General features: G+C 43.4%; 8 protein-coding genes across 14 annotated transcripts; 5 read left to right on the top strand and 3 right to left on the bottom strand.

Annotated features, from left to right (window-relative positions):
- Positions 1–2,610: 2,610 nt before the first annotated feature.
- Positions 2,611–4,886, top strand: ankrd33aa (ankyrin repeat domain 33Aa; the record flags this gene model as incomplete). Its single annotated transcript, XM_079168541.1, has 4 exons — positions 2,611–2,868; positions 2,996–3,125; positions 3,219–3,359; positions 4,063–4,886. 4 exons carry the CDS (start codon positions 2,611–2,613, stop codon positions 4,884–4,886), a joined length of 1,353 nt encoding a protein of 450 aa, XP_079024667.1.
- A 4,132-nt stretch (positions 4,887–9,018) lies between these two features.
- Positions 9,019–21,267, top strand: acvrl1 (activin A receptor like type 1). The gene is made up of 10 exons (XM_079168529.1): positions 9,019–9,572; positions 14,854–14,925; positions 15,959–16,195; positions 16,597–16,796; positions 16,897–16,996; positions 17,084–17,230; positions 17,361–17,636; positions 17,829–18,026; positions 19,366–19,496; positions 19,811–21,267. The coding sequence occupies exons 2-10, from the start codon at positions 14,856–14,858 to the stop codon at positions 19,955–19,957; spliced, it is 1,506 nt and encodes a 501-aa protein (XP_079024655.1). The 5' UTR covers positions 9,019–9,572; positions 14,854–14,855; the 3' UTR covers positions 19,958–21,267.
- A 3,118-nt stretch (positions 21,268–24,385) lies between these two features.
- On the top strand, positions 24,386–37,569 carry acvr1ba (activin A receptor type 1Ba). Its single transcript, XM_079173184.1, has 9 exons — positions 24,386–24,543; positions 32,369–32,599; positions 32,709–32,960; positions 33,070–33,300; positions 33,412–33,579; positions 34,234–34,390; positions 34,728–34,852; positions 34,941–35,071; positions 35,203–37,569. Exons 1-9 carry the CDS (start codon positions 24,480–24,482, stop codon positions 35,326–35,328), a joined length of 1,485 nt encoding a protein of 494 aa, XP_079029310.1. The 5' UTR covers positions 24,386–24,479; the 3' UTR covers positions 35,329–37,569.
- Positions 37,570–39,468: 1,899 nt separating this feature from the next.
- kmt2d (lysine (K)-specific methyltransferase 2D) lies at positions 39,469–70,496 on the bottom strand. 7 transcript variants are annotated; one of them, XM_079173088.1, is made up of 55 exons: positions 69,984–70,496; positions 67,514–67,596; positions 67,114–67,225; positions 66,773–66,975; positions 66,505–66,614; positions 66,236–66,398; positions 65,050–65,221; positions 64,757–64,871; positions 64,416–64,594; positions 64,017–64,312; positions 63,627–63,743; positions 62,697–63,496; positions 62,429–62,542; positions 62,171–62,284; positions 61,938–62,042; positions 61,666–61,847; positions 61,221–61,385; positions 60,905–61,014; positions 60,717–60,761; positions 60,440–60,625; positions 60,147–60,317; positions 59,936–60,058; positions 59,394–59,515; positions 59,163–59,298; positions 58,972–59,052; positions 58,809–58,886; positions 58,541–58,699; positions 58,316–58,385; positions 57,894–58,132; positions 57,703–57,776; positions 57,251–57,301; positions 55,518–57,152; positions 55,224–55,421; positions 54,920–55,059; positions 52,873–54,686; positions 52,657–52,780; positions 51,942–52,023; positions 51,778–51,844; positions 51,431–51,663; positions 48,336–51,320; positions 48,095–48,244; positions 47,828–47,992; positions 47,564–47,711; positions 47,377–47,458; positions 47,107–47,279; positions 46,813–46,937; positions 46,584–46,719; positions 46,330–46,451; positions 44,847–46,227; positions 44,599–44,735; positions 43,560–43,690; positions 42,992–43,277; positions 42,786–42,859; positions 42,583–42,691; positions 39,469–42,498 (listed from the first exon to the last, which is right to left on the bottom strand). In XM_079173088.1, exons 2-55 carry the CDS (start codon positions 67,560–67,562, stop codon positions 42,406–42,408), a joined length of 15,231 nt encoding a protein of 5,076 aa, XP_079029214.1. In that variant the 5' UTR covers positions 67,563–67,596; positions 69,984–70,496; the 3' UTR covers positions 39,469–42,405. The 7 variants fall into 7 exon arrangements, with proteins under 7 accessions (XP_079029214.1, XP_079029218.1, XP_079029219.1 ...); XM_079173092.1 differs by having other exon boundaries at positions 55,518–57,149; XM_079173093.1 differs by having other exon boundaries at positions 59,394–59,497.
- A 3,828-nt stretch (positions 70,497–74,324) lies between these two features.
- On the bottom strand, positions 74,325–78,910 carry dhh (desert hedgehog signaling molecule; the record flags this gene model as incomplete). The annotated part of the gene is made up of 3 exons (XM_079169650.1): positions 74,325–75,328; positions 75,476–75,737; positions 78,602–78,910. The coding sequence occupies 3 exons, from the start codon at positions 78,908–78,910 to the stop codon at positions 74,529–74,531; spliced, it is 1,371 nt and encodes a 456-aa protein (XP_079025776.1). The 3' UTR covers positions 74,325–74,528.
- Positions 78,911–83,613: 4,703 nt separating this feature from the next.
- Positions 83,614–97,610, bottom strand: lmbr1l (limb development membrane protein 1-like). Its single transcript, XM_079181096.1, has 17 exons — positions 97,518–97,610; positions 91,113–91,197; positions 89,632–89,665; positions 89,087–89,226; positions 88,506–88,609; positions 88,290–88,413; positions 88,123–88,191; positions 87,954–88,018; positions 87,796–87,868; positions 87,602–87,691; positions 87,397–87,473; positions 87,230–87,307; positions 87,069–87,142; positions 86,728–86,818; positions 86,547–86,613; positions 85,985–86,146; positions 83,614–85,375 (listed from the first exon to the last, which is right to left on the bottom strand). Exons 1-17 carry the CDS (start codon positions 97,578–97,580, stop codon positions 85,290–85,292), a joined length of 1,482 nt encoding a protein of 493 aa, XP_079037222.1. The 5' UTR covers positions 97,581–97,610; the 3' UTR covers positions 83,614–85,289.
- Positions 97,611–98,736: 1,126 nt separating this feature from the next.
- dnajc22 (DnaJ (Hsp40) homolog, subfamily C, member 22) lies at positions 98,737–101,577 on the top strand. The gene is made up of 4 exons (XM_079182988.1): positions 98,737–98,818; positions 99,317–99,919; positions 100,539–100,831; positions 100,977–101,577. Exons 2-4 carry the CDS (start codon positions 99,370–99,372, stop codon positions 101,151–101,153), a joined length of 1,020 nt encoding a protein of 339 aa, XP_079039114.1. The 5' UTR covers positions 98,737–98,818; positions 99,317–99,369; the 3' UTR covers positions 101,154–101,577.
- A 1,943-nt stretch (positions 101,578–103,520) lies between these two features.
- ikzf4 (IKAROS family zinc finger 4) lies at positions 103,521–106,715 on the top strand (the record flags this gene model as incomplete). Its single annotated transcript, XM_079180389.1, has 7 exons — positions 103,521–103,575; positions 103,697–103,804; positions 103,940–104,242; positions 104,355–104,522; positions 105,170–105,322; positions 105,457–105,588; positions 105,895–106,715. Exons 1-7 carry the CDS (start codon positions 103,536–103,538, stop codon positions 106,713–106,715), a joined length of 1,725 nt encoding a protein of 574 aa, XP_079036515.1. The 5' UTR covers positions 103,521–103,535.
- Positions 106,716–109,942: the final 3,227 nt, after the last annotated feature.

The raw sequence follows: 109,942 nt of genomic DNA, 5'->3' as shown, positions 1-109,942 counted from the left end.
ATTCACTATCGGGTTAAATCTATTTACATGAACCTTTTAATGCCACGTGATTAAGTCTGCGATACTATGAATAAACCTGTTGACGCGATATTCCCGTCCACATATGGGGTTCGACCATCAAAACAAAAGGGTTGTGGTTACAGTTCAAGCAGAAGGCTCGAACCAATGTGAAACTAGTAAATAAGTTAATTAAAGCGTCTTAATTTATCTTTTTATAACTGGAATATAAGATAACTTGGGATATTCAAACTTGGGATATTTTTGTTGACGCAAAGATACCTGAGTAACCAAGTTAAGAAGACAATTAGATGAAAATGTGGGTTCTGAAACAGCAATAAACATTATGTTTTGCTGTGTTTTTTAAATGCCTTGAACGCGCAGCATTTGTTTGCACGCATCACAGAATGTCCATGTGTTTCCATGCATGTCTGTGTGTGTCATCCCTGTCATGGGAATAATTACTAGCAAGGCCCCCCTGGCTTAGTAACAGCAGGGCTAGTTTGTTGTCCCCGCAAATGGATTTCCATGAGAAAACAGGCCCAAAAGGATGTCTCCACTCACACAGACACACTGAAATTATTCAGACAGGGGGTCGTCAGCAGCACAGCAGATCTAGGAGCCATAGCCTCCATGATTCAGTCACAGCACTTATTTGGACAGTTAAGAGAGGCTTTCTCTGACACAACAGACGGGCAGCAGAGAGCTGTGGATGGACAGATTCAGAGAGAGCTGAGGAGACAAGAGAGAGAGAGAGAGAGGCGAAAAAGTGAGCCGACTAGCTCAACAGACTGTAAGGGGAGCAAGGTTGTCTGTTGTCTGTTTCTTTCTCTTAATCCTTAAATCTTCTGTAATCAGGATGAGAGGGAGAGAGCATGTCGCCTGACTTAGGACAGCAGAGTCTATGTTGGTACCTGGACGGATTGCAAGCTAAAGAGGCATCCTAACTGGCCAGTAGCAGAGATGGAGGGAGGGGCATGGCATTCAGCTAGAGACAGTTTGGGAATGTAAACTTAACCAGTTTCTACCAAGAGTCAACAGGAAGAAGGGAAGTCCAATTAATGAGGATGGTTCAACCACTGAGAGCAATTCCTTTTTTTAAAGAAGAAAGAGAGGAGGACTTATCCGTGGATCTGTTAGGGTGAGAATTTGCATTTACTATTTACTTTGCTTTGGCTCAATTTGTTGCACATATTTTTACATCTTCACTCCACAGCTCATATTTAGGATCCAGAGGAAGAAGCTTGATCAGATAACAAGGTGCTGCTCTGCAGGAAGTGTGAGGCACAATGGCAGAGTTAAAATAGGAGCGTTCTATATTTGTGCAGAAGGAGGAAGAGAGAGAAAAGTTTGTGTGATTGTAATCTTCATTCTTCTGCATGGCACAATGCGGAAATAGGACCATGTGTTTGTGGGATTAAAAGGAGGTGTGCAGTTCTATCTGGCATTAAGTCAGAGCGTATCCAAAATATGCTATTACTCTGGAACATTGTCAGCAGGTGCAAAACTGCTTCAGTGCAACCTGTGTTAATTTGTGCCTGATTTGGATATGATGTAGCAATGTGTGCAGGGCCCAGGCAGCTTGAAGACCGAAACCCTCAATCCCTCACTGGAGAGCAATCGAGCTCTTTGTCACGCTCAAAACATTAAGAACGACAATGTCTATCCCATCCTAAGCCTGAGCCTTGAGAAACGATGTCATACCCTGGATTCAAAATATCCTTCATACAAACATAACATTTGTATTTTATTGATTTATACAAAAAAAAGAAACACTGGATAGCAAAGTGCAGTTCTAATGCTCAGCAGTGTGGCACGGGTAAGACACCATGACAGATGCTGTCACTCGCCTGGCCTCCCATTGCTTCCGGCGCCATATGGCCTTTCTCAACCCACTACATTCCTCCTACATGCCTTCATTCACATGACTTTTCACAGACCAAGCTTCTGCAGTTGTACAATGTTTCTTGACCATTAACTGTATACCTGTTATTTATTTGTAGATATATGCAGGTATTGCACATTTTTATACATTTGAGTATTCATTATCTTGAAGTATATAACTATTATATGGGCTTATTATATGGGCTGAGCGAGCGAACGGGCATTGGCAAAAAGCATGTTGCACAGTCAGCTTACACATCTTGTAAACGGATCAGCCGCTCTAGCAGGAGGGCGGAGGTGAGGTGAAGCTCATCATCCTCTTATACACACGCTAACTTCAAAAGCTGCCAATGTATTGATGTCATTCGTGCATTCAGACTTGCATTAGATGCTTATTTTGAGGGGAAGAAATCATACACAATCCTATCCTAGATAGCACTAATAAAAATGCAGAACCGATATGCCTTTTGCACACAAATATTTTGCAGTCACCAACGCCTTTCTCCTTAGGATAAGCACACATTTTTGACAGTACCTGAATTGGAACATGAGATACATCAGTTCAAGTAGTTAACTGTCTTTTCGATGTTCATATCAGCAGCATGTGGCCACCGAGCACAGCATGTGTTTGTGTCCACAATGACAACTATTAATGTTTTCCTATTCAAGATGTAGATGGTGAGCAGCAGACCTGACACCCAGGTGTGATCCCAGGCAGAAGGGGGACCAATGGCCACCTCAAAGTATGACCCCCACCTGGGCGAAGGTCCATCTGAGGACTCGGAGGTCCTCCTGGATGATTCTGACTCAGGGAGTTTGGTCTCTGAAGACTCGATACTTCCCGACTATGAAAGTGAGGAAAAGCACACAGAGCCGGCTAAAACGTTGTATGAGGCCTGCGCTCGGAATGACCCCACGTCCATGCGCAGGATCCTGGAGAGAGGAGTCACTAAAGACGAGGCCAATGACCTGGACATCAATGGCAGGGTGAGTTGGATTTCATTTCTCTTTTCATAACAGTGACTTTGACACAAAGTCAGAAATCTAGATTTCTACCACAAAAAGGGTTTGATAGTCATGAAGGTGCATTTATCTTTACATTGTTCCCCCTCAGAATGGACTGATGTTGGCTGTGGGCAAGGGATTCATAGACATAATCACCATGCTGCACACATGTCCAATAATAGACATCAACCACCAAGACAATGATGGCAACACCGCCGTCATGATTGCTGCTCAGGCAGGTGCGTCTCATGACATATACGCCACATAACCTCAACATCTCGTCTCAATTCATCAACCTACCATATTGACATTATGTTTGGGTTTTTTCCCAGGTTTTGTGTCTATTTTAAACTATATCCTTAACTTCTACTCTGGCGTGGACACCGAAGTCAGGGATCCCCGTGGCTTCACAGCTCTCATAAAGGCAGGCCTACAGGGCCGGGATGAGTGTGTGTCCGCTCTGTTAATGCATGGTAAGTTCATGGTACATAAGACCTCCTGTAAACTTAGCAGGAGGAACATCTGGTGTGTGTGCACACATGGGCAATAGATTTATTCAGAGGCAATAAGCCCAGGTTCCTCCATTGGTGCAGACCATCACCCATGGGGCATATATGTAATGGTTTAGGAGAAAACTCAATTTACAGTAAGGATGAAAGTATGACAACTATAGATGTTATACGCATGTGATTTAGAGGGTAAACCAGGACATGTCATCAGTAAACTAATCGGGTCTTTTTTTTCTCTCCAACCACGTTCTACTCAAAGTTTCAATTATGTCAGAGACAGATCATTTTACAGGCAAACAGAGTCCTGTTTAAAAGAGAAATATATGTCTGGTACTCTTGGTTTTGTAGACACATATTCCTCCAATAATGAGAAACTGAATTGTTACGACCAGATAGCTTTAGAGGAAATCCGCAGAACTCTGGCCTGATTTTAGTACATTGTTTTCATCTAATTGCAATCTATATCCTATTTCACCATGCTGTGAAATGGCCTGATTCCCTTCTGGAAGTGTGCACATCTACTCAATAAACTGTGCTCCAAAAGTGACCACATGGTGGGGTCATTTTACTGATTACCTCACGTCCCTCAGCATCCAATGATTCTTAACTTGTGTCCTTGTTTTTACCGGGTTTTCTTTTGCTATTTTTCTCCCCTTTTCATGCGCAGGTGCAGATATGAATGCAATGGATCTGGTCCAAGATAGAGGTCTAAAGGATTGGGTCCTTAGGACTGGAAGGTATGAGACTCTTAACAGAATCCGCCGCCTGCAGGCTCATTCTGTCGCTGAGCAGTTCTGTGACAGCTACATTCCTGAGTGGCCTGAGCTGAAGCAACTGGTAGCAAAGGCCACAGCCATCAAAACAAACAGTCAAAAGCTGCGGCAGTGCTTAAAAGACAGTCTTTCTTTCACCTTCCCTCATGACCCCCAAGACAATGGGGTCATGGACCATATGGTGCGTATGACTACAGGCATCCACAGCCCCCTGATAGTCACTGGTTGCCGTCCACTCTGTCCCTCCACCCCCCCAGAGATTGGCAGGCGACGGTTTGCCGTCCCTGAGCTGCTTGAAAAGCACAGCAGCAAGGAGTTAGAGGAGAGCACAGTGTCCCACAGTAAAGGCTCCGTCACCACCTCAGCTTCTCAGGGTGCTGTGTCAGCCGCCTCTGTATCGCTGACCTCCTGCTGCCAGGACACAGAGCACAGGGAAAGCAGGACGTCAGGTGGCATGAAAAGCTTCATTCCCCACATGGCACACCGGAACAGCATCTTCCCCTCTGGATGTGTTCCCAAGATTGAAGTAACAAAATCTGGGGAGCCCACTCCAAAGAAAGAGAAAAAGAAGAAAAGGCAGAAGGGCTACCTGGAGCCTCCTGTCTGGAAGTACAAGGAGGCCAAGGAGGAGAAGAAGAGAGAGAAGAAGCAGCAGGAACAGGAAAAAGAAGACGAGAAAAAACAGAAGGGGTCCAAACGTTCATCAAGCCAAAAATGAGGATTATTGATTGAAAATCGTTTTTCTCTTTTCCTCAGAAAATGTCACTGTGATGACGTCATGCATGAGGAATGAGCATATGTGATTCCAGTGAGGCCTGTTTTCACAGAAAACTAAGCAATTGCAAAACAATTTTGGAAGAGAGCAATTAACGATCGATGGATTTGAACTTTGGAAAACTGAAAAATGTGAACCAAATATTATTTGGTTTTGGAGACGTACGGTGACATGTCTTAGTATGACCGACTTCTTTCTTCGAGGATTGGTAGATTAACTCTCACTGACCACAAACACCTGCAATGACATTATTTAATTTGGAGAACACTGTACATTTGTGAGGATTTTACAAGTCTGTGTATTTTGAATGATGGAATTGAACTGCAAGACAACCAAAGCAATAGCAAATACTGTTTATACAGTACATGTGAGCTTTCAGCAAATTAATTTATGTTTTAGCGAATCAAAAAATACGATCGCGATGTGAAACGGAGGGAAAAGAGACAACAAATCTTGAAACTATGTGCTTTTGCTCCTCTACTCCACACGCTCTAACTGACAGTGGCTGCTTTTTACAAGACCAAGAAATGAAGATCCGTCAGCACACAACTACTATAAGATTTATAAACTATTGTTCTTGAGAGTAATGCTGTTGGAAAAGTTTCAGAAACAGGAAGTGAATTGTAGCTGTCATACATTGTCCGATTGACATCAGAAGTGCTCAGTCAGCAGACACAATTTCAATGTACTTGAGTGTTTCCTGCAATCCCTCAAATACGACCAAGTTAAGTCGCAAGTTAAAGTCCATTTTACAGCATTATATAAATTAAATCAGTCCCTATTATGAGATCTAGTCAACACTCTTATTTTTCAAGGGTTATTCAATCTTCACTGTATGCAACATGTAGCATATACCGGATGCCTTTTATTATGAATTGTAATACTTCAAACTGTTAGGCTGTGGCATGTGAATGATGTTAGCAGAGAAGATGCAGAAAATATAGCTTTTTAAAGTTTGTCGGATCATGATTATGAGCTTAATGTACCACGTTTGATTGGCTTTTAATTGGACAACATTAGTGATGATGGCAAAAATGTTTTGGCACCAACAGCAGACCTCACACGTGGAGAGTTACCTTTGCATGTGTATGTATGTATATGTATGGATGTATGTACTATTTGCACATATTGTTACTCAGGAAATCTTTTGTGATACGTTGGGCATTATACCTTAAAAATCTGTCAAGGCAAGAGAATCTCTTTTGGGGTCCATTGGTGCATTTCAAAATATTCTGTGTATAGATCAACTTGGTAATTGACCAAATCATAACTAACTTATGAAGCTTTAATTGCAATACCTTTTTGGATTACAGCTAAATATATTAAAATATTTTTTATTAAAATAATGTATTTAGATACTGTTCTTACGAAAAAATAGAGCATCATTTCTGGGGTTATTGATTTTAAAGTGGAAGCAAGAGACACAATAAACTCCGTGTGAGAAAGTGTGAGACAGATGAAAACGTGTGTTTGTATGCAAGCTTGGAATATATTTACTGACCTTTTTAAGTGAATTAGTTTTTCTGCACTCTACCTCGGATTCGGTGATCTGAAAGAACCACGATATTGTACATTAGTGTGGTCACAGGACGTAATATACAAATAACACATTTGTTGTACAGTAACTGAAAAACAAACTTTTACAATTTTAAAGATACCGCTCTTACAAAACTCCCTGAAACATTTTCCTATTTTATGACATGAATATATTGTATTTACACGCTAGAAATTCAACATTAACTTAACAGGCATGCACGTGACGGATGAGCCTATTGTCTGGCACGTAACCTTGGTAACTCTCTCCCAAAGTTACTTTGAGCTTCTTAAGGAAGCCTATAATGCGCTTTCTGGAGTGGCATGAGATGGCTTTTGAACTCTGAGCTGTAATCTTTTAATCCAATGTGCGGTATTATTACATAACAATTAGCTGTTATTGGCAGTAACATAAAACCAAATGGCTGCTTTGATGTGCTCAAAAATATCTCGTGGAATTATTTCTTTGAAAACAGTTACATTTCACGTTTTGATTTAAAGTTCTTTACATCAACATAAAGCGAGCAAGTTCAACATTTTCTTATTATATTTTCAGTATTCTGGCTCACTTCCTCTTCTCAGGGGGGAACTTGGTGACTTGAGGTCAACTCTAAAATAAAACCCTCTCTAGACTTAAAACCCGTCTATGTCTGTAAACACATAACATCATACAGTTAGAACACATAGGCTGGACCAGATTGTGCCCTCTGTGAAGCACAAATACGAGCTGTGTGTCAGCTAAAAGTATTGACTATTTACTTTTAACAAACTGGCAGCAGAAACATGTCTTCCCTTTATCAGGAATTTGCTCATGAAAAACTCACAGTATGAAAACATGTCTGCTAAAGCAAAATCCCATTTCCTCTACTCCAGCAGATCATACAACAAATACAAGCTTTCAGAAAAACTTTAAGGGAATGAGACAGTGTGGCTCTTTGAATCACAGAGATCGGTAGAAAAGAAAAATAAGTGCTGATTAAAAAAAGAACAACAATTTGCTCTTTTTTTTCTACGTGACAGCTGATGTGAGAGCTTCCAGCTGTTTTCTTCAGTCGTAAGCCAAAGAGTGAAAGATTACAGACATGAAGGCATCTTTCTCAGGCTCTGCTGAATGAAGTGTTTTCACACAGCCGGGTCTGTCTGGCATCCAAGAGACACTTTGACGGCCACAACTGCAATAACAGAAAGGCACTTGAGCGCCATTGTGTTATCCTCAATTTGATTAGCAAGGTAAAGTAGTTTATTTAGACAAAAACTAAAATCATGTTAAAGTCCCACGTCACTCAGAAATGTGTTTTGCTTATTATTACTGCAAATGGATGTTTTACCTTGACTGTGCAGAATGACGTATGTGCAGAGTTTGACATTAAGGCCGTTTTCACATTTAACTGATTTAAGGTGGAACATTTTTCTACGCTCACCTTAAATCTCAGTTTAAGACTTGTTGCACGAGTTCATGACATTACAACTACCGTCGTCTGGAAGTACATTGAGGTCAAATATTCAACTTAAAACCTCCAGTTAGATGCACTGAGAATAGGCGTTTCATTGAAGTCAGCTTGTTTAGAATAACAATGTACCACATGACAATGTGAAAACACTGGCAAATGCTTGTAGTGACTGACCTGCAGAGAACTATCACCTGAATCTGCAGCACCGTTCGCTCGTGGGGCAGTGAGCGTGGAAGACAGCTCAGGACTTGTGCCCTTTTATAACCATCAATTAAAGGAGGAGATGGAGAGGAGCTCCCTTCAGCTTTACGCAGCTTTATAGCACGTTTCAGTGCCAAGTTGTATGGCCCACTTCACTGCTCTCACAGCAGTGTTTTTGGCCACAGCAGGCAGCTGTTTTCAGTGAAATAGCTCCGAAAACCCACTGTACAAGCTGGTGGTAGAGCATTTAGCATCTAAAGAGCCTTATTCCCATCAGGAGATGGCTGAAACAAAAAGCAGAGCTATAGACACTGAATATTTGACTAATATTCTTTAGGTGGAGAGCAACACGACTCCAGAAGTTGGATGTGTAAATAAGCAACTGTTTGCTATCAACTCACTATATCAACTGTCAATTGTTTCCGTTGTTGCAGTTTTGCATTATAATTCTGGATATTTCAATGAAAGGAGTATACATAAACATATCAGACGCCAAAAAACGCCATATGAAAGTTAGAAAATGTCTGGATTGGATCATTAAGTTCATCATTGTTGTTAAAAAAAGGCTTCATAATAAAGCCTCCACTGGCTCCTGAATTTATATTTTTTTTAAATAGGATTATAGTTAAAAATGGAGGATGCAAACTGGGAAAGGTGCCGAGCACTTCTTGTTCTTGAACACAGACATGTTATTATATGGTGGGGTCTTTGAAGCACATTCCTTTCAGTGCAGTGAAGACAGCAGTCCACAGGGGAAAGAGGAAAATGAGAGGTTTAGGCAAGCAACAGGAAAACCGCTATGAGAACACATTCCAGGCAGAGCAGACTCTGTGCGGGACAATAAAGGGAGGGACAAAGCTGTATACTATTTAAAAAGCTGTAATCTCGCCTCCAGATCGGGACTGTAGACAACAACAAACGCGTTCATACTTAGGACTTGCAGAGAGCTTTTCAATTGTGAGGTTCTCAACGCGGAAGGAGTCTGGTTCCAACCCGACGACGGTGTTGTCGGTTTATCAGCGCAGATTTGGACTTAGATGAGATAGCTGCCTTCAGCGCGCTGTTTTGTCCTCCTGTCAGCAAACAGCTGCCAGTTCTTCTCATTTTTCACCTCTTCCACAAGTAGAGGTATTACTTTGTTTTGTTAAACAAAAGTGGGCAGTTTTAATTTTTGGAGCAATAAGGGACAACCGCGGACGAACTTTTCCCTGAGACGGCGGTTGGCCGTCAGCGAAGCAGGAAAGGATGTGAACATCTGCAATTGAGCCGAAAAGTACAACGATTTAGTCCACGCGTGGAATGGAGCCAGTTGCGTTTTAAACGCGTCTTCTACTTTTGATTTGAAATACTTTGGCCCCGGAGGGAGGGATACTTCGAAGCTGGCTGTGATATGGGAGAGGTGCGACGTTTGAGTCTGTCAGGTTAAAAGGCGAGTATAAAACAGGTAAGTTAGGCTGGTGGGGGACATAATGATTTTCTCTTTCTCTGTGTGTGTGTGTGTGTGATGCTGTGCTGTGATTTCATTACTAGCTTAAGATGTAAATACAGCTAACACTTAAGTCACCTTTGACATCACTCCACGTGTTTACAGATGTGAACCAACAGGTGTCAAAGAGTGGCCTCCCTGACCTAAAGATAAAACAACAGCAGTGACGGATGTTCTTGAAGCCATCTCCTGTGTTCTCATTAATATGAAAAGAATAGGGCCCTAATAAATCAAATGTATTGAACTGTAGCCTATCTTCTCAAGCACAATGTTGGAGGTAGTTTTACTTCAATTGAGTATTTACATTGGATTCTGCTAACACCACATTTTCCACTCAATGAATGAAGTGGTTTGCTTAATTTCGACTCCACAAAATGTATCTTAAAGCTGCCTATATGTACAACTACTAGACCGATAAATCAATGAAGTCGATACATTGGCAATATTAGCTTATTGCAGCCGAAATGTAGAGACATGGCGTACAGAAATGCTAAATATTCGTTTGAGGTAGCAGTGTTGCCATTACATACAGAGAGCACTGACAAGTTTATTGATTACCCATAAAATGTCATATGTCACATATCGTCTTTTTTATTTTTATTTATGTGTTCGTGTAAAAAGAAAAGACTATTGGCTCACATAATCGTAGCATATTTCTTAAACTATCATACATTGGTATCGACATCAAAAAGTATCCTGTATCGGTCAGGCTATAACTACAAGTTTCACAGATTAAGCCGATTTAAAATGTATTACCATCTGATAAATATGACTTATCAGCTCATTCTGCTGCATAATGGTTATTTTACTTTAAGTATGGGCCTAAGTCCACCCACTGCATCACTTTGAAAAATGTAAAAAGTTAGCAGGGGGCTGAGCGATGAAACCACGACCACTTCGTTTTAATGAAATCCTTGACGCAGCATCGACAAATATGAAAGCCAGAGCTCATGACAGCTAGTTTCAGTAGCTTGGAAAATAGTAATAATGCATGGAGCACTGAATTTGATGGATTTACATCAGACCACAAATGTGACAAGAAGTAAACGCAGTCCCTTGGCCGTACTCCCCGCCACTCGGAGACTGCTTTGCCGGGAGGAGAGCGAGCGCCAGCTTTGAACATGGACCCGAGCGTCTCCGTCTCCGGAGCGTCCGTTTGTTTTCCTCCTGGCTGTAACGGCTCCTCGTGTCAGTGAGCAGGGACCCAGCTGGCCACCAGCCCGCTGTTAACCAGTGTAACATTAGCGTGACAACATGGAGGAATTAGAAAGATAACGTTAGCTAGCTAACTAGCCAGATGCTAAATCCGCTGTGCTGTGATTGTAATGCTACACAGTGGTTACCGAAAAGTAAAAACAAGAAATCGTGGGGGAGTGGGGTTGCTGATTTAACTCATGACTTATGATGATTAGTGATAAGTCCCAAATGGTCGTTTTGAGCCATTTTCAATCATAAAATGCAGATTTTTATCAATTTGGAAAGACATTTCAATATTAAAACCAGGCTTGATGTATTTCATCACAAAAGTCATCCCATTTACTTCATATCTTAAAAGACACATTTAAGTTTGCAGGTACTCATTACATGGTGTTATGGCTACTTCTGCTGAAGTAAATCAGTTAAAGACTTCCTCCACAAATGGCCTATTGCTTAGTAGCAAAAGTTCATACCTCTTTCCTCTCATGTGCAGAATTGACATATTTGCTGGAGGTGTTGGACTGAAGCCTAGGCCATGATTCAAAGCTGCATTTCTCCTTCCTGCATATTGTTTTCTCGTCACTCTGCTTCACCCATCACACCCCCACACACACACACACACACACAGGGAATTTACGTCCCTTTCTTCCACAGACCTGCATTCATCGTAGGTATGCATGTGAGAGCATGCAGACAGTGACTGAGCCATAAAGCCTGCCAAGCCTAGCTTTGTCTGTGAAATGGAGATACAATCAGTCTGTTGCTGTGACTAGCAGACAGTCACAAAAGGATTTTAACACACAGAGAGAACACAAGTGTGTTACATGTGTGGCTATGTTATTAAAAAGAACATAATTTGATGCTGTCTCGCCATATAAAACACAGCTTTTACAGTAACAGTGCTTAAAGTAACTTCCCAGAGTTATAGGACTTTTTGGGTATGATGAGGCCCCGTTGAGGGGCTGTTGGAGGGCTGTTGGATGCTGCTGCGCTATGCCATGCCCCCACCATCCACCACTATAACCACACAGAGTCATCCAGATGGAATGAGAGATCTGCCTCCCAGAGTTAACGCTCTGTAGATGAGAGGAAGAGATGACAATGGATCTTTTTCCCTCGGGTCAGGAGGGTGTAACGTTGGACAGGAGAGAGCTCAGAGAGGAAGTGTGCTGGAATCTAAAGTCAGGCTTCCTACGATGGAGGACGTGATTACTGCTCTCTCCTATGTTAGGATGATAAAAGTGATAGCTAGAGGAAATAAGACACAGTCATGCTGCTCCTCCTCTGGGAATAAGTTAACTGTGCGGGTGAAGTATAGTGTTTACGCTATTCCTCCACTAGACCCACAGCTTAACGACCACTGATAATGGAGGTTGGATGATACAGGAAGTGCTTTTTTTTTTTTTTTAAATATGGCTTGTGGTTTTAGCGAGTCAGAGCACTGTGCATTGGGTTCACATTTGTTGAGCTGGAGCCTCACAGCTAACCCACGTAGGAGGAAAGTCTAAAGATAGCTTAACAGACATCTTTTGATCATTCCTCATGTCAAATGGAAATCTAATCTAGCAGAGATTTGACATTTGATTTGACACTTTGATGGGAAACTCCGTTCAAAACATGTTCTCATTTTCAAAACAGCCAGCTATGAGTATACAATAGATGCATTTTAAAGAGAAAAGGTCAACATTATTGAAATAAGAAAATAAAAATAAGCAGACACAGAGTCAGAGATCGGTAAAAAGTAAAAATACAGATATTCATGCTAAACACTTACACTCTTCTGGTTTCTCCTCAGTGACACTTGACACTAATGAAATGACTAAGGTAATGTGATGGCTTCCTGTAGTTTATTAAATATATCTAGCTAGATGCATCAAAACTAAAGGAGGATATCCGTAGTATTGTGCTGCTGACATGTGCAAGTTCCTCTGCCAGAGGTCAAGGGTCATTAGCTGTGTGTGAAGTAGGATTTCTATAAGAGTATTTGACAAGTAAACATGCAGTGCTGTTCACTTGCAGTTAGCAATGGCTAATAGAAAGCATACTTCCATTTTAATTTACAGACTAGCTGGAGCAGGATTCTATTTAAATAGACTTTCAGCGATCAGTCTGTCTAACAATAATGTATTCCGTATGGCCAAACAGGTTAAAGAGGTAAAGCTGTTTTGTCTGTGCCTTCATTTTCTAAGTTCATTCTGATTCAGTGTTCTACATTATTTTTAAGTCTGTAAGTTGTGGGAACAGACTGTCTAACTGGTGACTTTTTACATACTAGAGATGTAAACTTTAGGCCGAACAGGGATTCAATTCAGTTCACAACTCCGTTCTTGTTAGATTTGTAAATTCTGTTTTGAATCATTAACCAATAGCTGTATTAGCTTTACGCAACACAACAATTAGAGTGGCGTATATAACAGTATTTTTAAAAAATGATTTCAATTGATTGATTTTTACCAGACTAATGTAGTTACATTGGCACTACTTATAACTGATCCAATGAATGACACATTACTACCCGAGAGGGATGAATCGTTTTCGCCCACCTTTCCTCAACCTCAACAGTTTTCTGAACAGTCCCTGCTGGAAACATGTTTAGGTAATCAAAAACATGTGGTTTTCTTTGAAACATGGTTTGCACGAGTGATCTTAGACGATGCTCAAAGTGCATCCAAAATGTATTTCTATTGAGAGTTTAAGACACAACTAGACCTTTGTCGCCACATGTTATCCTGTATTGTTCTTTGGCTAGTGACACGTGGAAATGACTCAAAAGTGCCAGTTATAGGTGTTAGCCATCAGGAAACACCTGGTATACTTTTTGGCATCTGTCTCTTGTACCTGAATGCACACAGCCCAATTGGCACACCTGAGGTTACCAGACGGTTACCATCAGGTGTTGCATATAATACAGAGTGCGAGCATAATTTTCTCCTCTTACTCTGATGATTAAAGAAGCTGCCAGCAGGCCCTAGTAGATCCAGAGTCTGATCAAATAGTGCCGCACCACATTAGCCAGCTAAACTGCTCCTAACTCAATGCCTTTCAAACGGCATTTCCAAATGACGTGCTTCTTAGGTGATAGGAATACTGATGCTAAATAATGGCAAAGAAAGACCTTAAAAGACCTCGGGGTTTGGGTGCTTCTTTGTGTTTTTTTTAGACGGAAAGTATGGTGAATTACTCACCATTTCTATGTTTTTTATTATTGCTTGATGACAAGGAATTAATAATCTAAATTATGCACAGAACATAAAAAACCATGAGGCTTTTAGGAAACGTGCATTCATTTATGTACTTCATAAATAGCAGTGTTGGTAGCAATAAAACAACAACATAAGATCCGTTAGAGTAGATATTTATACAGTGTTTTAAACTACATTTGATTTACTAATAATTTGATTTAAAGGTAGCATATCTAAGCTACCTTGGAGTCAGGTTACAGTCTAGAGTGTGCTTCAGCAGTCAGAGGCTGAGTCTTGTATGACAGCCCTCCTGCTTGCGTGACCCTCAGCAGTGCAGCCCAAAACAATGAGCAGACCCGAGTCTCGCCGTGCCAGCCGGGTGGGGCCACTCAATGGCAGGAAGCGCAGCCATCAATATTTACTTTGCGAGCGGGGTAGTCGAGGAGTCGACAGGCCTGGAGCCTGGGCAGCACAGCGTCACACGCAGTCTCGGCACACATACACAAACATTTTGGAGTGCTGTTACAGCCTCTTTTCCCTAAGCCTCCTTTTCCCACCCAATGCAATTACAACACAGGCAGACAGACTGGGCCCTCGGACTGTTGTTGTTGACCTCATAGCTTCCTCTGCCAAAGAGTCCGGTCTTTAACCATCGACTCCTCATAGACGCTATTAACTTACAGTCGGTAAATTCCAATCACATAGCAGTTCAAATGTCAGGGCCGTATTTCTTCCATAATACCCCAAATTACATTTTTGGTTTCTCATTATGACAGTTCCTAATAAAGAGACAACACTAATTATATTATCATGATTTGATCATATTAAGTGTTATTAATTATTTTGTTCCTGTTTCACAGAGATGGGAAGCTCTGCTCTGCTCACAGTGGTGCTAGTCGTGGCGTGTCTGTGGACCTCTGCTAGCCATGCAGGTAGGTTAATGGTCAGATGTAGAAAAGCAGTGTTGTTAAGAGCATCCACTCTGTTACATTCATTGAAAGCTCCATTAAAGATTTCTGACAATGAATCGCATGACTATTACATGACGGGGTCACTAGCACGACAGAACCCACGGAGTATGCAGCTTTTAGTTCTTTGTGCGAGCTGGAGAATCAAAACACGGACGGTATGGTTGAGTCTCACGATTCTCACCAATCCTCCACTCTAAAACAAAAGGTAGCTGCTTCAAGCAGACAAGCTCGGGCAGGCAGAGTGCACAATACCTTCCCTGCATGAAATGCAGAGTCAAAGTAAACGAGTGGCTGGTGAAGACAGTCAAATATCAACTTAGGTAAACCACAACTCAAAGGCTCAGGAATATTGGGCTTTGTCGGGTGCTCACGTCTCTCTGCCTCCTAGTGGTCAAAAAGTGTTTGACGTAGCTTTAACCATTTTGAACAAATAGTCTGTTTTAAGAATTGGTTATGAGGGGGTCCTGGCTTTTTCACAAATTTTGTGGGTTGTCTTTTTTTATTCAAGACAGAAATGTAGTTATGAGAATGCCTTTGCTGCATGCCTTTGTGCCTTTCCATGCACACACAGTCATTTTAACTTGAATGCTACTGTGTGCATGAAAAGGGTATAAAAAGTACCATAATCACTATGAAAATCACACCTCTTCATTAGTCATTCAGACTTTTAACTTTCTATTGTTCTATCTTATCCAAATACCCCTCCTGGTTCATCACACAGCCTTTGTGATCTGTGTGATGTCTTGTGGCTGCCAAGAAATGTCATTAACATATTTATTTCTATTACCAATGGGGTTTCCGCTTGAGGAAGCCACATCTCCTCAGTAGTAGAGTGTTACTAGTAATCTGTGAATAGTGATTTGTGTGATGTGTGTTTATTCTTTTGACATTTTCCAGATCAATCATCTGTGGTAGCCAGTTTCTCAACTTACTATTGACTTGTAACACCTGGCTTTCTATCAACACTGGCTGTGTGTACTTCCTTGTGCTTAAGATTCTGCAGACGATGGGAAGCTGCAGTGCACATGCGAGAATCAAAAAGGCACATGCGTGAACGGAACTTGCCGAGGGGACATCTGCTTCTACATGTGGGTGCGCGGCAAAGAGGACAGGGGCTGTTTTTCATTAGCTAACCGCATGGAGCAGTGCTTCACCTCCTTCGAGGGCTTCTTTGTCCAGTGCTGCAGAGAGAATCTGTGCAACGCCTTCACCACAACACCTCCAAACATAAGTCAGTATTCGCCGCCTTTGCTTTACTATATTTTAACAACACATTTATGAATCTGTGGAACTGACCCTCTCAGTCACACAGTTCAGAGAACATCCTGCATTACTTTGTACTGAAGGGATTCAAAGCTTCTCTCTAGATAGTAACTGGTTCCCCCTTGTGGTCAGTTAGAGCAAATTGAAACTGTGTGGCTTGTCATGTTACTAGTTTAGTGTTTCCTTTAATCAAGATTAACTTTTCCTACTCATTGTACTGAAACGTTCTCAACTGGTTCCTCAAACTTAAACGTGTGTGTGTGTGTGTGTGTGTGTGTGTGTGTGTGTGTGTGTGTGTGTGTGTGTGTGTGTGTGTGTGTGTGTGTGTGTGTGTGTTGTGCCTGAACTGGTATGTGTATCCTGATGAAGAGCCGACCACAATGCCGCCAGAGCACAGTCGTCCAGAGCTGTGGATCACGTTGTCTTTGCTGCTGTTCATCATTACTGCCAGCGTGTGTGGCCTGGTGCTTTTCCTGCGCTTCCGTCGTGCACATGACAGGCTGACAAACGTCGAAGAGCATGATGTCACCATGCTCAAGGTCCCCAATGGAGATGACCCCACCTACGGCGTAAGAGGCATTTCATGTTTGACATGAGACACAACACCATCAAAATATGTTCACGTTTTTGAGTTCGCACATTTGGATTATTTCTGTGTCTCTGTCTCAGGATATCTTTGATGAGTTTTGCACATCGGGGAGCGGGACAGGGCTGCCCTATCTGGTCCAAAGGACGATGGCCAGACAAATCTCACTTGTCCAGTGTGTCGGTCAGTTTTCTTCCTCACCACCGCTGCTCTTCTTTGTCCTGTTTTGTTTATTACTCTGCAGTAAAGTAATTGTCACTCGGTTTCCAGGTAAAGGCAGGTATGGGGAGGTGTGGAGGGGAACTTGGATGGGGGAGAGTGTGGCTGTCAAGATATTTTCCTCAAGGGACGAGCAGTCCTGGTTCAGAGAGACAGAGATCTACAATACTGTACAGCTGCGACACGATAACATACTGGGTAAGGCAGCAGATAAAAGATTTTTTTTCATGCGATACGTTTTCTGTGCAAAGAAAGGTGCAATGTCATTTTTTAAAAGCATCAATCAAAAGACAGACGTTGAAATAGCAATCCACTATTCTGGCTTTAGGTTTCATAGCCTCTGACATGACATCCAAGAATTCCAGCACCCAGCTGTGGCTCGTCACACACTTTCATGAGCTGGGTTCCCTCTACGACTTCCTGCAGTACAGCAGCTTGGAGCCTGAGAGCTGCCTGAAGATGTGCCTGTCTGTGGCCTGTGGCCTGGTCCACCTTCACACTGAGATTGTCAGCTCCCAGGAAAAGCCAGCTATCGCCCACCGAGATCTGAAAAGCCGAAACATCCTGGTAAAGCGGAACGGGCAGTGCTGCATCGCTGACCTAGGTGAGGGTTGTGCTGTAGCAAAGGACAGCAAAATCACAATTAATCTGTTCGACTTGTAGTTGTGTCTGTTTCTGCTGATAGTTGTGATTAATTGTATTGAGACAAAACAGCTGCTTCATGCTGATTTTGATAGTTTTGTAATTCACTACAAATTAAAAGGTTGCATCTGTTCGCTGTGCCTACTCTCGTCAGGTTTGGCTGTGATACACTCGCAGTCTCACGACTACCTGGATGTGGGCAACAATCCTCGCGTGGGGACCAAGCGCTACATGGCTCCTGAAGTGCTGGATGAGACTATTCGTATGGACGTCTTTGAGTCCTACAAGCAAACTGACATCTGGGCCTTGGGCCTAGTCTTCTGGGAAATTACCCGCAGGACCATAGTCAATGGTAAGGGGACAACAGCCAATGAGAATATTTTGCCTTTACTTTCATTTGCAGAGATATTTGGAGATTTGAGCGTTTGCTTGTTGAAATTACAGGAAGAAAATGGTACTTTGTGTATTTTTATTAAGGCGACTATAATAATACCCAAACCAGAACCCTTAAGTGTACCGCACATTTATTCATGTGCACATGTATGCGACAATGCAGGCACCACAGCCTGGCTATTGTATATTGCTATCTGGCCGTCTCAACATGATCTTTTATGTGGAAGGACCATTGTTTGTCTTTATATTGGGTTTGGTAATAATGAATGGGACAGAGCATGATAAACGTCTATGCAAGCCCTGAAAACAATAATGTTATTATTATTTTTATTGTGGTGAAAACAGGGACAATTTGGTAGTTTTTTGTTGAAAATGTGGACATTTTTGTGATTTACACATCTTTGTTGAGGCTTGGGACACCCAGCCAATGGAAAACCTCTGGTCACCTTAATCTATATATCAATCTATCTTTTAAAAGTTGATGTATTGGGCAAACGCAATAGCTGAGTGGTTGAGGCGCATACCATTGTTTCCAGTCATTTTCCTTCTCCCTCCACTATCACTATGCTTAAATAATTTAAGCATTTAAGCTAATGCTTAAATGCTTAAAAAATACAAAAAAGCTGATGTACTGCACATCATAATGAAATGTGTTTGCTCTGTCATTTCTGTCTGGCCCTGTTTACATAAGAGGCAGTCAGTCCCATGTCTCTCAGCACTCCAGTGTTTTCCTAGTCTGTGTCTGTCTCTACTATCCTCTCTCATGATTAGCACTGCAGTAATTATAAACAGTCTTATCTGGTGTCAGCACGGTCTTGTACATAGTCCAGATGCAAGCACACATTCATGTTCAAACGACCACGCACACACACACACACACACACACAGGCACAGACGTACTTAGTCCAGATGGATAGACATTCATAACTTTGACACACACACACACACACACACACACACACTTAGCAGGCCTTGCACATTTCCATCCCAGTGTATTCACCAGGGAATGATATCTTTCCCTGCTGCCTTGTTTAGTCAAACATACTTTACAAAACTCCCACAACGGACTATCGTGTTCTATTTCAAGCCGTGCAAGAAGAGGAATGTATGTTCTGATAATGTTTGAGGAGTAAATTTGAGGTATAACAGTTATCTACTCATGAGGATGATAATGGGTTACAATATTATTACAGCCGCCCACTGAGTCCCACAACCAAGGTAGTTGGTAGTTGTACTTATGCTCAACTGGAGATGAAACGGCACACTGAATCTTTTTTTTCTCTTTTGGATTATTTTAGCGATCGTGGAAGAGTACCGCCCTCCATTCTTTGACCTGGTGCCCGTAGATCCCAGCTTTGAGGAGATGAAGAAGGTGGTGTGTGTGGACCAGCAGAGGCCCAGTCTGCACAACAGGCTCCATTCCCACCCTGTAGGCTATCGAATAACAGACACACACACACACACACACACGCACACACACACACACACACACACTCAGACAAGTGCAATTGTATTTTCCAGGGCTACTATAATCTATCACCACTTCCAACCTTTAGCACAAACATATTTTTAAATGTACAGTTCCGCTAGATAAACAGGCATGCAAGAAAACACATCAACATAGACACCTGATGATGGAGTGTAGAGCACATACTCTGCAGGATACACAATAACGGTGCCCACACATGTTTCATTCTACTGGGATGGCCAGATGTTATATTACATGTGTCTCTGTGTGTCCAGATTCTGTCGGCCATTGTGAAGATCATGAAGGAGTGTTGGTACCAGAGCCCACCAGCCCGCCTCACTGCCCTGCGGGTGAGGAAGACACTCTCCAAACTGGACCATGACAGTGACTTCAACATTGAAAAACTCAAGCGGGACATCTAGACCACAGCACCGGGATGAAACAGGGACAAAAGACTGAAAACGCCAAAAGGGATTATGCACCAAAAGCACAAAGTGAATATCATTAGCATATTTTGAGCTAATGACTCTCACAGTCACTGCATTATATTAAAACCACATGACTATAGCAGTAGTGTCTAGACTGGCTCCCAAGGCTATTTTTCTTTGCGTAGCCTTATTTTTATCTGCCATTTTTCTGGGGCCTCAGACCAAAAGGCTCCAAAAGAAAACTTTTAAGACCAAATAAAATTATGTATATTTATTTTTTTATGTTCAGCTAAAGGACATTTCCAAAGCACAATTATTAACACCGATCAATTCATAGGCTGTTCAACACATACGGTTTTATTCATAATTGTCTAAATTCCCCCATCGTCATGACAGAAAGGAAAATCTGGCACGGCACAATTACTCATCATTTTAATGGAGAAGAGGAAGAGCACGTCATTTTGGACTTTCTCTGAAATACAGTTAAATTGCACAATGGGTTTTCCCAAAAATGACCAAATTATGATGGGGGAGTGGGGGGGGTTGCTATGAAAAGAGGAAATATGTAAGGGATAACATGCTCATACCAAATTACTTTTTGCGTAAGTATATTTAACTTATATAAAATGAGCATTTATTATCTGCACACAGGCACATTGAGCTATTTAGTTGTACATATTCTAACAGCATTGAAGCTGTTGTCTTGTTTCAACATTTATTTTATTGTAAATATATTTTGAAAGGGCTATTATTGTCTATTATTCAACAATGAGACACATTTTATATACAACTTTTCTACACAACATTTTCTAAGTATTTTTTTTACATTTCTGTAGGCCAAACATGTACCATCCCTATTACTATGTTCAGTAAAGGAACTCACAATCAGACATGTAACACGGTGTATGTTGAATAAAGGATTGTATTTTTCAACAGATTGCGCTGGAGATACTATTTTGTACCACTGATGTTAACTCTCTCATTGACCAGCAGAGGTCATCAGATAACAGACAGACATGCATGTTGTTGACAGTAGTGCACTTACTTTGAGAAATTTACTGTTTCTGTTTTGCAATCATGTTTTCATTTGTGTAAATCTTTTTAAACAAAAAGTTGAGAGCACTATTTAATCACAACACAGGGGGTTATTTTATACTGCTTACATACATTATCATATTTGATCAGACATAAGAGCGCTCGTGTCACGTGCATGAAATGTCATTAAGATGAGATAAAGTGCTCATAATTTCTCTTAGTCACTCGAGCCTCAAATACTGAGATGCCGAACCAGAAAATCTAAACAGATTAATGTAAGACAAGCCTGACTGAATCGGGACTTCATGAATAAACATTTATTTTATTATATATTTATTTGTCTGCACTATTCTTATTGATGTGGTATTCTGTATGCATTGGAAATACTAAAAGGAAGAATGCAACACCCATCCAATCTGAGGAGTTTCATTCCAAACTCATTTATAGATCCTGTTTAAAAAGGAAAATATAAATGTGACATATTTATAAAACAGAAATATCTCTTCTCAAAATCAAAACTACTTGTAAACATTTTTGTTTCCTCTTCAGATGGGTCACAAATCTAGCCACAGCCATTTAGTTTTAGCTTCAACCTTAGCAGCGATAGTGTAAAATCAGCTGTCAGATTCATCTCATTTCATAAACACGTCTATAACTGAAGTATTTTTTGCTTTACAAATGATCTGGTGGGAGGATGCGGTTGAAGCGAAGCATAAAAGCAACACGTTTGATGTGCAAAACGTCACTGTGTCAAAAACAATACAAAATGTCCAACAAGAATCTAAATAGCCCAGTGGAAATAATTCTATGTGCTCTTTCATGTAATATCAGCATGCCACCGTTTTCTTTTTCTATCTGTTGTGCTTGCTTTCCCCTTATCTGTTGGTGTGTGTGTGTGTGTGTGTGTGTGTGTGTGTGTGTGTGTGTGTGTGTGTGTGTGTGTGTGTGTGTGTGTGTGTTTTCTGTCTGCCTGGTTGTTGAACAAACTGCAGAGAGATAATACTCCCTCAAAGCCCCAGTCTGTCTGGTCAGTCAGATGAAGAGCTGGTTATTTTTAACACTGCAGGGGGTTGTTCAAGTATCAGAGAGGCCAAACTCCCCCTCTGTGAGTGGAGGAGCCCATCTCACTTCTGTGTATTCTTTTTCACAGTGGGATCACTCCAACTGGCTCGGAAAGAGACAGAGGGATTTGTTTCGGCAGACAACGTACACTGAATAAATGCTGAGATAAATTGGACGGGGCTGATGGTGGACGGATATAAAGTCACAGAGGACACTATGCAGCAGACACAATTAGGCTTGAGGAATGTGCTAGCAAGAGGACAGGTGATAAAATCAGGCACAGATAAAGTCCCAAATGTACCCGGTTCCAGCCTGATTCCCCTCTTCTTAAGATTCTCAAGCAGTGGGTTAATGGGGGCGTAGACAGGTCGGGTCTCTAAACTGGACAAGAGGAACTTTCGCGATCTTTACGTCCAGGATTATTTTACACTCTCTCACTACAAACTGCAAGCGGCTGTAACTTTTGCAAAAATCTTTTTTTAGCAGCTGATATGTGACCTGAGATAAACTGGAAGAGTAAGGAATGAAATGTGGCAGGCTCTTCTTTTTTTTTATGCAAACCAAATCCAGCCATCCAGCTTTTGATCAGGAGACAGCTGATTGAAGTATAGATTAGACAGCTGCAGTGCTCCAAAGCTATAATAGCAATAAAGGATTTGTTTGATAATTGATTTGTCATTAAATATGGATGGATAGACACACGTGTCATGGTCTGACAAACCTAAAACTGGTGCTGCCAGGAAAAATACAGGAAGTCCCACAGTCACTTGCTGTGCATATAAGGCCCATCAGCTCTCTCCTGCATGCTGCCTTGTCGTAGCCACAGTTACATTGATTTCCTCTTTTATTTGCCGTTAGATGACTATGTCGTGCGTGGCTTAAAATATCTACTATGAATGGGGGAGTAGTTTAAATGAATCATTAGTTGAGTGACTGACCATGTGCACACAAGATGTTATCAGTCATCCGATGTGTTAACTACTTCTGGCTTTTTGTGTTAGTCTTTTTTAAGACCATATTTTTATGTCATGAGAAGAGTAATTTCATTATTTTACTTTTTCAACAATAATGCCAAGTGGCCAAGTTGGCCAGTTAGATCCAGATGGTGCTTTGAGTAAATTAGTTTCAAATGGATCAGTCACCCAAAGTCCTGTCTTGAGTAATAACCTCAATCAGAATACATAAAACCAGCATAGCCAAGTTAAATGTTGTCCAATGAACAGATTGGGAGGAAAAAATGAATTTACGCAACATGTTTAGTTTGGCATAATCTTTAAGGCATAAACACCATTGTATGATAACAAAAACTAAACTGAGATTCATAATTTACTGTTGAATAAATTATATACTGACTGTATTGAAATTATTAATTCCCTGAGTACATATTTTGAAGAACAACTAACAAAGATGGAATCAGATTATTTTCACTGCTTTCACCGTCTTTAGAAACTCATTTCAAATTTCACATTTTCATTCATAAAACAATGGAAGGTAGCAAGCTAGAGCCAATTTGTTCCCTCAATACATTTTTGCTTCAAGTAGACTAATGTGCAGTAACCTGCACAATCCTAAGAATTAACACTAAATGAAAAGCCTGCTATTAATAAAAACTGAATTCATCAAAAAATATAATCTTTTGCAACACTATCTTTGAGTGAAGCCCATTTTCAAGGAAGAATGCAACATTTTGCCCAACTCAATCTGAGGAGTTTACTTTCAAACTAATTTATAAATCACTTTTAAAAAGGGAAAGAAAAATCTTAAATATTTCAAAAACAAACAATTCTGCTCATTTCGTGGTTCAACATCTTCAGTTAGACCCAGTTTATTCCCTAAATATATGTTATGTTTCAACAAGATTCACCTAATGCACAATGTCATGTGACCTCAAGCAAGGTTAATGGTCCATACATTCATCCATGAAATCGTGGAAAACACAGTTCACCCATAAAACTACATATAAATATTATAATAGCATATCTAAAATGCATATCCAGGAATATGTAACAGCATTTGCAATAAATCTACAATCTGACATGCATATTTACACATATTAACATAATAAAATAAGACCACAGACATGTAAGTGGTGATGTAGAGCTGTATTAACTCAAAAGATCCTCATATTGTGATGGTATTATTCACTCAGTCTTTTGATAATGTGATAACATGTTTTATTTACCACACACAGCCGTGACCTCAGTGGCAGAAGGGTATACACGCAGCAGCAGCCCTCCCCTTTAAACACGCGCACACACCCCTTTAAACGCGTCACGAGCCCGGCTGGCTGGCTGGCTGGCTCGTATTTGGCTGTGTGGTGTGTGCGGTCGGACTGTGGTCGTGTTGCAGGTCGGGTCGTGTTTGATAACGAAACACTTACGGACGCATTTCATCGCGGAGACATGGGCATGTTGAAGAAATGGCTGTAAAAGAAATGTCTCTAACGCTTCTGGCCCTGGTCGGGCTGGCGGCTCTCGGTGATGGTAAGTTTCACGTGAGCGCCTCTCCGGCTTTTGTCTCGATGTGTTTTCCTGGACTGGGCATCGCCTGTTGTCGCTCCTCGTCATGGCGCTCTGTGTCGGGGATTTGGGCTAACCGTGTCGAGCTAGCGTCGACCTCGGAGCCACGGCTCCCGTTAGTCCCGAACCAGAAGTCATGCCGTGTTTGTTTGTTTGTTTGTGTTTGGCAAAAACTCGCCGTGTGACTAAGTCCTTATTGAGCACGGGAGCTACAACCACCACCACAACAACAACATGGTGGTGCTGTTTGTTTCGAGGCGCCAGCTAACGTTGGCTAGCTTACTGGAGAATGTACTCTTTAAAGTTGAATGTTGTTAATTGTGGTTCGTTTGAGAGCTACGAATCTGAAATAAAATCATGTATTATGGCGTAAAGGCACACCAGGTGGCGACTAATAACCCACAGTCTCCTGTTGATGGTTTAAGTGATCTGTTGCTGTTATGCTAACATATTTACAAAACAATCTCTTGTTGGGCTGCTTATCACTGCTCTGGTACAGCACTCTGTGGTGATAGCAGCCCGGTGAAGCCATGTGGTCACTTGCAGTCTCCTCACACATGTTGTGTGCCCTGGATGGAGCAGAAAGGAGTCTCTGAACGAAGGCCTAACCTCGGCTGTGCATGAAATGTGTGCTTTTTTTTTTTTTTTTTTTAAGAGAGTAAACACTGGCAGCTCTTACATTGGTGTCCATTTGTAAGGCGTGAAAAGGCTGCTTAGTGGCCTCCAGCAGACAGTGAATGCTGGCGTAGGGTGACAACAGCCGTGCATTCAGCCGTCCCAGACACAAGTCAGAGTTGAAGTCTGGGTTCATTGTGATGGAAATGTGGCAAGTGGGGTCTTTTGAGGCGCCAGTTATGGGGCTGCTTCAGTCTGAATCCTCCCCGTCTGCCGGGGCAGCTGACACCAAGCTCCACACCGGGCCTGTGTTGTACTACAAAAAAAACCCCGCGCTTGCCTTTTTGCAGCTTGTTTAATCATCTTTAACTTTACTCCAAACACCACACATTTGCACCAAAATAATTTCATCATTTTCATTTGAGACACAAGCTCGTCTCGGCTTATGCAAACCTCCCATTTGTTTTTGCCATTTGTCCTTTACCGTGTTGCAACTTGCCACTCAGCAGATACACTAAGTAATACAAATAAAAAGAACAAGTGCATGTTGTGCGTTAAACGGTTTAGTCATCGTTCCAATCATGAGTATTCCTCCCCCGCTTAGTTTAGATCAGGGTGCAGCAGCTAGTAAAATGATCACACCTGAATGGTCAGTGTTTGACTGGGTTACTCCAATACCAGCAGTGATGTGTGAGAGTGGGGGGGTGGGGGTGTGTGTGTGGCCTGAGCACACAGGGGGGTTGACGGTGGGATTGTCCAGCTGGCGGGGTCTGCCGTGTAAGGGGCCCACAAGTCTGTCTGGAGCCATGGTTTCACACCATATAATGGATTACACCGCGCAGGGACTGAAACCAGACAAACCTGAATGTAGCTGCGCTGAAGCAGACTCCAGGCCTGCTGTGGCGAATGTAGTACGTTCCTGTGAGAATACGCTTTACTCACAGCGTTGATGGATCCGTCACGTGTTGTTGACTTTCATACGGATTACGAGTCACTAGTGTTATGGGAATTACATGCCTGTGTGACGCAGTCCGCCTGGGTGCATCGAACACGATGGCAATGTGATATGGTCACTGTGATACCACACGGCCGAGAAGTAGGGCGCGTCCCTCGCTTTCTCCTGTCATATAAAAAGGCACTTTATCAGAATTGATCTGTACTTTATCTGTGCGCCCACTTCTGCTTTCACTCACTCACTGCCACCATACGGTGCTGAATCAAGCTTTAGCATCGGCTGTGTGAAAGGAAGGCCTTTTAGTTGGATGAGCTCCTGCTATCTCGTGAACTCTGCACTCGCTGTTAGTAGCCCTTATCAAGACTATGCCAGAGACTTGTCGTTCCCTGAAGTGCCCTTGTGTAAAATCAAAGAGGGGGGAAGAAGAAGTCTCTACTTCGAACCTGTGCCGAGCTAAACTCTGCTACATGTGCCGTTTAACGTCAAATTGGATGTGAATGAGTTCAGGAAGTATGAGCTAGTCAGATTGGAACATGTGTACACCTGCCCATCAGATCAGAGCCAAGGGAATGTACAGAGAACGGTTGAAACTCATTAGGTGCTTGAAAGGTGTGTGTGTGTCTGTAAATAGAGGAGTTTGGGGGGGGGAGGGGTGTTGGTAATGTTTCCAGGCTTAGGATGGAGAAAGTTGTTTTGTTCCCAAATGTGTAGCAGTTGTCGAGGCGTGTTCTAGACAGACAGATGTTTGGGCTGCCGGGTCCCTGCAGCTAAAGTATTGTTAAATTGAGTTACACGTCCTCTGTATAAGATGTCAGGGTTACATCCTCGCCCAGACTCCTCCTCCCCTTTTTAAAAATCTGTGTTTACCAACAGTTTCTCTAGTGCTGCACTGAGGTCGGTCAGGGTCAGGTCTGTGGTGGTCTAGTTTCCCTCCATAATCACCGTGTCGGTAATGACCTCCGATGGCCCGGAGGCACGGGGCCCTAATTGCTACAGCAGACAGCGTGGCCCCCGACTGACCCAGCGCCGCCATTACTGATGATGGACCACAAGAGACTACTACCACAGCAGAGCCGGCAATTTCACCTTCGGTCGTGCACTTATCCGTGCTTTTTTTTTTTTTTATGTCAGTGGAATAATGACGTCTGCTCTTTGTGCCATACCTTGAATGTCCCAGTGTACCCAGACAGACCCGGTATCTGTGAGTTCATGTCTATAGGGCTGAACCCGACACCCGTCCTCCATTATACGGCTCTTTGTAGAGGTGTTTGATTTGTTTTTTTGTCACTCGTTGGAATGTAGATGAGACCTGCTCTGCCTCGTAATGTTGTGCTTGAAGGTGCGCAGCCTTCTGATTGGTGTGATCTCGGGGAGGGCAGTTAGTAAGACATCTTTAGTTTGGGGGGGAAATATAGAGCAAGTGTGTATAATCTAGAGCTAGAAGTACAATTCAAACCACTATCTTTCACGTTTCTCAGGCCTCCCATGTTGACGTGGACTTAAAACGGAAGAAGTGGTTCACTTGGCAGTTGCTCCTTTTTTAAACGGTGAATTAAATTTTATTAAGAGCAGATGATTTCAATATGAATCAGTCTTTGTGGCGGCCCCTGTGTATTTCCTACATCATCACAGCGGTAATGCCGGACTTATTGGATGAGGATACCCAGAAGAAGTTGTTTTGGTGTCGGAACATTATCCGATTATGTATTGTATGCAAAACAACAGTACAGAAGCATCTTTTGGGGGTTTTTTTTCCATACATGCCATTGTCATCTACAATATAACGTTTTTGTTTTAAAATGGTATTCTGGTCTCATTCTTTAATGTCAGAAAATGGGGTTTCACTGCATTATTAAAAAGAGAGAGAGAGAAAAACACATTTCAGACAATACCCAGCTCCAGTTTAGGATAACCCATATTGTGAGCTACAAAACAGAGCTCCAGCACTCACACTAAATTATACTTCTTCCCCGATAGGCCCCAATTTATGATGAGAAAAATATATATATATATAAACCCTTTTTTTCAGTTAACGTGGAAGCCAAAGTTCTCAACTGTTATTGTTATCTAAACACAATCAAATATACAATGACTTGCCTAAAAGAACAATTTGCATTTGAGCAGTTATAGAAAGACAGAAAACGGGCGTAATTGCTGAGTCTGCCGATACTCGGGTCACACGGCAGATGCATTGGCTCAAAGCACTGCACCATACTGGGGTATTCTAGTGGAGGCAACATACACCAGTTTGGGAATCTGAGCAGCGAGAAATCCAAAGTGAGCCCGTGCTCACATTTGTGTGCCTTTGAACTAATCCAGGGCAGCAGACACAGACAGGATGGGCTGTAGCCTGCAGGCTGCTGGTTGGTAGAGACGGTAGATGCAGCCCCAGAGACTTCACTTGAGAATCAGATCAGTAATCTGACCCTGAGATGCAGACAAAGGTAATGACTTTCCTCCTTCCCCTAACATTGATTAGGACACAGTTGTGGTGTGTGTCTGTGTGTGTGTGTGTGTTTGCACTCACACTGTCTGGTGGCGTCTGCTCGTCTTGATCAGCTCTTAGTCTGGTATCTATATGGATTTAATTTCAGCCAGTGCATTTTGGTAATGGTGCCCTGCTCCCCGTACACACACACACACACACACACACACACACACACACACACACACGACTGTCTGTCTGTGTCGCTCAGCTCCCAGAAACCCACTGTGTTTGTGTAACCCTCCAGCCCTGTGGCGAGCACGCGTATTTTCCACAGACTCGCTCATCTTACCGTACCAGAGAAGCTCACCTCCTGTTTTGACTGTGCTGCTGCGCATGAGTAGTTGTGAGCAACACGTACACACTGGCAAGCTCACAGAGCCCGGTCATTAAGGTTAATGTGTGAAGGTGTTTGGAGTGGGACTACGCTGTGGTTTTTAGCTGGGTCCAAGTTAAGGCGATGCGGGTTGTGGCAACAATGTTTTATTAATCCCGTCCTCACCGTGTCTGCCGCTTCCTGTCCCAACATGAACGGAATGATAGGAACTTCACACACGACTCAGAGGAGTCGCTCTCTGCACCGCGCGCTCCCCTCTTTTTCCTCCACTGTTCCCTTTTCCTGTTGTTTACCCCCCTCCCGCAAGTCAAAGTCTAGACTGGGTTTTAATGACGGTCGCAGCTGGTCACTTGGGCAGACCCCTGTAAGTCCCGCTCGTTGCCCCCCCCCCCCCTCCCCTGCCCTCCCCTCCGTATTGTCCCGACCAACTTGGGACCGGCCCCCTTCCTGTCTGGCCCGGAGCAGCCTCCCCTCCCAAACGTTGGAGTTGTTACTGTTAGCCCTGGTCGGTTCCCCCCCCCCGTGCGCCGCCCATCCCCCCACACTGCTCCACGCAGAAGTGCGCTCCCCCACTCCACGCCGCTCTTTGTTCGTGCAGGGCCAGTCCAATCCCTCCTCATGTCGTCTTAATCTCCACACAAAGAACCAGTGTAAAGACCACCAATTACGTGGATACAAGAGCAGAGTTCACTCCAAAACCGCATTTGCGCCGGGTTCACTCGGATCCGTGTGTATCTAGGCTTGATGTTGCTCCTTCAAGTCGAGCTATGTAACACGTCTGCTCCCAATTCAGCGAGATTGCACAGCGCTGTGCAAACATGGCATTTCAGTAAATGCCAGTGGGCGAGGATTTCTTTCTTAGACGTTTTTTGAGTTAGTTGTGTACTTGTGCACCGTCTTGCTTGACATTCATTTTTAATTTACTTTTTACTTAGTTTCATATTATGTCGTCTTTTGTGAAAGTTTGTCAGGCCTAGGTGATATAATCTCTTCTGACGGGTCGCAGAGATTTGTCTAGAGAAGTTTCCCTTTAATATTTCTGCTTTTATTGGTTGTAATGGGAAATGTTGCAGGGGAACGCTGCAATTCAATAAGCAGGACTGTTTAGTGGCAACATTGTTGTTTTTTTTACTTCAACATGATGAATGACCATCATTTGTTTGGCATTTGAGTAGCTGAATCTGGTTATTTTGATCTATAAATGGTTTCCATCTCTGTCAATATATATGAAATGACAATCTGTCTTCATATTGGCAGCCCGTAGCGTTGACTCTTGTTTGTGTGGGAGCAGACTACACATGGCAATTCCACAAGGTAGCCTTTAACGAAAAGGAAGACTTTACCACAATCCAAACTCTTGGTAGACCACAAACCATCCATGGCACACTCGGGGAGGGACTGTGTGTGTGTTTTCAGCCATGTTTGGTTTCCTTGCTGGGCCTCTTGTCTGTACGTCTGTGTACCATCTGTCTTACCACACACCGTCTCCGTGATGGATGCTCATTGTAGATCATGGTGTTATCAGATCGCTGTTGTTAATGTTGCTGAATATGAGTTTGCCTCAGAAATGTACGTTTTCTTACTCGTACTTTGAGGATGTATTGATCCAAATGGCTCCTGTCTGGTCTCACTCGCTGATTGATTGATTTCACTGAGAAGTAGTAAACATCGAGCCTAGAAGAAGTGTGCGGCTTAATGGAAGAAGGGATTCAAGATGTCTGGCTTTGGTGATTGATGTAGAGCATCTCTTCCAGCTTTCTGACCTGCAGCTGTTGCTCCCGTCAGCCGTTATATTTGGCTAAACCATTTGCTCCACCAATGCTGCCGATTGGCTTGTTTTCCTCTCTTTATCGGGCCCAGCCTGCTTCACCTCTGCGTAATCTGCAGGAAATTCCATCTGCATGCGAACTGAGGTGAATTATGACACACTCCAAGAGTTCCTGCCACTTTCCCGCTCGCCTCCTGGAGAGCAACACACACACACACACGCAAACACTAAACAGATGAGAAATGTTACTGTAACACGTTCTCTACATTTCCAGTTACCACTCTGTGGACAAGCATGGACGCATCAGCATACGCTACATGCAAAATATGTTCCCACACACAATGCAACTTCCCAGAATTCAGCTCGGTGAAAGCCATTCCGATGACACCGGGGTTTGTGGTTTTGGCCACTTGAGTGTTACACGCTGATGGCGCAATCAGTTTATTACTCATTTGAATGAATGTCCTCAAAGTTGCTGACACCTTTTTGACAAACACCCAAGTTGGTGCAAACGGGGGAGATGAGTGCGCTCATCTGGTCAAAGACGGAGGATTAGTGGATGCTTGCCACTTTTAAAATCTTTTCTTTTTTTCTGGTCCAGATATTGTCGGCGGTCCAACTGCTGCTGAGCCTCTTCTTCCTTTTGAGGGGGAAAGGATTTAAATTCCTCTCTGCTTTGTGTCGCCTCCTGTGTTGTTGTTGTTGTTGTTGTTACGATGGTCTCGTCTTTGCCAAGTCCAGTGTTTTGTCTTCAGTGTTCTAGTTTTCTGACCAAGAATCGGCTCTCTTGGTCTGTGACGCCTCACAATCGCCCCTGTTGTCAGTCGGACAGTGACAGAGGTTCAGTTGAGTTTCACCATGTGAAAACTAGTCTCCTCTAGCCTTGCCGGGTCCTGCTTGGCACTCTGTTTGGCTGTAGAAAACCTTGGAAGTAGCCTTTTGAGCTGACCTTACTCTAAATGAGAAGCATGTGTGACTCAAAATCACATTTCTCTCCAAATCTAATCAGTTTGCAGTTTCTCGCTCTCGGATTGCCCAACCGACTCTGGTTCAGGTTCAGATGTGGCAAATCTGGAAGGACTTTCTGGCACTGACCTCTTCTTGCTTGTGAAGATGGGCCACCGTAGTTTTTATTATGGCGGCGGCAGGAGTTCCATTGTGTCCGCTTTAATAAGGTACCTGCGCAGGAGTGTGCTGTGTTCAATAAAGCTCCTGTCTCATTAGCGTCGACAGCGGCAGCTCTGTGTCGGTGGGAGAGGAATGGAGCAGAATGCTGCATTGGGGATTTGCCAGTAGCCCTCTTCCCTTGTTGGGTTTCACTTCGTCTGTCCCACTGGGCAGGTCTGTCTCCACCCTGCGTGTTTGGGTTCATCTGCAGTGAAGGATCTGATTTCAGGGCCGCCGGGGCCGTCTGGCTGCTGCGGCTAAATTCCAAACTCTGTGTCTGCATGTCACAAAATGCCCACAACTGAACGGGACACTTCAATCTCCTCATCCTGTGGTGAAACTGTGCGGTTAGCTTGCCCCCTGCTGGACATACTGGGGAAGTGACATGTTTTCTTTAACCTCCATGGCTCCATCTGAGGAATTGATATTTACTTAACTCTCTCTGTCCTTTTCCCCCCGCAGCTTTACGTTGTAACTGCACAAACTGTGAGAAGACTGCCTACGAGTGTGAAACAGATGGCGCCTGCATGGCCTCCACATACTACATCCAGGGGAAGGAGCAACACGTACGCATCTGTATCAACCGGGACAACCTGGTCCCCCCCGGACAACCTTTCTACTGTCTGAGCGCTGAAGGCCTGCTCAACACACATTGCTGCTATGTAGATTATTGCAACAGTATTGAAGTCCCTGGTGAGGCACAGTCAGCAAACATCAGAGCTCTTTCAGTTCAACAGTGGCCCGGTTTCAATTTAAAGTAACCACCTCTGCTTCTCCGTCTCTTTTCGTTTTGTTTTCTCAGTCCCAACAAAGGACTCAGGCCCAGGGACCTCCTGGGGGCCGGTGGAGCTGGTGGCGGTCATCGCAGGGCCGGTGTTCCTCCTCTGTGTGCTGCTGATGGTCGGCGTGTTCCTGTTCCAATACCACCAGAGGGCCTACAGCCACAGGCAGAGGCTGGAGGTAGAGGACCCGTCCTGTGACCATCTGTACTTGGCTAAGGACAAGACCCTGCAGGACCTCATCTACGACATGTCCACCTCCGGATCAGGCTCAGGTCAGTGCAAGCGGCCCCCTGACGTGATATAATAATGTAATGGGGGAAAAACAAGTCTACGCGGAATGTTGGCTCATGTTTTTGTTTGTCTCTCCACTGCCCCCTGCAGGTTTGCCCCTGTTTGTGCAGCGGACAGTGGCTCGGACCATTGTGCTGCAGGAGATAATAGGAAAGGGTCGTTTTGGTGAGGTGTGGAGAGGGAAGTGGAGAGGAGGAGATGTGGCGGTGAAGATCTTCTCATCCAGAGAGGAGCGCTCCTGGTTCAGAGAGGCTGAGATCTACCAGACAATCATGCTGCGCCACGAAAACATCCTCGGATTCATTGCAGCAGACAATAAAGGTGAGGATGTGTGTGGACTGTGTGTCGACAGTAATGGTCCATTATCGTAGTTAAATTGAATCTACATGTTAATTGCATGATGTCTGACTGTTTTTTGTTGCTCTCTTTCAGACAATGGTACATGGACTCAGCTGTGGCTCGTGTCAGACCATCATGAGCACGGATCTCTGTTCGACTATCTTAACCGCTACTCTGTCACCATCGAGGGCATGATCAAACTGGCACTGTCCGCTGCCAGCGGCCTGGCACACCTACACATGGAGATCCTCGGCACTCAGGGTGAGATCAGCTGTCACGTTTAAGCACAGCATGCAATAAATGAATAAACTAACTAGAAAGATCTCTGCCAGGTGTGTCTGCAACGACCACTGCTGTATTGATTTAAATGAACACAACCCACAATAGGCTACGCCCCCATCTAGACACCAATGTGTTGTAACGCGTCGTCAAACACTCAAAAACAAGCAGTGGTGAATGCAGGCAATCGGCTCAAAGTCGTCGTATAAAACACGTCATGCAATCAAGCCAAAAACCAAGCTGTCTGCAGCTACAGTAGTGTGGGTACTGGTAGTTCTGTTAGCCAAACACACCGTACAAAGCAATAAGAGTGAACTGCAGAGCCGAGTGGTACGCAGGCAATAAAAGGTGTTTTGAGAAAGCGTGACTAACGGCAAACACAAGAGGTCCTTGAGCTGTCAGCCATAACTGAGCATCCAAAATATGTCGTTTGCTACAACAAAATGAAAGATTAGCCCTGGTCAGACATAGAGATGCACACTCACTCACTCGCGCATGCAGGCACACACATGCCTGATCGCATGATCCTGCTGGCCGAGATAATAATAATCTTCATCATCGGGGACTTGAGAGTTAAGTAAGTGCTATTTCTGCTGAGCTCTTGATGCTAATGATGTGTTGCCTGTTCTCCCGCAGGTAAGCCTGGCATTGCTCACCGAGACCTCAAGTCTAAAAATATCCTGGTGAAGAAGAACGGCATGTGTGCCATAGCTGACCTCGGCCTGGCAGTCCGCCACGAGTCCATCACAGACACAATCGATATAGCGCCGAACCAACGCGTAGGCACTAAGAGGTAAATGTCATTCACTCAAACACACACGAGTGGAGGTCTGCATAACCAGTCTACAAACCCCACGAGAAGATCACATTAATGAGCCGCACTGTTGAACATGTTTCTTCATAACAATGAATGCATCACTGTAGAATAAGTCCGACTTTCAACACCGTCCTGCTGCTGTAAAGCTGAAATGAGTCCCTTTCTTAGGAAATGATTTAACCGTACAAATATTTTTTTAGCCATTTTTCCATCTTGAAGCAAAACCCAATGAGCTTGGGGCTGTGTGCCACAAGCGGGGTGCAAAAGTCTGAAAGTAGTGAGATTGTCTAAATATTTGATTGTCCACCTTCAGGTATATGGCTCCAGAAGTCCTGGACGAAACCATCAACATGAAACACTTTGATTCCTTCAAGTGTGCCGACATTTACGCGCTGGGCCTTGTGTACTGGGAGATTGCGCGTCGCTGCAATGCAGGAGGTAAACAAACAGCAGCTGATGTTATTTATATAAATGAACGGGAGCATGAAACCAGCGACTGAGAATGCTTCCACACTGTGTACTGCAGGTATCCACGAGGAGTACCAGCTGCCCTACTACGACCTCGTACCCTCTGACCCCTCCATAGAGGAGATGAGGAAGGTGGTGTGTGACCAGAAACTCAGGCCGAACGTGCCCAACTGGTGGCAGAGCTACGAGGTATATCTCACTCAATGAACACTTCACACCTATTTACATTCAGTGGCTGTATAGAAATTGTAATTATTGTTATCAGTCAGCTTTGATAGTAGGTGTTTCTGTAAATCTAACCTGTGTTCCCTTCCCTGCAGTCGCTGCGTGTGATGGGTAAGATCATGAGGGAGTGCTGGTACGCCAACGGAGCGGCCAGACTGACGGCCCTGCGCATCAAAAAGACGCTGTCTCAGCTCAGCGTGGAGGAGGACGTCAAGATGTGAGCGGCGACGCGGTGTGCTGGAGACGCACAACCGGACCACACTCCCATAGGAAACAAACACTAAAGACAGACTGCAAATGAAAACCCTGCCAGTTTTAAAGCCACACTCCAAGTTGTGACGAGGCCTACCTCACCTTTTTAGCCAAAACTACTGAGTCACCCTCCCCCCTTTTGACTTTACTCCCGCCCCCCAACCCCCTCGTTCTTCGTGTCTCCTCCCTGTTCCCTTCGACCTCCCCCTTTCTCCATGGGCCACTACACTTACCGCTGTTAATATCATCGCAATCAACTTTTTTTATTTTCATTTCCCATGGCAGGAATTAGGACTATTGTACAGTGACGGGATTATCTAGTTTGATCTCTTTTACCTCTCTGAAACATGTCCCATCACGGACTAACCTTGTCCAGAAGAGTCGAGAATGTTTTATGTTGAAGAATAATAACACTGGCCATGCAGCATTACATTATGTTGCTGTGAGTGTGTGAGTGTGTGTGTGTGTGTGTGTCTGTGTGGGTGAGTGTGTGTGTGAGGGGAAAAGAGGCTGAAGCACTGTTTCTAGTCGTGTGTAAAAGGTGTCTGGACTACTAGCATGTTTCTAAGACACTGAGATGTCCTCTGGTGTAGGCTGTAGCTCATTAGACAAATCCAGTAATGGGATGTTTAAGCATGAACACCCACATTTTTTTTTAACCGCTCACTTGAATATCCTTCAGACAGAGATGAGTTGCACTCGACTGTAGCTTCCTCATCGTGTGTTACACCTGCAGGTATCACACACAGCCCGTGTGGTCCAGAGTCCTGCTGTTAGTTTCAAATGTGAGGGGGGGGGGATAACGTTCGGGATGGTTTGACTTCTATTTATTTGTCGATAGTTTTTACTTCATATTGATGAACACTGTGAGATGAGATGTGACAAGACGGAGTCTAATATGATATGAAAATTAATGTTGTAGTTCAGTCCAAGTCTTCACCGTCTGTCAGACGTTAGGTTAACGGGTTGTTGCGTTCATTTTACTCAGAAGAAGAAGAAGTGCGCAAATATGGATGTCGCCATGACCCCCGTTCGTGACAGGCGATGACATCATCACTGAGCAAATAAGAGGCATATGAAATTGCAACGGAAAATACTGTTTCTTTTTAAATATATTTTTGTGTTTTGTGTAAAGACATCATAATGGGTGTTTTCCTTTTGACATTAGACACTACTGATGATGGGTACATATGATTTGTATATAAAACATGCATTTTTTGACATCTGAACGGTGATTTTTGCTTTAACGGTACTTTCAGAGGTGTGTTTTGCTTTGTCTGCATGGTTTCTAACTGTGCCGGGAAACAGACTGTCATCTGCTGGAATCTGTTTTTAACTTTGCTCCTCTCGTGGCAATTTGGTGGTACTACTGATCCCAGATCATTTTGCTGCAACCTGTTATTATTTTTGTATAATTGTTGAGTTCTTCTCAGAGTTCAGTAATGCAGATCTGTTTCTACGTCGTGTCCTCCGGGGTGACATCTCTTTCTCATTGAACACTGGAATATTTAGATGCCTCGTGTAACCTTGAATTCTGATGAAGCCAACGGCTATTTATTCAGAAGTAAAGACGGCTGCTGACGGCTCACCTACAGGGAACATACGGTTAGATGTGAAGAGGAGTTGAGACGTTTTAACCTCAAAGACTGACGTGCTATAAAGTGAAACTGCATGTTTTCATTCTACTTTGTCGTCCGTCTGCAGACAAATCTATGAAAGTATTACACTGACAGTCATCACAGTTGGGCTCTGCACTGTTATGTCCACATGGGTTTTAGTTCATGTTATGTCATCGCTTCATCCAGAATCCCTGTGTCCTGTTAGAATCCCATTTTGCATGCTGTCTCAAACACTGGGTCCTCTGCACTGAGGTAGACGAACGTAAGACTTGTCTCTTCCTACCTGTTGTTGTTTTCTTCTTCCTTTTTCTTCGGGTCGTTGGCTTGTACCCCAGAAGTGTTGCTGCTACTGTTAACATGGGTGGAAGTTGAGCAGGCAGACCGGTGAAGGAGAGCTGGGAGAGAGAATAGGGCGACTGCTGTCAGTTGAACCAAAATTGTCAAAACACTCCTGTCCATGTTTGGTTTGTTGCCATGGGTATATGACCATCAGACATCCTGTTCATATGTAATACGTCAATCTTTCAAAAAATCATTTTGTGCAAATCTTTTCAGACTTAGTTTAAAAGTGTATATAGATGATATACAATAAATTCCTCTTTTTCTTATGTGGGACTGTGGTGCTCATTCAGGATGGTAATGCAGTGTTTTCATTGTCTCGTTCTGCTCCAGCAAACATCGCTACAAGCTCTCTAACTCCAAAAACGCACCGGGCAGCGTCAAAGAGCATCCGCTTAGCTGAAAAAAAGTGCAAAGCATTTCAGTTCTACATATGCGTTATGAATATGCACAGCGACTGCCCTCTACTGGTTGAAACCCGCCTGTTGGAATGTAATATTGTAATTTGCTGATCTAGAGGCAGGTGATGTATAGAGTGCTGCATGAATGAGTCCTAATATGTCCTGAAATGACATTTATTGAATGTGTTTTTGGTTAATGTCTGAAATAATTTCTGTGAGCTTAAAAAAGATTGTGTCGTAAGTATCCCGATGAGAATTAGGAAGCTTTTAAGTGCCTTGAAAGAGGCAAGATTTGATAATGATTTGCATATTTCTTCATAGTCTCATAACAGGCTTTCTGGGGTTTAAGGGAAGGTTATATTTGATGTAAAGGGGTATTTATGTAGTCAGACAGACGTGAGGTGTCTGACATAAAGTTTGGTAATAATTGTAATAACAATTTTCTGGAGGATTAATTGTGATTAGTTAGGCTAAAGGAGACTACAAAACTTCACCACGACTAGTCTGCTCCACAGCCACGTTGTGTATACATTACAAAAAGGGTGAGTATCAACTTGTGTTTAGCAAAAATCTAAAATCCTCAATGGAACCAATGCGATGCTAACTTCTGGGGTTGACCTCCAATAATTCATCATCTCTGCACCATTATCGTTTAAACTGCTACTAGCGCTAAACCTTAAGAATGAATAAAACTGCATTCATATATATTTTGTTGTAATAACAGTCCCTGTTTACAGCACTCCTACCTAACAATAATAGTCAGTAGGGTAGCGGTTAGCATAAGCTACTCTGTGTTTTTAGTGTTGCTTTTTAAGTCTGATACATGAATAACTTACAAAGTTTCATTAAAGGCAACATTCTTACACCTAAATAGAAAAAAACAGTATTAACAGTAACCTCCTGAATTCTAGTTTATTACCTTTACCTTACACATTTACAGGCTTAATTGCCTTCATAAGCACTTCATTCAAACTGGACATAAACAAAATACAACTCACCAACATGTCTCGGTTAGTCTTTCCACCGTTCAACAATCAGCAACTCTGGTTTGGTCGAAATAAATCATTAATTCATCGAGTAAGAAGTGAAACTATGCTCCACGTGCTCGCTCTGCCGGGCTGAACTCTGCTCGATGCTGAGACTCACTTCCTCAGAGGCAGACCATTCAATTAGAACATTACAATGACAAAAAAATCCCCCTTATGGTCTGAGTTTCAAGTTTATTTTTGCCATCCAGAAGAAAGTCTACAGATTCCATTCACATTTTGCGCAGGTGTGACCGGGCCCAAACTCAGATGGAGATGAGGTAATTGGCAAATGTTCCTTTTAAAACAACAGGTGTTGCTCTCTCTGTAATCAACCCTCGTGCGCACCGGACCATTACAAGGTACTCCACTAGCGTTGCACTTCTACAACATTGTCTGACAGTTGTAATCGTGTCGTGTGCATTCTTCTTATGAAAACCTAAAATAAATAACATTCACTTGATTTTTCATGGATGGTAAGATCTCCCGACGAATTACGACAACGTGCAATCACGTGACCAACTTTCCATTATTAGGTCACGTGATGCCAACGTGAACCATCTCCATAACTTGTCAAACTCAATCCACTGGTGGAGGCTATGAGATGTGAGAGAAAGCTCCAAAATAAATGGAAGTGGAGCTTGTTTTTGTTATTTCAAGAAGGAACCTTCAAGATAAGTATCAATGCTGCGTGAAGTTTGTTTTAAAAGAAAGAAAGATTAACACATATTTAAAATGCATTTTATTTTCCTTTACAAGAAACAAAAGCAGACAAAGAAATAAGATGAAGGGAAAGGGGAGTGGGAAAGCTGTATATAAAGAGATGCAACTTCTGGCGTCCTGAAAAAAATCTGTACAATTCAAAATAATATCCATACAAAACATGCCACATACAATAAAAATGATCATTATATTTATTCATATTCCCTAAAAGTATCTCTGCTGTACAGATGCAACATCTTTTTAAAAAGTAGGTGAGGTTAAAAAAAACCTTCAATTTGAGCAAACTTTATTTAAATTATAGGATATGCAGAGAATTTAAATTAAGATTCAGAGAAGTTAAAAATTATTCAGGCTAAAATCCAGTGAGCGGCATAATGTCTCGTCATGGTCTTCCCTTGAAATAGAAACATACCAAAATGATATATATCTATAGATATATATATCTATATATCACTGCTTCAGATACTTGATCAATATCTACCACTTTAGAGAAGTTCTCCGTTATACTATGAGAGTGCAATTCATTACCAGGTTAAGTATGGGATTAACTTTGAGTATTACATCATAACATACATCAGGCCAAGTAACCGTTTCACAAGGTTTACCAACACATTCACTTCTATAGGGAAGATATCAAAAGCAAAACACTAACAATAGTCTAGGGAATTCAAGATTCTCCATTCAAGAGTATATTAATCCAATTGTGACCGATTAAGGGACAGGTTTTGGTAATCGACAAGCAGTAGCATAAATAAAAAGAAAAATAAACACAAACAATATTACATAAATACAAATGCTATGCACCATTGTACTGCTTTACGCAAGAAGTGATTTCCATGTCTAATCGCCGACCGTCCACACGAATCCAAACAGTTTCGTAATCACACCGGCTTCTCGTCGCAGTTGATTTGAGAAGACCAGACATTTTTCCTCAAACCTATTTTAACAAACTTGTCTCTGAGAGCTTATAGCAAAAACACTAATAGAAAAAACAGGTAAATGCAAAACACTCTGGTTCATATACATAAAGATATTAGTTTGCCATTTTACATATATTTATATTTATATACAGCTTTATCTTTGTTAAAATGATATCCAGTGGTTGATTTTTTTCAATTTTATTTCTCTACACTTTTTGACTTTATTGATTACAAAGGGGCTGGATAAAGAGTTGCTGTCCCCTTATGCATATACTATATATACAGTTTGTACAACTTTGCATTTTTAATTCATGTGAGGTCTTAGGTTAGGGGAAAAGGGGGGAAACAAAGTAGTATGGGAAGGTGGAGTTTTAGTAAAGCTCCCTTTTAAAGACTTTTTTCATTCATCTTACATAGAAATGAAAACAAATGCCCTTTTATCCAATAAGTCTTTCCCTGCCATCAGTTCAGCCTCGAGAGGACAGTACCAGCACTAGAAAAGCACACGACGGGGGGGGGAAGTAGAAACACTGCAGGCTGAGCTCAGGCAGAGGAAGACTTACTACAGTAAAGTTTAACAACAGTCCACTAAACACCAAGAGAGGAAGAGGCATGATTCAAAGTTCAAGGTTGAGTTGTGAAAAGATTTGAGTTGTGGGGGGGGGGGGGGGGGGGGGGGGGGGGGGGGAATAAAAAACATTTAATGGGACAGTAGTCATGCATCCACCGGCTGGTTTTCAACAAGTGGGACTTCAATGTATGAAGCAAACGAGCAAATGTACTTGGTTAATGTCTTTGTCTTCTTCAAAGACCGTGACCCGAGAGCCATTCACTCACACCATCGCCGTCTCAAGCAACGTATAAAGGATGTTATTGTGCTTTCACACAGCTGATAAACATGGTTTTTGAGACGCATAAATAAAAAAAATAAAATAAACAAAAAGACAAAGCTACATCAACATCCAGGAGGATTTGGTGGCATACAGGACACCTGCTAAGCTTCTGATTGTGATTTTAATGCAATATCTTATCAAAACTGTCATATATTTCCTCTGTATAAACAATTCATGAATAATAATTATGTTGGCTCATTATTGTAAATCATCAGCATAGAGTAGATAGAGCAAACCTGCTGCTTAAAATTCCCTGCTTGTCCGAGAAGGCTAAGCCCATAAAACCACCCCCCCCCCCCCCCCCCCCCCGCCCCCCCCCCCCCCCCATTCCACAGTAGCAGTTAACAGTTTTTATACAAAGCAGTCGCTTCCCGCTAAATCAATGAGGTAGACTGGGTCCAACTAACCCACCTTGGGACTCCACACAGTCAGAACATCTGGTTCCTCTGGAGCCACAGATCAATAGCATCTCAAATTTTATATTAACTTACATCTTTTCTTTTTCTCCATCGATCAAATGTAGTTCTTTACACAGAGCCACATCGAGATTGTCTAGCTAGCCAATATCCGTGATGTCTTCATTGATGACTTGATGGGAAAAGTGCCTTTTCTGGGGGGGAGGGGGGGAGGTGTGGTCAGGTGGGACAGGAAATAGGTCCGACTTAAAACATAAAAATGCATCATTAGTTCATTCTTAGTATTTTAAAAATGGCTTTTTGTCGAAGCTCCGGGTGAGCTCTGCACTACGTGTATTGATATCAGAGGGTCAGAGTCATTTGGTAGATGTTGAGGATTGTTTTCCAGCCACTGTGAGATTATTGAGAACAGTCGAGGAGGAAAAAGGGTTTTGGCTGAGGAAACGGTGATTCACTAGTCCAAACATGAAAGTTAATCCCACCATCAAGCTGCTGTTGACGGAGGTGGTCAGTTGCTTTTATTGATTAATGCTCTTCAAACCTTTGGCTACAGGTGTCAACGCTTTAGTCTTTCAACGACTGAGGCCAGCATCCCTCCACAACTTTCACAACAGCTTATGCACTGGCTATGTAGGATTCAAAGGCTTTGGCGCAGGAGTGTTCTGGCACCAGTGAGAGGGGAAGGTTGCCATTTTTTTGCTTTCTTCTGGTTAGTTCATCCACTTTCGGCAATTCCAGGCTCCACAATGGCAAGGGATCTTGTGCTGGTCGTCCTCGAAATCAAACTGGTAGTCGTAGGTCAGCTGGAAGTAAGAAACAAAGAAAGTTAATGACAAAATGAAAGACGTGTAAGAGTGAGTGGTGGTTGGTTTTCTAAGGCACTGCACCTCTTCTCCCTTAGGGATCCTGCGGCTGGAAATTATGATAATCTTGTCTTCTTTGTCGAACGTTACAACTTCTGCAACACAGTTCGGAGCACAGGAGTGGTTGGCGTAGCTGGAAAGGAGAAGAAAAAAAAAATCTGTTAAAAAAAACAAAAACGTACTCGACTCAAAGGTTTGAAAAGAAACAACCAATCACAAACACTCACCGAGCTGGGCCTCCGGTCAGAGTGGCATCAATCACCTGCTCATTGTTGATGCGGAACATGTAGATACCGCGGTTCTAAGTTAGAAGAATAATAAAGGTTAAAAGAGAATAAAGGTTCATACACTTTTTTTTTTGTCCATTCCTTAAACTTTTACATTTTTTTTTTTTTTAACTTTGCATTCAAGTGCCAGTGTTCAGTTGGCATACCTGGAACTCGTAGATCTTCTCGCGGCGATTGGCCACTTCGTTGCGGATCACAGTGCCGATGTATTCGATGACCATGGTGTGCTTCTCCAGATCCTTAGCGGCGTACAGACCCAGGCCCTGAATGCGTGATCGTGCCAGATACACGTTATTCTTCCACTCCGTCTTCAGGCGCCGATACTGGGACGACTTGGAGTGGACAAACTGCTTGCTGTACGGCGTGTTGAGCTCTCCAGTGAAGGTGCTCTGGTAGGCCTTTGACACGCTGGTGCTATTTAGAGTGTGAGGCCTTCAGACAAAACAGAAAACAGACAGTGTGTCATTTGGAAGATACATTTAGAATTAGTATCAAGCATGCTTCTTATCTACAATAAAGGAATGTGTTTCCAGGTGGAGGGAAACTTTATAATTACTGAAATATGAAGATAATGAATAAAAACTGTAAAATTGGCTTTATTGCTATGCTTCGCTGATATAATGCGTTATTGAGATATTGTACAAAAGTATTAAAAATGAAATCAACACGCCTCATGGCTACCGTTAGCTTCTTGCTAAAGTAGTGCTGCTGTACCTCTTGCACTGTGTGGGGACTTTAGGTTCAGAGCGAGCAGAGCCAGTGGGGTTGATCATGAGAGGGAGCTCCATCAGAGGGTGCCGGCCATATCGGAACAGGTAGTTCTGGCAGTTCTCTACTCCAGGCAACTAAAACACAACAAACAAAACTCATGTTAATCATGCAGTGATTGACAGTAGAACCTTTAAGGCAGACCCTCATTTTGGGTGTGGTCAAGGTTTCTGTCTAACGTCATGTCTAGAGATGCACCGACCGAACGGCTGCCGAGCGGTCAGCCTTCATATTTAATTTTTTACTGATCAAATTTACATACGTGTACAGAGAGTAACATCACAGACGCACACGCACTGAAGAACTTCCACAATGATGACGTGTGTGTGTGTGTGTGTGTGTGTGTGTGTGTGTGTGTGTGTGTGTGTGTGTGTGTGTGTGTGTGTGTGTGTGTGTGTGTGTGTGTGTGTGTGTGTGTGTGTGTGTGTGTGTGTGTCGTTTGAGGACAGAGAGGTTTACAAAGGTTACATTGATTTGCATTATGATGCTTTCAAAAAAAATTATAATTGTATTGGGCAAATGTAATCTTGTAAAATAAAATATACAGAGGGGGAATTAGGACCTTTTTTAACTTTCTTACACTATCTCTAAGCAGCTTATAACAATTAAAAATCAAAATGCCAGGATTTATTTTTATCAAAGTATTTAAATAAATATACACTAATGTATATAATGTAATGTATTAAAAAAAAAATCAATAAAAAAAAAAATCACAACAAAGTAAAAGGATAAATTATGGTAATTATGGATAAATTATGACAGTGGTAAATCATCATTGGCCTAAAAAAATTGCATTGGGTGCATCTCTAGTTCTTTCTGCTTAATCAATCAGCTGACTTTTTCAGCTTTGCCTGCATTTCAAACCTTGAACTGAATTAAAAAGTTTTCTTAAAAATGACCAGATTTACCTTAATTAAAGGACAAAATGTTAGTCAGAGACTAAATCAAATGGGGGACAAGGCGATACATTGTTGCATATTCTTACCGACTCAGTGATCCGCATGACAGCATGAACTGTGAGGCCATACATCTCCTCTCCCTTGACATGTTCAGTGAACAGCTTCAACATGGACGAGTCATCTCGGAGTTCAGCCACCTGCTGAACCACCCGTTCCCAGATCCCTAAAGACAAAAGGTGGTGCATTAAACAGTGGTCAAGAGTTATTTCAAGTGGAACAGTACAACACAGAAATACTACGTCATATAAAGTGGGAGCAGCGTATGAGTTCTTACCCTCTGGAGTAGTGTCGCGGTACTGCAGATCCTCCATGCCGTGCTCCAGAACTCGCACCTCAAATAGGGGACGACCGTCGTCCTCGTTGATGCGGCAGCGGTAGCGACACCGCTTGTTGGGCACCCGCGTGCTCCAGTAGATGCGTGTGGCCTCATAGCCAACAGGGAAAATGGCAGTGGGTGAGTGGAAGTTGGCCATCTGGGAAGGTAGCAACTGGCCAACAGCATGAAAGATGAGACCGCCCACACGGAACAAGTGGATACGATCGCCTCGCTGTAAGATGCTGGCAATCTGCTTCACCTCATCCCGTTCAATGTAGACGCGCCGTAAAACGGCAAACATGCCGAGCTCGTCTTCACTGGGGCCCTTCAGTTTATGCTGGGTGCACAACATGGTCTTGTCCTTGAAGAACATGCAGCGTGCCCGGATGGCACACGCAAAGTGGTAGACGTTCGGGCAGCGTATTCTGTTACAGCTGTTGGTGGCGCCCGTTTTCTGGCAGTATGCGCAAAGAGTTCGCAACCCACGACGCAGGGCTACCTCCACGTTGATAAGGGCTCCCCCCTGCGTCTCATACACCTCTGTGGACCACAGGGCACAGTTCAGGTGCACCCACAGGTCCACGTCAATGTTGAGCAACCGGGCAGGTCCGTCTGTGGCTCCATCACCTTCCTCGTGGCAGAAGCAGCATTTACGTTTGTCCCGAGGCAGCCTGTCTGGTCGAAGAGTGATGCGCAGGCGTTCCATTAGCTCAGACACCTCACGGCTGCTTTCTTTCTTAGACCCACCTTTTCGTATCGTGATGACGATCTGAAGACGTTTCCAGCGAATCCCCTTCCATTTCTTCACTTTGGGATGTACCACCTCCTCATCAGGGGAGAGAGGCCTGCGCTGCTTGACAGCCTTAGGGGAAGACTCCATGTTGTCAGGAGAATCTTGAGGAGGTTGAGCTGGATCAGCGGACAAGTCCTCCTCCTTGATAGCAGGACACAGAAGGACTTCAGTTGGCTCAGTGGGAACAGAAGGATCTGGAACCGCAGAGGCAGTGGCCGGTTCAGTAACCGACTCTGGAGCAGCAACTTCAGGCTCTGTGACATCAGTTGGTTGAGCAGCATCAATAGTGGGCCCATCGTCCTGTTCAGTCTCGGTCTTGATCTGGACAATGGTGGGACTGGAGGGGGGCGGGGATGGAGAAGCTGACTTTTTGGAAGGTTCAACGTCACTAGTGGGAACTGGGACAGATGGGGAAGGACATGGAGGGGATGGAGATGGTGGTGGAGATTCTTCCACTGGTATAGCAGGAAGGTGGCGCACATCCAAGTCATTCACTTTGGTTGTGTAACAGTGCTGGGCCGGTTGGTCTTCTTTTTCTTGGAATTCCTAGGAGAAAAATGCACATGTGATACAGCTTTCAAGAAATATATGATGGACAATATTTGACTAAAAAAAAAGATCAATCATTTTAACATTTCCAAGACTGACCTGTTTAATAAGTGCCAGAATGTCCACTTGTTTCTTCAATGTACAGCCTGGTAGAGACACATCAAACTGCCTCAGCCAGTCATCCTGACTGGGTGAGGCACCGTCCTTTGTACACAGAGCCCCTAGAAAACATGACCGCCCAAATATTAGTCTTTAATTACGGGTTAATTGTCATGAGCCACACTCACGTCGTGATTGTCCCGACCCAGTGAGACAAGAGGAACAAGCCCAAACAACAATCTCTAAATGCATACCTGACTGGTCAGGTCCCTTCCCGGGCCCATCCACTACAGGCATGTCAGGGTTTTGAGGAGGGAAAGTCACCTCATAAGAACCCGGCATTCTGATATTAAGCAGCTGGGCCATGGCCATCATGACGTGGTTCAGTTTCTGTAAAAAAAAAAAAAAAAAAAAGGTCAGTTATGTATGTTTACGGCATAGTTAACACAAACTTAATGATGCAATGAGATAATGGCTCAGTACCTTAGCTGCAGCAGATGACAATGTGAATGTAACAGACACTTCATTGTTTTTGGCCTTGTCCCAATGGTTAGATGTGGACACAGCCTTGCTATCAGCTGCTTCAAATGGTTTGTTTTCTGGAAATGCTACAAAAGAAAATGTGTACATAATTGTTTTGCATTTTAATAACATAAATGGATGTAAAAGGTAACATGAAAATTGATTTGAACAATAAAACACATACAGGAAGGAATTCATAAAAAATGTAAGAAACGTTGCTCTTGTTTTGGGGATTTACAGAATGTTGTATAATACCTGGGATGGCAGTGCGAGGTATAAGGGGGATGATGGGGGATATTGCTCTCTCTGTCTCCTCCTCTTTAGGCTCCCGTAGTTGAGGGAAACGTGGCGTTTCATCCCCAACGGTACTTTCGGGGGATGATGCCGGGATGATGCTTTCTGGGGCATCCTCGTCGTCACTCTCCATCCTGTTAGAAAGACAAAACATACATTTATAGGCACTAAGTAACAGGAAATCCATGTATTGTGCTTGACAAAGACCTCAAGAGAATTGTCCTATTGTACCTGATGTCCTCATTCTGGTTATGTGGTGGGGTGGGGAGAGCTGCTAGAATGTCGACACTCTTCACCTCATCTTTAACAGAATCTGCAGGAGAATATTAGAGTATTAAGAACCCAATTACTGTACAACTGCAGATGAAATTCAATATTCATGAAAAACTATTTTTTTGCCAAATCCCTCATTGTTTACCCATTGGCTCTTCCGCTGGTTCTGTGTCTTTCTGACCCTCAGACAGCTCCTCTCCAGGAGTCACGCCGTTCAGCAGCTTGTGCTGCACTGAAGGTGGAGGAGTGGGTGGCAGGGAGGATGGGGGTGTTGGTGGGTTGCTGAGGTTACTCTGTAAAGGGTACAAAACATTATCCTCATAAATCATGCTTTGGTTTTGTAAGACTTCGTTCCTGAAGTTGTATTATTTAAAAAAACTGCACCGTACATGTTGCAGCTTAGTTATACCTTTGTGAGTAACTGAGAATAGTAGTCTGGGATATTGTCCAGCACTGCATTTCCAAAGGATCCTTTGAGCTGGGCTTTGCCATTGGCTGGGCTGCTTCCAAAAGGGGCAAACAGATCCAGACTGGCAGTGATTGAAGGCTCCATCAAGGGCAGCAGAGAGAGACCCTGAAGGGTAAATGTCCGTTAGTCTACATGATGTGGAATCACTCTTCAAAAGAGCAATGGCAAAAATGAACCACAGGAAATTAATTTTTGCTATCCTTTTACCTGTTTGAGTTGCTTTATCAGGGCTTCAGCACTTTTTCCAACTTCTTCCTTTTTATTCTTCTTCCGTGCGTTAGGCCCTCTGTCTCCAGTTGCCTTATTAGTGCGCTTTGGCTTTTGTGCAGGAGACCTTTTTGTTATAGACTGTAAATCCTGCAAGGGTCAAGAAAAGGAAAGAGGTTCTTTACTCACATACAGCAACATGAAGAGAGCAATTTGGATGAATGGACTGAGAAAAACATACCTCCATATTCCGTGGAGTCCCTTGAAGTTTTTGTTCCAGCATTGCTAGTTTGCTGTTAATGTGGCCATTGATCTCATTGTGGATGCCTTCAGAAGGCCTCTGAGCACCAAGCTGAAGGTTCTTGGTTCTCAGGAGTTTCTGTAATAGTTGCTGTCCAGTCTCAGATCGAGGACCTTGAGTTCCAGGGTCTCCAGACATGTTTCCAGCACTAATAAAGCTAGTGTTGTTCCCAGAGGTAACTGCCTCACCCGTTGCTTCTCGCTTTATAGCCCCAGGATGAGCCTCTGGCGCACCATCACATTGAACCTCTCGTGGTTCCTGTTTAATGTTCTGTAAGGTCATCTTGCATAGCTCCCCTACTCTAGGACCATGTTGTGTGTGAGGACCATGGTTCTCTGTGACCTGCTGCTGAACATTTAAGCCTTTCTGTGGACCATTGGGGATAACTGAGGCTGAGTGAGATGTTTCATTGCCCGATGTCTGAGCTTCTACTTTCAGTCCAGGACAGTCAAGCGGACTCTTGGCTCCGGGTGACCTGAGTGGAGAGGCCCTGACATGGCTGTACGGACTCCCCCTTCCAGCCCTGCTGTCAGCTATAGAAGGTGAGGAGACATGGGAGGAATGAGGCGAGGCTGGGTGGGCCGGGCTCATGCCAAAGGGACCTCTTGGAGAATATGCATGGGATGGAGAACCCTGCATGCGGCCGGCTGCAGCTGCCATTAGTGCTTGCTGGTTCTGGTTGGGAGTGGGTGGACGCATACCCATAGCTTGATTAAAGTGTCCAGGAGAATTGGCAATCGGCTGGCGTGGAGATGTTGGCCTTACCATTCGGCCCGGGTCCATGGGAGAAGGAGGCACTGGTACCTGGCCTCTCATAATATGTTGCTGCATCATCTCCCCTACTTGTGGCTGTTGCTGCCCAGGGACCATCATCCCCTGTTGCATCTGTGGAGCAACACCGGGTTGTTGACCCAACATGCCCGATTGTTGCGGAGTGCCCACTGCTCCTGGCTTTCCCATTGCTCCATATGGCATCTGCTGCACAACCTGTGGCATCTGTCCTGGTGGCATATGAGGCCTCAACTGACCTTGCTGGCCTTGACCCATAGACATCCGCAGCATCTGTCCCTGTTGGAGCTGCCTCTGGGCGATCATGGCCTGGATGTGCTGTATCTGCTGGTTTGGGGGAAGATTGCGGAGCTGAGGATTCTGAGCAATAATAGCCTGGATGTTGATTGGGGTACGGATCTGTCCAGGTGGAACCACAGGCCTCTGCGCCATCATCCCTTGCTGCTGGGCTCTCATCATGCCCATCATGGCCTGTTGTTTTTGTTGCTGGGCCATGAGGGCTTGTTGTTGTGGGTTATGACCCATCACAACAGGCTGTGGCTGTCCAGGATGGTTCTGGTTTATGATCTGCTGTTGGATGTTGGGATCTTGTGACTGCTGCATGGCATTTTGCACCGTTTGCTGTTGTTGTTGTTGCTGAGCCAAGAAATCAATTGGTTTCCTTTCCTCTTTAACAGTCATCAAAATGGGCTTGTCAGCACTGAGGGAACCTTGCCTCTGTAGAGCGAGCGGAAGTTGTTGCTGATGTTGCTGAAGCACACCAGTTTGTTGATTTCCAACCAAACCTGTTTGAGGTTCAGGTACAGATTGAGGATTTGATTGTTGCTGCTGGGCCATATAAACCTGGTTTTGATGCTGCTGCTGTTGTAACTGCTGTCTTCCCAAGTCAGTTTGATGATCATTTGTAGCACCTAGTTGGGACATCTGATTGGGAGTGGAGGGTCCACTGTGCTGCGGTGGCGTTCTTGAATCAGGGCTGAGGATCCCACCCTCTTTGGGGCCTGAGTTTTGGTTGTCTGTAGCTCCCTGTGGCTGGGGCGTGATACTTCCTGCTGAAGGCGAGGAGCCCATCTGTGGGGTAGAGGGCTGGGAAAGCACACCTTGCTCTTGGTTGGATTGACTGATCAATTGTGTTTGTTGTCTTTGCTGTGCAATCTGCTGCTGCTGAAGGTGGGCCAAATTTGCAACATTTTGCTGATGCTGTTGCTGAGATGCAAGCATGCGTTGGGCCAGAATGTTCTGTTGTTGTGGAGTCAATTGGGCCTGGGGACCCCTGAGGCCAGGGTGACCAGGAGATCCAACCATTCCCTGCTGGCTCATCATAAGCTGGGGCCTCTGTTGCTGGGATGGTGCAACTGGTGGGTTCCCCATAATCCCTGGTTGAACTGCCATCATGGCTTGACCATGATTAATAGACTGGCCTCCAGCAAGGTTCTGTGACAGTGGAGCCACAGACTGGCCTCCAACCATTCCTTGTGGAACCTGCACCATGCTCTGCTGATTGGGCTGGTTGGCAAGTATTCCTTGTTGAGTGTTGGCCTGGTTGGCTAGCATTCCCTGTTGAGTGTTTGCTTGTTGTTGGGCCATAAGTGGGTTCCCCATCATATTGGATGGTGGCTGAGCGATTAAGCCAGACTGTTGATTTGGGTGTGGCATTGGTTGCTGGCCCATCATCACCTGCTGCTGCTGTTGTTGTTGTTGTTGCTGCTGGAGCTTTGCCATCTGCATCCTATGTTGAAGCTGTCTTTCTTGGAGAAGCCTGGGGTCTGCACCTTGCATCCCGGGCCCCTGTGGGAAGAATCCTGTTGGAGCACCAGGAGGACCTGGGGCCCTGGGGGCCCTGGCTACAAGAGCAGCAGGAAGCTGGGGTTGGGGTTGGGCTCCACCAATAAAGGGCTGCCCTTGGGGCATCCTGACTGGCATTCCGCTTTGGGGCATCACAACAGAGTGTTGGGCCATTACTGGTGCTCCCTGTTGGCCCATCATCATCGGGCCAGGCATCTTGGGAAACATGTGAGGGGAGGCTCCCTGTGCAGAATGACCCGGGGGAAGAATACCTGAGCTTTGCTGATGCTGCTGCTGTTTGCTTTTGTACTCTGCTATGAGATTGGTGTGCTCTTTCTGCTGCTTCCGTACCTAGAACAGAACAATTAGGAACAGATATGAATTTGTTTATCAAGAGCCTTTACTGTTTAGTAAAAAGGTTTAGTTATTTGTCTTTATTAGCTTCTATAACATCTACACACCTGGTCAAGCTGTTTCTGAATTTTGCTCTGCTCTTCTGTTACCAACTTTAGTTTCTCTGCATCTGCCTCAGCAAACTCCCTTCCAGCTTTCTTAGCAGTGCGTTGCTTAGCACACAGTGCCTTGCGTGATTTGCGGTGAACTCCAATCTGTTCCTCCAGAAATTTCAACTGCATTTGGAGTAACTGCTGAGTGTGAAGAAGCCATTCTTCATATTGGTGCTGTTCTGCATCATCTGTAAAATAAGAGGATAACTTAAGACAACCATAAAAGAGTATGGGGACAGAAATATAACGTTTCCTTATGACTTAATTCATGTTTAACAAGAGGCATTATTGGTAGAACATACTGATGATTCCTTGCACAAACTGGGGAGGGTTAGGTCTCGACTGAGTGGGATCACTGGTTTCTCCCTCCTAAACACAAAAAGAAATAATTTGAATCAATCAGCTACATAAGACATACAGTGAAAGTTAATCAATCATTCATCATCAATCAAGCAACCCAGCATACCTTTGGAGGTCCAGGAGTAAGTTGACCTGGATCTGTGCCCGGGGCAGAGGCCAGCCTCTGAGCAAGCAGAGAAACTTGTTGCCTGAAGAGAAAGGACATAATACAATGATACTATACCTGCAGCCTACTGAACCATGATGTTACCACCACCTGATGGGTATCGTGTGACGCTATTAGATTAGACAGTTAAAACTAGGACACTGCTGCACACTAGGTCACTCCCTTTGGAGGAGTGGGCAGCAGTCTTGAGAAAACAACGTGACTAACATGCACTTCTTAACATCTGCCTCAGCAAACAGTTGTGCCAGTAAAAGAGATGCACAGATATCGTTCTGATACTGACTCAAATGGCTGGATTGTAAAAAACAATTCACGTAAATCCCTCTGTAGACGGACCTCTGCCACCCATTTAAGCAGCGGCCGTGAGCTAATCAGTGAGGCAAGTGCAGATGCACAAATATGCAATTTAAGCACGCACGGCCCGGTTATGTCAACAAAGGAAGGAGAAGCTCAGATAACAACACACACAGAGGGAGAGTGACTTGATTCTCTGCTCAGGTAGACATCAGTCCATTATATCTTAGTAATAGTTGTTTGCTGCTATATTAATGTTCATAATGTTGTATAAAGCTCCTTTAAAACTGTTGGATGAAAACATACTGACCTAACTTAAATGTCAAACTAATGTATAAAAGCTTTACACAAGACAAAATACCTGTTTATGCCAGAAGGAACAGCCATTGGATCCTGTGCCAACACTCTCTTGATACCCTTAAGTGCCACCATCTTTGCCTTGGCAATGGGATCCATGATGTCATCAGTAGAAAATTTGTCTAAATCTGCAATAAAAGAGTAAGACAAAGTCTGTGGCTATAGTACGAAAAGAACATCATGACGCAGAGTGATGACGGCGACAAGCCACAGCGCTTACCTTTATCTGGGAAGAAGTTGTTGGCCAGAGGTGGTTTAATCAATGGCTGCGATTGCGGTTGATGACTGACACCTGCATGGATCCCTGGCTGACCCATCCTCACCATGGCTTGCTGCTGGGCCATATTCATGTGAGGTGGAGGTGCCATTCCAGGTCCCATAAGCCTTTGCTGCTGCTGCTGCTGCTGCTGCTGCTGTTGTTGTTGTTGCTGCAACATGTGCGGAGCACGGGGTACCATCCCTGGCTGAGCCATCATTCCTTGGGGTGGTGGACGATGGTGGTGTGGCAGCATTATCTGTCCGGGTGCCTGTGGGTTAGGCTGTTGACTTGAGAGGCCAGGAAAATGGGGTGCCATGCCTCCCTGGTGGAGGGAACTGAGCTGTTGCTGCTGTTGCTGCTGCTTCTGTAGTTCCTTTTTCTCATGCTCCAGAAGATCCTGTATTAGAAGGGGCAGTTCACCATCTAAAGAGCTCTCTACCTTTGCCAAATCAGCAAGAGAGTGCTGTTCCCCTACATCAGGCAGCCCGAGCGGATCATCACCGATATGTGCCGCAGCTGGAGGAAAAGGCAATGCGTTAGCTTGGCCTGGCAGGGGGTACGGAAGTCCCCCTAATCGAACAGAACTGAGTGACGCTGACTGGTTTTCTGGCTGTGCAGGCTTGGCTGATGACGTGTTCCCACCAAGAAGCATTGACACAGCATCTCCTATTTCATCTTTTACCACAGTATGTCCTGGATGCAGCTGAGGGGTCATACCTCTGTCCTCTACTTTTACCTTGGAGGTATCAACAGTGTTTGCAGAGGGCGGCAGTAGGGTAGAAGACCCCCTTGCAATGGCAGGAGCTGTTGTGAGAGACTTCTGCCCTGGCTCCACCTTGGCTTTTGCTTCCACTTTAACAAGCACAGATGCAGAGGAAGATGAAGGTGCTTCACTTTCTGCTTCCACCAACCGCAGCTGGTCTGAGAAGACATCTTTAGGGTCTCCTTGGTCCAGTTCAGGGTCGGTGTATGCCAGCAGGTCAAACTCATCACTGTTAAGTAAGTCATCTAGATGTGGATCATTGGTTTCAAGGTTGTCCAGGTTGCCCAAGTCATCATCTCCTTTGTCAGGGTCCAAGTCTAGAGCCAAATCATCCTCATCCTCGACACCTCCATCCCCTGGGGCATCCCCAAGCCCCTCTAGGTCAGGCTCTGGCAGCTCCTCACTATTTTCTGCCGTGGCAGGCTGGGGATGTGTGACTAGGCTTGGTTGTCGAAGCTGATGCTGCTCAGCGCCAGGAATGTTTGGAGTGGAAGTAGCTGCCTGCGGTTGCAAGTGGGGCTGTTGTGTTACTGGGCCTGTCGACTGGTGAGGCAGTAAAACAGACAGTGCACCCTGCTGTAACCCCAGCTGTGAGTTGCTGCCCCCCTCTGTTTGAATGCCACCAGCTTGAGCTATGGGATGTTGCTGAACATAAGGTGCTGCCATCTCTTGCTGTGGAAGAAAGAGACGTGGTCTTTGCTGTGGTCCACGGGGCATAAACTGAGGTCGTAGGGAAAGCCTCTGCGAGTTGTGTCTCAATTCAATAAACTGTGGTGGGGGTCCTTGACCCATTGGCTGCATGGTCTCTCCTCCATGTCCTGGTATCATGGCGTGAGGGTTACCCATGCCTTCCATGCCCTGGATGTTGGCAGCAGGGTTGACATTGTGCCTTATGCCCATAGCCTCCATGCCAGGCTGGGGAAACCTCCTTGGACCTGGAGGCTGGCCCTGCCACTGAGGAGGGAATGGAGGACGGGCAAACATGCCCTGAGGTCTGCTGGGCCCTGGTAGCCTGAAGCACAGAAAAAACATTTCCATTTTAACCGTGTAGCCAGTAATACAGAATGTTTAAGATGTGAGGGGTGGTATTAATTTAGGGTGCCAATTATTTAAGTAGCCAACAAAAATTGCCAAATCCTTGTGTTACCATTGTTCAAACAGTGGGGGGGAATGATTACCTGTGTAAGGGGAACTAAGTCGTAGTAATTCACAACAATTGTGAATCTACTTCAATGATGCGGATACCTTAGTGCACTTGGATCGATGATGGCAGGAGTTCCTGTAGGTGGTGGACGAATGAGCTTATCCTCCATGCCTCCAACAGCCATGGGCATCTTCCCTGCCACAGACGTCTGAGGTCCAGCAGAAGTAACAGCAACACGATCCTTAAAGCAATAAGAGGTAAAATAGGCAAATGTAACATTCCTTTTATTTGTAATAAATTGTTGCATTTCTACAGAGTTTATTTTGCTTTACAATTTGCCTCTCATTCATCAACACACGCAGACGGCAACGAGCTTCCATGCGAGGCACTTAAAAGTGTTTGTACCTGTGGATAAGGTGGTGGTGCTCTGTGGGCCTTGTCTTGTTGAAAGGCTCCCATCTCTCCTCCAGACCAGCCAGGGGATGTACTGCCTGCAGCAGCAGCAGCAGCTGCAGCAGCTGCAGCAGCAGCAGCCTCCTTCTCTTGTCTAATGGAATTTCTCTGCATTTGTTGTCTGATTAAGAATTCCCTCAGCCTCAGTCGCTAAAAAAAAAAAAAAAACACAACACAACAAGCTTTGATTAACAAAAGACTTAAACGGTGCATAGCATGATTGTTCCCTGGCTAATATTTTGATACCTGTCGGTGCTTCTCCAGCTCAGAGGGGCTCAGGCCTACTAATGCAGGGTCCTGCACTGCTGAAATGTCAGGCATTTCTTGAGCGCCTGGCAAAGCTGGCTGATGAGGTGCATCTGGAGGGCGGACAGCTGGTAATTCTTGAGACCCAGAAGGGGGTGGTACCCTGGAGCTGAAGCCGTCTGCACTCATAGTCTGCTGAGTTTGTGGCTGTTGTTGCTGAAGCTGACCCTGTAACATCTGATTCTGCTGCTGAGTTATTTGGAAACCTCCCGTGCTGAGGCTGCGGCTGAAGGTAGGAGGTGCTGACGGTTTACCAGAGAGAGGATCACCTATGGAACTGTTAGTCGGATGGGGTGGAGGTTGCTGGTTAGGATGAGGTGAGCTTTTGTAACTTGCAATTCCCTCTGGGGCAACAGAAGGGGGACGAGGGGGTTTGTGGATAGTAGCAAAAGGGTCTCTAGATTGTGGCCTTGAAGGTGGCTGAGAACAAAGGTCTGGGGATTGGAAACGAGGGTTAGCAGGAGAATGGACAGAGTAGGCATCATTGGAATGGCCACCAGGAGTGTGAGGAGACTGAGAGCTGACCTGGGACTGTGGGTTGGAGGGTACTCTAGGGCATAGTTCCTGTTGAGCTACAGGGTGTCTCTGGGGTCCGAGAGAACAATTGTCACCCGACAGCGGCCTGGGAGTCAGTGATGGCTGAGTGTGGGGGTCGGAGAAAGGGTGGGAAGGAGACTGCCTGTAGCCTTCAGAGGGGTGGCTAGGGGAAGCTCCAGGATGAAGTGTCCCGCCCTCCCCTTGGTGCATTCGTGGAGTCATAGGTGCCTTGAATAAACCATCCCCAGACTCCAGCATCCCAGCAGGAGAGTCAGTGGATAGATCAGGTCTTCCAACTGCAGAGGAGCGTGGAGATGGTGCACTCATATCAGCCTTGTACTGCCCTGTGCATGCAGGTGAGGAAGCCACTGCAGAGGGTGATGGGGATGAACCATATTCTGACCGTCCCATCCCTTGCTGGGTTCTGAAAGGGTCTCCATAGTGGGTATTGTGGGGTGGCGAGAAGATGGGCGACTCCCCAAGCCCTGTGCCTCTTGAATGAGGACTTTCTGGAGCTCCAAGGGACTCCTGGGAGCCTTGCTGCGATTGTGGTAGATGGCCCTGTTGCTGCTGCAGCTGTGATCTGAAGTAGGGGTCAACCTGCTGAGCCCGTCTGGGGGTTCCAGGAGTTCCTGGTTGCATGTCAAAGGGGCCAAGACTGGCTGGCCGTCCCTGAGGAGGACCCTGTGGGCCGGAAGCGGAATAACCTGAGGAAGAGGCCTGTAAGGGGCTGGCCCCAGCATGGGAGAAGGGTGTGGTGGGGTGAGAGTGAGAATGGGGCGACTGAGGAGGAAGCTTAGCAAAGGGATCTGTCCGGATTTCAGCTGACCCGGGGGTCTTAACAGGTCCATCTGAGAAAAAGACAGAGGACGATCCTGAATCTGGAGGGAAGGGAAATGGGCTTTCTGCAGAGCTGGGCTGGGAAGAGATGGACGTAGAGCCTGAAGGTGGAGGGATCTGGAGGTGTAAACTGGGTCGTTCAGTCTTTATACGCACTCCCTCTGTCTTGATTGGCCTGCACACCTGACTCTCTGCCTGCTGTGGAAAGAGGAGAGGATATGGTAGGCATGAACAATCTGCACCACGACCCTAATGAAAGGTACCAAACAGCAAAAGGATGCTGCTGCTATAATCACCTTCTGCGCCTTGTTGATCCTCTGAGCTGCTCTGTTATCTTTGGCCTTTTGCTACAAAAAGAATATGAAAGAATATAAAAAAATGTATTCTTACTTCTGCATAACAAAAATATTAGTGTATAATTAACAATGTCTTTTGTGTAATTGCAGAAATATCATACATGCATGCAGGCTGAATCAAGATAATCCTGATGCCAAATTTCTCATTGGGGTTCCAATAAGCAGTACCCACCACACAGTTCAAATGTGATTAACAATTTCCTATATTTCTGTGTTGGTCATTTTTCACTTGAGGCTTTCTGCATAAAAGTACCATAAGCCACAAGGGACAAAATACAAAATAACAAGAGCCCGGCATCTTTGATTACATTTTAGAAATTTGTGTTACAAGAAAACTGCAGGAAACAATTGTTGAGTAAAAATCAAAATAAAAAAATAATTGGAGAACCTACCAGATATGGAACCTTGTCAGCAGCCGACACCTTCCTCCAGACCTTCATGATTTGCTTACAGCGACTAGCCCAGTCTGTCACAGGAGAAATGTGTAATAGCTGTTCAATATCTAACAGATATAAAACGTATTAGATCTGTTTGGTCTTCTAAGATGTTGTACATATTGTTATAGTGTTTCTTCCACACTCACCTGGGTAGTCCTGCTTGAGAGTGGGAAAGTTGGTGTTGGCATAAAGCACAGGGGAAATAGTTGAAAGTTCCCCCAGCTCCTCGTCTTTCTCCCAGCGCTGGAGACTGCGTTGGTTGTAGGACAGCCCATCACCATCTCCCTCAGTGGGGGTTGCTGGGGAGGAGGGGGTTGCTGGGGTAGAGGGAGTGGCCCAGGGGCTCTCATCACCCCCATCTGGACTGAACACTCCTCCTCGGTCCCTGTACACCATATGAGAGGTTATCGTCATAATATAAGATAAAGTGCTTGCATGGGCAAACAACATTGCCAAAAATTAATTGTGTGTATGCTTCTACATTATGATTTACAGCATAAGTTGTGCAGATTGTACACACAAAGTATTGTAAAATAAAATGCACGAGGCAATTCAGTATTGGTCCTACCTCATATCAAAGAACGGTGACTGACTGAGGCCAGGAAAAGCATCCATCATTCCAGCTGAGGGCAGGGACCCTGTTAGAGATTTGACATGTTTTATTCTCAAGCCAAACTTCCCCAAAACCTATCGTGTACTAGTCCTTACAAGGTCCTCAATCATACAATAAATGCGGTTTTAAACATTAAAAAAAGGTTTTAATGATCATATGCAGACATGCCCACATACACACCTGAGAGGAGAGCTCTCTGCGGCAGAGCGCTACGATTAAGTTCTCCCGTACTGCCCTCCAAGATGGGCTTCATGCCCCCCAAAGGTGAGCCGTCTGACACTCCCAGGACCTTCCTGAAGAACTGCTCAGAGTCCTGACTCTCCATCCCTTGCGGAAGTCCTGTCACGCAAGGACAACAGCAGTTAAGGTATTACGCCAACATATAAAAGTATTAAAACCTTCCCTAAGTTAATGTTGCATACAGTTTAGACCAAAGTCAGGGCCCTACCTTCACGTTTTTCTGCATCAGAATCATGCGGATCAGTTGACGCCTGGTCCTTCAGCGATGAGGATGGTGCAGAAACTCCTAAGTGTACAATTTTAAACCAACCTGCAATTACTTCAAGACCATAACAATGAACCAGTAGAAAAGTGTCCAAACAGACGCTTACCTGCACAGTCTCCCTGAGCCTGATAGGCCTCACCCCCTTCTTGCTTGAGAGGGAAATTATCTTTCACCACACGATCCTCAGCTAGTGAGAGAAGCACAAAGGGTCACAAAAGGTACTAACCTTTTCCACACCCAGTGTCACAAATCATTTGCATAGTTTTATTGTGCCATAGGTCAAGTTAGTGCCCTTACTCTCTGGAGCAGTAGTTTTGACCCCTGACGGTGCAGGTAATGAAGGCCGCACCAGACATGCGCCTGGCCTCTGCCCAGGCGGTATCATCACAGCTTTCTTACTCATGTCTATTAGTGTCTTCCCAAAGAAAGCCTCCTGCAGCAAATCACAAACATTTCAGATATGAACATTATGTCCCTTGATACCATACGTTTAAAGTGTAAAGCATGGGGCATAGAGAGACTTGAAACCTGGAGATAAGATGGAAACATGTCCTCAAGTTTGCTCTTCTTCCGTCCCCGACGTTTCTTGGCCTGCTCCTCGCCCTCCACTGGTTTAGGATCCATAATGTTATCTGTGTCAGGGTGAGGTCCTATGCATATATAACCATGCAATTCAGTATTCCAAATGTACAATACTCACAAAAAAACTAAGTCCTTAGTACTGATAAGAGCATTCAGACCCAAAATAGCCATGAGTTAAAAAAACTCAAGGGGATGCGTTGGTGTGGGCTTGCTGCTTTAGCGCCTTAATTATAGAACGTCATGGCAGTGAAAGTTACGCCAGGGTCCACTTTCTTCGGGATGACCCTGTATTTCTTTGCCTTTGTTCATGCAATGCTAATATCGGCCTGAAGGAGGTCCCATGTTCAATAACTTATCAACATTTTCTAAAGTAAAGCACTGAACCCTTACTGTAATTAGTCACTTCTGCTTTCAGAATTCTGGAATCATTTAATTAAAACGTTTTATTATTTGATGAAATGAAATTCAAAAAGTCTGTCGTCACTGACCTTCATCAATGGTTCTCTCTATTGGTTGTCCATCCAATGTAGTCTCTCCAGCCAACTGGGCGAAGAATTCTTTCTTCATCCGCGTGTGACACTTCCTTTGTCGCACCATGAAGCCTCCGATTCCTAGTACAATTTATATTTAATATTTTGTTAATGCTCAGACATCTTTGCGGATGTTACAAGTCGTTCTGTGAAATTCTGGGTAGCTCACCAGGCCTGTAGGGTTTCCGCTTCCTTTTTTTGCTATCCTCCGTCTCCTCTGCTCCTCCTTTGAGGCCCTCGCAGTCAGCCATGCCTTCAGTGCCTCCCTCTGCGCCACCATCTCTGTCAGGGCTCCCAGGGTTCTCCATCTTGGATTCACAATCCATGGACTCCCCACAGCCTAGATAGACAACATAACATTGAATTTGCAAAAAGTCTTGCATTGAAAAAAAAAAAAAAAAAAGGAGAAACACATCCCTGAAATTGTTAATACACCACCGGAAGAGCGGAGAGTGTGCAAACCTTTTCCATCCTCCCCTTCTTCGACTTCCCTCAGATCCATTCCATCAGGACCTCCTTCACAGCACAGAGTGCCAAGACGGGAGCGACGCTGCCGCCTCTTGTGCAGGGGAGACATGGAGATGCTGCGGAGCAGGGACATGCCCGACTCCGTCAGCCACACACCCTCCAACCGGTAGAACTGGGGTTCTGTAAATTGACATTTGAAAATATGAGTGACTGCAATGACCACGCTTCATGTGCTTGTGATAATAAACATGAACAAGCTAAATACACTGACCTGGCTCTTTGATCTTTATTGAAGCCATGATGGCTGACTCTACTACTGCGAACAAAGGCAAAAATCAGGGAGAGAAAGCAAAAGAAAATCGTGTCGTCAGTAAATATAAGAATATCCCGGGTATATTTTTGAAAAAAATAATCTACAGTGTGTCTTCAGTTTTAAAACAGTGTCGTTCCTGGACTTACCCACGGGTTTTGGAACATATGCAGAGCAGGATGTGCACGCAAAGCCCTCATCAGAAGCTTGTTCCACCTCATCCTCTGTGTACAGACTCTCACAGACGGCGTGGACCCATCTGCACAGGCACACAGATATACATCGATATACACATACTTTTCATAACAACTCACACCGCGATCCAAAGATGTTATGGAATAATTCATGATAGGAAAAATGCATAAATAATCCATTCCCCGCTTGTCTTCATTAGCTGCAGTCTCATGAATACCTAAGTTTCTGTTTCTAGTGTGCGCGCGTGTAGTTCTAATGAGCAGCACTCACCGATCGCAGTACTGACACTGCAGCAGCAGCTCCTCCTCCATGAAGTTCTCTCTGCATACCGGACAAGTGACGAGGCTGGCACAGGGGCCACAGTGGGTGTAGTTGTTCTGCCACTCGCAGTGGAAACCCGGGGTGTTTGAACCACACTGCACACAGCATACACACCTGCACAGAAGTAGTGAAGCACTGTGTAACAAATATACAGCTAACATGAAAAGATAGAAATAAAATAAAATGAAGACACCAATTCAAAGTGGCAGCAGTTCTTCTGTTGCTACAGAAACAAGAGGCAGAGAGGGTTGGGCCTCTGAATTGCTAATGCACGGCTGAGGTATGAGTGTTTTACATAATGTGCAAATTTACATGTATTCATTTCCATTTGACCTCATTCAAAAGATACAAGGCTGAATGAAGTCTTGTGCTGTAGGAGTTACATTTTTTTTACCATTTGCACTTCCAACCACCCTTGGGAACATTGTGCAGGGGTGGGTCCAAGCAGTAGGTGTGATAGCTGACATCACAGTCGTCACACAGCAGCAGGCGGGAGGGGTCCGAAGCCTTTCCACACATCTCGCAAACGATACATTCCAAACAGCGCCAGCCCTTACGGAGCATCGTCTTGGTGATCTACAAAAGACATCAGGTTTAATCTCTCGGGATTTTATAAAAGTAGGGATGACAATAAAGAACGAAATCAAAGGATAACGTTGTGCTTACTTTGCTGTTCACACAGTAAGGGTGGTAACACTGGGCACACTGAGCACAAGCCAATAACTGCCCCTCCGCACCCTTTCCAAAACTGCCACACACAACGCACATATCCTAAAACAGAAGAGAGAATTGATCAAAAAAAAGGAGGAAACAAAGAGTATTTGCATTTCTTTTGAAAGTGGCAACCGTGTTTGTGCCACACCGTAATCAAAAATATCACTCTACAAAAAGAGCTGTACCTGGAGCAGGACAAATTTATCGGTGTTTGAGAAAAGGACCACCGTGTTCTGCATGGTGTCGTCTTCCTCCTCGTCTTCCTCTTTACTTACTCCAGTCTCTGTGGTCATGCTTAGCTGTGAACAAGGGAACCAACAGTTACAAACACACTGCCAACATGAGTCATTAACTGACAAGTAATGAAAAGAGTCATTACGACGACGTTATAAAAGTGACACAATATAAAAGAACATTTGAATTGTGTGTTAAGTACAGCTCACCAAGAAAGCATCAATGCAGGAGGCCATGGCTTTGAGGCGTGACCTCCCACCACGCCCTCTCCCTCCGCCGCCTCCTCGAGGTCGACGCTTCCCAGGAAAACTATTGCTTCGCCCCTAAAAGCCAAGGAAAAAAAAACATCCAAACGTTAAGTCGTGTTGTGAAAATGTAACAATGAAATCTCAAAAAAACAAAAAAGGTTAAAGCAAAATTCCAGCTGGTCAAGCAAAAATCCCTCAATAAAAAACAACTTGTAAATGTTGACCTCACCTGTTTGACCCGTGAGCGACCCGGGGACCCTCTGCGTTTCACCTTCTCTCTGTCGCTTCTGAACGGTTCGAAGGGAAGCGAGTCATCGGTCTCAGAGAGCAGGTTATCTGTGGGCGAGCGGCCGGCGGGCACGAGGCCAAACTCCATGGAGAGCTGAGGATCGTGTTCTCCTGGAGAGCCCAGAAAGCCACTGCTGCTCTCATCTCCGTGGCTCAGATATGACATCTCATCCAGCAGCAATTCCCTCTTAACCTCATGCTCCTGCAGTTCCTGCTTTATGTCATCATGAAGTCCTTCTCCCCTCATATGCTCATCATACTCTTCATCCTCCTCCTCCTCAGAGTGAGGTAGTAACCCCCCACCTATTTCCATAGAAGAGAGGACCTCTTGTGTGTCCACTGATAAAGAAGGAGACTCGGGGTCCTGGCATGGACTTCTTTCCTGACGATCATCCATGGGCAAATGCTCCGTTTTGTCAACAGAGGCAGGAGAAGCTGGTAACTTTGGTGGATCCTTACTGAATGATTCTGTGATAGGCGTGCCATCGGAGCCATTGTTTAATAACTCTGGTGATACTTCTTCTTCCACTGAGGGAGTGGCCTCCTGCTTCTCCTTCTCCACCTCCATACTCTCAGGGCCCTGCTGTGACACTGGTGTTGGTTCTACTCTGAGGTTGTCACACGGCGTCTCTGCTGTGGGGTCCTGGGTAGGGGTGGCTGGAGTCACCTGGCTGACTTCCTCTTCCGCTCGCTCTTCATCAGCAGGGAGACAAGAGGCCCTCTGTTCCATTGTTGCACAGTCTACATTTGAGATTAAGGAATGTGTGGTTATTAGTGTAAACATTTATAAATCTATCATTAGTCACGGCATCGTACAGATAGTACTTTGTGTTCATTTTCAAAATATGTCTCCAGGGGGTTCTGAGTTTACCTGTGGACTCAAGTGGAACAGCGGTCGCCTCAGAAGTCAATCCTTCTGTTGCTACCTGCGGCTCGTCCTCCTTGATTTTCTCCCCGTCTGTTGTCTCAACAACTGCAGACTCCACCCCTAAAGCCAAAAGTAGTTCACTTTCAGCAGACCGTCTCAGACATAAATTACAATACATGCTTTATCAAAAGCGACTCACAATAAGGAAGTTTAATCACGTAGATACAACCCCAAAAAAAATTGCAAGAACCATGCAATACATATACATGATCGAATATGCTGATATATAATATACTTCAACCGCCACATTTAGAAACAATAAAGGGGGGGGGGGGACATGTGACTGTCATGTCTCGTAAGCTTCGTCTTATGTTGTGTGCGACAAAGACTTACCCAAGTCCATGGGTGTCTCTTTGTCAGTTATGGCTTCAGCCTGAACCATCTCTGATGCATCTTTCTGTCCTGGTGTCACCTCTGATAAGTCCGTGTGCTCTTCTATCCCCATGTCTGCATCCGTTTGGATTGTCATCTCTACCAAATGTCCTTCGGTCTCCTCGGACGCCTCTCTGGTTCGTATCTCTGCTGTGTGTGGTTGAGTGACGGGCTGCTGCTCATCCTCCTTGCAAAGCCGGCAAATGCACTTTGCTTCTGAAAGCTCCCCCGGTGAAGCACACTCACTGTGCACCCACCTAAGACAATAAAGAAATATTTTTTTAGGATAATATTATTGACAAGCCCCACACACGATGGCTACCGTTAATAAACGCTATTGCACTTCTGCATCAAACAAACCTGTGGCATGTGCTGCAGCACAGCAGAGTGACAGATGGGTTGGCAGCTTTGCTGCACACGCCACACACAGAGCTGCGGTGACGCTGGCAGCCCTCACACACGGCGTAGTTGTCGAACCACTGGGCCACACCTGGCAGCACCAGTCCACGGACACCACACTCCGTACATACACGACACCTCTGACAAAATACAAACAGTGGGAGTAAAATGTAAACCGTATGATCAAAGAAAAACATGGTAAATAAATACATTTTTTTGTCATTTTCTAAACTCGCTCTCACGGTAGGTTTCTGAGGTAAGGGCATCTCTTTGTACCAAAGTAAAAGACAAATGTGACTTACTCTGCATTTCCATGGGTCAGAGGGAAGAGAATCCATGGCTGGCTGGAGACAGAAGGTGTGGTAGCCCTTATCACAGGCATCGCATACCAACATTTTTGAGTCTTCTCCTGGTTGTCTACAAAAAAGAGGAATAAAGACAGTTCTTAAAAATGAGAAATAAAGCTCAAGAAAAATAGGACAAATGTCTGTCTTTTTTTAACTACGTAAAACGTTTAGACACTACATCTGATTCACTATTATATTTCTAATTATTATTAATATGATAGTATCTGATTCACTGCAGTTTGACTTACCTGCAGGTCTGACACACTTTACACTCTGGGCACTGCCATCCTGCCCTCTGGATGGGTGTGGCACCAATCTCAAGACAAGCCGCATGATAATGTTGGCCACAACCCGTGCAGAACAGCAAATCCGTGAGCTCCCCCGCTGAGTCACACACTGCACACCAAGACTCCTCACCTGCTGTAAAAAAAACAATTAGAAATAAATAAAAAAACATTACGGGGTGATTGAATGGATAGCCACCTGATGTTTTGTTAAGCAAAGTAAGAATTTATTTTGTTCAACAACATTTTAACTTTTAAGAGAGACTATTACCAATGATTGCTTTTTTTCCCCCAACTTTCAAGCTATGCACGAAACTGAAATTTTGTGACAACAAAGACCATAAAAATGTAAAGTCCACAATTGAGAAATAAAATCAGTATGGAGCCAGTTACCTAACAGGAATTCTGAGATAGCTTTAGAGCTTTGGACTCGTTTGATAATACGCACAGCTGGTAATCATCTGTGAAATGTGTGGATAGCACAAGCCGTAGTGAAGCCGGCGCTCAGCCGCTCATGCCAGCAAATTACGCAATCGCTTCATCGTACGTAGCGGTTCCGCAAGAGGTGGCAGCGATTGGTCGTGCACCTCAGAATTTTTGTAACTTGGCTGCAAGTGCAATCAGAGTTTTTCCAGAAGTGAATGTCAAAAATAGTTCTCTGATAAAAGCACCATTTACATGCCGTTTTAAACGTTTTCGAAACCGGAGGTCTTAAAAATCTTCATTTAAGTATATATTTTGCCAGCCAAATCAAATTGTGTACAGGCTATTCAACCTCTGTATTATTATATTGCATGTAATACTTGACTTCTTTCTTTCCAGGGCTTGTATTAAGGCAATCAAGCAGACCATGAATATGAGATATGAGTTAACGGTTAATTACAATTCCTCCTCCGCATTGTGGAGGATGGTTTATGCCGTTTTGCCAGTTACACGCTTTTTGATTCTTCACAGTACATTTTGTTCGTACTCCCTCTGGCGAGTAATGCAACGAACGGTGCGTTTAGCATAAACATCTCCGTGTGTGCTTGTAGCCTGTGCGCCATCTGCGGAGGCGGTTTATACTTGCGCGAGTACAAACAAAGCTTTACTGTGAGCATGCCTTAAGTAATGATATCACAACTTTGACAAAGATATTTGGTTGTCTTACCCAACTCCTCTGCCTTGTCTATGTGCTCCGGACAGAGGAGGACCAACTGTTTCATGGACTGGAAGGATCCACTGGCTGCCGAGCAGGGGAAGTGGTAGAACCGCGTGCAGCCCTCAGCGTGGCATCGAATGGTTGCGCCCAGCCTTTTGCAGTATTCGCAAAGCTGGAACAAACCAGTGGTAACAAGTAAGATTTGGTGAAGGAAGCCTGTTAATCCCCATGTTCTCACTCCATACCATCTTATTCAAGTCTATAGACAGTGCACTTACCCGCTGTGTCCCTGAGATAACGGCCTTATCCACGTTCTCCAGCTCCTCATTCTCCATCCGCTTCACTCCTTCCGACCACACCGCACACCAGTGATGAACCGCACAGCCCCCTGTTTATTAAAAAAAAAAAAAAGCACAATATCAGTTAAATTCCGAACAAAACATCAACTCTACATCTGTGCGCTGCATTTCAAATAGATGAAATCTATTACATGATTGATTTATTGTACACAAATTAAATATAATAGCATAATGGTTTAAGTTCAACCTGAGTCGTCAAAGAGTGATGCCAGACAGGGGGAGTCGGAAAATCCAATGGAAGACAGGTCATCATTCCCAGGCTCTGGCAGTGGGGAAGCTGATGGCTTGAGGGTCGGCCGCTCAGGAAATGGTCCAAAGTGTCTCAGTTCCCGCTGTCCATGCAGGCTCCTCTCCACACAGTTACAAAGCGCACAGGCTCGAGCGCTCTCTCTGTACAGTCACAAACAGGATTGTTCAAAACACGAGTAGAGATTCAGTTTTTCGTGTTGCCAACAATGAGCTGTTTCTTAGGATATAGACCACAACAATGTGGATCATATCATATTAAAATCTAAATTAATAACTTACACAGGTGTGCTGGACGAGGCTGCATTAGCACCTGACACGTCCTCAGCAGCAAGAAGGGCTTTGGACTCCTCCTCAGAGGAAACAAGCTGCTTTGAAGGGGCATTGTCATCAGCTGGAGAAGAAGAAGAAAAAAGAAAAAACATCACTTTATATAATGGGAATAAATGGCTTTCACAGAACCACCATTAATGTACCCGCTATCCTCACCTTTAATAAATTGTGTTTATAAATCTCAATGAAATCAATCAACTATGAATTAATCAATTAAAAAAACATTTTCGACCATATGCATTTATCTTTCAGAGCAAAGGCACATTATTAGAACATTCATCTTCCTGCAGAATAGAGCACATTCATAATGGATGATGTAGCGACATGGGGTTTAAAAACAACACATTACCTGTAGGTTCAGAGTCATTTTCTTCGCAGTTTGATTTCTGCTCGTCCATTCCCTGTACTGATTTTGACCTCCTTGACAGAGATCTGCAATTTCAAAACATAAGTAGAAGCAACTTGTAAATGTTAATCAGAAGAAGAATAGTTTCATTAAACTATTCACAGGATGCAAACAACCTGTGGGCATTATATCTGATGAGTGGCTATGCCACCGACATCAGGTCTGAATCAGAAGAGATCTGATAATAAAACATAATAATAATAAAAGTAATAAATGCATAAGATTCAGGTTTCCTCCCATAAAAAAAAAATAACAGCTACACACATAAAAAAAAATTAACAGCCACACACACAAATGTAATTTTCATTAGCCAACATAAGTTTATCATCATAAAAATGATTCCTAAAAACTCCACACTAGCCTCCCTATCCCACCAAAAGCACTTTTCACATGGAGACTTAAAACAAACAATGCAATCCATTAACCGTGGCTAGTATGCCCTCACTTTAGATTATGTCCCTGTGTTAATCTGACTAACGTTAGCACTAATGCAACCGAGCTTCCTCGCAAACTCATGGAAATAGCGCGAGGGTTAAAAGGGACAGATCAGTCGGAAACCGCGCTTACAATTCAAGTTATCGTTTACCAAGTTATGCATAATCCAAATCGGCGAAACAGCTGCGCGAACAAGCACAAAATGATGAAACTAAAATGGTGTTTTACCAAATAAAACAACCATAAATCGGGATACACAAAGAAAACACAACTTCCGTGTGTTGAACTTCCTGTTGCAGCACAGCTTATTTCGTGCAGAACCTTTGTCGCAAGCATCATAGTTCCGCTGTGAGATTCACGCCATTAACAAAAATAACGTTACTGAAAAACAAACAATGAAGGACTCGCCATTTATTTTATCAACACAACTAATAATAGGAAGCCACGTCACGTGTTTCAACGTGTAAATGCCATTTACACGAGACACTTAGATAAAAGGAGCCGATCGACTTGGATTTCGCACGTTATATTTTACTTATGGTATACATCACAGCCTCGCCGATATGTGTTAATGTCGTCGTGAACCTCCACATGTTACAACACAAAAAGACAAACGTCCGTGATGCGACGCTGTAACGTTATGTTGTGATCTAACGGGCTCAAAAGACAATACGTGTGACGGGGGATTATTACATAGATCCAGCTGAGTGTCTCGTCAGTTACAAAACAAACACGGTGCCATCACACTCATCCTGTTATCGATATCAAACACACGTTTAAAAACGTTTCCTATGTATTCGCACTGAAGCAGCTGGAAGAAGACCCCAGTCCGAGAACGGGCGCACTTTTGTTTTTAACCCATAAGAGCATAATTAATCAAATAAATAAAATCAGAATGCAATTAACTATAACATAAAACCAATTACAACGTATGCATCTTTGTCCAAATTAGTGTGAAAAGGAGTGTTTTGAATGCCTGTCGAGTAAAGTACTAGTACTTTACATTTCAGTCAAAACTCCCAAATTAAAATGCATCATACCTTCACTTCAATCCTAACCGACACAGTATGTGGTACTACGTTAAAACATTGTGTAACAAACGGCACGTTTTTACCGGAACAATGCAACGGAGCTGATGGACAAAATGAATTTATCCATTATGCGTTAACGTGAACTAAAGCCTCGTAATCAACGTGTTCAGTGGCAGCAACACTGGAAACGCTTCTCGACAACAAACTTGACGTCAAATCCTACACAACCTAACTTATCACGATTAATGAAGATACTAAATAGGCTTTGTCTCTAAAATGAAGTTGTTGTTCAGAACAAAAGTGATGACATGATGGCGTTAAGTTAACGTCTCAACATCCTGCTAGCTAAGTTAATGTTAAAAGTGTTAACGCTACAAATTAACTTTCGCGGTGAACGTTTGCTTCTTATTTAGTAATATTCGTCGATAGCAGAGGCAGTTTGTTGCGGTGCCACGGGTAAAATATAATGAGATTTTATAGTTGAATAATTGCAAAGCTAAGCACTATTCCTCAATGTAAACACCGACTTCAAAGGGTTGATCTTGTCCAGCAAATAGCCTTGTCCGGGTCACTGGCGGACAGGCTGGAACGGAAAAGCTCACAACTACCAATGGTGACGTAGCAACAAAGTGTCCCGAAGAGGCAAAACTACGAGAAAAACACACACTCTCGTGCGCAGGCACATGTGCGGTTGAAACGTCAACTGACTACTATGTGAACCATACCTCAAACACAGCCAACGTAAAGCATATTCCAACCTAAAGTTAGCACCCAGGTAACATAGCTAGTTCTCCAGCAATTAGACATCCCCATCTGGTCGAAGCTAACAGCTAGCTAAATGTTACCGATAGCAGAGCTAACACTATCCGGTCTAAGGTCAGGGTTGGTGTGTCTTTAGGTATGTCAGTTGCAAGAAGTTCGAATAGACAATAATAAAAACAGCTCACCTCAAAAAAACAATATCGTCTCCTCATACATCAGCACAATCCAATCAGCCACACAGCTTCCCAGAATGCTGATGGTCGCTTCATTTTATGTACCGGACTATCGCTGCGGCTAGCCGGCTGGAGGGAGAGTGGGGGAAGTGCACCTCGGCGGAAGGCTGTGCGGTGATGCTAGCTAGCTTCTTAACTAGGAGGATAATGCTATGGTTAGCTAGCTAACCAGCAACTTGAGCTTTGTGTCGAGTGGTCGTTTACTGCCGGGGGACTAGTAAGCACCGATACATGTCTTCAACCGGCCCCGACAAAGGTTATCCAGCTTCATGCTTTGAATCCAAAAACTATCCAGCTATCTGGCTCCTTGCTTGTGGATTTAGCTTGAAGGCTAACAACCCAACAGTAGCTAGCCTCTGCTCTGTTCTGGAATCTCGCTCGCGAGGTCGTTAAAGCGACTGCAAGTTTGCACAAAACAGTGCATCCAAAAATTACAGCTCCAAACTTTGTTGACGCGACAGTAAATATAGTTTTTCTTTTAGTTTCAAGTCCACTGCAAATGATTAATCTACCTAAACGTGCAGCTCAACTTTGCATGGGTACCCTTGTATGGGTCACTAGCATCGCTTCAATCCGCTAAACTGCGTTGCGTCTGCACACGGCTATATTCCGCCAAGTGGCTAGCTGCTGTAGCAGTGCTAGCTAATAACAACTACGTCAAAAATGTATTCATGCAAAACAACCATCAACAATTTCATTTTATTACTAGACACCAGTAAAACGTGTTACGGCGTTAGTGTAGCGATGTTCAACGTTGTGCGAGATTTTGCACACGGCACACGAGTTTAGTCTGAGCGCGGACCACTGAAATATGGTGTATATTAGATATTAGGTCATTCGATTTTCGGATCCAGGGAAGCCATTTTTCAATAGGTTGTTATGATTATAGAACCAAAGCGCCCACAGATGAATGCATTTGTTTTGTTAATTGATCATCCGCGATTTAATTGAGGCTAATTGTTCTTATGGTAAATTAATGTTCTAATTAACATAACACATGTCTGTGCAATATTCCTCGTGGTTTCTAATTACTTATTCCGCTTCTGATACTGTATCTCCTTCTGCTATTATACTGCTATGCGTTGCGTTGCGCATTTGTGAATGAAAAAGATTTGTAAAGAGTAGCTAATCACTCACAACTGCCGTGATCGGGAATAAACCTCGACCAAGTTTTCAGCAGGTTCACCGATAATCACCTACATAAACCTGCGTGTTATGCTGAACCTTGGCGATTTGTGGCCACATTATCTTATTACTTATGTACGCTATTAGACTATACCATCCATTTGAAATTTTGTATCAAGCCACATATCAATGAATATTCCAAATTAAATAATTTGATATACCTTATGTAATAATATATTACAACCTGTGTTGTAATATGATGACAATATGCTCATCACTTTACAGCCCTTATCATATGAATCAGTTCACATGAAACAATTCAGTGACCTTTTCACTTAACATGACCGATAATTATTTGTTCATGTAATACATGTTCAAATCTGGTGCAATAGACTGAGCAATCATAATGCATAGGCATATATAGCTATTTAACTTAATGCAGATACTATAGGGGGGTGGGAATGAGAGCCTTCTTTATCATTAGGTAGCCTTATCACTGTGAGAAAGTCCCAGTGACATGAGTGAGTCAAGAAGGATGGCTTCAAGAAAGTTGTTCTCAATCTTAAATGTTAGTTTTTTAGTTGCTGAGTGTTGACATATTAAGATCCTAACACTTTACATGTAATAACTTTCAATTGTTATGCGGATAAGGGCCGAAAGTCCTCTCCGATGCATGAGTTTAAACTTGCACAAAATGATGTTGGGTAACAGTCTGTCCCATTGTGAGAAGGTCGCAGGTTTAATCTACATCAGCTGTGTATCTCCTGCCATGCCAGAGAGCAAAAACTGTCACTGGTAAGTAGCTTACTTGGGCTATAACTCAACACATGTAAATAAAGAAAAGAGCGTCTGCTGAATGTCTCAAATGTAAAGGTGATCACACTAGAATGCCAATACATTATCTGCTATGTAAGCAGTGAACAAGCACCTGCAGGGTGATCTGCAGCTGACCCTGCACTGTGGAACATCTCTGGTAATGTAATTGTGCAGACGCATCAGGAGACCGCAGGGATCAGACCCCCGATGAGAAAAATGTTACAAGAATTCGTTCAACAGGATGAATGTAGTTTGGCGTTCTAAAGCTCCACGCAACTAAATCAAGAATTGCCTTCACAATGTGACTTGAACCTAAAACTTAAGAAACATGCTGATATACACACCCAAATAATTTAGATTAAAGCCTCAATCGTTAACATGATGGTGGCAAAGAGACCAATTTGGAAATTATCACAAAGCTTCAAATAGTAGACAACAGTTCCAAGAGGATGAGAAAACCATGCTTTTAAAGGCTACGCTTTCTAAAATCATGTGTATAGCACTCTTACTTAAGTCACATGATTTTTGATAATTGTTCATTGGATTAAACAATAAGTAGTTTCTGAGGTGTTTAAATTACTGAAAAATTAGCCAATCAAAATAAATTGCCACTCTAGGTCTGGGTTTCAATCACATATGGAGTCATAAGCTCTTTTGTCCGCCAGACAGAAAAAGAAACATGACCTAATTTGTTCAGGTGTGGCACGTGAGAAAGATTTCTATAATGTTTGGGAAGATGATCTGTAGCACTCAAGTATTTGAACAATCAATACAAACCCATGCCGAATCTCCTCTGATGCATCTTTCTCTTTCATGTCTCTAAATATAGTCATAAAATAAAAGTTTAGTCATAATTATTATTATTCATAAAGTATATTTTGATCAGGAAATGTGTGCCTCCCTGTACCTGAATGTGGGATGTGCAGCTTTTAATTTAGAAAATAGGTTATTACTGGTCCCCCTGACAGGATTAGTTAACTCCCCATTCAGCTTTAGCCAGATTGGATTAGATTTTGGGGGGCTGAGACAGGGTGGAAGACAGTGACTGATTGGCCAATGGATGTAAATAGAGGATGGTATTAGGACAAAGGGCTTTTCCTATTGGCCAGACAGCGGGGCCAGTGCTTTCCCATCTGTCTCTTGTAGCTCAAGGATAATCCTCTAGAATACCTCCACAGATGTTTACAACAGAACGTAAACCTGAAGAAGAGAATACAGTTTGGGTCCTCAACATTATTATATTTACAGTTATATACCTTAAAGATAACTGAGAAAAACAATGTAGGTTACTTCTATAGGATGCAGTTTGTTCTCTGAATATCTGTTTTGAGTTGTGTTGAATTCTCCAGTCAAATATGTGCTATATTGTCAATAAACTACAAGTATTACAAATCAAGGTTTGTTGAATTACAGTCTATCTAATCTAGAGTAGTTATTATACAAGGGTGTTTAAGAAATGATGTCAAATAAATTAAACAGGCTTAATATCGGTTTCTCCACAAGGGGGCGTATAACCTTGTACTACCTGGCATGAATATGGCCTCACACATTATTCTGAACCTTTGAAAAGTAGGTTTACATGACATAATATAAATAAATGTTGTAACAGGAAAACTGCAATTGTTTTAGTGCAGACTGGTAGACTTGCTGCAACAAAATAGAAAGTTGTGTGAACAATGAACTGTACTACGCCACCAACAGATATAGTACTTGTGACCCAAATTGATCAGCAAATACTAATAAAACTGTCTCCTTTAATTAAGAGTGTAAGATACCCGATATCTCCCTTGAAGTAGCTATGTGATAAAGTCTGTGATGTCGACAAGTTGGTGGCACGGTGTGGGGAATATTAAGTACATCTGGGCTTTTCATTAACCAGTCAGCCTGCTGGAATAGATTTCCTAAGAGCTCTTGTAACATACATAATACTTAACTACGACCCCCATAAATGATCTTTCTGCACATGTCTCAGCTGTTTCCCACTCACTTTTGTTAAACAAGCAAAAGACAAATCAGCTTAACTGACTCAATTTACTCCAGAGCTGAAGAAAAAAAAAGTGTTGCTTATTAAAATTACATTTTAATTTGTTTTACAACATGTGAGGACATACAATACATGTAGTGGAATTATTGTAATAAAATGAAACATTTATATATTATGATTCATAAAGTACAAAAATAAAGATTCTATTGTGGGAAAATTAATTCCTATCCCACTAAAATGATATATATCTATATCGATATAGATATATATCTATATATATAGATATATATGACTGAAATAATTAAAAGAAATAACATGATGTACAAATAGACTATGATACAGTCATACTTCTTTTTACATTAACCAGCTCAGATAAATTGTCTCATCCAAATCAATCTCTTACAAAATATCACTTAAGTATTAGCATGTAAATCATTATAATGCAGACAATGGTGAAAAAGAAAGCAAGCCATTCCAGTGCTTTTAATTTATTAAAGAAAAAAAAACAGGAAGTGTTAGGGGAAATATATCAAAGCTGTACACCGTGACATAGTGTGTATAGTTTCAGGCTTTTAAGGATGAAATGAGTTGGAGTCTAAAAAGATACATCCCAAACTGTACATTAATTTTGCATACCAATGCACATCTGATGTCTGCTTCTCTTCCATTTCCATCCTCAGGGGTTCACTCAGATTGTCTTGCTTGTTCAGGGTGCCATTATTCACACAAACACCTGCTCTGTCCTTTGCGGCCAAAGTGCTACAATGAGTCTTGGTGCAAGCTGTTTCCCTGTCTGTGGTCTGCTGTTCTTTTATTGTCTCCCCCCAAAGTAGCTGGCTGAATGAGGAGAGGAGTCGCACAGGTCCAAATGCCCAGTGTGCAAGTCTGTGGTCATCCACCAGAGCGTAGCTGGATGCCAGCACTCCTTCAACAAACACAGATCCAGCTTCTGTCAAGGGAGCATACACTCCCACACTCTCCTCTTCGGAAACTGAGATGATTCGAGATGGACGTACTTGAGCCTCTGCAGTATGGATGAGAACGCAGTCTCCAGTTTTGGCTCTGCTAGCAAACTGAGCCTGATACTCACTACTGTCCAGTCTGCAATGTGGGGCTAAAAAGACCAAGTGATGTGGAGTGAGGGCCAATCGATGGCCATCTTCGGTCTCCAGAGACAGAAAAGTTGACCATATTTCTTGGTCCCGGTGCAGAAACAGGAGTACTTGGCTCAACACGACTTGGCCTGTCCCAGACAGGGCCATGACTCTGTCCCCGGCGGCCAGGGACGACAGGCTCTTCTGCACCCCTCCGGCAACAGTCACCCGGGCCCAGCCTGGGAAACAGCCACCTTTTTCCACTGCAACAGAGTGATCTGCAGGAAGATCAGCATTAAAAAAAGCCACGATGACTAAACACAGATTGTGCTTGGTTTCTTGTCTTAATGCCCTGACATCATCCAGTGAATTGATGTCATGTTGTTACCTACATGATCTTATATAAGCTCCATCCTTAAACTTACCAGCTTTCACTGAGCAGTGGATGTGATATTTGGACTCATAGTGGACCCAGTCAAAGCCAGCCTCCACAGCCAGCTGGGCTAGAAGGCCATACTTCTCCGTTTCTCTGTCGTTAGTGGTTATATCCACGGCCCGGCCTTCATAGTGCAGAGAGCCGGTGGGGTGGTGGCCGTCCTCGTCCCAGGCCTCCGTCACACGCAAGTGCACCCCTGGCCACTGGTTCATCACTGCAATCGCCAACCTGTTCAAACAGTCCTTACAGCGCTAGAAACAGAATGACACAGAGGAAAGGGGTTCAGTTTGAAACAGTATTGACGGACCAGCCAACATCAGCTTGTCACAGATATATTGTTTTGATGCATATGTTGGTCGATAAGTAACAGGAAATTGCTGTACAGAAATGCCAACGATGTGTTTGAGGTCATTTAGAAACTGTCTTCATTACATAGTTTGTCGACCGGAGAGTATTGACAATTCTTGTCCATTTGTAAAATTTCCCAACCAGTACATAATCTTAGCCTTAGTAGTAGTTCTGCAACAGCCAATATACTGTATAATTATCAGACTTTTTCACTCTCAAATATCAATATCGGTATCAGCTTCAAAAAGTATCAAGTATGAGTCGGACTCTAGTGTAACATTATTCTACAGAAAATGTAAGATCGGGATCAGATAAAGGTTCTAAAGTTGGTAAAATACCCAGATTCATCCCGCCATGAGCCCAACAAATATCTTATCAAATATTTATTTTTTCTAATAGCAAAACATGATTTACAAAACATTCAGGTATCCATTTAATCTTATAGGAAACATGTATATATATTATATAATATACTTAGTTCTTCAATATTAAACTATATATGATTTTTGTTGCTTAAGATATAATCAATAAGGGATTCAAATGACTAGCACCTTTCTGCATAGTAATATTATGTGTTGTATTGCAATCCCTCTTTTAGTTTATTATTTTCCCTTTTAAAAATGCTTTAAATGCTACAGAAAGAGGGACATGTTTATTTCAAAGACAGTTTTTAGTCATTCTGTCCACAGCATGTGCCATGTACTGTGAAAGTAGGAAAAAAATGTAAATGTAAAGTAATTTATTGTCGCATTGTACATCGCACAATGTGCGGGGATACACATACTACGATGCATTTAACCTATCCTAGTATTAGTGGTCGGCTACTACGCAGTGCCCGAACAGCAAGTTTGAGTGTTCTGTGCCTTGCTCAAGGGCACATCAGCAGAGCCCAGGAGGCACCTTTGTGCCAGTTACCAGGTTGACTCCTCTCCAGCTACCAGCCCACATGCCGTACTTGAACTGGCAACCCTCCAGTTCCCAAGCCAAGTCCCAACGGACTGAGCTACTGTCCCGATAATTTATTAACAGAGTGGACGGCACAGCCTGAGTGTACAAGAAGTAAGTACAGTATGAAAGCCTACTGTACACCTCAGTGCACAGACGGACTCCAGTGAAACACAGAAGAAAAATGTTTCCAGTATTTCAACAACGTCTCTGGCTCCGCAGGTTGTGATTGTTTGTCTGCTGGCATCGTCACACAATTCCTCCTCTTCTCTGTTAAAGGCCATCTCAACCTTGCTTCAACAATCAGAGTACAAGAACAAAGCTACTGTAGCCAGTTTGGCACATTCCTTGGCCTTTACGACAAGATGACAGAATAATCAAGGCCATTCTCTGCCTTTTCCAGATTGTTCCAGGCACGAGTTTTCTCGGTTTCACCCAAAGTCATTTGATCAGAAATCGGAAGATCAGAAATGTTCACAGTGACTATTAACGCCCATGTGGTCCATGATGTTACAGACTGTGTCAGCATTGTCGCCGGCTTAGAAAAATGACAACGTCAGCAACCGAGTTGATACATTTCATTATCATCTCCTGGACAGTTATTTCTCTTGTGACTGCAGTTGATGGAATAAAGCTCTTCTTGCTACGGAGTATAAAAAGAGGGTTGGTAAAGAAGGCGATGAGAGTGTTAGTGGGAGAGATGGAGGGCGAACAAGCTGGGTGAGAGGAAAGCAGTGTAGCGGAGGGCCGAGGCTGGGAGTAAAGAGAGAGGGCAGAGGGCAAGAATGTATGGGCATGGACTTGGGAATGTGACAGCAAGAGTGAGAAAGCGAGAAGGACAGAAAACAAACTTGTTACATTTTTTCTCGCAATGCCATTCAAGAGAGGCGTTTCATTGTCAGAACTACAATAGTCGCTTTTCCGACGGTGCCATTACTTCAGCAGGCGGGAATTTTGTATAGGCGACCCCTGCGAGTCTCCAAACGACGCACAAAGAGCGGCTTTCACATCTGGGCAAAAGAGGGGCACATGCACACATTCACACACTCAAACTGGGCACACATATATACGGCCGCAGATTTCTATCATGAACAATCACTCGAGGAGGGGAAGGAACACAGATTTGCATCCTAAACAATCACAGAAAACCGCAGCATCCAAAGCAGCACAACGTCAATTTCAGCAGTGTGGCGTTCCAAGTTTGTCAAAAAGCATCCAGATCTTAAATCCTCTGGGCCATCGATTGTCTTTTGTAGGCATGAGATTTGAATGTGGATACCTATCGCCAGTAAACATTAAGGAGTTCAAGTGCCACTGAGAGTCATAGGAGTAGTTTGATTTCCAATAACAAAGACTTTGGTTAAAGATTAAAAGGAAGTGTTCCCGAAGGGGAAGGCAGTCTCTTAAGAGGTAGTGTTGAATTACATCCTGATCTTCTTATCTCAAGAAAAGGGAGGGGAAGTTTGGTTAAAACTTACACACTCTGTGTTGAACAGTTGTTTGAGTGTTAGGAGCCCGGCAAGGGAAGGTACGGAAAGCAATGAATGAGGTTATATGATTTGATTTGAAGGCGCCACGCTGGGTAGCAGGGTAGGAGCTGTAAACTGATACCTGTCCCTTCTTGTGAATGTAGTTAATAAATTATCCAACAGGATTATTTCCAGGCTTGAAAAGGTTCAGGAGACACCAGAGAGAGCATCCTTTTCAGGTTACTCACGCGGTATCATAGTGAAAACAAGTGCTCCAGTGTATCATCCCATTCTACAACATCTTTCAAAACGGTGGTGATTGAACTTGGTTAACCACAACACACCAGCCTCACCTTGGTCATGAAGCGGTCCGAGTTGGTGTTCTCCTCATCCTTGAAGACAATGTCAGGGTTGTAGTTGCACACCAGTTCATTGAAGCGCTCGGAGTTGCGTGTGATCTTGCCCTCTGCTCTCCCGCTGGCGCCGAGGTTGTTCTCTGAGAAGTTGGGGAAAAACTGCTTGTAGTGCATGGCTGTGAGTTTCCTGGGCCTGGAGCGGATGCCGTAGCCAGGGCCCGGTCCGCATCCCTGGACCAGCCACACGCAGGTCCACACAACAAGCAGGCTGAGCTGTGCCAGGCGGGCCCACCAGGACTGCTTCATTGGGGAGGGCTGGGGCTCCCAGGAGTCAGTGGCTCACCGTGCCTACAGTGGTACCCCGGTTCCAGGTGTGTAGCAGCATGTGAATGAGGGTTGAATCTTGGTCCATTCCAAATCATGTGGTATTAGAGCTGATGGTGATAAAACATTATTTTTTTTAAATGTATATTTAAGAACTTCTTCTTTCTGTATTCACTCTTGATAAAAATAAGTTGTATATTACAAATCAGTTGTTTTGACTATAGGTTTGCGCTGCCTTGATGACTAAAAGTGAGGCTATAGCCTAATGAATGATATGATTGGCTGAAATCTAACGTTTCTGAACTTTGGCACCAGCTACTAAAACAAGTGACACACTACGTCTTTAAGGTTTCTCTCCAAATATTTCGCCATCTCTTCAGCTGCTTCTATGCCTCTTGTGAGCTGAAAGTCATCTTCCCAGTCTACCTGTCTCGGCGCAGGTGTTTTTCTTGGTTTTCTAGTCACTTACCGCTAATCTCTCTCTCTCTCTCCCGCAGTTCCTTTGACGAGCCGAGACACACAAACTGACGCACACCAAATGCTCCACGGCTCCCTGTAATTCCCTATGGAAGCTCCCGCGGCGCTCTCATCCTCCTTGTCCATCCAGAAATGTCTCCCCTGAGATTTCTTTCTTCTTCTCTCCTTCGTCCACCGTCTTCTGTCGCGTTTCAGAGCTCCTGGCCACCTTGCACCAGCCATTGGGTCTTATTAGCGTCCGGACAAGATTGCCCTCCCTTCCTCTGCGCGCTCCCACTGCGACAGCACACGCCTCCAATTCAACCTTACAAAGGACATATGATTAGCCTACTCATGTTAAGAAAATGCCCCCCCCCCCCCACCCACACACACACACACACACACACACACACACACCTCATTAAGTATTTAAGTTCAGTTAAAGACTGTTTTGGAAACGTTTCCACATCAAACTGCAAAGTTAAATAAATGATAGGCTACTTAACAAAGCACCCTAATGATCTTGCCACATTGTATTTTAGAGCACATACGGTATATTTACAGTTAAAATACTAAACTCGTGTCATTTGAATAACAACATGCCCTTGCTTCTGTCAGCTCATCCCACCCATCAAAAGTGGATGGGTCAACTGCGATGACCCTGTGCCGATGTTATTAATAGTCACAGTTGAAGGTGAGGGTCTATGAGGGAACACACGTGTCCAGCCTTGACACCCCTGACTCAGACTTACAGTGCTGTCTTCCTGTGTTTGGGGAGCCGGCCTGACCCCCCTGAACCCTTTGCACCCAAGACCTCTCCACTGGAAACACCCGCCGGTCACATCAACATATTATTTTTATCCTTCTCAGAACAATAGCTGGGAGTCATAAAAATGTGTCCGATAATTTCCAAAGAGGGAGCAGAAAAGAAAGGCATCGTTGTGTCTCAGGGGTCTGACATGTGTAATCACACACGGAAGCTTAAATTAATGGCGGATTCAAAGGTCGGAGTTTGTTACCATCCTATCTGCAGCTTCCTGGAACACTTGAGGACTTCATGATTCGTGGTCAGTTTCTTGACAGTGGATTTGTTTCAAAGAATCTTTCGCCCAACAGAGCTGCTGCGTACTGGATGTTTATACAAATAGTTTTATGCAAGCGCATACCTTGGTTTGATGTGATTGCATTCTATAGATGGTTCAAAATCAAATCACTAGTGAGGCACTTTTATCTAACGAGAACAGAGAAATATTTTTCGAAAAAGAACCTGTGAATTTCCCATTCTGCGCCTGATCTAAAACAGCACTTACAATTATTGTATCATGAAGAAGCGTAGGTCACTGAGCTCCACAGTGACCATGGAAAGGCATCCTTGTTAGGGAAGTTTCCAGAAGATCCCAGGATGTTGTAGGGAGGGGTGGCAAGGCAAAGCAGCATCTTCCTGTCCTTATGATAAACATGGAAGAAAAGGCTCAAATCTGGCCCAAGCAACACAGATGAGAGATATCAGCCTTCATGACAAATGCAGGGAATGACTCAATCAAAAACAAAGCAACAAACACTTTCACATCTGCAATTAACCACACAGATGTTTCTCTTCAAAGCCGTGCAAGAGACGAGATTTCCATCTGACATAAAAGGGAAAGGAAGGAAGCAAACATCTGCAGGTTGGAGATGGAAATAAAGTCATTCTTATTAGCTTTTATTTTGGTACCCCCATCCTCCTGCCTCCCCCTGCCTCCTTCTGGCTCTTAGCGTTTCACTCCCCCATTTCAGGATGGGAGTACATGGCCGGGTGAATGGTTGTGTTTCCTGCAAAGCCACAGCGCAGACAGCGAGATCTTTCCTGCCTGGGTTAGCCGACCCTGCTTTGTTCTTTCCAAATGGACGCCGATGTTAGCACCTGCTCATGGTCAAATAAAGCACACATCTTTTTTCATCTTCTGTGGAGTTTTCAGTAACTGACTATGAGCACTAAGAATGGCAAATAAAGGACATCTACAAATGCAGCCAAGGATCATATTGCAAAGCTGTTATTTATTAGGACGCAATCATTTTAAAACAGTAATTAAGGTTTTGGAGCAATGCTGGCTTTGACATCTCAAGTGTTTGTCTTGTCTCTTGGAGATGAATAGACACTCTGTAGGATCCACTTCCTCAGATGGAGGCCGTTAGCAGGCTGGGGTGGGGGGGGGGGAAAGGAAAGTCAGGGAACCGACACCTAACCACCTCCCTCTCCACACGCACGTCCTTTCTCTCTGACCACCACTACACCGCCCCTTCCACTGTCTCTCGCCATGTTATCAGTGCAGGAAGAGGCAGGGTGGTGCATTCTGATGTGGCTGCACACACAGGATGATCCTCGACTGATGTATTGTAACTTTTTGTTTGTAGTTACTTCGCCATGCTTCACCTTTCAAAACATACCTATCACTGCATGTGTCGTACGATGACAGGCGCACCACACGCGGCGGTGTGTGTGCCAAGTCCAGGGTTTTAAGTTGCTTTGCCTTGGTATGGCCTTTTCAAAAGAGCACCAGTGAGTTGAGGTTGTGGCGATGCTGCACCAAAGTGGACAATAGACTGAGAAGGGTGGAACTTCCTGGCCTCAGACAAGCAGGTCAAAGGTCAAAAAAGATAACGAACATTGTATAGATTAAATACTTTATGTTTAAAGACTCTTTTGAATCGACGTATGCGATATGTGATATGTGATATTACGTTTCTCTCTCTAAAAATCCACTTCACGCCATTCACCCAAAGTTATCTAATGAAACAAAGGCCTGCAGCAGTCAACTGTGTGAAGCAAGTGTGCCGTGAGTGTGCACGCAGGATGGCGGGCAGATATGGCAAACGGACAGTGTGACCCATTATCAGTTGATTAGCGGGCAAGTCTCGCCTTTTCCTGTGAGTGGTTGGGCATTTGCGAGCGCACAAACGAGGGAATAACAGCCCTTAATGCGCTCTGGCACAAACTTCAAATGGCCGACCGTCAGGAAAGCTAATCTGTGTCTTTTCCCCCCCTTCATTCTTATGTTTTGACAATAAAGATAGCATATCTCATCCCCATTACAAGCTGCCCGTCTCCCGCCTTGCCCCTGATATACAGAGTGTGTTACCCAATGGGACTGCTGGGACACTTTGATTGCACTGCTATCGACCTTTGTATTTTGCTGAAGGGAGAGGTGCTATCCTAGTGTTTCCCCAACTAAATCCAAGGTTAAGGGATCTGTAGGGTTGTTACATGCTCTCTGTGAGTACAATGTAACAGAGAAAAAACATTGCGTTCCATTTTCTGTTGTCTAATAAACTGAAAAAACATGTTCCCTATTTCCTCAAAATCTAAAAGTGTGGTGTCCAGACAGAATAACTTAAGAAATTGAGTTAACTGTCAGGGTTTTCTAAAATTATATATATATATATTTATATACCCTCTGAATCACGACCTCTTTACCTTGCCTGTGACAGCATCGCCCTGGGTTCGTTTAAACTTTAATCACATTGAAAAACTCTGGCCCTGCACTAAGCTCTTTCACTCTACCATATATAAATATATATATACACACCATATCTGGTTTATATGTCACTTCCTTAGAGGGTAACCAGTCTCCAGATGTGCAAGTAATGTTACGGCGACATTTTAGTTCATTTCCTTTTAGCAAAGGAAACGCAGTGCAAAACAAAACCTAATTCAAATAAGCTTAATTAAAACATCCAACAAAACAAAACAAGAAATGCAAACAAAAATCAGGAGGGAGAAATTAATCAGAGACGGGGTTTTCTTGAACCGACTTTAGAAGAATTAGAAAAGGAAATGAACAATGGGCAAGGAAAAGGAATGGAAGAAAGGAGGTAGGTGGAGGCGGGGGCGTGAAAGAGTGAATGTGAGTGGACGTCGCTTCTCCTCCTGATTTGCAAGGTTTTTATCTGGCAGTTGCATCAGAGTGGGGAAAGCGTGGGCTACGGCTGTAGTGGCGTCGCGGCGGGACAATGCTGACAGACAGGCCAAAATATGTCTTTCTTCTGCTGCTGATTAAAGAAGTGCAACAAAAGGGTGTGGGGGGGGGGGGGGGGGGGGGGGCATAGGGACAGACGCCCTCACCAGTCACATCCACCCATCAGATCAGTTAAAAAAGTAGTTACAGTTCATCAACTGTAACAAACACATAATGGCATCAAAGAGTTTACCGTAAGTCACCTTGAGGTCTATCCAAAAGGACACAAAGAAGTTAAAAACAAGATGATTTTATTGCTTTCTGCTCATAAAACTGTGATGGCTGGAAAATCTGTTCAGAAAATCTCAAACATCAGAACATTTCAAAAGTAAAAACAGAAACATTATTTTTAATCTTTGAGAACAACTCAAGATTTTTTGTCTCATCTGTATCACATTCAACATTTTAACAACTGTTAAAAATCCTAAAGAGTCAACATGTGAAGTATAGATCCCAAAATGCCCATAAATACAGTATATCATAAACTCTGTGTTCCCAAAAACCAACAGACAATTCCCACAAAAAGTGAAATGAGTAAACCTCAGAGTGCATTATATATATATATTTATATATAAATATAATGCATATAATACCTAAGGGGAGAGAGAGATGCTGGTGTTGGGTTTGAGAGACACTGTCCCCTGCTGGTCAAACCAACAGCTAATAACCTGCTGATACAGCAGCAAAGGCAAACGGTGACACAGGGTCACCAACACATTGTAAATGATGAGATATAGCTGATAAACATCACAGAATTTATGAAAATACAAAAACTGACACCGGGAAGATTGCACGGCGTGATGGTCACATTCGCTTCTTGAAACTATTCTAAGCTTCAAAGATGATTTGAGATGAGAAAAATACTTCACAGAAGATTAAAAGAAACCATGCAGAAGATCTAGAAATTACTTTTGGTAATGTTAAAAAGTGTGCGTTTACTTATAAAATATTGCACTTTCCCCGCATATATTCTTAATAATTCACAGTTTGATTGGTCAAAGGCAAATGTTCCTCTTAGTGAGCGTCACATGGCATTCAAAAGTTTGCACACGTGTAAAGCTTTCTTTTTAGTGTTTTTTCGTAAATTAATAGTAATCCTCAGACTGTCTACAAAAGTAAAGACCCTGCTTAATGGTAAATCACCAAAGAAAACATTCATTCTACTATTTAACTGGATTTGTAAAAGATTATTACCTCACTCGCATATTCCCTGTGTAACCTGCAGATCCATAGATAGACATGGTACTCTGTGTCCCATTTGCTCCCAATAACAATTCCCTCTCATTGACTTACATAACACTGGTGCAGACTGGACCACCAAACACATGGAAGTAAGATTCCCAATCTTAAAATAGTGGAACAACCAAAGAGGGTAAAGCGTGTGGAAGCCACAGAAAGAGAGTGCACTCAATCGACCTGGAGCAGGAAGAGGAAATTACGTCACAGCTGCAATGTAATATTTCAAAATAACTCTGCTGACTTTCACATGCGTCAACTGAACAACGGCTATCGACTAGATCCTCTTTTCCTGAGGCATCGGGTTTTGTGGGAGGATTTCTCTCTTATTGTCCACTATGGCAGGACTGCCAATACGGCTTATATCCCTTTTCCCCTTGTTCCAGTTGTATCCATCACTCAGCTAACCGCTTGCATACTTGTCCCTGCCGTCAAATAACTGCACAAAAATTGGACCCTGATATATTGGTCATTAAAGCTTCAAGCAGAGCTCCCACTGGACACGGTGCTGAGAGAGATTCGTCAACTTCTCTGGTCTCTTCACACGGGGCGACGTGAACCAAGTACCAACTGGCAAAGTGTCTGCATTGCAAATGTCTTTAATCCAATAGGTGCACATTTGAAGTGGCTCAGTTTCTAAAAAGGTTAGGAGAGGCAGTGGCGAGGAGGAAAAGTCACTGGATTTTTGACAGTCCACTGGCCAGGAGGAGTCTGAAGGGGACGGTGGAGCGGGACACCGTTAAAGGCAGTCTGTGGAGACCTGCATACAAAGAAAAGCAAAAAGGACAATGCCGTCACACACAATCACAAGGCGGAGCACTTAACTTGCAAAGCTAAGAAAAATAGTGATCTAGGTGAAATGAAAGTCTATTAATCACAGAACAAAAGTGAGTTGGGAGGCAATGGGAAAGTGCAGGAGAGCTGCCATGGTGCAGAGATGCTATCTGTACTGTGAGGAAGGGGACTGTGTCCATGCTCTGAGCGCTTGTTTGTGTTGGGTGGAGAGTGTGTGTGTGTGTGTGTGTGTGTGTGTGTGTGTGTGTGTGTGTGTGTGTGTGTGTGTGTGTGTGTGTGTGTGTGTGTGTGTGTGTGTGTGTGTGTGTGTGTGTGTGTGTGTGTGTGTGTGTGTGTGACGAGGGGTCTAGGGCGGTGTGCCTGAAGGTCCCCAAGGGGAGCCGACTCTCCTCTTGTCCCTTTACACTTTCCTGAAAGAATTGTGTCCTTTCTATCTGAGGAAGAGAGACCAACCCAGAGGGAAATGGGGCCAAAGGTGGGAAAACTACCGGCTACACAAGTGCAATGAATTTCAGTACAACACAATCCCAAATACACATTGCTTCATAAAAAAACGAAATGAAAGTGGACTGACCAAAGGCACGGATGAGCTCTCTCTGTACAGCCCAGGTGACCGTCTTGATCAGGGAGGCGGAGGTGAGACCAGCAAACAGCATGTTGTACAGGAAGACGATGTAGAAGTTCCCCAGCCAGTTATACCGACCAAAGTCTCCCAGTAGATCGAAGCGCGTGATCCCTAACACAACGCAAAAGAAACCAAAGAAAAGGTTTTACTCGTGAAGTAACTGCTCAAGCCAGACCTCACCTGCAGCTACAGTATTAATGGGATACATATGCCCTCTTGTGGGCATTACTAAAACTACAAGCCACTCTCGTCACAACACACTGCTGTGTCCCAAATATACATACTAAATGTGCACTTTAATGCATGTGCTATAAACCATGTGTCAACGTATAGTCCTCTCTTATACATTATATGCAGTTACTAAACAAATCTATGCAACTTCAAAAAGAAAGAGCAGTTTGAATTTGTCATTCCACTGTGAACACAACACATACTCAAAATCTGGTAAGAATTGGGAGTTGGCTGCAGTCTTTGATAAACATTGCATTTGTCATTCATGCTATGTTCTTACCAAGTGTGCGCGAAAACACCGGCAGTGCTGAGCTCAGAATAAGCAGTGAAACGCAGTTTGCAATTATCTAAAAAAAAGAAAAGAAACATTTTAAACATACTATGCAGAGTTAACACAGAACATCACTAGTTTCTGGTTATACACATCGCTGTGAGTTAAGACTTATGCAGAGGTTGTATACCTGTGTGAGGTTGGTGTCCTGCGCACGGGGCAGGAGGCCAGTAAAGAAAGGAGAACTATAGAAACCCACCACTGAGGACACCATCAGATAGCTGAAATAAATGTTAAGGGCAACACTAGAACACTAATACACACACAGAGACAGACAGCAAATACAATCCAGAAAGTAAATTATCTATGATTTTTTTAGATGTATGGATGTAACAGCATGAGTCAACATAAAACACTTATCTAGGTCAGTCTGTGAGTGGCTGAGTCAGAGCCCAATGGACAAGACGAGTGAACTCTGTGTGCACACACACACACACACACACACACACGTGAATGGCATTGAAAGGATACAGGATGAGGACTACTTGAACTGCTGCGCCCAGTGAGCCAAACATGGAGAAGGAGGCCATCCCAAGGTGAGGGTCCTAAAACAAAAACAACAATCAACAGTGTACACAGATGACTGGCTGTGGCACACCAAGCATGAAATGTGCACCATTTCAAATCCTCACCTCCATTCCTCTGGGCATAGCCGTCTCATCCAGGAGCAACTCCAACACATTGAAACAGACCATCAGGACACACATCACCTGCAGAGACAGGAACAGTAATTATGCTGCAATTAAAACCACCGTCTGTGTTAGTGAATGAGAGAATAAATCAGTACATAAGCATGTACCGTCAGTGCGAGGAGCACCAGCATGGCCAGTGGATAGCCCAGGTTTCGCTGCCATGGGGACGCCTTCCTCCGCATTTCTATGAGGAAAGCAAGAAGAATATGAAAAGAAAAGGAATATTAAATGAGTGTACGGCAACAAATGACTATTCAATGTGACCACTGTGGGAGAAAGCCAGCAGAGAGCAGCCCGTTTAGTCAACCGTACCCAGGGCAATGCGCTTGCTCTGGACTGTTAGGTACTCTTTCTTCATCGCCTCCACGTTCAGCTTGACCCAGCACGACGTCGTACCGCCACCTTCAATCAGACAACAACACATGACGGAAACGAAAAGTCAGCTTTAAATGTAATTATCAGAAAATGGGGAAAAAAAAGGACTGGGTTGGTGGTGAGACACTCACTGTTCAGTTTCCTGGAGAGCGAGTCTTCCTCAAATGCGGTGCAGCTCAACGTGTCTTCTACATCTTCCAGCAGCTGAGGGGGATAAGAGACATCAGTCAATGCCGCTCACAGGCACAAGACAACTGTGGGAAGTGTCGTCACTGGGTCTGTGACTCACCCGCGGTTTGACCAAAAGACTGCCGGTTACACTGAACATCCGGGACAATCCAAAGGGAGTGCACACTGTGGAGGGAAACACACAGATGGTGACAGGCAAGTGTCATATGCTATAGAGTATAATCTAGTATATAGTCAAGCTCAGGTAATTGTGAATGAGGTATACTTACGCAAAAGCAGCAACACTCCAAACAGCGAGATGCCCGAGTACAGATAAGGAAGGTAATACTCCCACAGGTCTTAAATTCAGAGAAGAGTATAAGCAAACATATTTTTTTTAAAAATTGTGAAACCAATTGTTGCAGAGGGATCTTCAGGTACAATGCATGGGACTCACCATAGAGGCTCTTCCTTGCTACGTTGTCGTGGAGGAGGGCCGATGCAACCCAAACAATGCCCAGCACAAGCAGAGCGAGCAGCAACAGCAGCACTACCGCTTCATACACTCGTGCCATCACGCCCTACAGAAAGAAAACAGACACACACTGTGATAGGCTGGCAATTTATACATGTTGACTAAATGGCATTTTTGGCGGAGGGACAAAACTGGTACCTTTCTGGATCCCGCAAATCCCTCCGACTCGGTAAAGAAGTAGGCAAAGGGCATGAGGAAGACCAGGGACAAATTGGAAAAAAGAAAAACTAGGTTCCACAATCCTGACAAGAGAGGAAGAGAGATGTTCAGAATGTTAGTGTTCAGTGCAAACGTTCACTGGGGATAAACTAGCAGCTACACATTTCAGCAGTACCACTGTGAGGTGTAGTCCTACCAGGCAGTGTAGCATGACCACCCAGCAGAGGAAAATCAGAATGATTCTCACATGAAACAACAATACAGGCCTGGTTTACTTTTGGGATTCATAACCTTTTACTCTACATCTCAGTTGCTCAATTGAAAATATATATTGTTGTTGGTTTGGAGTTGGAGGGCTTCAGGTGGAACATGCACTGCACACAGCAAGGTCACAGCCACTCTGTCCACAGCAATTATCTGCTTGCACACAGGCCTGTAGTGTATTGATCTGGAGGTTATTACCAGTGACCCAGTTTCAGACAGTAACACATTCTGCTGTCTGACACGTCACGGTTATCCACGGTTTGGTGTTGTCAACTTATAAAAACATTGAGATGTACCGTGGATAAGAGAGCCATTGAGCCACTGCATGTAGTAGCTCTGTGGGAAGGTGAGCAGCACTTCATTGGACAGAATGGAGATGGGGAGAAGGAGCACGGCACACACTGCGACCGACAGGGTGAACGTACACAGCCACAGCCTGGGAGAGGGAAATAAACAAGCCATCAGTGAAGTCACACAGCGTCATCCTCACAGCATAGCCGAGGTGTAGAGACTAGTGTGGCTCAGGTAATGCAGTGCCAGCGTGTAGGGACAAAGGGCGACGTGACACCGAAGTGCCCTCATCCACACACACACACACACACACACACACACACACACACACACACACACACACACACACACACACACACACACACACACACACACACACACACACACACACACACACACACACACACACACACACACACACACACACACGCCACTGTACATGTCACGCTGTCAAAGGTATCCGCTCAATCATTCACGAAGACACTAATCATAGTGAGCGAGGGAGAACAGATTACACTGAATCTGTTAATTATTAGAGGTTTTCACTTACGAAATTTTGTTGACGGTGGCATCTTCAATATCATCTGAAAGAGCAGATAAATAAGGAGGATTTAATCTATGACAAAAGGGATTCAGACAGACATCGATATTTCAACAAGGACAGGTTGCCACAGACGTAGCCAACTAATTTGCTATAACTTTGTCACTGACAAAGGCTTAAATGCATCCGAGTGCAATCAAAATAAAACAAGTCTGAGTTGGTAAAAGCTGTCTGGGCAGTGTGTGTGTGTGCTGTATATACAGAGATATATAGGAGAAAGGGTGTAACAGTCCATATGAGGATGGCAAATAAAGTCTCACTGGCCTCAGTGTTGGGAGTGAGCATGAGCATGATTCTGTTCAAGCAAGACCAGCCTGCTAGTAAAATCTGAATTACATATGTAGGAAACGGCAAAGAGCAAAGTATTTAGGAGTATGAAAGGGATCCATCTGTACATATATACACATATTTCTAAAAACCTGTAATGTAGCATGCAACATGCTTTACATGTCTAAGACCATTCTGTGTGAATGGCTGTACTTTGTTTCGTAATGTGCACCACAGCACATGAAACAGTATTTCTTTTGTATGCAAATGTTCTCTAATAATGAAGTAAAGCCGGAAGGAGCAAAAACCAGTTCTTGGCTCCCTTAAGTCAGTTGAGAGGTATTGCACAATCTGCATTTAGCTGCAGGGCACAACTGTTCTGCTGTTGTAGAGGCACAGACAACGTTGACAACGGTGGTTAATACAAACCAAAGAGAGCTGGCCATTTCCCAGGTTTCAGCCCAGCCACAGCGGAGCAGAGAGGCCTGGCTACATCTGCTTTCAATAGTGGCAACTTATTTGATATATTATGGAACTGGCAACCCAGTCTTCCTGCAGAACTTTAAACATCTTCTTAGTTTTAATGATAGGCAACATATTTTAGATTCAAGTACATGACATTTGTTGCATTTAGGCAAATGCTTGTCAGCTACAAAGTAGTTAACTATCAACATGAACAGAGCGATGACAGATTAAGCCAGTTTCATGATGTCGTTTGTTGTACAGCATAAGACTGTTAAAAGAAAATCTCTTTTGAGATGCGTTATTCCTTTTACTGCCAGTAAATCCCGCTGAGAGTCCTTTAAGAACATGTTGAGTGAGGTCTGTGAACTAGGAGATAGTCATTGTGTTGTTTGTCTGAGCTTCGTCTAGCTTTAAGATGAATCTTCAAATAAGGCTAAAATGAGACCCTGTTTCCTCCTCCAGCCAGAGACTATTTCCTTAAAACAAATATGTGGGGTTTAATTAACACCGGTGCTTAGTGTGGCCTATGTACTATGTGGAGAACACTCCAAAAGACCAATATAATCAATACACTGGTCAACACCATCAGTTCCCCTCCCAGCAGTTCTCCATAAGGACTGAAGGAAGTCTTCCTCACAGAGCAGTCTTTGTGTGATGCACCTGTTCAAACCCAGGGCGAGAGTGATTATACAACTCACCTGTGACAAACTCGGCATTCTTCTTGAAGTGCGTAAGGATGAGGTAGGACACCATGTAGAGGCATGTGAACAGGAGCACACAGATCTGCAGAGGAGACAGAAAGTGAGGTTATTTATTTGACTTGTTTACGCAGCTAAATCCCATAAATCCCATAAAGGAAGAGCAGCCTTGTAAACAAGCCGTCATGTTCAGTCCAATCCCACTGATGAGCAACACGTTTGTTTAGGTTGGCTCATATCTCCGACTTAGTATATTCTGATATGTCTTAAAAGCGTGGGGTGGATACATAGCAAAGATACCAAAAGCATCCGGAAGAGATAGAGAAGGCACAGGGAGAGGAGAGGAGATGGCAAGCATGCAACAGACTTGTTCCTCATAGAATGTTCTGTTTTCTTTTGTGCAGATAAAATGCAAGAAATAATAAAAACAAAATACAAAACAGCCCAAAACATTCACCATTCTGCCAAGGTCAAGAGAGACAGATGGAGTCTGAAGATTAGCACTCTATTCCAACGAAGAGTGAAATGAATGAGAGTGATAATACCAGCGGAGGGATTAATACCAGCGACAGATAGCCATACTGCTGATAACAATCACTGTCTGACATTACACTTAATCTACCACCAAATTTAGGCTAAACCTATATTCACGAGGCAATCTGTTGTCTGGCAAAGCTCAACAGTTCACCCCAAAGACTGAAGTAAATCGCTTGTATGACCAACACAGAAAACATGAGCGAACCGTTCATTTAAAACACACAATACGAAGATTTATCTCCGCATCTTCAAGATTACCTCTAGTTCTACACTTCATGCAACACAGTGGACAGACTGTAAAACACCCAGTCATCGTTCAGACACACACCTAAATAAATACTCAAAACATTTCTCAACTGTGAACCGGTCAGGACAAAAAAAACAAATGCCGTTGTCACAGCAAACAAATTGACGCCAAACACACCTGAGCACTATGCCAAACTTGAATGAGTGTCCAATGAAAGCTGAGCGACAGCGTCCGCATTCACTCATCTCTGCCGCTGAATATTGATATGAACCACAACGTTCCTGGGCAAGGTGGAAATTAATGATCGCCTAATTTACATTCTCAACATTTTTAACTTCTACGTCAGCTAGTCTGACTCAGCTGCTACGATGCTACGTTAGCGTCAGTTATTAAAGTACAGCTGAGGCTCCTGTCATGCCATGTTACACCATTCAACATTGGAGATGCAGTTGCACTAAAGTGTTGGACTGACAGATCAATGAAAGGATGTTGCCAGATCACAAAACATTTCCACATGGCGGCACAGGGAGCACAGTAAGGTCAGCAGGATGTACAAGTTACAACATCAGCAAACAAAGAGCGCAAGAATCTCTGGGGAATGACAGAAATGTGACATCGCTACAATAAAACCAGTTCCTTAAATAAATGTTCCTTGGAAGAACAAAGAGCCTCGAAATTACTCAGATTTCCATTAAATTAACGTTGCAATAGTATAGTCCAATAAAAAGTCCCAGTAAAAGGGCCACGTCAAAACTATTCATCGGGAGACAAAGTGCATTTTCTATTATTCTAAATCCATAACAAAAGAATATTTTAAATGAGTCAATGGAACATATGGTGGGGTACAATAACAAACGGAGGCGGGGTACGGGCATAGGCCCCTCCTCCTGTGTGGCTCCAGGAAGTGCAAGACGTTGACCCACTTTACAATGTAAACAAAACCTTTCTGCATATGACTAGAAAACAATTCCATTCCAAACATTAAACTTTCATCTGTAGAGAACCGCAGTGTTCTACTGTGTACGTGGGAGTGAAACATACTAGCTGCATCACACAAACAACAATGGACTGTACATAACTAATCAGCTCAGTCTGCAAAATTGTTCAATGATGCGATGGTTAATCCAACAAAAGGAAAAGCAGGCAACAAAGGATGGGGTTTTTGGGGGTAAGAAATAGGCGGAGGGGTAGAATAACACCCTGAACACCGTGCTGATCGGCAACGTAGACAGCTGGCAACACGTAGCAGGCCGCCGAGAAGAGAGTTTGAAGGAATTTAGCTTCCAGAGGAACATCTTTGTGCTCAACACAAAGCCCCGGGGCTCAGAGCATTTTAAGATTCACAGAGTAACCTAAACATCTTTGTGCAGAGTCAAGCGAAAAACAAAGAGGCTCAACTGTTTCTGTAAATATTCAAAAAAAAAAAAAAGGAACAGGAGGTTGGCATTGGCACAGAACATCCTCGCAAAATGTCAAGTGGACTCCCGAGTGTGTTGTTTCAGGGGCACCCAGCCGCTTGTCCAGCTAAACACTTTCAAGCAAAGCATGACGGCATTTGTTTAACCCTCCTGTTATGTTGCGGGTCAAATTGACCCGTTTCAAAGTTTGAAAATCTAGAAAAAATATTTTAAAGAACTTTTTCTGTATGAAACTTCTTCTGCTTGCCTTAATTAGGGTAATCAACGTGAAAAAAATTAAATAAAAAATATCATGTATGTGCAACCCCCCCCCCTGCAGGTTTATATAACAGAGATGATGTTCGGGTCAATTTGACCCGGCAGTGAAAGTGGAGGCTATAAGGGGTCAGAAGGGTCAAGTTTAGACCATTTCTTTCTTTGAAAATGTGAGACAAAGTATCTCTTACTCCTCCCAACATGTTTCACCCCATTTCACACACACACACACACACACACACACACACACACACACACACACACACACACACACACACACACACACACACACACACACACACACACACACACACACACACACACACACACACACACACACACACACACACACACACACACGGTCTCACTACCGCACCTGTGCGAGAAAGATACTATTTTGGCGAGATTTTTTTTTTTTCTCGCGGGAAAACTCCGCCCACACTTAGCAGGAGAGGGGAGAAACATATGAAAGGGTTGCTTGGGAGTCCTACCAACATTACACTCTGCAGATACATGCAACACAGTAGCTTACTGGAGGACAACATGAGCAACAGAAACAAAAGGATGACAGCCCTGGAGGCTCTGGAGCACATCCTTGATCCCAACAGTGAAATAGAGGAGGATGTGTCTGAACATGAAGACCATCTTGAGGTCAATTCAGATTACAATGTTACTGATTATGAACCATCAGATGAGGAAACTGATATATCTGTTCCTCCAAGCGAGACATTTGTGTCAAAAAATTGTGAAATACAGTAGTCATCCTCACCCAACACACGTATACCGAAAATATTATAAAGACAGTGGCAACATGTATCAGCACAAAGCACACCGTGACGACATGTCACTCGTGTGCTGTGTAGACACACACACACACACACACACACACACACACCTCGTTCATTGTGTTCATATCTTGTTAATTTTTGTAAATGTCTGTTCCTTAACACTATAAGTAAACATGAGTACAGTTTAATTTCAATACAAATCCTCATGACTCATTTGGCTTGATTTTGAGTGAGCGGGTCAATATGACCCTGAACAGCAGAGGTGTCTCATCTCCATTTATCTACATCACCCCATGAAAAAAATAATGTTTCAAAGTGTAAAAATAATTTAGAGAAAAATACATGTTATGATAGACTAATGCAATTTACATCTAGGTTTTTCCAATGTACCTAAAAAATTGTTTTAACATGTATTTTTCATTAAAACGAGTGAGTTACCCTCATTGAACTATGATCTATGGAGGGGGGAATAACTTCATTCCACTAAATACTGATTGAATTGTTAGTAAGGGTGTTGGTGATGAGGTACAAACTATATTTATTAGGATTTTTTGGTTTCTGACAACTTTTGGATGATTAAACATGCACCGGGTCATATTGACCCGCGAACATCATGGCTGTACCTAAGAAACGAACATAACAGAAGGGTTAAGCAAGGGGGATAGATTAGGAGAGACCTATTCAAGATTCATTTTACACAGCCAGAAATAACTTAAAATGTTGCACGGGAAAGAAGAAGGTGGGCAGCTGCAGCATGTTGCGTCAGGTGTTTTGATCAGTTTACTGGAATGTGTCATGCAACATTTGATAGTTTAGGGTTTCAGAGAAGCAACAACTGAAATTCCAGTTCGGTAATATAGTCCGTGAGAATAGACAATATTAAATCAACAGTGACGTTGTGCAACAACAACACCATTATACAGCCTCCTAAAGAGCTAAACTAAAGTAAGTAAGATGGAGATTTGATCCAACGCTCACACAAAATTACAGATCATCAATCTCTGGTTTCTACGTAATACACAGCTGGAGTGGACAATACATTTTCTAATTACTCACTGTGTCTTTTAAAGATGATATGCTACTTTTCTCATGCTGATCTTTATATCTTATGCGTTCTGATGCTGGGTGTTGCTCGTTTCTACTTATCTTATCTCTACTTTTCCTGCCAGTCAAAGCACAACATTGCTCCAACAACATATCCCACAGAGCACTATGATTACATAACCGTGTCCGTCTTCTCAGCACTGACAGATCACTGCAGGGGCTCCTCTGGCCTTTGCAATGTACGTCCTGCGACTCTGCAGCAGGATCCACAACGGTGTTATATATATATATATAGGCCACAAGATTATAAGAATTAATCCATTACACACATTATTTTAATATCCAAATGGTTTCTCTAGTCCGATTGGTTTCTGGAAGCTTAGACACAACAAGAGAAGAGTGTGTGCAGAATGTAGGTTTTAGATTAGTAATCACTGATACCGTCTTTTATTATTATACAAATGGAACAGCGACATTTTAAAACACATATTTTGCTGACATGTTTTTTGGGGTATCTAGGAACATTTCCCAGGACCGTATAAGATGATTAATTATAGACTCAAATATTTGGACAATCTGTTTTATTAACCTTGAAGTTGAATCATGTTCTACTTTTTGGTGTGACCTGCACACATTACATTTGAATGAAACAACCCTCCATGTCCCCCTTCTTCGGATGCTTTGCTATATGTGAAATACTCCCACTGTATACTACCGCCACAGATTCCTTTTAAAACGAGCTGACCGATAATAAGCTCGCCCCACAGCCATTGATAACAAGAGATGCAGGGGCGGCTGACCGGCCTGACAGGGAGCACTGAGCAGAGATGGTAAGCTGGAGGCCAGCCAGTGGCTTAAGAAGGCCACATCGACTAATAGCATTAGGTCTTTAGGTGAAAGGGACAATGACAAAACAAGGGCATAACAATACATACGGCCACTTCATTGTTGCTCATGTAAAGAAAATAGGTCTGCTATAGGAGCACTATTTGACATGGGTCCATCTACACTAGAGGATGTGATCAGCAGACTGATCTAAGTCACTATACTAACTTTAATTTGGAAATAGCCTTGAATATCACTTAACTCTTAATTTGACTCTTGCTTTGGATGTTTTTACACTTGAAAGCGATTTCACAACCGAAACGTTGACTTGCCACAGCATGAAAAGCACAGGTGTAACTAATGACTAACGATGGCTCACTTCCATTAACTGCCCAATACAACATCAGAGCCCTGACACTGGGACGCCTAAATATAATGCGGTCATTATCGATGTAATTAGTTACACCTGTGGGTTTTGCTGCTACGACATCATTTATTCTACCCTAGTATTTGCTGTTGTAAAGACTCAATCTCCCTGCGGATCATTCATTTTTACATCTGTAAATGTACACCCGTTTCACTCTGCTCATCCTCTTCTACAGTACGAGTACAAACTGAGCTTTTTCTTATCTAGTTGCAGTTGAGCAAAACCGGGACAAATTGATAAAGTCAACCGCTGAAAAGTTGTTTGACGTTGTCCCCCTTACGCAACACTGTATCAGCAATATTGCCAATATCAGGAAATAAACTGATTGTACTTTTTTTCTGGGGTCAAAGGCCAGTATCCATGTGCCTTGCTGTAACTGCATTGATCTTTCTGGCAAGTCTGACTGAAGTTCAACTGAGTCATGCCACTGGCAAACAAATTACAGTAAGGTCAAACTGTAACAACGTGGAGACGGGTGACCCGAGCCATGGCAAACAGATAGAGGTTTTGAGAAGAGGACCAGGTCGTTAAAACCTCAAAAGGAAGACCTCCTGGATGCTAAGTATGCTTCTTGATGTCAGGCTACCTCACGATCAGCTGCATCCGTGCAACAAACATCGCATGTAACGTTGAAAAAGTTCATTGTTGCATATTCTTTGCCCAATTGCTGAAATGTGAGACTTTTAACAACTTAAATTGGAAAGTTGAGCAACAGTTAACGTTACGCGACACAAATAACCAAACGACGTGGCTCTCTTGTGGCTGCTCGTATTGTCCGAGGCATCTCCTCACATGCATACTAAATCCATATAATATAATAATATGCATACTAACACACGGTCACATTAGCACATCGTTACTTACTATGGTCTCCCGTACGCGGTTGTGGAAAAGTTGCTCTCGAACCGACACGTCGTCCGTTTCCATTCTCCGAAACCATAACAGTAACCTCCGGCTTGAAATAGCTGGAGGTAGCGGGGGGGGGGGGGGGGGGGGGGTTAAAGAGTTAAAACACGGCGCATCTTGTTAGTAATGCCATGGAGGATGTGTGGCCAGCTGCATGTAAACCGCTGAGCTAGCCTGCTGCTAGCTGTAGACTCCGCTCTGTGATTAAAGACCAACAAGGAGGGGTCGTTCAGGGAGGGGGGGGCGGGGCCTAACAGAAGGGAGGAACCCTCGAGAGCTTTGCAGGTAGCTGTCAGTCACCACGAGTAATCTGCGAATTAATACGTCAGCGTCATCATCACATTGTTCACATGTTATTAATACCAAAAGGTGTGTGTGTGTGTGTGTGTGTCTGTATATAGTTTGCATAACAGAGAAGCGTTACCATGTTCATTGACCCACTTTGAAATGGGCCTTCGTGTAGCCTAATAGAGAGTTAATACACGAATGAAAGAGCTTTTTCTAACTTGTTCTTAACATGTTCTGCTTATGTGCAGTACAGTACAGTAAGCACAGACCTGTAGGCCACATAATGTGCAATTATGAGGTACTTAGCCTACTTTACGCTTACTCTACTCCACTACATTTGAGAGGGAGTTATTTTAGCTTTCACACCACTACATTCATATGACAGAAATAATAAATATTTACTTTACACATTAAGATTTTAAATCCATAATGACATTTAAAATATGATGCACACTTGGAGTGTAAATTAACCTAACAGCACTTCAAGTTGGCTCCATGACCACCAGATTAAATGCTGTTTATACGTTTTTTACTTCTAAAGTAATATTTTTACATATCACCTAAATACTTTCCAACGCTTGTATTAACATACATCATTATCAAGGAATACGTTTAAGATATTCTTCATGATAATTTTTGTCATTGTTGTTGCACATGGGAATTTAATATAAGCTTTACATTTGTGCTTATTGCTCTTACTCTGTGTAGCTTTGTGTTTGCCATGCATTATTCTTTAAAATGTTTACAGACGACTTAAGGCATTCTTTAAAGCACTTCAATCAGTGCGCTATCTCTCACAAATGTTCCTTCCTCATCTTAGTTCAGATGTTTAAACTATATGTCGATGAAGCCGAGGCGTAATTTGATTGTCATGATCCAAAGTCCAACTGTTGCAACAACATGCAACAATTTCAACTACGGAAAGAAAAGGAAGGGATTTATCGGGATGAGGATTTAAAATCATGGGCTCAGTGAGTAACCTTATTTTTCTTAGTTAAAAAACGAAAAGGTCTTACATGTATTAAAAGTATAAAAAGTGAAAACACTGAACAGTCAGTCTGCTTTAGCTGTTAACTATGGACTGTCCTATAGAGAAATGTTGGGAACTACCAGCTCAATTTCTGACTGTGATATGTTTTCTCTCAAAAAGCACACGTAATAACATCGACGGTTACAGCCTGCTATGTTTTGGATCGACTTAAAATGACAATGAACCATTACAAGCTAAGATAAATCCCTCTTACATAACATATTATTTAACCAGGGAAGTGGATCGCAGAGATTAAAAATCCCTTTGCCAAGACGCAGCAGCACACAGATCATAGAGAAAACATGCCAAAATGTATAACACTGACTTGTAATGGAATATGTCAAACACATAAAAGTGATGGGAGCACATGGGATTAAAAGATGTTGTGTGATCAAAAATAAAAGAACTAAGACTAAACTCTTCTGTTACTTCATTGCAGGTACTCATGAGGGATGACTAATTCACTTGAACAGGGAGCACTGAGGCAGAGCGATGGTTAAAAGTGTCATGGTAGCCTATGCCCTGTGGGCAGTAGCTGGGCCTTTGGGCCTTCACCATTTATATTTAGGAAGAGACAACCATGCTCTGTTATGGATGATAACTCTGGGAGGATTTGGGTTTGGCTGGGCCAGAGAGGTCCTACGTATTCCCGCATATGTCGGTGAGGCCAATCGAGATGCAGAGAAGGAGAGAAAAGCACCTCCCACCATGGGGCCTCCACCTGTAGGCCCTGTCAGATTAGTTGGACAGGTGTGTGTTGGGATCTACTTTGGCACAGTGGCTCTGATTGCACTGAACTCCCTCAGTTTCTTCTACTTGATCGTCCTGCCTTTATGTGTGGGTGCAGGGGTGCATCTGGTGTCCTGTATTGGCCAGCAGACTTCTGATCTACAAAAAACGTTGACTGCTTGTCTCATAACCTCACCAATATTCTATGGCAGCAGCTTATCGCCTCTCCCTATAAGCCTGGCTGCCAGTGTCACTGCTGCGCAGTACCGCAGGGTCAAAGCTCCACGGACACCTGGCTGCACACCAAAACTAGGTAAGATGATCCCACAAATATGACAATACCATCTGACTTTGTGGCGGCCTGTAGGTTTGGACCCAAACGCAGACACAGACAAAGGGAGTAAAACAAAGTGAAAGGTTTATTGCAGGGATATAGAGGGTGATGTGAATGACAAGAGGTTGAGATGGAGCAGCGGAGAGCAGACAGAGTGGGGTGTGAGCGTGGCAGGTTGGGGGAATGAGCTGGCGAGGCAGGCAGGCTGGGGAACCAGAGAGGATGATCCTGGAGGCACAGAGAGACAGGGTGAGTACAGGCAAGCGATAACACGAGGAATAAACTCAGACTTCACAATTGCTGAGCGAGCGGCCAAGCACGACTAACTACCACTGTGGTTGTAATAACGATCTGTCGATGAGTGGATGGGAAGCCGGGGTAGATATAATGCTGTGTGCCCACACCACACACACACACACACACACACCACACAGACGGACAGGGGAAAAACAAGAGACACAGGGGAGGAGGGAAACATAGGGGGAAACAGGAGGCACGGCCTGTCCATGACAGACGGCCTTTTACATCATGATAACACTGCTTCTCTCTAAATCTCTAAGACTCACTGAAAATCCATTTATTTCTGTCTTTTATCCAGGTCCACGGCTTTACAGGTTCGGTCTAGCCTGGCTGGCCTTCTCTGCTCCACTAGGTTACTGTATTTTCCATAACACCACAGCAACACTGTACTACCTGTCTGACTGTGTATCAGCACTGCTGGATATTTTCTGGTTCCTGCCTTGGCTCAAAAATGTGTTTGAGTACATTCTTTTAATGCCGTATCGGCTCTTGTGTGTTCTTACTGGAGGGGGTTACTATGAAGACGCTTGGAAGAAGGTGCTGGAAATACTGCTCAAAGAGTACACTGAGAAAGAAAAAGAGGCACTAAAGGTGAGCAAGCATTACTGGAAAGGCTATGTAAGTGACAGGTTAGGGTAGTTTTACCTCGAGGTGTTAACTGTGCATCAGTCTGAACAGTCATTTCTCTGGCATTGTCATAGTCTCCACTGTTTATCATGATATATTTGTGTTGCAGGTATTTTCATTGAACGCAGAGGCCTCTCTTGGAGACATAACTCGCAGCTATAGGGGGCTGGTCAAGACATGGCATCCAGACCACAACCCCAGCAAGGAAGCTGAGGACATGTTCATTAAGATCCATGAGGCTTATGAGGTCCTTCTACGGCGGCACAAACCTCGTCGATTCACATAGTTGCGCTTCATTCCTCACCGACTGGCCTGAATAGTCGCGAGGGAACAGTGAGACCCTGGTGGCATTTTTATTATTGTTCATGGAACATAAATCAAGAGCATGCACAGAGACTCACGCAGCATCTCACAGCTGTCGGATTGGTTACTTCGCAGAGGTGGTTACAAACAGCCCGTTGCTTCCACCTTGTGGTGCTTTAGGTGTATTTTCACCTTCAACTATTTGATCACAGCAATTTTGGTTATTTACTGTGCCTTTGCTTGCTTGCTTGCTTTTAACCTAAATTAAAAACACCAAGTACATATCCTATTATTTCACTGCATGATTACTGAAATGAATTATTAAAGTATGTAATAATCATGTAATAAAGGTAGACGCAAATGTATGATATTACCCGCCTCCTCCATTCTCCAGCATTTCCGGAAGAGGCCTCATAAACAGACACGTGTCTGAATGCTCAATAAATAATTGTACTAAATGTAGCAGGCGTGCTATACTGGCCACCTTAAAGCTAGTATTTCTTCAAACAGATATTAGTGCGCAGCAGCATATACCAGTGCTGTGTATATTAGCACTTCTTATCGCATACGTTTCATCACATTTCTACCACCTGTGACCGGAGCTGACACGCATCGATGCATTCGACAATCCTTGAATCAGGAGTTCTGTTGTACAGTTATTCGGTCTGTATCCCAGCATGGGCCCGGAAGTTGTTTGGGATTCCCAGGTAAAAAAAAAAAAAAAAAAAAAAAAAAAAGAAAAATCCCGGAGATGCTGTCGTCGCCTGGGAAAACAAACAGCCATCCAGACAATTAAAAAAGGAAAACACCGATCGGTCGCCAGGTAAGAAGGAGGCTTGCGGACTTCACCGCGGCTCTCGGTAAGACCATCCGTCGGTTTTAATGTGAAGTAACGGCATGTTTTTGAGGAGTTGGTGGTGAATGCCATTTGTCGTGTGGTCGGGTGCCATAGCAACGGCTCATGAGAAACATTGTGTGGACAGTTTGACGTGCTCTCCATGTCGGATGACAGCAGCGTTCATGCGGACAATTTAGACAGGGGCAACTCCTGCAACACATTGCCCGTGTGTGTCTCGCCACTGTCTCGAACCGTCCATGAGCCGACTGGTGGCATAACAGACCAAATCCACCGAGCAGCTAGAACAAGTAGCCGCGCGTACACGGAGGAGAAGCATGGTAGTTATTTGTTAAATGTAACGCAATATGTTTTACTGCACAATCCAGAGAGGATTGTCAGGCAAGGGTCTGTGCTGGTGCGCGCCCCCCCCTTCTATTTTTTTTTTTTTTTTAATAGCCGTGCCCTGGTGTGACTGGCGCGTCTCCCGGCTGCATCAGCGCCTGTTGCTCCCCATGCACGGCCAATGCCAGGATATTAATTTCCCCTGCGCTTCGTTGTCTCCGCCCCCCTGCTCGCTCCATAGTCTCCTCTGTCCATTGTTGTTGCCATCCATTTGAGCAAAAGGTGCAGCATTGTACATCTGGCTATTTTTGTCTCTCTCTCTCTTTTTTTTTTTCCTTCCAACATTAAATAAAATAGAGCCTCACCTTAACGCTGGTCACATAAAATCAACATGTTCTCTGTCTGGAAATCTTGTTGGAAATGGGGGTATAGTCTCCATACCTGTTCAGAAAAAATGAGAAGGAACATATAATAAAAACACGTCAGCAAGTCAATATAACCCCTGAATCTCAACACAATCTCATATGTACGTACGTATGTATATGTATACATACATACATACATACATACATACATACATATATATATATATATATATATATATATATATATGTATACATACATACATACATACATACATATATATATATAGATATATATATATACACACAGTATATATGGCCTACATATGCAGTCTGGTTAGGGTAAGGTATACTGTTCTATAGCTTTCTAACTTCTAAAAATCTGTATATAGTATATATCTGTATTCTTTTCCTCTGTACCTCTCTGGCCGTCTTCTTGTGCTGCTCAAATGCTAAATTCCCTCCTGTTGAGCTTACGTCATTAGTGTAAGGTGTTCCAGTTACTTTGTCCACCCCTAGTAGTTTCAACTCCTCCTCCAACAGTCATTAGCTTTCTATAAATGTCGAGCCTCTCATAAGAGGGCAGAAAGTTTACTAAATTAGTTTTTTTACAGTGAACTCATTATTAGACACTGACAAGCCATCTGCTTTCCTATTCAAACAGCGGGTAAGGATATTGTATGTGGTTAGTAACAAAGATATTATATGCAATTTTCATGTGACTGAGATTTGGAAAATTGGATCTTCTCAAAAATAATAAATGGAAAAAGTTACATTGACAATGTTTTTTTAAATCCTATTTCTATAGGCATCTGGTGAGAGGATGAATGCTGATGACTGCAATGGATGCTCATATGCACAAGGTAAGTTTATATATATATATATATATATATATATATATAAGGGAGAAACTATATACATGTGTGTGTATAGTCTCCAAACTTTAATGCTTACTTTAATAACATGGGCATATTTGTTTCTCAGGTAATGGAGGAGAGTCATCAACGGAACATGATTTTTATAGCGGGTTGCAGGGCCCTTCGGCAAGATCTCCAAACAGTCAGCAGTCCTCACCACACCGCTCCCTTAGTGGTCAGTTATTATTCCTTTGTTTCAATGTGGCCATATGGACACATAGTAGAAATTCTTCATTAACATTATGTATGAAAGTAAATGTGATTCCCCCCCCCCCCCCCCCCCCCCCCCCCCCACCCTCTCTCCACACAGCGAACTCCATCAAGGTTGAGCTGTGCAGCGATGATGAGTCACCAGGTGCTCCACAGCCAGACAACAGAGAGGCTGTGAGCGACGATGGCAGGAGGGATGACAGAGGGGACCCCATGGAGGAAGGGAGCACAGAGTACGCTGGGACCGGAAGAGACAGAGGGAGCCTTTATAACGAGATGGCCAGTCCAAACTCTGCTTCGCCAGGACCTCTCCGCCTGCCCAATGGGAAGCTCCAGTGTGAGGTGTGCGGCATGATCTGCATCGGGCCCAACGTGCTGATGGTGCACAAGCGTAGCCACACAGGTGGGAACAAGCCAGCAAGGCAGTGACAGAATATTACCCTAAATGTCATTAAATAAAGCCAATACTTGAAATGATTACTTCTAAAATCCTCTGTCCATCCATGTGTTCATAGGCGAGAGGCCGTTCCAGTGTAACCAGTGTGGAGCTTCGTTCACCCAGAAGGGGAACTTATTGCGCCACATCAAGTTGCATTCGGGAGAGAAGCCTTTCAAATGTCCCGTTTGCAACTACGCTTGTCGCCGGAGAGATGCCCTGGCTGGACATCTACGCACACATGCAGGTAAATCAGTGAGATTGTTCATAAATGTACCTAATCAGTTATTGAACCTGATGAATGCAGTTGCCCCATAACATTATTCCTTATTGTGATGAGGTATAATGCATTAAACAACGGTACGCGGTAGAAGTGGGGATTCATTAGAACGGCCCCCTTCTCTGAAGCTGAGAGGAAATAGGTACACCAGAATGTTCTGTAACACACATGAGAAAAATATGACATTTAACAGTTTGTTGAAAACAGGAAATCCTGCTGATGCTTTCAACAGGTGTTGACAGTACAGTAGGTCTGATGGATCTCCACGAGGTTCGTTTCCGAAGAAAGGATTCTTTCAATTTGGATTCAGCGAAATGACGTCAGTCTTGCCGACGGCTTATTAAGAAGAAGCGTTGCGGTAAAGGGTTAGGCGTTTTCTGTCGTCATTGCCGAGCAATATAGAACAATATCAGGAATCAATGGGGAAATCCATTCTCTCAAACATAGCCAATGATAAGTTGAAAAATCCCCTTTCCAAAACCATTTTAATAAACCACACCACTGTAGTCGTTTACACAATATTTGTCAGCGAATTACATTTGATCAACAGTATCCATCGTCTCGGGTGAAATTTGGTCCATCTATCAGTTCTGTGTTTTTTCTCTGAATTGCAGCTTCTTCTCCAACGGTGGGAAAACCTTTCAAGTGCAGCTACTGTAGTCGCAGCTATAAACAACAGAGCACACTGGAGGAACATCTAGAGCGCTGCCACAGTTATTTGAAGAGTCTGGACCACCAGACAGCAGTCATTGCACAGACAGCACAGGGTAACATATCACACCACACGAAAAAGTCTCTTCATGATTGTAAATGCAAATAGATTGAATCGAGCAAGTTAAACATATTCACACACATGATGAGTTAGTTAGTGCATTGATGACGAGGGGCCTTTTGTTTGCAGGTGAAGAGTCAGTAAATATGGAGACAATTACAAAACCTTCGCTCCAGCCAGCCAATGAAAAAATCCAGCTCGTGGATAGACTGGCTATGAGCATCACCAAGCGCAAGAGATCAACACCACAGAAGTTTTTGGGTGAGTTAATTTTAATAAGACAATCCATGTTATTCATATTTAGTTTTGTATAGAAATATATGTATAACCTATTAAAAATACATATTCTATTTTTTTATTTAAATTACACAATGTTATATCTTTAGCTTGAAAAAGCACAGAATTAATGAAAAATGTGATCTTTGTCGAATATTATCAGCTGACCTGCAGTGCAGTCTGCCAAGAGTCAACTTGCCGTTACCAGTTTGGAGACACCTGGTCCGTGTTGCTCCATGAAAATGGAGAAGTAAATCTTAATCATTGTATTACTGATATTCCTTTTCATAGGTGAAAAGCACATACACCTCGACCTACCTGAAGCACCTTACGAATTGTCCTCTGGCTCTGAGAAGGAGGCGGACCTCACGAGCTCTCGGCCTGCTGGGGACTCTGCTGGGTTGGCCAGTCCACGTCTCCAAGACAGCCGGGGTAAAAGGGAGAACCATGAGCCGCCTGCACTGTCTCAGCTCCATCCTGCCTTCCTGACGGAGATACGCGCGGTTATGGGCTCCGTCAACAACAAATTGACTCCTCAGGGCCTCCGAGGCCATGGTGGCGGCGGGCTGGCAGCAGTGTCCCTTGGCCTGGCAGGGCAGCAGGCAGGTGAAGGCCGCGATGACCAGCGCTCAGCCCGTAGACACATCACCTCGCCCAACGGCTGCCCCGACTCTACAGACGCAGAGAGCACAGCAGAAGAGCAGAGCACAAGGGCTACAGTCCCGACAAGTACCTCCAACAACCACCACCTCCACTACCAAACCCCAGCACTGCCCCGCAGCCATTCCACTTCCAGCCCCAGACAGGCCAAAGACTTGGACCCAGAGTGGGAGAGAGCGTTTCCTGTGCCCACCACCATAGCAAAGAGGAGCCCTGTCGCACCCCTTTCTTCCCGGGAGATTGTGGAGGTGTTAGACAGGGACGGCCGGTCTGTGCGCTCCTTCCACTGCCGGCACTGTCGCATCCTCTTCCTGGACCATGTCATGTTCACCATCCACATGGGTTGCCACGGCTTCCGCCAACCCTTCGAGTGCAACATCTGTGGCCACCGCAGCCAGGACCGCTACGAGTTCTCGTCTCACATCAGCCGCGGAGAGCATCAGGTGGGCTGAGGAGAGGGGATAGTGGTCGGATGAGGAGAGGTGACTGTCGCCCCTCTAAAGTTGTAGGCTCCCGTTTGTTCTGCACCAGATCAGTTGCTTTAAATCCCTAGTGTAAGTAAAAGGATTTGTGGTTTTACAGTGAGAACATTTATTGCACCATTTAAAGTTTAGTGGAGGCAAATTGCATTCTGTGATTGATTGCAATCCCTTATAAAATCACCCGGCAAAACTACTGGTTTTGCTTCAAAAGTGCCTTCTTTGGGGATTTCCTCTTAACTTAAAAAAAACTGTAGGGGAACTGGTGCTCAAAAATCTAACTAGCCATCTTTTGCTAAGTGATTTAGTTAGCACTTTTGAAAGGTTGTGCACAGGCAGTTAAGGTAAGCATGGCATGTACATTTTAAGAATCCTATTTGGTATGCTTAGTATGCACTAAGAGCTTTGTTTTTGTGGTTGAGGTGGGTACTTTGTGTCGTGTGTCAGGTATGCTTAATATGCACTGAGAGCTTTGTACCTCTGGGTTTGGGAGCTTTTGTCACAGACAAAGCACAGTAATGGATTGCCTTAACTCCTACAGTAGTACGCTGCTGTAGGAATACATTGTTTACAGCACGTGTGAAGTCACCTCAGAAGAGAGAATATTTGCAGCTGCACAGTGAGACTATCAGGACAAAGTGAAACTATGAGGGAAATGAACTGAAAACGTTCAGGGTCTTTAGGGCTCAGATGTTAAATAGTTTTTTGGATTTTAAAGTGAGCCTTAGCATACTGGTGCAGATCAGACCACGAGCCATGTAGTGTACAGTAAGAGCCTGAATGAGATGGCCCAGGGTGCTATACCTATACAGGATTGCACTTTTTGGTTCCCTGCTTATATATGAACTTCTTTGCCGAAGCACTTGATGGCTTTACCATTTTTTTCCCCCTGTGATTGTTCTACTGCACTGATAAATCACATGATACTCACAATAAATGATCATCTAATTTGCAACACCAGTGTATTTTCAACGGAGCCGGCCTTCAACACAAAGCGTTGCACTGGTTCTGCGGTCTACATTGAAGTTCGCTGCAATGTGTGACGGAGAATTGAATATCAGTTCAACGAAAACAATTATGTTGCCGTTTGGCACTCAGCAGTTGAGGCTGAGAATTTGAACAATTTGCATAAAGTAAGTGAATTAAAAAAACAATTATTTCAAATTAATTAAGAAATCAGTTTCGATCTGTTCAGTTATCACTTGTGATTATCTATTTAGTGTTGTTTGTTTCAGCCTTGGTGTATTTAATCAGCTATATTCCAAATCTTATCCAGCATATTCCTCAAGTCCATGAAATGTTACCTCCTGCTTCTTTATAGCACCCAAATACCTTATTGCTACAGTATGGTGAGTTATCTGATAATGTTAATATTGGGAACATGAATGAGACCAAACTCAGTATTCTTACTTGTTATTGTGGGTTTGCTGCTTCATAGTTTAACTTCATTTTGATTGATCGCAGGCAAAAAATATACTTGAAACTGTTTGAGAAAAAAGTAATCTAAAAATGCACTTGGTTTGATAAGTAGAGAAATGTGTGTGAATGGAATATAGCATGTGTGCTTGTCATTTTCTGCTTTTCCCTGAATTGTGAATTATTTTTGAAATGTGAAGTAATTTCAAAAAGTGAAAATGAGGCATGGGTTTTTGTCTCCTTGTGTAGACTTTTAAATGTTAATATTTTGTGAATGATGTAACATGACAAAACACTTTACCTCAAAGTTAAAGATGTACAACTGCCTCATTATTTCAACAAGTCATGTTGCTTTCCAAGATGTTCTTGCAGTTACAGATGCGTGCCCCTCGATATTCTTGAAACTTTTTACTGTCAATAAAGTTGAGTTTATTGTAAAAGTGATTTTCTCTAGTTCGACTATGATGGCATCCACATCTTTGTGCTTATTTTTCAATCAAAGTACACAGAAGAGTTTCTCATTCCGTTTCTGTCTCCAATGTGAAAATACAAAAAAACAAGCAGATCAGATATTGAAGTATTCATTTCACAAAAATAACTCATTTTGAATTCCACGTCTTACAGGCTTCGCAAAGCCTCCCAGGACATTACTCTATCGATATACTGGTTGAACACTATTACTTTAACTGTGCTTACTACCACAAAAAACAAAACAATTTAAATGTATACAGCTGTATCCATCAGTCCATGACAGATTTTAGGATGTATAGAATTGGGTAGCTGCCTGTAATCTGTAAGGTATATTTAGTTAATAATAAGAAAAATGTTTATGGTAGATATTACATTACTACCTACATATATTCCAGTGTTATTTTATGTGATTTAAACAAAAAGTGCATGCATAATTTCAACAGTATAACACATCTACAAAGGTACACTTTACTGTATGTGTTTTGGATATTGTAATTGAAGCCTAATTATATATTTTGTCTAGAAATGTTCAACTTTAACTTCAGGTAATTGTCCTTGTTTTTAAATGTTTACATCAATACACATTGAAAATTAGTTAATTGTCACAGAAGACACATATTGTAAACCTTAATTTAAAAAGCAAAATATATATATACTGTATATATAAAGTGTAACTGTAATATATCTAAAAAAAGTATTTAATATTCTTGCACTGTATATTGAATGTTGAACCTTCAAAGGTATGGGTAAGCAGTGTATTTCTTTTGTGTTAACAATGAATACGGCTAAACTTAGACTGTTTTAAATTCACATGACATTTCAGCAGACTTGTTTTCTGTTTCAGGTGGGTTTTGACCTTTTTTTTTCCCTCTGCAGTGGAAAGTCTGTTTTGGCTGCTCCTACATATAAATTCCAGGTGCAATTTAAAAAGTGCATAAATATAGCTACCCCTTCAGCGAATGACAACATTCAGAAATACAAATCACAACATGTAAAAGCCACATATATGTACACAGATTATCCTTTTTTACTTTGACGACACACTGAGCAAAGTTCAGACCTGTGTGACCGTCAATGCACTCATCACCCCCCTGATGAAGACAAGACATGCATGAAGTTCTGCCATGTGTTTAAAATTAGAAAAAAATATATATTCTAACCCTTGACTACAGGTGCAATTCAAAACCACTTCTTAGTACAACCGTCACTAGATAAAAAAGAAAAAAGAAAATAAATGAAAGAAACTCGTGTAAATACCACATTGATGTCCCCACCCAATTTACCGCTTCAGTTCGGGGTTACCATCTTTCAGT

Source organism: Pholis gunnellus (assembly GCF_910591455.1).
Source record: "Pholis gunnellus genome assembly, chromosome: 2".
In the NCBI taxonomy this organism is placed as follows: Eukaryota; Metazoa; Chordata; class Actinopteri; order Perciformes; family Pholidae; genus Pholis; species Pholis gunnellus.
The sequence above is the reverse complement of the archived record's forward strand: the minus strand, read 5'-3'. Positions and strand labels throughout refer to the sequence as shown.

Coding starts and splice junctions, on each gene's coding strand:
- lmbr1l (XM_079181096.1), bottom strand. CDS start 97,580: ATGGAAACGGACGACGTGTCGGTTCGAGAGCAACTTTTCCACAACCGC. Junction 88,610..89,086: donor CAATGGCTCTCTTATCCACG/GTACATCTCAAT, acceptor CTCTCTTGTCAG/GATTGTGGAACCTAGTTTTT. Junction 86,147..86,546: donor GGTGTTTTCGCGCACACTTG/GTAAGAACATAG, acceptor GCGTTGTGTTAG/GGATCACGCGCTTCGATCTA.
- dnajc22 (XM_079182988.1), top strand. CDS start 99,370: ATGGTTAAAAGTGTCATGGTAGCCTATGCCCTGTGGGCAGTAGCTGGG. Junction 99,920..100,538: donor TGGCTGCACACCAAAACTAG/GTAAGATGATCC, acceptor TCTTTTATCCAG/GTCCACGGCTTTACAGGTTC. Junction 100,832..100,976: donor AAGAAAAAGAGGCACTAAAG/GTGAGCAAGCAT, acceptor TTTGTGTTGCAG/GTATTTTCATTGAACGCAGA.
- acvrl1 (XM_079168529.1), top strand. CDS start 14,856: ATGGGAAGCTCTGCTCTGCTCACAGTGGTGCTAGTCGTGGCGTGTCTG. Junction 16,196..16,596: donor CACAACACCTCCAAACATAA/GTCAGTATTCGC, acceptor ATCCTGATGAAG/AGCCGACCACAATGCCGCCA. Junction 17,231..17,360: donor GCGACACGATAACATACTGG/GTAAGGCAGCAG, acceptor TTCTGGCTTTAG/GTTTCATAGCCTCTGACATG.
- kmt2d (XM_079173088.1), bottom strand. CDS start 67,562: ATGGACGAGCAGAAATCAAACTGCGAAGAAAATGACTCTGAACCTACA. Junction 65,222..66,235: donor AGACAAGGCAGAGGAGTTGG/GTAAGACAACCA, acceptor TTTTTTTTACAG/CAGGTGAGGAGTCTTGGTGT. Junction 52,024..52,656: donor GTTCCTTCTGGCATAAACAG/GTATTTTGTCTT, acceptor CTTTCTCTTCAG/GCAACAAGTTTCTCTGCTTG.
- acvr1ba (XM_079173184.1), top strand. CDS start 24,480: ATGGCTGTAAAAGAAATGTCTCTAACGCTTCTGGCCCTGGTCGGGCTG. Junction 32,600..32,708: donor CAACAGTATTGAAGTCCCTG/GTGAGGCACAGT, acceptor TTGTTTTCTCAG/TCCCAACAAAGGACTCAGGC. Junction 33,580..34,233: donor GGAGATCCTCGGCACTCAGG/GTGAGATCAGCT, acceptor GTTCTCCCGCAG/GTAAGCCTGGCATTGCTCAC.